General features: G+C 40.0%; 1 protein-coding gene and 1 long non-coding RNA gene across 7 annotated transcripts; one reads left to right on the top strand and one right to left on the bottom strand.

The window, feature by feature from the left end:
• Positions 1-30,848: 30,848 nt before the first annotated feature.
• Positions 30,849-118,058, bottom strand: CDC42SE2 (CDC42 small effector 2). 4 transcript variants are annotated; one of them, XM_030005633.2, is made up of 7 exons: positions 117,465-117,757; positions 116,468-116,525; positions 100,965-101,037; positions 64,379-64,696; positions 38,218-38,319; positions 33,673-33,790; positions 30,849-33,231 (listed from the first exon to the last, which is right to left on the bottom strand). In XM_030005633.2, exons 4-6 carry the CDS (start codon positions 64,430-64,432, stop codon positions 33,692-33,694), a joined length of 255 nt encoding a protein of 84 aa, XP_029861493.1. In that variant the 5' UTR covers positions 64,433-64,696; positions 100,965-101,037; positions 116,468-116,525; positions 117,465-117,757; the 3' UTR covers positions 30,849-33,231; positions 33,673-33,691. The 4 variants fall into 4 exon arrangements, with proteins under 4 accessions (XP_029861493.1, XP_029861494.1, XP_029861497.1 ...); XM_030005634.2 differs by lacking the exons at positions 100,965-101,037; positions 117,465-117,757; XM_030005637.2 differs by lacking the exons at positions 100,965-101,037; positions 116,468-116,525; positions 117,465-117,757 and adding an exon at positions 66,339-66,363.
• A 355-nt stretch (positions 118,059-118,413) lies between these two features.
• Positions 118,414-123,914, top strand: LOC115337378. 3 transcript variants are annotated; one of them, XR_005931519.1, is made up of 4 exons: positions 118,414-119,800; positions 120,084-120,344; positions 121,216-121,339; positions 121,543-122,309. It is a non-coding gene; the product is annotated as an uncharacterized LOC115337378 (long non-coding RNA). The 3 variants fall into 3 exon arrangements; XR_005931518.1 differs by lacking the exons at positions 118,414-119,800; positions 121,216-121,339; positions 121,543-122,309 and adding exons at positions 122,442-122,680; positions 122,807-122,992; positions 123,723-123,914 and having other exon boundaries at positions 119,810-120,344; XR_005931520.1 differs by lacking the exon at positions 121,216-121,339.
• The last annotated feature ends 20,265 nt before the right edge of the window (positions 123,915-144,179 follow it).

Here is a 144,179-nt window from a genome sequence, read left to right as displayed (position 1 = left end):
GTATCCTGCCTGGAGTGGTATGAAGAATACAACTGACTTGAAAATATTCCTGAAAAATTTGGTTTAAATTTGAGACCGCTTGCTAGAAAAGACCATACCACCCAAGAAAATAGACTTCCAGCATATACAAATAAATTTTCTTACGGTTCATCCACTCCTATTTAAGTGAAGCATATGTTAATTTAACTCAAGCAAATGTACACATCCTCAATTAGTCTGCTCAAACATCAGCTGCAGCTATAGCATGGCTAAACCTCCTAGTCAAGTATCTTTGACATCTCTCCTCTGTTCTAGAGTAGGGTGTTAGTCCAACTTGTGAATTGGTAAGGGTACCGATGACTGAATGGAATTTAATTTTAAAATAGGTGTTGGATATTTTTGAACACCAAAAAACATTGCAAAATATCTGAACAGTGCTGGAGTTGCATTCCTAACCCAAAGGGACCCAAGGTTACCTTCTTCGTAACTGCTTCTGAAACACAAAGGGCTGATTAATTTAACTATTTCTGGGGGGTGAGGGGAAGGTAAAGGAGGAGAAAAAACATGTAGCTTTCAGTTTCCTCGTAAGGAAAAATCTCAGGTGTGCTTTCCTTGTCTTGTTGATTTGGTCTCGAGACCAATATATCTCTGCTTACTTTGGCTCTGCATTGTGTTACACAGTAAGCTATGGACTGTGCTAAATGAATTCTATCATAAAGGAAAGTAAACACTTGTCATTAAAAAAGCAAAGCAGTTTTTTAACATACACTTGCCTTTTCAGAAGATTCTCAAGTCTTAAATTGCAGTTATTTAGAAATATGTTATCGTCTGACATGACTGGAAATAAGTTGGAAAGCCAATTCTAGAGGTAGGTTTTGTCTCAGTCCTTAGCTAAGCAATAAAAAAGCCAAGTGTACTACATGGTAGTTATTTCAAGAAATTAATTTCTGGAACAAGAAGCGTAAGACTAATAACTTGAACCACCTGAGAAGCGTAAGAAGCTTTGAGAGATTAGCTGCCTGGAGTGTTTTGTGGCTCCTTTTGGACAAATGAGCTTTTACTAGAAAGTTAACTTCTACTCTTACTGACTGCAATAGATGTGTATTTTACTTGGACCTTGCTCTGCATTACCGATACTTGTCTTTGAAGCCCAGAAGGCAGGAGAAGGGTTAGTTAAGGTGTTTCTGCTCCTTTTCCTCATACAGAAGTTATTGATCCAAGTCTCTATTTTTTTTTGTGTGTGAGACATATGGTTAAATTTGTTTTCAAGTCTTTCCCATCCTAAATGGTCATACCAGCTTTCTTTTCCCAGGTGCATCTTACCCTGTAGTAACATGCAGCATCCTCAGTTTTCCAGTAGTTGACTGTTCTTTTTGTATTTGCTCATCCGCAATGAGTTTTACCACCAATTACTATTATCTGTTGCTGCCTGAATTAGTGCTGTGTGGTATGCTGCTGCTTCTATGCCTTTGTTACTTCCTAATGGAAGTGCTGTAAAAGTCACCAGCAGTTGGAGTGAAGCAGTAACAATAGACTGCCAGGATGTAAACTGGCAGGTGACTCTACATACGGAAAGCAACTCCAGAATAAGTAATGGGCATAAAGTTCCTATCTGAAGGCGTTTGTTTGTTTGCAATTTTTTTTCCTAACTTCTATCCTGAATAGTTAATGTTGGAGCAAATACATTTGTTTTATCAAGATCATTCACTGTTTATGGTTACATTTTCTCCGGTCTGTTGTCTTTCAACAGAGCCTTGTCTTTTCTGTCTAATCTCCAGCAACAGAGGTCCTGAATGAGGCAGAATTGAGTACAAACAGCACAATGAGGCTGTGATGTTTCTTAAAGATTTGACTAACCCATTATGGCACCTGAAGAGACATAGTTGTCTCTTAGATTCAGATAAGTCACCTAGCCAGATATCCCATGAGAGAGTTAACTTCTTTCCCAGTAGGTTGCCTGTGTTAAACTTTGCATATGGATAGTAGTAGTCAATTGACTACATCACTTGCACAGCCATTTCTATTTATATCCAGATTTCTGAAACCATTTAACAACTACGTATCAAATGCACTTGAATTTAAATTTTTCATGTTTAGGAATATGAATGTGCATAAACATGACTTATGTTGTTCATTGCCTTTAGAAAAAGTGGCAGTTGTTAGCCAAATGGAAAAGTCAACTAGTCAAACTTTTAGAGGTAGCTCTATTATACTAAAATGCCAGCCTATAACTAACTTTAAAAAAAATTTTTTTCTATATAGGAGGTACTTTCTCCAGCCACATGGTTTGTGTTAGGTTAGGGAGTTCACCCTGGCTGCCAAGTTTAATAAGAGTCAGTGTAATATTTTTTTAACCAATGGAGTTGAAAACCCCATAATGTCAGTTGGAAAGCCTTCTTGGAAAAAAGCCTTACTTGCCATGGTGTTTAGATAAGCATGAGGGAGCTCAAAAGCAGCAGTATCCATGAATTTATATCTATCTGAGTTGTAAAGTGGGTTGGTTGGTTTTTTTTTTTTTTTTCAAATTACTGCTGGAAACGCCTAAACTTTAAAAGCTTCAGCTGGCTCAGATTTTGAGCCTCAGCCAATTGTACTTTTTAAGTCTTGGTTTATTACTAGTGAACTTTCATTGCAGCTGGTAGTTGGCTGTTTACCAGTGGGCTCAGTAATGAAGTTGTCTTGCATTTCCCCACAGAGCTCAGACTTTTCTCATCTGAGTCTTTTTTAAGCTCTGCATGGGGAAACTCCATCACTCTGTCATTGATAATGTCCAGCATTTGAATTTTTCAACACAAATCTGTAGTAGTTTCAATATAGCTTACTTTCTAAAGAAAAAAAGTAGAAAGAAACTTCTTTACATTACTTAATAGAACTTTTTAAATTCAAAGGTTATTTTAACACTGAAATGCACCTCTCTAGTATCCTGTTCAATTCATTCTGCTTGAGAAATTCAACATTTACACAGAAAAACATTCTTTTCTAGATTATTTTTGTTAGGTAAACTACTATTATTAGAATATTAGTAATGCATTTAGCTCCATCATAATTTGGAAAATATGAGAAAATTAGTACAAATCTGCCTTGAATTCCGCCCCCACCTCCCATTTTGTGGTATCTTGTAATTTCAAAAAAAAAGTCTCAATTTTAGTGCTCAATTACTGGCCTTATGCCTGCTCGTTCTTACAAATTGAAGACTTGAGCATCTATACTTAACTGTATTTTAGAAACCAAAGAACTGGCACAGTTTTGGTAGCTTGGTTTGGTTAGAAAGCTAGAGTGCGGCCAATTTAAAATTAATCTGATTTTTCATCCTTAGATGAGGCTAAACACTTCTCCAAATGGAAAGCAAAGCTTCCTTTCCACTGTCTGAGGAGAGAATAGGGTGGGACTACTGCTTGTCTCACAAATTTAAAAAATCTAGCTTTAGAAGGTCTAAACCCACACCATGTAGTGTTACTCTAAATCAAGAGATCTGCCCAAAACGGTAAAATGGGATTGTTACTAAGTGTCATTCTAAACTGGGATTCTAATACATAAATCCTAGTCTATAGCATTCCTTCATTTATAATGTCTTCAGCTTTGCCTTTTCTATATTGGTTTCATTAAAAGTACTTTGAAATAGTTTCAGAAGGATAAATACTACACAGAAAACCACTTTTTAAAAAATAATATCAAAAAGTATAGAATGACATTAGTTTGCCAGATTGCTTGGTTTGGTATTTTTTTCAGAAACCTGTATATTTCCAATTGTACATACAACTTATCAATTTATATGCTGCTTTCATTATTGTTTATTACTACTACTACTACTACTCCTCCTACTACTGCTGCTGCTGCTACTACTACTGGATTAAATCTAAAAAAATATGTATAACATCTGGGGGAGACAAAAGTCGAAGTTGTAGCTACCCTCATGGAGATAAGCTTGACCTGAGATATTTTTGTTTGGAGGAAACTACTCTTTTTCCATATGTCTGAAAAGATTTGGTATGTTAGTTCAAGCCCATGTATTTTTAGGAATGGAAACAGTGTTTTAAGTAAGTGCACTAAAATGTGTCCTTCTTTCTGAATAAGAGTAACTAAAGAAAATCCAAGCCATTTATCTTCCCACCTAGTTGTACCTGAAGAGAATTCTGAGTGTGATCTTGTCTTGGAAGCGTATCTGGAGGAGGCCCGAGAGGAAAAGGAACGGTACTGCGGGCTGTCTGTAGATATCGATAGTGAGATGTCTCCCGGTAGCTTTGCCCTTAAATGCAAACACAATGCTGGAATCCTTGTGGAAGCAAAACCAGACGAGTAATCACTCTAACGCTTTTCTTACACTCCTGCCAGCTCTGTAACATTCAATTCAGTATTTCTTGTGCCAGCCAGAACTCCTCTTCCTCTCTGCTCTGGGGGGAGCAGAGAGGAGCCCCCCTCCCCACCATGGGCTTTACAGCATGCCCAGGATGCTTTGGACTCAAAGTGCTTTGTCGGGGGCTGTGCCTGCCTAAGTAAATAAAAAAGGGAGGCAGGGGGAGGAATGCCCTTCAGGTATTCACTTTTTGTTACCAGCTGAGGTATGGATTGATCTTAGCTCAGCTGCGTAGCAGCATAGTAAGGAGAGGTGGTCTGTAAGGAAAGATGATGCCTTACTGTTTATACTTTATTTTAATGACAGTTAAGGGGTTGTGAACTTTTTGCGGATATAGATTCTGGAGCTTTGTAGAGCAAAATTCTAGCTCCCTATGAAAGAGATGCTTGGTAGGTAGTATTACTTTGGGGATGGTAGGCATTGTTACTTTAGGGCTAAGTGCCACGTATTGCTTAATAGTTGTGGAATTGTATTACAATTCATCTAATGTGACTGTAGACTTACTGAGGAAAGAAAGGCAGGTAGTGTCTATCTGTTTCTTCCATGACAGTGGGTACTCTCTACATCCCTATAAATGGTTTATTTGAGTGTCATAGGTGCAACATTGTTCACTGCTCTTCAGTTAACTAGTAAGTCATGTTGTTTCTCATCCCTGGATGGATAAAACCCTTACAGCAAGACTATTTAATAGCATGAAATTCATATTATAAAATTATATTATTTGAAATTTTTTCCCAAATTTTGTGCTCTAAACTTGATGATTTGTAGCTTCAGCATCACCCAGCAATGCAGAAAAAGTGAATGTGGCTGAGACAAAACTTAATTAAGCATCTCAGATATGCTCAGGTTTATTCTGCTTTATAGATCCACACGTAGAAAGAATGATTTTCTCCTTTCCAAACGGCAGAGTGCTTTCTAGAACATGAGGCAACAATAAAACAATGTCTTATTCAGTAGCTTTAAATAGGAGTCCAATTGGGACCTGGTTTTCTGATGTGTATGAGAGCAGACACTGGGATGCCAGCACAAACCACACTCTTATAGATTGCCACACTTCACCCTAACTGCTAGTGGTGTACCACAGCATTCCTGGGCTGGCAGCAGGTCTGTGGATTACAGTCTGCTAGTGGAAACTTTCTGGGACCTAATTGTTCTATATCAAACATCTTAAAAATGACAGAATGTAGACTTTCAGGGTATATACAGGGCAGAAAAAAAATCTATCTGAAGTTTTATGCATGGTGTCAATTAAAAGCTTAATTAAATGCTAATGTTAGTTTATGTTAGTACATGTTAATGTTAGTTAAATGTTGCTACAGAAAATCCAACCAAAGACATGTGAATGTTCTTCAGCCTTTAACTGTAGAATGAGAACAAATAATCTCTGAGTACATGACATAGGATTTGGTGATGCATTCAATTCTCTGCTTTCCTTAGTCAGTTCCTTTAACAGTAAGATTACCACGCTAGCTCTTTCCACGCTGCTATTGAGCATACTGTGATTTTTGACAATGGACTGTAAAATCCACCTGTGAGAGCCATACAAGTAAATATATCTGTAAATATTTAGCAATAATATTTCAATTTAAAGAGCAGCCGTAGATAGGATGACCAGGTTATACCCAGAGCAAACTACATACTGCCAGTTCAGAGGATTTCGTGGGTGTGTCTGGCTCCTTTATCAGAAACTGTTATGAACTGAGCTTAGGTGGGTAGGTGTTGACGTTGGGTATCGCCCTGTAGCCAATGTGAATTGAATAGGTTGAGCAAACTCAGTTCTCCTGAACAAGATGTCTGAGCTGTAAAATGCACAATCAGGTGGCTTTACATCCCAAATGATCTGAGCAGAATGATGAAAGATTGAACAAGCCATGAAAGTTAATGTAACCTCAACACTAGGAATAAATTTGCTTTTGACCAGCTCTGGTGGGTCGACCTTGGCTGGCCACCAGGTGCCCACCAAGCTGCTCTATCACTCCCCCTCCTTGGCAGGGCGGGGAGGGGGGAGAAAATGAGATGAAAAAACCTTGTGGGTCAAGATAAAGGCAGTTTAATAAAGGAAAAGCAAAGGCTGCATGTGGAAGGAAAGGAAAACAAAGTATTTATTCTCTACTTCCCATCAGCAGGTGATGCCCAGTGAAGTAGGGCCTCAGAATGCATAGCGGTTGCTCCAGAAGACAAATGCCTTAATAACAAATGCCCCTCCCCTGCCTTTCTCTTAGCTTTTATTGCTAAGCAGACATCATATGGTGTGGAATATCCCTTTGGTCACTTTGTATCAGCTGTCCTGGTTACGTCCCCTCCCAAGCTCTTGCGCACCCTCAGCGTACTGGCCTTTGGAGGCCAGGTTGCAGGGGTGGGGGCTTGGAGGACAGCCTTGATGCTATACCAGCACTGCAGCCAAAACACTGGTGTGCTATCAACACCTTTGTAGCTACAAATACAAAGCACAGCACTATCAGGGCTGCTATGGGGAAAGTTAACTGCATCCCCACCAGCTGTGCATGAAACAGTAGTAAGTCAGTGGTGGGAATTTTGTTTGAACTAGTTTTGTTTTAGTTTTCACCCACCTAGTTTTGTGAAGATGAATTCTCCTGGGCAGTTGAGACAAATTAGATTCCTAGACAATCCAAAAATTAATCTAAGCGTATAAAATTCATACACCTTTAAAGGAGGGTTAGGGAAGTGGTATGGGAGCTAATGGAATGTATTACCTCAAAATACTGTTTTCTGCATGCATTACTTGGAGTACTATAGCTCTGCAACAGGCTGTAGTATAGGGAAGAATGAGTAGATCCATATCCTGGAGTCGAACATACCACACTGTAACTGAGTGACCCCTGTTACTTGTCTGAGAATAACTGCAAGAGCATATGAAAATTATAGTGGTAAGTAACTAAAGAAATGTTATGTAATGTGATGATATCTGAACCAAATTGGCATATAGTTGTACAAATATAATACTGTCCATATGCATGAATACTGAAATAATCTCCAAGCAGTGCAAAAGCAGTCTGCATTCAACTGAGCAGGACCACAGTGTGCACTGGGATCTAGAGCTGTAGAGGAACCTTCCAGCTGGTGAGAGTGCAGGGTCAAGCCAAAAATGCTGACCTCTGAAATAAAAGTAATGTTAGTCATCTGCATGCTTTTCTAGAGAAAATGCAAGAGTAGGGCAAAAAAAGATATCGGAAAGAGACTGCAAAGTAAGGGGAAGCAAAATACTATCTAACATGAAAAACATATGTAGACCACCTAATTTAATATTTAATATAGCAGCTTCCCATCCTGTGTCCAGAGCATAGCTATTTTGGTCTCTCATGGAGGCACAAAGGGTTTTTACAGTTTTTCTCACTGGGAGCTGTTGAACTGGCCTTAATAAACTCTGTTAGCTACTCCTTCCCCCACATAGTGTTATATCCTCTAACATGTGACCCTCTACGATCATGATGAGCCTAGAAAGTTTGAAAAACTCACTGGACTGAATTCACTAACTACCCTGTTCTCCAAAAGAGCAAGCAAATGCGTATTGCAAGGATGAACACTATGCTTTTTTACCCTACTCTCTTTAGCTCTAGTGAGCAGAACAGGACCTAGCCTGTTAATTTTTTTTTTCAGATCAGTCCGTCTTTTGATGTGTAATGTTACCTTCTTGTACCAGTAGTGAATTGCTTTTACAGGAGTGAAAACCACATCTGCTGATGCCAGTTCTGCTGGCGTGAATGTGAATGAATAAGGGGCCTTCAGAACAAGCGCTTACCCATGGGAAATCAGGAAACAGGGAAGACTGGATGCTGTAGTCATGACAGCAAGGGTTTGGTGTTGTGCTGGGCAGCAGCTAATGCTACACCTGTATGAAAACATAAAGCTAAAATTCCCAAAGAGATAGCAGACCTGAGATTTATCTCTCGGCACCTCCTCTGCTATGTCTGCTCTCAAGCCCTAAACAGCCAGGTACACCCTGGAAGACTAAAGGGACTGACGCCATCTAAGCTGTTATTAGAGACAAGACTGTAATAACCGATCAGTCTGATTATTTGCAGTTCTCTGCACATGCATAAGGAATGTTGTACTGTCTTCCTACATTTATAAACTTAAAAACTATCACAAACAAGTTGCAGTGGCTTATTTCTGGTAAGCAATGTTGCCATTATCCCAGCAGAGGGAAATCTGGAGACATTGTCAAAGCAGATTTAGTTTTACAGCCATAAAACCAGCTTGTTGTCATAAATATACTGGAATTAGTTAGTGAAGGCCTTTCTTTTTAATTATATGACTGCAGACAATGATTAACTGATATTATTGCTTAGTATGCATTAGGACATGTTTCTTTTTAAGCTGTGCTCCCAAGAATAAGATCTGGGGCATTAAATACATTGGTGGTGTCTCTTGTTTTTCTCTAAAAATTAAGTTAGTTTTTTAAAGTTATTTAAACTTTGAAGTTCTAGATAGAAGCAAGATACATTATTTGGGACTTTTTTCTTCTTCTTTAGATATTTTATGTGTGCCAAAAGTAGTTAACAGACCTTCACATAAAACCAAAGAAGGTATGGTTTAATATATTAAAAGCATCAGGCTTTACTGAAAGGGATACATGCTACTAATGAAAACTCTTCTGGTGCTTAACAGAAAGTTTTGTCCTTTACGGTAACAAGTGGAACAGTGCCAGGCAATGACGATAGCATAGACATAGCTATACTGACAAAACTATACATGGTAATGGTAATGTAAAAGCTTTTTTATTTTTTCATTGCTCATCTCCTGCAGAAACAAGAGAGACCAGTGTAATGGTATCTCCATAAGGGGATTCTGCTGACCTACCTATAGTGGCCAGTGACAGGAACTTCAAATGCCTGAGCAATGTATAAGTGACATAAGTCTGTAATGTAAAACTAATCATGTGGAAACCAGAGATTCCTGATTAGTCATGAGATTGAGGAAGAATAATTAGGTTAGTAGTAGTAGTAGTAGTAGTAGTAGTAGTAGTAGTAGTAGTAGTAGTAGCAGTAGTAGTATAGGAACTGGAACAGAAATCACCACTACTGAGTGGCTTAAGATTAATTTGGTCTTACGTTCTAAAGGGATGGAAAAGTCTGGTAAAAGCTACCCAGTACCAAGCCAGAATTGTTCTAAACTGATAGGAAGTAAAACATTTGCAGAAGCAACCAACCACAGACTCCTACCCAATTTACTGAGCAAGTCTCCTTGGCTTTCTGCACAAGCCTTTGCCACAGAATTGTACTCCAGAATTTGAAATTTCATTTTAATACTGCTACTTCTGAAGACGAAAAATAAATATGTGAGAAATTGAACCAGATGCATGCTGCTACTTAAAGCCCAAGAGCGCTGACTCACCATCACAAGGAACTTAAGCTCCAGTGGTTGATTTCTCTTCCTCCTTCCAGCCTTCACCAGAGGCTATTGTCCCCGGCACTGCAGCAGCAGCCAACAAGAACGTGTATCTGCTCTTTACACTCTTCAGTTCATAATATAAGCTGAGGTCATCAGCAATTTATACATGTCAGGCTGTAAGCAATGGTAGGACTAAAGAATGTGCCATCCTCGCTATAGAAGCTGTGGGTCCTTGGATATCTGACCCCAGAGCAAAGCTGCTGCTTTTTATTTGCTTATTTAATAGTTATTTTCAACCTTAGTCAGTTCCTTGGTTTGGCTAACTTGTGGCTTAGGAAGCAGTCACACAAACTTCACAGCCACCAAAACTGTGGGGGAGAACGTGGCAGGGGGAAGAGGCCAGAGGACAGGGAGGTAGGAACTGCTTGCATCGGTTTTGCCAGGAAATGTCTGTATTGCCATAGCCAGCAGCAGGGCAGGGGACAGTGTTGATTGTGGGGGACAAGAGCTGCTTCTGTGACTGCAGATGAGCCTACTGCAAGTATAGTTAAATGATGTCTGTCTAGTCAGTGTGTGAATTTCATCATTTGCCTCAAGGCTGAACTAACTCAGCAATCCGTAGCAATTTGTGTCTCTAGTCAGCTGTTCTACAGAATACCCTGTTAATCTTCCTAGCCCCGTTCACAAGTGCCTTCTTAGGTATTAAACAGCTTCCATTTATATTGAACTCAGAAGCCGGGTAGTTTTGAGCATCTTCTTTAGTATTTCTATGTTAAAGTCCCCATCATCAGTACATAAATCTGCACTGAGCTAAAAATATAAATGCAAAAAGACCACTGAAACAAACTGCATCATTGTATGCTTCATTTTAAAAAATAAGCAACTCCATTTTTAAAAGTGTTTGAATTTCTGTCCTGTAATGCTGGGGTGACTTTTAATCTTCTTAAGCAATTTGACTTTACTCCTGAGACCTTGTGCCCTAGTTAATACAGCAAAACTTTGTTACGGAGTCCTCTGCTAACCCAGATTCCTGTAACGGGTGTATGTGGGAAGTTTGCCTGTCATGTAAATGCTAAGGTGCTCTTACACAGAGATGCCCTTTTCTTGGAGCCTGTTATCTGGCCCCCATAGCAGTGCATACTACATTGTGCTTATATATAATCGAGGATAAGCACAAACAACTCCTGGCTTTGTATATATGTCAAGTAGATGTATGGCCCTTTTTAATTGCTGCTCCACATTGTATAGGTGATGAAGATGCCAAGTTCTATGCAACTACTCATGAGAAATGTCCTGTTTCTGCATCACCTGGATCTAACTATTAAATTATCCAAAAATGGGCTACAGGTGAATCAGGGGACAAGGAGCATTTTACACCTGCCGAGAAGACAATTGCCAGGCTAAGCCAGTGTAGTGTCAATTCCTTTTGTTGGTGTCTGAATCTTTTGGGTGGAATAGTGCTTACTTCACATTTGTTGGCAGGAAACATAAATTTAAAAAAAGCTATCTTACTGTGTGGCAGTACCACAAAAATTATCCAGAATGTGCACTTTAAGATACAGAAGCTAGATAACAAGCCTTCCTAACTGACAGTGCTGCCCAGAGCTTTTATTTATCTGTACAAGGAATGAGTGTAGTGTTAGCACCAACACTTATATGTGGTTCCACAGGATAACTCTTTGCTGTCCTGGACAAAGCCTTTATCTGATCAGCACTTCAATCCTATCTGCAAGTGCTAGGTCAGCAGATTAATTGGAAATTTGTGACTGGTTTGATGATCCAGGAAAACCAGTGTGATGTCTCACAGGTTTGTAAGACAGAAGTATGTTGAGGTCAGTAAGTTAAAGGGCTCAGAGAAGCCCCTCCAAATTTTTTCAATTCCTGTGTCAGCAGAGCGCTGTTACTATTTAGTGTTTTGAGATTTACTGCCAGCAGGAAACTTCTAAAGCAAAGGCCCCAGGGGCTTGTGATTGTATAATTCTAAACAGCATAACAATACTTTTTGTAGCTTTTATCACTCTCTGCCTGGAGCCAGCAAACTGCAGTTCTGGGAGGTTTGCTTCCTCCGAATGATTTAGGACAGGGCTTTTGAGTTACAGAGATGCTCAGAAGACATGAAGAGAGTGATGTATATCAAGAGAGAACCAAAAGGAAAGAGGTTTGCTTGGGCAGACATCTCATTCTGTTGCTTTCCTCCCGCTACTGCTACTGCTACCCCATGCAAACCAACAGGTTCCTTCTGCACAGTGATTTGCTGTTCCTGTAGCTGTCCCAGCACGTAATTCATTGTTTCTGGAACATCTTCTCCAGCTGTTCCTTGGCAACAACGTTCCTCTGGTGCTGCTGGTGGTTCAATCTGTAGTGGAATGCTTGAAAAGTGTATGCTCTTGGAAAGGTGTATGTAATGATGGTCCAGGCAGTCCCTCAGCGGTAGCTTTAGGCAAAAAAAGGACAGTGTGTGACTAATACCAAGTCCACATTTTGTGCTCTTGCTATACCACAGAACACATTAATGCTTCCAAATTTTTGTCTCTCTTGTATTACAGAAAAATATTTTAATTGCTTTTACAGCTTCTGGGTTGTTCTTTTTCAAAACTTTAAAATATACTTTAAGCCTTTTTCTTTAAATTTATCTTCCTCATTCTGTATAGGTTATTAACTTTGTCTTTAACACCATGAGGCAGATACCATAAATTGTTTGGGGACTAAACACATTCATGTTGAGATGAACAGTTCTCTTCCTTGCTACCAGGCTTCCTGCCTCATGCTAGGCCAAATTGTTTAATCAAGAAGTGCAAAGAAGGAAAAAACTCCTGTGGTGCATGCAAAGACAAACTGATGCTTTAAGTCAGATGCTTTTTAAATCTACATTTACACTTGCTTTAAAGCCTTACCCAATTTTCTGTCTCTAGCACTTCTGTGTTTCAGAGCAGTAACCACATGGGAAAATGTTTCTGGTGCATGTTCCATGCTATGACATACCTTATTTTTCAATAACTGAACATGGAAGATGTAATTCTTGCTACCTGCTGAGGTTGCTCTGTAGTTTTCAGCTGTTTTGGAGTAAACCTGTTTCCCATCCCCTCCTTAATGTTCCATTAAATCATCAGTTTCTGCTAATTCTTAGATGTTGTGTCACATTTGGTTAGCAAAAGGGGAAACAGATGTAAGTTGAATGAGATTTTCTCTGATAAGCTCTGTGTACATCAAAAAAAAAGGATCTGCTGCCTTCACTGTCAGAAACCCCTGTTCAGCGCTACTCAAAAAATTTACTGTTAGAAATCATCTCTTAGTTCTTGGAAGACAGGATATACTGGGTGACAAGAGTGAATTGCTGTTGGGGTAAAACATATTTAATATCCCTATTTTTAACTTTCATGCTGAAAATAAATGCTCAATTTTTAACAGTGCTGCTGGGAATTCAAAAGACATTTTTGGGGGAAAACGTCACTGTTTCTTTGCCTGTTGTGCATGACTTTTTAACCCAGAATGTTGATATCTTCGTCCATCAAGATAAATAACTCCATTGGAGTTCTCTGCTTCGGTTCTCTGACCCATATCCTTTTTATTATTCTGTTGCCACATAGGAACCAGACATCCAGACAGCTGATTCCTCAGGAATTCTGTCTTCACCAAATGCCACAGAGTCATTTTTTTGCCAATAACACAGCAAATCTAGTAACTTAATGTATCTTAAGACTTACAGCAGCTTTCCTGATGTTGGTAAAATACAGATTTTTCAATAGTTTCTGAATTATAGCTAATAAAATTAGAAAAAGAGGGTGGTTTTTTAAGCTATTTTTTTCTCTTTAATCTTAGAGATTTGAAAAAAAACTGGCATATTGAATATGCAACACTTTGTGACTGACTTAATACAATGTTTTGAAATAAACTGTGATGGCCCTCATGACCTCTTCTCCACTGCTAGTTGCTAAAAATTTCCCTGACAAATTTGATATGTGTACATTTCTGCGTGCATTTGTGTATGGTCAGGCATATATTTGAATGTATGGAGAAGCTTGTATTTCAGCAACCTACTCCATGTACTTTCATCAAGCATTTTTTACATGCATGGAAACTATCTCTTTGCATACATGGGAGTAATTAAATCTATTGTTTGCAGTAGCATTGTTTTGCTGACTGAGAGGTTCAGCATTAGACAGGCTTGCTCCAGCCAGTGACAAACTTGCCAGTCAACAGAATAGCTGACTTGAGGTGCGAAATAAATGAAACCTGTATTAAGTGAATGGTTTTCTGCCTTTCTGTACAAATTCTCCATTATTTGAGTAAAAACTACATATGACTATTTGTTGAGCTTACAATCTTCAGCTGTAAGACTTGACTCATGAAATGCCACAGTTACCCTCATCTAGTCTTCTTATAGCAGAAACTCCTTACTGGTACCATTTCTGCATGGATGGCCCTGTCTGAGCTAGGCAAAAATCACTTCGTCTTTTAGCAAAGGGGTATTGGAAGGACAGAATTGCTTTTGGTGCCTCTGACCAAGAGGAAGGTGATGCACTGGAACTCTTAATGTAGTAAGGGGACAGGGAAGAGGAATATAAAGTAGATTTGGTTTGTTTGCTATGAAGATAACCTAACACCATTGTGTAGCAAAGTAAGGAAAGAAAACATAAGGAAATTCTGTGTGGAATGAATGCACAAAGCATCTTTTGTACTCCAAGTCTACCAGATAGGAGCAGATGATACACTTCTGAAGAAGGAATGTTATTTTAATATGAGAAAGCACCTTGGAATGGAGATTCTCTCATCTAATTCCCACTGTTTCAGTAGCTTTCTTCTAAGAAATGTTTTTTCATTGGAAAAGTTCCCCAAGAGCTATTTCTAGGAGGAATGACAGAGAAACCATTGTGGTTTTCCTTTAAACTAGCTTTTTAATTACATCAGATGCCATCTACAATATACTAAGTCCTCTGGCTTGTATTTATTTCATTACTGTGAGTTGGTTTATAGAAAAAAAAGAACTAGATTAATGCCAGTTTAAAGCTTGGACTAGCACACCTCTCACCTAGCAAAAAAACTATGGTGATGTATAACTTATCTACCCAGCAGTTCTTGTTCAGTGTGGGTGTCAGTTATATTCTGTGACAGAATAGAAAGGGAGGGTAAAGCCTATAAATGTGATATGTTTTAAGGACTGATGAAAGGAAATTACAAACTACTTCTGGAGAAGTATTTCTCAGTTTGGCCTGTTGCCTCCTTCACAGGAGATTCTGCCACAACCTGAAGGCACTCAAGTTTTGACGGGGAAAAAAAAGGGTGTGTGTGTGTATTTTTGGTCTGACATCTGAAGGTAGTATTTTATCTGTTGCTTTGTTGGTTCAGGTTTCCCTGGAGAGCTTACAGTGACTACTCTGACTATGCAGAGCCTATTGGCTGGATGGGGTCCTCAGTCTCAGCTGGGGCCTCTAAGCATAATTGTAATACAAAAAATAGTCCAGGGTGCTACGTGAATGAAACTGTACATCTCCTAAAGCCCTTGTTCTCCCTTGAGAGTAATTTTAAAGTATATTAATTATTTAACAAGCATGACATTGCAGATGTAGTCTGAAGATTGCTGGTAATACATTTCTCTGTCCCATGCATCACCTGTCCTTGAGGGAATGCATACACTTTGCATGCTTGTAAGTCAGGATTGTAGCCTACTCTTCTGGCAGTGTTTGAAAGTTTAGTTGGCTTGAGCAGTTAAAGAAGATTTATACGTGAGCAGAGACTTCAGAAGTGTACCTACCCAATTCTTAGCTTGTGACACTAAGCTCTTGTGTTTTGGGTTTGCTTTTAAATGGAAAGGAAGAGTGGAAAAACACAGAAAAGGTTAGAATGACCTGACCTGTCTTGGAGTTGTGCTCAGCTGGCCAGATACAACCTCTGTTCCTATCTCAGTCTTTGCCCTTCTCTTCTTCCTCCACAGTCGCCAAAACTGTCAACAAGAAAGAGCCTCCAAGTTTCACTTCAAAATAGCTGTCCCTTCTCAATCTGCTCTCATTTTAGAGCCAACATTATAGTGTTCATGCTTGCATGTGAGAGTGATTTTCTTAATTCAGCAAGACTATGATAAGCTTTATAGATATTTGTTAGCACAGGTATTGAAAGTGTAAGTAAAAAAGAACAACAAACAAGGAAAGGAAAACCAAACCAAAACTACACTTCTCTCATTCTCATGAGGCATGTATTTTTCTGACCCTCTGGCTCCTCTTTTGACACTATTAAAGACTTTCTGTCAGCACATTCTTGCCACTCTGTCCAAAAACATCACAAAAGGTGTGCAGCACTTTCAGAAGCGACTGTAATTAGGATCCACCAGTGTATGGTAGCACTGGCAGCTAACCACTTCAGAGTGTATGTGGATCACACGCATCTGTTTGTTTCTTACTGCACTTACAGCTGTGAGTCATGGAAAAGAAATGAATGGGTTCTCCAGCACATTGTCCAAAAATGCAGCAACTGTAATTGTTTGTTATTGTAGTAATTGGTAATAACTGTTTGCTTGCATGTGCATATTGTATACAGGCAGATTCATTTTAGTCTGATACAGTGGGTGACTACCTCATGAAAGACAGAAAGCCCAAATAGAGGAATACCAAATACAGGCATGTGGTACCTGAAGTGTCTCATCAGCTCCTGGCCGATGAGTATACTTTTCCGATGAGTATACTTTTCACCAAACTGCTTAATCCTGACTTATATTGGCAAAACTATTTGTATATGAACAGTTCATCCATAGCTGAACTACAGAAAAGGAATTTGAGAATCCTGACTATCTCTGATGGCAAGAGGAACAAAGAAATGTTAGAATATTGCCCTTGATTATTACCTTTTGCCTGAGCCCACATATACATGTTTGTATTGTGAACATTGGAAGTTTTCAGTGTTAGTAGCTGCAGGCTGCGTTCAGTCCCTATTTTCTCTTAGCTGTCATCAGGCTCCATACAACAACCCTCAACCTCACAGCTGAGTTCATGGCTGTCCTGTGAGCTGGCTGCATTATGCCTCATTTATTTTTTCTTATGAGATATTGCTGCTAGAGTGCTCTTTCCTCATCCCTAGTAAAACGCTTACCTAAAGAATCAAAGCCACAAAAGAAAATAAAGGAAAAGAATTGACTGTATACTTAACAGTTTGTTTTGCAACAGGAACATTCCCATCACTACTGCCTGCAGAATAGGTCTGCAGTGTTTGAGGAAAACAGCGTATTCTGCACAAATGGTTGAAGTTCAAGCGCAAAAGTAGTATCTACAATGCTGTTGTCTTGTCAGTCTCTGTGTTCTGTCATGGACTTCAGAGCTCTTAATACTAAAACTTCATCTTCCTCGCATCTGTCCTCAAGTGTCTAACCAATTCTCAAGCACTGAAGAAAAATTCATAGAGTTTGTATGGGTGATCAAGGCACCCATAAATTTCCACCCCTGATATGCACCATTTCCTAAGACTCCCAGCCTGAAGAAGCTCCCCTACAGCAGATGGGACCCAAGAGAAGCTTACCCAAATGAGGTAATGAGCTATGGAAATAACTGATCATCAGAGGTCAGAACATATTTCATCAGAGATCAAAGTGTACTAGTAGCTAAAATATTTCTCTTCCATACCTCTGCAGAGCAGCTTTTGCCAAGTACTTCATTGCTATCATGAAAAATGTGAATTATAAGAACAAGAGTCATGGGACATCTCTTCTAGAGAATCTAATTATCGAACCCTAGAGGATGTAGTTGCTGGTAGCTATGGTGTGAATCTGTGTACATAGGAGTAATCACACTTATGGGACAGCTTACCAGTAATTGTAGTTCCAGATGTGTTGTCCATATGCTCATTCATTATTCCTCCCCCTCCCCCCACCTTTTTTTTTGGCTGTGTCAAAGGTTGAGAAAATAGAGTATGTGCTTTGCACTACCCTTTTGTGGTCATGCATAGAGGAACAGGAAAGAGGAACACACACCACAGGGTGCTGCAACAACACAAGGCTAAAATAGTGCCAAAGAGAGTGAAAGGAAAATCATCATGAGCAGCACATGAAGAAAAATAAAGTAAGGGGACTACCAGAACAGGGAAGCAAGGCATAAAAAGGGTAAGGCAGCAGCAGTAACAGCCTAGCAGAGCTTTGGCCACAGGGTTGGACATGGGGGCAGCAGCCTCACACAGGGACTTGAAGGGGAAGGAGGGGGGACTGGGAGAGAGGCTCCTTCTGATGCCGCTGACCCAAGCTCAGAGCTGCCATTCAGACTTCAGCAGAGCTTCAAAAATGCTCCTGTTCTGATACCTTCATTCAGTCACGTTTTGTGCAATGCAGCTTGAGAGGAAGATTGGACTGGTTTTACCAGTGTAGGAGGAGTGTGGGAGCCAGTAGCACTTTGAGGGACAAACCAACTGCTGCACAGATACGTTGAAGTTTGCCTTGCTACAGACTGGCAGAAGAAAACAAGTTTTATAGGTAGATTAAATACATGTGTGACATTTTTCATGCCCTATTTCTGCTGTGTACATTGCTTTGCTTCTTATTTTACAGTGTGCTATCTTTATTTTCTCTTTACTGCAGGGAGCAGAGGCCTCATCTGTGTGATAAATGTGCCTGGCACCTTCTGATGGTCTAAGGTGTGCAGATACGTGTTTAACACAGGAGTGGAAAATCAGGTCATGCATAGATTGATGGAGAAATTGCACCCAGCAGTGGCACTGCCACCATTTTCAGAGTGCAGAAAATGGCGAAGGCAACAGAGCTGCAGGAAGCACAGGGCAGCTATTCCCTTTGTAACTGACCAGAGTATCCTAAATGTAAATGACTTCATCAAGAATTGCAACAGTGTTTGCCCTGTAAATTGAGCAGGAAGCTTTCACATCTGCTCTCAAAATAATTGATGTGTCCACAGAGCTGGTTTCTCATCCTAGGTGACAAATTGAAGAAGCATGCCCGTGAGCTTTGCTGTTGTACAAAGTGTACATTGCCAGGGCTGTGGGGTGGGGAAGTTTCTTTTCCTAGTGTTGGTAGGGAACTATTACATGTGATGCTAGAAACCAGCTTGTCCTTGTGGAGGAGCACTGCAAGGCAAAGCAAGTGCAGGGGCCCAGAATGGGAGAGGTTTGTTCGCTCTGCCATCTCCAAGTGGAGAGGGACTGGAGCCTTCCCAAGGGAAATGGCAGCATTGGAGCAGTGTGAGGCCTTGGGGCTATTGTTGTGATATTCTTCTCACAGTGCCCACTCCTCAAGCTTTGGGCTGCTCATTCTGTTCTGGTACTGTCCCCTCTACACTGCTATATCAGCTTTTGGGACAAGAAAGTTGGAGAATGCTGTGAGAACAAAGCACTGCAGGAAGACCTGAGCTAAGTTTGGAAGCTAGTCATGGTGACTACTTAATAACATCTCCTGTAATCTCTCTCACAAGCAGCTTAGAGCCAACACACATTTTGGAAACCAATACCAGGCTGGAGCATGACCTGAGAACCAGGCATGCTTATGCATGTATTGTTTTGTCCTGTGTACACTCTTCTTGAATAGCATATTTGAAACCCAGTATATTTCCTGTCTAGTTCAAAAGTGCCTTTTCTTTCACCTGGCCGGAATGAAGGTGGTTGCATACAATGGCTCTTTGAATTTATTTATAGGGAAGGAACAGAGATGGAAGGTATCCAAAACCAACAATGGTTTTCAACAATGCTTGCCAGGTCAGCTGCTTGCCAGGTCTAAGAGGTGGCAAGAGAAGGAGATCCAGAGTTTAGCCAGACTTGTTGATGAAAGAGGATAGCATCATAGTCTGAGTTATGCATTTTCTTCTCCCTCCCCCATATCTTTGTGCTAACTAGTGCTTACTGCTGAGGGCCAAACGCAGCAGAAAACATGTAGCTTTTTTCTTGGTTATGTATTTGTTATAACTTGTTACTGTCTTGTTCTGGGGGAGGCACAGTCTCTAGTTGCTTCTTTGGTTTGGTCTTCAGAGATCTGGGACAGTCTTAAGGGACACACAGAAGAGTTTTTGTGTTTCTGAGGTGGTAATTAACTTAAGGCAGTAAAATGCTTCTTCTCAGTGTGTCTGTTAGGAAATGGGTAGGCCATGGGCTGTGGCTGGAGCTGGTGCTAAAATGCCCAGGAGCAAGGCTCACAGCTAGAAGTGAGGAGACACAGTGCAAACAGGAGGTGGGGTTGCCAGCAGAAAACCATGGGGACCACCAGCTTCAGCTGAAGCAAAAGAGTACAGCAGACAGTAATATGGCACATGTGGCACTGTGTCAAACAGCAACTCTGTTTTAACCTATAGAGGAGACGTTGTTTTCGGCTGCCTTTTTTGCCTCTCCTGTGAGCTGAGGGCTCCAAGAGCATCATCACAGAGCTAGTCATAGCAGGTTGCTAAAACTGGTGCTGAAAGGCACAACCCAGAGGAAGAAGGGCTCACAGTGCAGTTGGGAGCACAAGGGGAATCCCGGGTTCACTCAGCTCAACCAAGCCAACTGTTTAAGTTGATTTGTAGCAGAGAGAAGTTTAACAAGTGTTTGGGATCTAGTGCATAAGCAATGTTACGCTGGGTTTTTTCTTCACATACATAATTTTTCAGGACTTTAGACCTTTTAAAGACTGACAGCCAAATGTTCAGTGAGAAATGGGGTTGCCTTAAGTTTGACATATGAGATAACCCTCACCGAAGCTGCATAGTGTTCTGCAATAGCCAGAAAGCGAAGTCAAGAGGGGAAAAAAGCAGAGTTCTATTATTTTTGCCTAGATTCACATGTTTCTAGTTTTCTCTTACTTGGAACAATAAACCTATGCACTGTGTCAGTGTGCTTCTCACTAGTTCGTGTCACCTTCACCCAGAGACACACGTAGAGGACCAAGAGCAGCAGCAGAGACTTATATGGCGACTCACACCACCACTCACAGTATGCCGGGAGAGCTCCAAACCCTTGTATACTGCTTTGCTAGGTGAAGTCACCACTATACTGCCAGAGGGAGGTCATCTGTTAGCCAGTATGAATGGGGGTAGCAGACATCTTACAGCACCTGCTCTGTGCAGTGTCTTGAAGAAAATAAGGCTTAGCACTCCCCAGTCCACCATGTGCGAAAGAGGATATGTCTGCCCACTGCATTTTTCAAAAAAGCTCTCAGGCATAAGGGAGAGATTAATACCAGGAATTTATTGGGTTTACGTGGAAAGGTTTCGATAGTGGGGGACTGCCGGGGTCTCTTCTGTGAGAAGGTGCCAGAAGCTGCTCCCATGTCAGACAGAGCCAGCTCCAGCTGGCTCTGAAACAGACCTGCCGCTGGCCAAAGCTGAGCCCATCAGCAACAGTGGTAGAGCCTCTGGGATAACATATTTAAGAAAGGTGCAACAGCAGCTGGGAAAGAGAAGTGAGAATATGTGAAACAACCCTGCAGACACCAAGGTCAGTGAAGAAGGGAGACGAGGTGCTCCAGGCATCAGAGCAGACATTCCCCTGCAGCCCATGGGGAAGACCATGGTAAGGCAGGCTGTCCCCCTGCAGCCCATGCAGGTCCATGGGGGAGCAGATATCCACCTGCAGCCTGCGGAGGACCCCACGCCAGAGCAGGTGGATGTGCCCTGAAGGAGGCTGTGGCCCCGTGGACAGCCCATGCTGGAGCAGGTCTCCTGGCAGGACTTGTGACCCCATGGGTGACCCACACCGGGGCAGTCTTTTCCTGAAGGACTGCACCATGTGGAAAGGACCCACACTGGAGCACTTCGTGGAGGACTGCAGCCTGTGGGAGGGACCCATGTTGAAGAAGTTCATGGAGGACTGTCTCCTATGGGTGGGACCCCATGCTGGAGCAGGGGAAGAGAGCGAGGAGGAAGGAGCAGCAGAGACAACGTGTGATGAACTGACTGCAACCCCCATTCCCTATCCCCCTGTGCCACTTGGGCGGAGGAGATAGAGAAATTAGGAGTGAAGCTGAGCCTGGGAAGAATGGGGTGGGGGGGAGGTGTTTTTACATTTGTTCTTATTTCTCGTTATCCTACTCTGTTTAATTGGCAGTAAATTAAATTAATTTCTGCAAGTCAAGTCTGTTTTGCCCATGACTAATTGCTGAGTGACCTCCCTGTCCTTATTTCAACCTATGAACTTTTCATAGTATTTTCTCCCTCTGTCTTGTTGGAAGTGATAGGGCAGCTTGGTGGGCACCTGGCAGCGAGCCAAGGTTAACCCACCATAACTGGCAAACTGACACAAGGGTTAAGTGCAGTGGGAATGGAGCAGGACTAGAAAGCTGGTTTTCAGCATAATGCATCCTTAGAGTACATGGCAAGATGAGAGGCAAGTTGTTCAGGAAATCTGAGTTGCACAAAGGCTCCTGCAATGGACTAAATCTCAGTTCATCAGCAGGCATCATTGTGTCATTCAACTTAGTCACTTCTGCACCAAAACCCAGTCCTTTGCCCCTTCTGAAGGAGGCTGCTGCAGAGTTCAAAGCCAGTTATCAGTTTTCCATGATGTACAACAAGCTCACATCACTTAGCCTACCATCTGCCTTGAGTCAACTGGCAGCTGAGGCTTTGCACGCTGCCATGTTTTATCAGCCCAGAAGGACTAGGTGTCTGCCCTCGAAGTGTTCCTTCTTTCAGGAACCAGCTGTGGGCCCACTCCAAAGACTTTACCCATTTTCCTCTATCTAGGCAGGTTTACCTGACCAAAGAAAGCTAGTGGATCCTGGAAGTGCAGAAGCTGCTGAATTTTCCCTTTCTCACTCCCAAGAACTGCTGCCAAAGCCTGCTTGTATTTGTGGGCTTTTATACTGAGCCCTGTGCTCAGCCTTGGAGCAGCTGGGCAGCCATACTGTGGGTCTGGCTCTTAAGAGAACCACTGATGCTGCAGCACACACCTTTTTATGCACTTTCACCTCCAGGCAGGCTGGGATTTTTCTGTTGCTTCCCATAACACATGAATGCAAACAACAAACCCACTTACTGATTAAATGAACCACAAACAAGCAAAATCAATATTCACTTTGTATTTAATCACAGGAGCCAAATGGCAAGACCTGAAGCATTTAGCTCTAATGAGGACATGGTGCTATGTTCACAATAGCATTCCTCCATTAATCACCCTGACTGTAAGGAAAATAGATGGTATGGTTTTGACACCTCTATTCTCACAGTTAAGGGCTCGAGATGGTATTACATCAGCGTGACAATGTTGTGTCATTGGGGCTGACTAAGCAGTTGTAAACAACCTGTCTGACGATCACATGCAGGCACACTCACAGATGAAGAGATATTTGTTGAAACCATGCAAGGTTGTACAGTCAGAGAACTCTGCCTCTTGCAAAAGAGCTGGTATACCAGATCAGTGTGTGTGAGCAAAATGCCAGATGAGCAGTCTTGTGGACAGAGCACCCAGTTACCGCAGGCATGAATGCAAGAGCTCCCCTTCTGCTCTCCTCCCCACTTTCCTTGGAGGTGTTGCTTATAGTGACCAGAGGAAAAAGAACTATACCATCTGTCTGTGCAAGTTCCTTAGTCTTTCCTTTTGTAGTTTGGTGTTTCTGCCATCACGCCAAGATGTTGGTAACAGGACTGTCTGCAGCAGCTTGGCAGAGGACAGATCTTGTTCCTATGTCCCATCAAATGAACACTGGTGATAGAAGTGACTAAAAGCTGTATCTGAAGCTGTACTAGAAGTGAAAGGTTTTCTCTCTGTTCACCCAGGTGACCCTAAGTGCTCTTACTGACATAAATTAGCAAAGTAAAATTAAGTTGCAGTGACCTCTGATAGGACAAGTTGTCCTATCCTGGCTTACTTCCTGCAGTCCTTGTTCAAGTAAGTTTTTTCATTAAAACAAATGAGGCTTCTTGACAAGAGTGCTTTGACCCTTTTTACTTTTCTCAGAAGATCTATTTTTTCTTACTTTGTGGTAATTGCTTGAAGCATTAGAGAACTCTCTTGTTACCCAGCTGTTTCTGAAGCAGTCTTATCTTTCTGGGTACAGAACACAGGCAAGGGACAGGGCAATTAGTTTATGAAAAAAGTTATTAACTGATTTATATAACTGTTAATAAAAAATAAATTAGTTTTTCTTTTTCAAAGTGTCTATTATGCCCTGTGTGCTTGTGCACCTCACTAAAAAGTTCTGAAGTGACCTTTCAATAAGTATTACTGACTGAAGTGAGGATGAGGCCTGGGGTGCAAGTTACTTGATGTAATGTTACAAAAGAAATGTGGCACTGCTGTTATCCTTTAGAGGATGTTAGCTCCCGACCAAATATCAAAACACTGCTAATGCTACTTCAAGAGCATTCTAGGAGATGTTTTGGAGCAATTTTCCTATATTTGTTATTTCAAGCCTCACTTAAACTCGTTAGCTCCTGCTGCATATTCCTGATAATCTATGTAAATGAGGTTATAATGCCATTTGTAGTGGGAGGATTAAGACTGACCTCAGGTAGGAAACAAGCAACATCAGTAGCACATAAAGTCTCAAGAAATAGTTCTCAGAAGCCCAAAACCTTGAGTAGTACATAGTGAAGGAATAAAAATGCAGATGATGTGGTGTACTAGAAGTTTGGGCAAAAGGTTGTGCAGAGGAAAAAGCAAGGCAATGAAATCCTGAACCATGCAAATGTATTCTTAGTTTTGAAAAAAACCTTTAAACTCTTTGCAGTCCTCTGATTCTGGATCCTCTTGGCCTGATTAAAAAAGGCCATTCTCATTTGCAGGTTCATTTATGGTCAGAGGACTGGAGTGTAAGGTTCTCAATTGGGAAATAGTCCAGTGTGATGTCAAACTGGCTTTACCTTGGGACAATGAGCTATCTAAAGCAATTGCCCATCCAGGGAGATGAGTGCCCACTTTCCAATTATCCAAATATTTATTGCAACTTCTTAAACATCTTGTAATATGAACATCAAGATCACTAGTATTGGGGGAGTGGGGGGGGGCAGTTTATGGGCCCTTTGGCATGGTTTGTTGGACAAGACTGTGGAAACTTCTTACTTATAGAGAAGCTTAAATTTAGAAGGCATGTCAGTCTCATGGAGGATTTTTCTTCATGGGTGTGGATAGACTTCCCACTGAGGAAAGCTATCCAAATGAGCAGCTGCACATATTTGATCACAGTTTTCCAAGCAGTGACAGCACTGATTATTGTATTGATAATAACCAGCTCCAGTCACCCTGCCATTAGCTGACTGGGTTGGTTGGCATAACCCTGCTAAATGGGGGCAGGGAGGAGGAGGGCTTGACTTTTCTTTGTGCAGAGTTAGCTATGTGCCCTCACTTAGAAAATCTGATTTGAGAAGGGTTTTTTCAACTCTGTACAACACTGTGTGAATTTGCACTTAGGAAGGTAGCAGTGCTGCCCAGGAATGTGATGCAAATGACTCCTTTAGTTTCGGGTGAGGCCAGGTCTATCTCAGCTGCCCCTGGAGCGGGGCAGCTGCTGCAGTTGCATGTGTTTGAGCGAGTCTCGCTGTGGCAGACCCTGCTGGCCCGCACAGCTGAGCTGGGGGCACTGTGCTTGCAGCAGGCTTTACCTGCCGGTGCCTGCAACACCTGCAAGCACTGACAAAAATAGTTGCAAGTCCCCTCGCGCCAAATGGCTTTGGCACTTTGGGACAAAATGTCTGTCCTATCAGCGCTGCGCTGGCCTCCACATTGCTGCCAGATGAGTGCCTGAAGTGCTGCTGTGCGGGAGGCAGGTGGATGTCTCGCACAGCGGCTAAGTGCCTCGTGCCCCAGAAACTGAGAGGCACTCAGAGAAGAAATCATTATGTCTCATTATAGCATGTACTTTGGGGACAGTATGGGCCACTGCATCTGTGGAGGTCAGAACAGTTAAATTTTGCTCTGGGTTTGGTGTACAAGTGTGTTTTTTAAGAGGCTGAAAATCCTATTTTAGATTGTTTTACTAAGCAGTCATCTTGATGTAACTTTGCAGTTCTAGGATTTACAAAGTTGTTGCATTAGCCACAGTATTTCCTTCTGCCATATATTGCCAGTGCTCTGGCTATGATTCAGAGAATCAGTGAGGAAGCTCTTAACCAGAGTATGGCATGGTAATTTAATTCCCATCCAAGGACTGGGCTCGGTGCATTTTGGCAGTCTCTGAGGAAAACAGCATCTGTGCAATTGCGGATAGATGTAAACAGATAGAAGTGGGTGGTTCTAGTCAATAAAAAGAAATATTGGGACTTGGACCTGTAGCAACAATATAATCCTGATGTTGTCGAGCTCCAGCAAATGGGTTTGGAAACAGGCTTCTGAATGTTTTTTTAAGAGATATGGGGCTGCATAGGCATCCATTGTACCATTGTATGTATGTTCACATTAAGAAAAATAGTCTTCATTTTATACAGACTTTGAAAATAAAAAGAGTCTCATTTACCAGCTCTGTTCACCATGCAACACTGTTCCCCTGGGCTGCTCCTACCCCGCCTGTTATGATGGGTCCTGCTTATGCCAGCTGGAAGCCAAATGTTGTCTGCAACTTACAGAAAGAGTAATTGGCTTGGAACCTACTACCTAAAACAGTGAAAAATGAACAAGCCTTGCTGCACTGGGCTCTGGTTTTGTGGCTGTCGCCAATAGCTCTTTCTTGAAAAGAGCACCATGCGGAATTGGCCTGGGTACAGTGCTTGGACACCTATCAAAGTTTACCCTCCTCCCCCACTCCTTTCTTTTCACTCACCCACTGCTAATATCTGCCCACCCCACAGTCCTCCATCCTTCCAAACCCAGAGTGTTGCTTGCTGAAATGTGATTGTTGATTCCATGTTACCACCTTCTGAAATGTTTTTCTCCTTTATGCACATCAATCGAAATACTGCACAATGCCCTCATATCCATGCATTATCTCTGCTGCTTAATGCATACACCATATACAAAATGATTGTTACTGCTCCAATAGGTGAAATTGTGACAAGTGGAAAAAGCTGTGGAGTGCCAAAATGTACATTAGCATTAACCACCTGGAAAGTGTACTCTTCTCCAAGGATTATGATTCTTTGCATGTTTTATTGCTACTGTAAAGATTTTATTGCTGCTTTTCTAAGGAAAACTGTTTCAGAATAGCTGTTTCCCTGGTGTTGCCACATTTCATGAAATCTGAGGACTTCAAAATCAGTTCCAAGTAATACTCATCTTCCTCCTAGAGGTGATGTTGTAAGAACTGGCCTTGCATAACAGCCTACCTCACACATTTGGTGAGGGATCATGGTGAGTGACAGCAGGTGGAAAAGATAAACCCCAGTTCCTGTGTGGTGCACGAGGGCTCCTCACATCATTGCTGTATCAACAGCAGTCATTTATCTGAGCTTCCCACCAGGAATGCACAAATGCAAAATACGTTTACGTCACCTGGCAGATTATTTCAACTAAATTATAACCTACAAAGGCTGATGTAATGGTCAGAGATCAAAAAAAGACCAAAAACAAAAACCCCAAAACAAAAGCCAACAGCCCCTTTGTGGTGCTGAAGGCATAACATGGGCAAAACAAAGCACATTCCTGGGAAACAACTGCCCATGACTCTGACATGCAGAGCACTGGTAGACCAGCACTCCCTGAATGCTGACATCAATATATGAAGCTTTCTTACTGCTTAGCATTTTGAAGAAAAATTACATGTATCAATAGTGGGGAGCTCACTCTTTCATGCTGAAACCTCCTACCCTCAAAGTCACTGTTGAACTGATAAAGCTTATCATGACCCTTGCATATATGAACACCTTTTTGAACTGTTGGAAAATCAGAGTAAGCTAATTTCAGTGTCATCTACCAGATCTCCAGCCCTGCTCTGTGTGTGTGATTGCATATCAGGAGAGTCTTCTACTACAAGCCAAGTCCAAAAGTGAAGCATCCACTTCACTTGACAGAACTGATAAACCAAACATAACACTCTACTTTTATTTTCTGGTAATAGGCTCTGTTACTATCTTGTGTCTAAAAACAGATCATCAAATTTTTGGAGAAAAAAAGATGTATCTGGCTGTAGACAATCCCTGCCATGAAAAGCTCCCACAAATGCTTAAATAGCTATGTTATAACAAATGAATATGCCTTTTGCATGACAGCTCAGTCATTCATAAATGTAGTTATACCATTCTGCATCATATTTAAGTAAGCAAGCTTGGTATTCAGCACATTGTTGCCAACTCCACCAACACTCTGTGTTTTCTAGGCTTAATAGGAAACCTGCTTGAATTCTGAACTCATCATTTCTATTACCTTGTGTGAAGGCAGAAAGTCACATCTTGTGTAGGGATGATAGATGGAGTTAGCACTGATGGCAGAAATGAATCATATTGCCTGAGGTTAGCTGACTCTTGGTGATGATGTAGTTGACCATTTGGTAATGTGTTCAACATGCTCTGTGCCCCCAAACCAAATAGAATAACCTGGGCAAAGCTGGTGAGCCCAATACATGGAAATAGATCTCCCAAAAAGCAGAAGTAGCTTTGCAGTAGACAGATTCACAGTGCCAGCTGCGGCTAATCTTTGTCACTAGGCTGAATGTTCTGCGTTTTTTGTTGGTTTTGGGTTTTTGTTTGTTTGTTTGTTTGTTGTTGGTGGGGTTTTTTTGGGTTTTTTTTGTAATTCAGAAAGCTTGATGCTTTTCCACAGCCAGGTTAAGCTATCAATGTTCCTCACCACAGATTATTTCTGATCCCATGCCACTCATTCCTATGCTTACTCTAGATAAGCACTAAAAAACTGATTCAGGTTAAAACTAACCTATTTGGCCAAAACCCCAACTTTTGCTATAGGTCAGTACCCAATACAGTCAGCTGAGCAGCCAAATCAGTGTCAGTGCTAGCACGGACTGTGAGAGTAAGCAGACAGGACCAGTCTCAATCAGTTTTACTAGTATGCCTTTGAAGTACTTCTACTAATCGTTGGCAGAGCCAGCACTTCATTTTCAATAAGCTTTAATGTCACAGTCACTGTATATGGATCTACAGTCAGGACTACATCATTATTATTCAGGATGTGAAATACAGTTAAGTATTTGTCAATTTATTTATTGAGTAGTGCACATTTTAAAATAATTTATAGCTGATTTAATAATGTTAAGTGATGAGGTGCACATGTATGAGCACTCTGCTTTATGCCATGAATACAGTCACAGTAAATGGGTTTTCTTATTCTGAAATACTGAAGAGCACATGCAATTCTTCTCCATTACATAAAGTTTTAAAATATGCTCACCAAAATACTGTTTTGATATCGGCCAACATTGCATAAGGTAGGACATCTATCAAGAGTGAGAAGGATGTTTTACTGTGTTTTGTCTGGTCATGTTTTGTTGATTTTCAAGGAATCTAGCCAGAGCTATATATTCACAGTGATGATTCAAGAAAAATGGCTTGCACTTAGAGAGCATTATTTGTTCAAGTTCACAATAACTTCCAGTTATGCTGGCCTATTGCGTCTATGCACAGAGATTGCTCCTAATCACCTAACAGCAAACATTGAAAGAACCATCTAAAATTTACCTATTACTACTTCGATATTTTTGCCAGCAAGAAAAGGTTAAATTTTCATTATGTCTCATTCTGGGGAATCTTGCTCACTGCTTGGCAATTCCCTCACTTAGTACCTCTTAGCTTCCCAGTGGCACATTGCATGTGCCATCAGTTTAGGCAGGTGAACTTCTTCAGAAATAAGGTAGTGCTGTGCTGATTATCATTTTTACATCTTACGCATAGTAGAATAGTTGTATAGGGAAGTAGCAGCCTTTGGCTGCAACCAGCATGTTTTTATAGACTTAATACAAAAGAAGCCTCTGACTCTCATCCCAAATACTGAGCCTATAACATCTTTTACTCTGGAAATGTTTGGTGCTCATGGAACTCCATTATACCACTGTATCTGCAATTGAGTACAGCTTTCATCATTCTATCATGTTAACAACTGGTTTTAGGGACTAAGAAAATGTTAAAGAGTAAATAGTGCATAATACAATAATAATATACATAATTGTGCATAGTCTTCTTTGATTAGCTGTGATCATAGAAAAAGGGATCTGGAATAAGAAGTGGGAATTTTACTGTTGAAATTGAAATAAATGCAATGTTCCCAAACTGCAAAATCCATGGTCACAATCAGTGTGAAATCTTCACCAAAAGCTTGTGATCTGTGGGAATGTGTACTACCTAGGCCTCTTTCGTTAAACTGTTTTCACAAATATAAAAACCTAATAAACTTTCTTTGGTAAATGCTATACTGCTTCCTACTAGTTTCAGAAGGGGACATAGTACTTTTTTATTTTTTTAAGGCATATAAAGAGAGAAAGTACATTCAATTAATGAAATCTTTTGAGTGACATCCATAGAGATCTTCATAGAAGATGGGGATCACTAAATACAATAAAGTGCTGAAGATCTATAGAATCCTTACGAAGCTCAGAAATCACTTTCCATTCTCTAGGAAGGGGCCCTAATCACATGCATACACACAGAATAGGAATAGCTTTAAAACTTAGACTTTGAAAATCAATATTGTATTTAATGGACTCTTCCCCCCACTCAAAAAAAAGAAAAAAGCACAAGGAATACTGAAGTCAGAATATCTGTGTCATGAAACATGTATTGTACTTTGTAAGAATGTGTCATTATGTAGACAGGGTAAGATTTCCTAACAACTTTATTTTCTAGACCTGGGGGGTGGGGTTTTTTTGGTGTATCAAATCACGTCAGAGTACAGTGCTACTTGGGACCAAGACTATGTTCAGTGACTTGGTTGCTAATGCAGCACCTTCTCACTTAAAGATTAAAAAAGGCACAAAAGGAATGAATTGACTCATACAACTGCTTTGGGCAGCTAAGCAGACTAAAGATTAAGTGTAAACAGGCTGGCTCCTTCTTTAAGAGGTCACAATTCTTTATTTTTATAGATGGTAATATTAAAACATCTGGTCTTCAAAACACACCTTTGTAGACAATACGAAGCTCCTATAACTTCAACAATTAAAGAAAAGAACCCTCTAGTTGATTAGTAACTCATGACTTTATCTTGATCTTTCTTTCCCTTTAGAACTATGTCTTTTCCTCAACTGGCAATTTCAAGAGCTTGCCATGAACTAAAGAATTCATTATCAGTCTTGAAAACAATTTACCATGAAGTTTAAAGTAGTAAATTAGTGCTTAAGGAATTAACTTTGGGAATGTCAAATATAAAAATTGAGCCAAATACAGAGTAGACAATATCGTGCCTTGCAGGTATATTTAATGCAGTTGTGCATATTAGGATGATTAGTTGTACAATTAAGTCTTCTACTGATCACCACAGTAATCTGCATCGCAATCAAGAAAGTTACACACATACCAGTTGCAGTCAAAAGGAAAGAAATCCTGTATATAAAGGTTTCCAATGTATTTTTTAAGGAACCTTCCCTTGAAGATCCTTGCAGAAGCCCATGGTATACACACTAAATCAATGCAACAAAACTTCCAATAAAATTGTGGTTTAATCCACTTGGCAACAAAAGGGTCAAGTGGCATGAAAAAAGCTCAAGTCTGCAAATTAGTTATTGACACTAATAGGTTACTCTTCAGAGAATTTTCACCACAAATTTGTCTGTAGGCTGCAAGTGTTTTTCTAATGCAAACATAACTTATGAAAAAGAAAAAGGGTAGGCCACCAACTGAAAGAAAACATTTATTGAATCAAAGTCAATACTTTCCTTTTAATATCTACAAGCCAACACTGAACTGACTTTATTCAAGAATGAACACAATGTACAAAAAAAGTATGTCTGTTATAAAAATATGTCAATTTTTTTTTTCCTGGCTATTGAGCTGAAAACATTTTGACAAGTGCAAGATAGTGGCTTAAATTTGCTTACCAAACCTATTACCAATGACAAAGTTCAAATACTTTTGTAATCATAGTATATTTAAGACTCATTGATAAAGTGGCATTAGAATTGTTGACACCTAAAAAAAAAATACCACTGCACTGCCATGTGTTTATGCACCCAGACAATTGAATATCTTGATCTTCTGTCGTCACCAATCAGTACCTTTATCAGTGAAGACTATCCAACCTAACTCGAACTATTCAACCAGCTAATTGACACCTACCACTGGAATACAACTTAGGGAAGGCAAACTACGTCGATGGCCCTGTATTTTGTGTGTTGTTTGCGAACTGAGAGAGAAGAGTAGGTAGGTTCATACATGATTAAATCAACCTGACAGCTACTGCAATGTGAAATCAGGGAAAGGATGGAAAAAGAATAAGGAATCATTTATGACAGCAATCTATATTTACGAACATGTGTGTTTACGTATAAAAATGGATCTGACTAGGCTCAGTTATGCCTTGTTTGCTTGGATGGTTTTTTTTCCCCACATAAAAATTTAACTCAACCAGGACTAAAATCATTGACTTCTCTCAAACCACCACTAAAGAGGAAAAAAAAGGACCATTTACAGAGATAATCTGAAAACAGTGCAATATTAAAATACAATTTCACAACATGTGAAAGAAACATGCTTTGGAACCTGAGCAAAAGGCATTTTACTGACTTAGTAAAAAGTCACCCTGTGTGTTGTTTTCATTGGCATCTGTTCTGCCAGATTATGTTGCTCGTAGCAACTTCCATGGCCCCTAAATATTTAGTACACAGAAACTGCCAACTACTTAGAGAGGTCTACTAAACTTTTCAGCTAATATTGCAGGCAGTCTGACATGCCGCTACTGGAAGTGACCATACAGCCTAAAATTAAGAAACACTGTAGAAAGAAAAAGAAGCAGCCAAACATGATGCTTTTCTTCTTTAAATAGATTAAAGCGCTTCCACAACACTTAGATACGGTACTACACTGGTTTACAGTCTCAAGGTCAGCTCTTTCAAAATAAATATACTGAACATTTACAACAAATGCCTCATGAATGCAAGCTCTCTCTTTATTATCTCAAGACCAGTTGGATAAAAACTAAAATAAAGGCATAACTCTGAAGCAGCTAAGTTACAAGTCCTTTTTCAGAAACAGGCATGACTTGGTGCCACAGCAAAATTTTTCACCAGTCTGCAGTAAGCAATTTTTTTTTTTTACTCCTAGCACCAAGCGGGCCACCATATGAAGCAACCTCACAATGCATGCGGTCATCTACTCTGCTGATTTTGTATGAAATAATAATCTGTGCTTGCAGGTCCCAGACCTTTCAAAAATGGGTATGAACAATAGATGATTGAAGACATTAATGGAAACTTATTTCTAAGTTACTTGAGTGGAGAAAAGATTTAAAGACTAAAAAGCAACAGAACGTTGCACATTAGTATTTCTGAAGGATGAGGGAAGCTAAGGTTGGTGCTTTGATTTACCTTCAAACAAACAAAAAGCTAAAAACAATCCTAAACAGCTCTATGTCTGTGATACTGGTAGAGGCCAATGTGTGCATGCCACTGAAAGGCACAGTCGGACCAATCTGATAAATGGCATCATCAGAGCAGAACAGCAATGTTTCACTGGAGCAATCACAAAGGGTGAACAATGAGCCATCACTTCTCTTGTCATGAGCACAGAAAGCAGTCACCAAGGCAAAAGAGGGGACACAGGAAAGAAGATACAGGAACTCACATAAACCTGGAAGACAGAAAACACATTAAACTGAATTTTGAACATTCTGAATAACCATTTTCCTACTGTAACTTTGCTATTCATTGATTTAACACCATACATATTATCATTAAATGGATGGAACTGTTGCAAAAATCGTACCCTAATCATACCACAAAATTCTTTTGAAATTTGTTATACAACTAACTTCACTTGCAAAGATTTGCCTACAATATCATCTTAGGTATAAAACAGGCTTATGGACAGACTGATGCAGTCAGGACAATCTCTTGTTCATTGTGTAAAAAAATTAACATGCTTACATTGTACTGAATTTTTTACTCAGAAGTGCATTTTAAAATTGGGCATCGTAAAAACACAGCAATTTATAGGGAGCTAATTATGAAGCAGTATGATTGTTCTTCCTACAGCTCTAAAGGTGCCTAAAAAGCAGAGTGCAATACTTACTGGAAAGGTTTCCCCAAGGTTATCCTGCTTTTGTATCTACAAGCTGCATCTGAACATTTGCAGACATGCCACCTCCATAGCCTCCCTTAGACTGCATTTGGTTCTGAATTGAGCTGACCTGGAGACAGAAGGGAAAGGGCAGCAGAGAAAAAAAAGAAAGGCAGTTAGTGAGCTATGGCGTCTTCTTGCTTCCAATTTTATTTCTTGTTTAGGTTTGGTTTTCAAGTGCTACTTTACCATTAAAGCTACATTACTTTTGCATGAGGACATGTGCAGCGTAGGCTTCCTGGAATTTTCACTTCTGCAGGCAGCTCAGCAGGAGAGGCGGAAGAACTGATGCTGAGGCAGAAGTTTTTCCTCTCTCCCAAAGAAAACTGATTTAGGCTTTCACTGACCCACTTGATTACTCAAAAAAAATTAATCAAATCTCTTACTGGTATCCAACTCTACTCCATCTGACAAGCTATAATTTGTTATATGGAAAATGTTCTTTTCCAAGTATGATAAACCAGAGAAGTTGACGCCATTACAGTAAAAATATAATAGACAACTTATAAAATATCTGGATAGTATCTGCACTGTGTGGCTAACTTCAGATAATGAAAAAAGGACTTTCTAAACCAAAAAGGAGCTTTTGGTTTGTGGAAGGTTTTTTATTTATCTAGTTACGTAACAGCATACACTGCTTTCCTTAATTGCTACTAGTCCTTTAAATGGCAGGGCTTTTACTGTTTAAATCATACTCAATCTATCAACTTCCCTGAAAACAGCTTATTTGAAGATATTTTTAGCCTGATGCAAATAAATACATAAAGACCCCCCCCCCACCCACAAAGACATGCACATCCCTCTACGGCTTTCCTTGCCTTTATCAACAAAAAGGAAGGGAAACCATAGTTCTTTCCTACTTGTGTAGCATGAGTCAAAATAATCATCTCCAAGTGCCTGCAGGAAGCCAACTCCAACCTTAAAGGTTTGGCCTTTTTCTCTCTGCACCCCAGAGTGTACATAACAAGTACACAACGAGCACAAAATAACATATTCCTTCAAGGCTACAGCTTCTGAAATTGAACTTGCAGAAAGTCTATGCCTGCAGGGCACCACTTGCAATTATGACATGTATGCTCCTTCATAGAGACCTCAAAACATCACTAGAAAGCTGTATTGAAACAGCACTGGAGAAATACTTCCAAGTAGCATGCATGACTTTTTCCCTGTCTACAAAGACGAAACAAGTATATTCTTTTCCACAGCAAAGCAAAACACATGCACACACACAAAATGAATAAGCACAATTCTTTTTACATACTGTTTCTCAAACCAATGTCAAAAAAGGAGCCTGTTTTGGGATCTTCGTCTTCAACAGTATTGCATATTGCAGTGCTATGCAAAAGATCTGATTTTTACGTATTCAAGCAGCGCAATGTAAAACCATTTTCTACCTTGGTGCATTGCTCAAACAAGTGATACAGCTGCAGAAAAGCAGTTATATTCACATTTTTCTTCAGAGCCAATACTCTAGTGGGTCTGACATCAGCGACTACAAACTCAGTAAGAAAGTGTGGAGAAGTGCAAACCACATTCATGGGGTGATGTTTAAGAACTTTCCCATTTCACCAAGCTGGTTGTCATCTTCATCAAGCATCTTCTGTTGCTCATTGGAACAAAAGGAGTTTGAATTTAATCTTTTTTTTCCGCAGAAAATTAATTAATATACAAGTAAATGTATTCACAAGAATGACTTGAGGATGGTATTAATTTAATCTGAATGAACCCTGTCTCTAGTGAAAAAGAGCTAGAAAACCATCTCCAGGCCATATCACCTTCCAGCCTGACAACTTGCTTATATGATTTTAAAATTTTGGAGAACAGCAAATCAACACAAATTGCAAGGCTAAAGTGTAAATTTTTATGATTACTTTTTCTAAAGGTTAGAATAATTTCTTTGGTACTTCAGTCACGTGTATAGACGTTTGTGTTAGTGGGTAAGGAAGTATATCAGTCTAAAATGCAGAGCCTGTTACACCTAAAGCAAATAGAATGCAGCAAATTAAACTTGACTACATTAACAGTTCAGTGGCTATTTTGTATATGAAAACTTATACAGGAGACATACAACGTTAAAAACACTGAGAAAAAAGCAGGTCTAACTATTGTAGGCTTATAAGTTGGTATTCTTTCTGAAGCATCCTCCTTTTGAGGCAGTCTGAGCTACAAGAACAAGCACCATGAAATGCAATTATTTTTTCTTTCTCAAATATGCTATTGCCTTCCTTTGATGATATATAACAGCAAGGGTCTTCCCTCTTATGTGTAATTTAGGTAGGATAGGGATTTAAAGATTTTGGAAGTGGAAGAGGTTTGCACCAATTAAAGATCACACAATCTGTTGTGCTGCTTATCTATCTCATTAATTTCCTTCTTTCCTTTTCTTTCCCTCCCTTTTAGAATTAGGAAATAGCACAGATGGTCCTCAACAAAGAAAACAAGGGAAAACTAAGAAAAGGATGGAATACATGAAATCAAAGACTAAACTGAGGAATATGAAGCAGAAGAAGAAAGTGAGAGATTTCACCATGGAATATGAAGGTAAAATAAGAAAGCAATGGGAATGAGAAAGAAACAGTGCACAGGGGACTCCTACTGTTTAAGCGTACCTTTGACAAAGGAGCAAGGCACCCTACAGAGAAGGCAAAAAAAAAAAGCAAAGTATTTCAGTAGTCAGAAAACTACTGTACTCAGAATCATAAGGACATGTAATAAAGAACAATGCTGATGAAAAAAGGCACAGAGCAGATAGTGGGCGAAGAACCAAATTTATATGGGAAAAGCTAATGAAATTGCAGGAGGTCCTCCTAAGGTATTCAGACAAGAGAAGGCACAAGGAGGTTCATGAAGGAGTATAATGTCCATACTTTAAAAGAAATTAATCAGCAGAAAAACATGTGGAGGTTAACACCATAATCTTGGAATTTACACTGCTAAGAATGGACAAAGAGACTGGATGCAATATTAGCACAGTAAGTTACCACAGAAGAGGCAGGAAAATAAGCAGTGTGAAAAAGTAGAGATTTGTGCTTCTGAAGAGAGAGAAGGACAAAAAGGATTACTTTTTGCATACCGATCGTTTCTATCTGGGATCAGAAAAATCACTCTGGCCACTGATGCAGCACGTTACCCACACGAAAAAAGTGAGGGAAAGAGATAGCCAGTTATGAGCATTCAAAATTAAAAAGTCTATGTAGAGAGACAATAATGATTGCCTACTGTCTGCAGGTGAATTGGATATTATGCAAGGCAAAGGTGAGGGGGGAAGTCTGAGGTGAAAGAGCAAAGCTTCAACCAGTCACCACAAACCTCACACGAGGCAGCTCAGCTGTGAGAAAGAGGAAGGTTCTCACAAGAGGGACAACAAACATTTAAAAACCAAAAAGCCATGCTTTAAAAAAAAAAGAAAACTGCTCACTTTATTACTTCATTTTATAAAGGCTTTGAATATTAATGTAATACACTGCATTAAGTAAGTAATTAGTTTTAACTGAATTTTATCAAGTTGAAGCTGTGTTTGTCCATTTAACTTGCTTACAGATGTTTTAGTACAAATCAATTCCAATCCATTATGTTGTTTCTGGGAAAATGTAGTATACTGTTTGTCACATCTGATTTTCTAGCTTTGCTGTTCCCCAATACATATGGAGTTACAAAAGTTTTTGTCTGATCTCAATAAGCTGTAAACTAGTTGAAACTACAGATGACCTCACTTGCCTACATTAAAACCATCTCTTTCCTTTACAGCTCTGCTCTCTATTCAGATACCTCTGACAGAACTCTTTCTTCTCCTTTGTCAAGAAGTATTTTTCATCATCACCTACATACAATCCTTTTCTAGATTGCATATTACTAACCTTAAAAAGAGATTGACATTTCACATAAATACAAAGCTGTGCAAAAGAAATAATAAGCTGATTTTCAGTATCCATCTTAGTCTCTGTTTTTCACTTTCAGAGAGATAAAAATCTTTATTGCTCCTATCACCTACAGGAAGCTACGAAACCTTGTGACATCGTTACTTGCTCTGGAAATAATTCACAGTGCAAATAGGGCTACAGAGTATAGAAAAACATCAACAAGGACACCAAAAATATTTGTGTGCACTATAAACCAAGTTAAGTTAGAGTTTTACATGAACTATATTTAAAATTGCTTAAAACACTTTTTAAAGCTTTCTCTAAAATACTCTAGTAATATACCTCTATTTTAGTTCATACATGCCATCAGTATGATTTTTTAAAAAGTATTCTAGACATAGCCTGTACAATATATACAGCATCTACTATGAATTGTCAATAAATACAGGAATCTTAAAAATGGTATTCCATAACCTTGAATGCAAGTGTTTAGGACTTGGAATTAAGACGCTAGCAGGTTGTTCTTCAGTTTTATAGAGATTCTTTCTTATAGTTGAAAGCCTCATTGCTTCAGCCACCATATACATATACAGTGTTCCTGTATTCTAAGATGAAACATTCATCTGCTTATGCTTACCGAATTCATTCCACTGAATAGGTCTCCTGATCCTACATGAGCTGTGTGAACAAAGTTTGTTGGCTCCCCAATCATGCTTCGGTCAATTCGCCGTCGTCTTTTCTGAAAGGAAGGTAAAGAAACCATCTGAGAGTCATTCAAAAGGCAAAAACAACGTGTGTCATAAATGTCAAATTTAACTGTCCATAGAGTATTTCATACACTGTAAGATATTTTCATAGAGTCAAAAAGCAGAGTCCAAATTCCCAGGTTAACCAAGACATCGGTAATACTGTCATTTGTTTTTACTTGGAGGATCTATAGCAGATCATTAGACCAGCACTGATACCCCTCCTAGCATTTACGCCAACAAAACTCTTGTAAATAACCTTACTATGTTCCATGGTTTATTTAGCAATACTTGGAACGTTTCATACAGTAACTTCTGCCTATATTTATATTTAAATTTAATATGTGGCAGATAAAATTTTAGATTTAGTCACTCAAACCAAGAATTAATGATCAAAGATCTTTAGTATAGTGTATGAAACCACTAACTTACAGGATTTCTGATTTACATGCTGTGGGAACTTATGTCACTATTTGTAATATACTTCATGGTGATGTTCAGAACAATGCCTTGAGTTTGATCAGGGTTAGTCGCAGACATATCTTTACTGAACCCTGTATACTCAGATAACTTCCAGTCTGTGTGTTTGTAGCAAGGCAAGGTGCCAGATTAGGGACTCTATTCCTGTGCCATGAGACAGAAGACAAGAATTGCTTAACCTCTGCCTCCCCTTTTTCAGAGTCACAGCTTCATATTTTATTAATGTAATAACACGCAAATGAAAAATTGGAGGCAGTAAGGACTTCATCTAATTAAAGCTGCTTTGGTTGCCTGCCTCCAGCTAAGCATTGCATCTAAAGGAATAAAACAAGAAAATCCTATCCTCATTTCTTAGGCCAGAGCCAAGGAGCTTACACAGAGCAAATCATGCAGTGTGCAGTCACCATATGCCAGTATCCTGTATTTGAAAAAACCCAATAGCCATGAAGCACAGTATGAATATCTCAATTTAAGGTGTGTCATAAAAAATACAGTGTAATAGCTAAAAAACTACTTAAGCTCAGTTAAAAGCTTCACATCATCTTAAAGTCCACTCAGTCTCATTTTTAAAGGGATCTCCATTTCTAATCTGGAACGAGATCGTAAGACCACCCAGACTCAAGACACGAAGGTACATGCCTCACAAGTGAACTAGCTGCTATTGAAACGCAGCTACAGATTAAATCTTTATGAATCAGAACCCACAACTATGAGAATATATCGCGGGGTTTGGCCAGGAAGTGCAAAACACATTTAATCCTTTCATGTACCTTTTCCCTATTACTAAACTCAGATTTCAGTAGGTTTCAGTACCTTACTGCATCATATTAATAGCTAGGATAAGGAGAAACACATAAAACACTCCCATAGAAAGAGCAAAACAAAATGACCCAATCTATGCCAAAACTATTAGTAAATTCTCTACTCCCAACAAATTTGACAAGATCAACCAAATAAAATAATCATAGCTATAAAAACATCTTCATGTTGTTTGAGGGCTTTCACAGAGAAAACGTTTATGGAAATTAACTGAGATATCTCAATTACAGGAAACAGGAAATTAGTAGAGTTCACAGGACCATAAATAGCCACAACAGAATCTATTACCATGTCCCACCAATGCATTAATATTTAAATTTGGAAGTCAAGCTCACTTATATATACAGAAAATGATTTCTTAAGTTATATATGCTATCAGCTAGTAAAGCATACGTGACTAACTTGGGGGGAGAGACCCCACACCAGGTTTATGCTTCCAGTGGATGAGAACTGCTCATCTGACATGTTCAGGCTGAGGAGCATCTCCACCCGGCATAATGATTATTTTAAATGCATGTTGCTGTATTTACATAATATAGTATTGTAATATGCTGTGACTGACACAGAAAGAAGCTCTAGAGAACTGTATGAAACACACTGCTCCAATTAAAACACTTAAAATTGTTTCAGTTCTACAGTCATTGCCTCTCTCCCCCTTTTAAAAAGTAACAGCCAGAATCAGAGTAATTTATGTGTCAAAACAATACATCCATGATTTCTTAGTTTTAGTACAGTTTTGAAATGCAGGGTTTTGATGCAGAGAAAATTTAGACAATCTCAAAGCTTTCAGAATTTTTTGTTTCTTTATTCTGCAAATAACCAAACTCTTTCTTTGGGCAATTTGGGCAACTCAACTTATTCTCCTCCTTTTCTTGTTGCTAAGATCACTGGCATGCCAGTAACAGAATTGAGTGCTCGTGGGTAATTCTCTGCTAATCGTCAGCTAGTCAACCGGTAACCACTAGTTGAAGTGAATTGCCTTCAAACCCTGTTTATCTTAAGAGAGTTTCTTATCAGAGGTCATCAGCCAGTTACACCCTGGCATATGCCCACTGACATGATCTCCCTGAAGCAGTGGAAGAGTACTTAAATGCTCTGCTATATTAAGACCACAAAGTAGTTCACTCTGAAAGCAAATAAAACTTTTTTTTTGTTTTTTTTTGCTGCAGGAGAACTCAGTTTGCATTTATATTGGTGTTTTAGCTTAGATCATGAGCATGCTTTTGAAGCAACATTGCCAATCCCCATTTACCATGCTTCAGTTTTAATTTCAGAGTAATCTTGGAGTGTACAAATTAGACTTCTTTTGGGTGAAGCTGAACTGGAAGACTAGCTGATACACTCCCATTGCTAATAAACATTTGAGGCCAATGGACCAGGTGAGCCAGTCTGAAGCAGACCACAAAAGAGACATCTAATGCACATCATGGTTCCCCAACACCAACTGTTCTGCTGTACTGCATAGCTGCTCTTACTAGGATGTGCCATTTCCACAGACACAGCCTCAGACAGAACCAAAATGACGAATTAGCATGGATGAAGGCACATGGGGAGCGCTGTAAAAAAGTCACCTCTTTTTGAGGAATGTAACACAGGATACAGGAGTAGGGGAGTATGCCTGGAAAGGTTATAATAAAGCTTTTACAGAGGACACCATAAACATTAGCTTGGCCAGGACTTTATTGTGAAGTGGTATTTTCTGAGGCCCTGTGCCTGTAAGAATACATGCAATACCATTGTTCTATAAACAATAAGAATTAACACACAGATTGATTCTTCAGTAAATTTAGTATATTTAATTTGAAAGAAGCTGAGAAGCAGCACATTCATCTCTTACTTAAGGAGAAATGAATTGTATAGTTATGCTTATTTCCTCTGTGTATCACTTGCACTAGGAACAAGTATGGAAAGGCACAAGTCATATGCCTGAGCTGACAGAGCCCAGAGAAAATTAATTTCCGCTAGCCTTCACCCATGCCCCAAACTCCACTTGATAACATATCATAAATAATTAGCCTTAGAATATATATACACCACTAACCATTGTAGTAATGAGATCTGACTATAGAGATGATCTGTAATACAACTGCATGTTCATGATGCTAGTGCAAAGGACTTCAACATACACGCACCTGAATATTTGTTATCTTCTAAAGGTTTGTTTGAAACATGTTTCTGACGGAACACATATATTTCCCAACATCGGCAGCCTAACTCAATGAGACCCTATGTCCTGTATCTGTGTTTCTTGTGGATGTTTTCTTAGCAGGTGGGAAGTAGAAGAAAGCTCACATGATTAGCTAACTTGTCTGTTATCTTTCTTGTTAGTTTGGGTCAAGTTCCTGAAACATTTGGTATCAATGGGCAAAAAAAGGTCTCAAATCTGAGTTGTAGTATTTTACTTTTTTTCCCTCCCTTGCCTTGTCCCAAGGCACTTCCCCCTTTACTAAGGGGGGAAGGGGTGGCAAGGAGCACAATGGAAGTGAGATGAGAGGAGAAGACCCGTAAAGGGATCCTGGAAGTGGAATATGACATGTCATCATTTAATGACTTTACTCAGTTTGTTCCCTTGACAAAAGTCTGTAGAATTTCAATTGCAAAGTACTTACCAGGTAATCTTTACACCACAAAAAGAATAAATAGTCTCTAAGCAGAAGAGATGCGGGTTTGTGTGTTAAATGTTTGAGAGGAATGGAAGCAGTCTGAGGACCCATCTCAGAAGCTTTGCTTTGAACATATACTAGATGCAATGAAACTGGATCACATTTCAGTTACCATAGTAATGAAGTAAGGAATTGATGTCTCTTCTATTCTTAATCTGCGAGTGATGCTTTGCACCCACACAGGGAGCATCTCTTTCGAAGTACAAGATTAGAATTCAGAAAGCCACCAACAGTTGCATCACACAGAAGTTATTTCAACCCTGCAAGTTTCTTGAAACTTTTGACAAATAGTTTTAGACTTCTGTTTAAAAAAAAATTAAACTAATTATACCATGTATTCAACCTGCCCTTCAGCAAAGCCACAAGCATTTTACTGAAACACCATTTTCATAGTTCAATAAACTACTTATTGCAAGAAATTCAGAACTGTAATTTGTTTCTTTAAACAAATAATTGCCACAGATGGCTCCAGAGACATGTAAAATTTCCTTTATATTCCCCTCTATTTTTGGCTTGCAGGGAAGAAGTGATCACCTTTGACTATTTCCAAAATTTGTCCAGAGGCTGGGCTGTGCTTCTCTAGTTCAAGCTACTTCATAGTACTTCATAGCTACTTCATGGCAACAGTTCTAAATTAGACAAGTTCTCTGCCTGTATATATACATATAAAAAAGAAAAGTTTTGGAAATTTTTCTCCTTTGCATGGTTATGCATCCCTCTCTGCCCTTCATGAAATGACCTCTCAAAAAAAAAAAAAAAAAAAAAAAAAAAAAAAAAAAAAAAAGAACATGCAGAGTAACATCAAGGTCTCAAATAGATCAGAAAATATTTGAGTCATGTCATTTAGATCCTAGTAGACTGATAATTATTTTTCTGGAAGCTGCTAGAAGTTGCAAGTGAAGTCAAACAGAATATCATATAAAGGTACCCCAAAGTCAAGTACCAACCTACAAACACTGGCAATCAAAAGCAAAGCAATCTCGTCTGTTTAGCTGGCAGAAAAGCATGCTCTGCTAAATCTACACCAGATTTTTTGAGATAGCTGCTAGATACATATCCCAAATCCAAGTCTGAGTGAAATGTTGGTGACACACAGCACTTCAGAGGACCCTGCGACACAAAAGCCTGTGTGGATTTGACCTGCAGAAGGCTCCATCTCAGCCCCGGTCAGCCCTCAAATGGAAGTGGTATTACAGGTCCAGATGAGGAACATGCTCTCTAAGCATAAAGTGATACATGGTGGAAACTGAAGAAATTCAGAGGGGAGGTAAGTTATTGCCACATTGTGAACACGTAGTTTCTAAAAACAATACTTCTTTATTAAAATTCCTGTATATGGCACTTCTCTCCTACCACCTACCATTTAATTTATCTCCACTTTACACACAAGAAAAACTGCCAACCCTTTTTCCCACACAGCAATGCTCTTTACCCAGCTGTATGTTGTCCTGGCTTTCTAGATCTTAGCATCTCCGTCAAGTAAACTGTAAGAAACCAGGCAACAGAATACCTGCTGCCCTCAGTGCAAGCCTACTATAGGGAACAGAGCACATCTACACTAGCAACAAATTAGTGGCAGGGGCAGATTGGAACTTTGCACCTCACATTAAGAATAACAAATTTTGGTATTTAAATCACAAGTATTAAATCTTTGTTTTGATCGTTCTTCTCTAAAACTAACACAGACACAGTTGCTTTTCTATTGAGGAGTACATTTTATTATTATTTATTAATATCATCAAGCTACCACAAGGCAAGGATAACACTTTCCTACTGCTAACTTTGTAACATTTACCAAAACATTACAAGTGTCATTTTTCATGACTATGCTTCCATACGTATATACGGTTTTGTCTTATTTTATATGCAGTAAAAATATATTGCACATAATACATTTATGTATTACATAACAATATCTTAATATATCATATATTGCATTTCAAGGCATTTTTCTGTCACTTCATGTTTAACTGTGTTCCAAAAGACGTAGGGCACAGTAAATTAAATTAGAAAGGAAATACCATGCTGATCTATCTAGCCTAATCTTGTGCAACATGTTTCCAAGCAGATCCAAATCAATATGAAGTGATCCATATATAAAATGGCAAGTGATGCACCTTCCTTTTTTGACACAGTTCTTGTTGTCTTTCCTTCTAACTATCTGTAGAAGAGGAACTTTGGTTCAAATTTGTCATCATCTCTCCTTATTCCACAAGACATCCTGAGAAAAATAGACATCATGTTATTTTGGCTTCTCTGTTATTTCATTACAAAATTTGTAAGCTTGCCACAAAGACTCACATGCACAAAAATCTAAGAAATTACATTTATTGAGGCATAATTCTTGTGCTTTATAGTCTCCCTTTCTGGATAAAATGATGAGAAACATCTTTTGTATTTTAACTTCTAAACAGCCTTGATACCTAATCAGAGAAAAGCAAAACAAAACACCATGCTTTGGCACCTCATTTGATGCAGAGTAAAAGCATCAGTTTCCCGAAATTAATTTTCCAGTCTTGTATCAGACTCTTCTCTAATTTCAGACTATTTAAAAAAAAAAAAAAAATTCCTTAACAGGAGTGCAGATTGTGTAAATCAAGTTATTCATAATATTCCACATCACAGCAGGCTATCACAGCAGCATTTAAGGCTTCAGTGGGCCCCATTCACCTGCCGGGATTGCCTTCAATGAGTCAGCAATGCTTACTGCTGGCTTGCAGGCTCAGTAACCTAACTAAGATAGAAAATAATTTTCCCCTTTTCTTGAGTGATTACTGTCATAAAAAAGGCTTATCTCTCTTGGCAAGAAGATAACTAAAGAACACTTAGTTCCTCACTGAAGCCTGGTTCAAGACTTAATAAATTTACCTGCAAACTCCCTACTGAGAAACTCTCCCTGGTGAATAGAGAAGTGAACGATCCATCTAGACACTATAAAGATCTGCTTTGCAGAATGAGTTTTCTGTGGTCAAAGAATGACCACTTACATTTATTACCTCCAAAAATTTTGCTCTTTTCAAAGTAGAAAGATGTCCGTGAATTCATAAACACTAGAAAGTAACACAGCTTTTGAACTTGTCTCCACAACATGAAGGTCAGTTTTTCAGACTGTTCGGTCACTACTATCTCAGTCATTAAAATGGCATCAAATACAGTAAGAAGCAATTCACTCTCTACAATAGCTCTTTGCAAGCTTGACTTTTAAATAACAGCAGGGTAATTTGAACATAATGAAGTATAATAATTTTTAACCACATCATCTAATTCTTTGCCACACTAAGAGATCTAGAGTTAAAACATCTTTCCTTAGTAAAACAATCCAAATCCCAAACTCTCCTAAAATAAAATAAATCCCAGTAGAGCCACCACAACTGCTGTTCCTGCGGTCGATGGGACAAATGCAAACAAGGAATACGCTCCTGGTTCTCCTCTGCACCTGCCTAGTGCATTTGTTTTCATGATTAGGAGCTAGTCTGCTCATACATCCAACATTGCATGGGTGCACTATCAAGACAGTGCTAGGTAAGTATGTGATTTGCTAATTATTTTTTTTCCTTTTAAATAGGAGCTATCAGATTTATATGGAGGCTTACAGCTATTGTGTTTGACCTTTCACAAATAACCCCCAAACAGCAACCCTTTTTCGGAGAACTTCTGTTACCATTCATTCTAGTGTTAATTTCAGGCTAACCCAATGCAAAAAGCAAGCTCTTTTAACCTGCTAATTTACTCTCTGGGATCCTCGCCACCAATCAAGATAGGCGTTTCATAACTTCTCCCTTAGGACAAAGTGATCTATTAAACTTTTCAACAATATGACTCCCTGTTGAAATAGAGCTGTTTGCTAGCTTTGTATTCAAGAAGTCAGCTGAAACTTCAAAAGCAAGTGCAGGCCAAAGATAAAACTAGGATAGAAATCTACAGAAAGGATTTAATCAAAGACAAGATAGTCAACCATTTCAAAATGGGGGATTTGGATGGTTACAGGAGAAACTGAAAGAGAGAAAACACCCTTCATTTTATTTGCCTTCTTTGATCCTCCTACTTTTTTTATCTGCTCTGAAAAGAGCGCCAGCCGCAAGGGAGTCCCTATGCTGTGCCACCCAGCTGATCCTCCACATGCTAGCACACGGGAAGAGCTGGGTATCTGCTCAGAATAGGAACTAACAGATCACCCTGTAGAGATGGCTTTCTGTCCTCCCACATACATGCTGTTCTCCTCCCTAAATATTCTGATGTGCACAGGATGGCTGTCTGTCTCTCAAGACAAGCTGTGGTCTGAGTGACATGTCTAGGTTCCCAGTATTGACCTATCAAAATTACCTAAAAAGGTCTTAAAGAGTGTCTTTCATCAAACCCTACATAAAGGGCCTGCAGGGGCAAGGGTGTCCCTTGTATTTGTTTTTGTGCATTGTGTGTTTAAGATGCATTTCTCCACACTTTCCTCCCTAATTAGGAACCTAGAGATTCTTGTTAAAAACAACAAAAAGAATGTACATGTATAAAGCTGGAATGCTAATACACTCCCCTCTCTAGCAACTGGATCATTATGTAGCAAACTAGTACTGTGAAAACAATGGCTGGATGTATAGTATCATCATATAGCCAGTATGATATTTTTGAAGAAGAAAAAGCTGCAGGAGAAAAAAATGCTTTTGCTTTTAGCAAATTTGGCACCTTCTTGAATCTTTTGAAGTGTACGCTTTTTGATCTGTTTACACAATATTCCATTATATTATGATGGTGTTAGTCATCACATGACAAAACTGGCAATTGTAGCCTATGTTTTCTAAATAAACAGGAAAATTTGCCAGATGAGGTCAAATGACTGAAAGACAATAGGTCTTTTAAGAAATGTGTTTAGCTCACACATTAAAGGGAAGTTGTTCCATTCCAGACACTTAAACCAACTTTAAGGCACATAGTAAACTAGAATCCATTCCTTGGTATAGCTATTAAGCACTGTCCTTTTCAAAATACACATTAGCACAATTTTAAGATGACACTTACAACTTGTGACTTGGCTGTCACATTATACCACAAACTAACTTCTCTTTCGAATAAGTTTATTCTCATTATTTTTAGCGATTAATGCCTCTTTAACATAACTTAAAAACCAAAACAGTCATCTCAGATAACAATACTGGTTTTCTACTATAGCAACCATACTTATTTAATGTCTTTAGACAGACTGATCTTTAGACAGACAGATGCCGTCTGATTGTAGAGTAACAGGTAATTCATCAGTGATAAGGACAGCAGGGCATGATGAAAGAAACAAGTCTGTGATAGTGGCTTGCAGTATCTCAGCAAAAATCAGAACTTAGCATTTAACATATACTCTTTTCTTACAGTTGCCAAGCTGCTTAACTTCCAACACGTTAGTTGTTGCTTGGATCAAGTACTTATTACCAGCCCACACAGCTGGAAACAAAGTTTATCACTGCACCTTCTGGAGTGAATCTAAAGCTGTGACACAGGTAAGGGTCAAAACCTCTGCTGCACATGGTATAGAAGGAGACTGAAAGAGTGGGCTTGTTCACCCTTAAGAAAAGAAGAATCATTTGCTTGTGGTCTTAATGGTCTTCCACTGCCTAACAGGAGGGTACAGAAGACAGACAGACTTGGAGGTGCACAGTGATAGTATGAGAAGCCACAACCTGAAGTTGCAACATAGAAAATACTGATTAAAAACAAACAAACAAAAATTTGTTATGTATGTAGTCAAACACTGGACCAAGAACCCAATGAATATGAATGTCCATCCTTGGAGATCCCCAGAACACAACTGGACATGGACTTGCGAAAGCCAGTCTAGTTGGTTCTGCTTTGAGTAGATGCATTGCACTAGATAGCATCCAGAAGTCTCTTGTCACCTAGATTACTTTCCAAGTCTCTAACTTCAGCTGGTGACGAAGAGCAAGAATGTAGAGCAGGCTGGAATTGACTCTGCTGTAACACAGATGCAGTATATTCTCCCCAGTGATCAGAATCATAATGTTAAAAGATACAGGTTAAACAAATGATGTAAAGATACACCACAGTACAAACTTTCTGGAAATTTCTAATAGCTTCTTAAAAAAAGCAAATCCCAAAGTTCTGATATCAACACACTGCGAACTGCATCGTGTTGAGCTCTCTTTCCTTTCACTCGCTGACCTTTTCCAACAAGAACACAGGAAATACTTGAAAGGTCATCTGGCATGGTGAGCGCTGTAGTTCTCTAGAGGACTTGTGTCAGGATTACAACATGTAGCCCCTCCTGCTCAGCCAAATGAACGTCACCACCACCACCCCCCAGCTACAACACAAACAAAAGCTTCAGGTGTCCTTAAGTACATTGCATATTGACATTCTTTTGTTAAGAAATTGTATTTCATGCTCGCAAATCTTGTAGTAAGACTTCCTAGAACTACCTGGCTAATACAAACACGTTTGTTATGTCCTGCATAAGCAGGTGTCTGCACACATTTGCATCTATATGGAAGCATAAATGTTGCATAAGATACATTATACAGAAGCCTTCTGTACTCCTATGTACACTCTGTATAATCTTCTAAATGAGAATGATATGCACATACCAAACTCCATTACAGAAAAGCACAAGAACAAAATATAAACTGAAATATTACCTCCAAACAGGTAATAGCTACTGCCAGATACAGGATCCTCAGTCACACTCACCATACAAAACCAATCACTTAGTAAGTGTAATACTTTCTCTGGACCACCTAGTTAAAACATCTACTGCTCTGAAGACAATAGCTCTAAACACATTGTCATCTGCTCACAAGCAGAAGTTTGGTACTGCACATTGTGATTCACCTTCAACTATGACAACAAATCAGGGCACACATTTTCAGAAAACCTCCACACGCAACTCTCAGTAATTCCCTTACTGGGAGAAGATGGATCTTCAGGAGCTAGGGCACTGATATTTTTTAGCAGTAGGATTCATAGCAGTAGAGGTGAAAGCTCTAGTACTTGTGCCACAAGCAAAACCAAAGCCACAATATTTAATAATAATATCATGAAGAGTCAACAAACACAGACACAGTGAATTAATCAGCTTGTAAATACCTCTGTCAATGTCATCTTAGAAGCTAGACATTAGCTTGCCCAGTAGCAGCAGCTTCTTGTTTCTTTATATACATACGCAATGAAATATTTAAGTACTATTCACCTGGTTTTCTAGTGGTGGACTGTACTACTTCTCAGTGAAGTCTTATTAAAATGAACTTGCTCTGAATGAAGATACTTCCTTTTTTTTGTACAAATCCTGTTTTAAGGGAAGTAATCCCACTAGTTTTGTGTGTGTCAGGTCCACGAGACACACTCCTGACTGCTGACCTTTCTGGCAGTCTTCCCACTGGCATTTCCTTGCTAAGTTACTTGTCATCTGTGTGAACTCATCATTACCTCTGGGTACTCTTGGTGCTCCAAAGGCATCCTGACCAGTTACCTCATCAGCACATGAGCACTGTCACACAGCCTCAGGTAGCCCATTTTGCACTGGGGAGAAGCATTCATAAACATGGAATCATGAGTTTGCTTCAGTGGCCATCCCACTTCTTGCTCCTGTGAGGAATTCTGCAAAGCTCCCAAATTTGACTGTCAGTGTCGGAAATCTGTTAATCCAGTTCATTTTAGGTAAGTCACTGGAACCAGTGCATCCCAAAGTATGTTATGATGTAGTCTGTCTTTGCTAACTCTTGAAACATCAAAGCAAAAAGGCATTACAACTTACATAAGTGAAGCAGGAACAGCCTCCCATATTCTTCCCATACTATGAAAAATAGTCATGCATTCGAAAGGTGATCCCACTAGCAGACGTGGAAATGATGGCTTTACACACAAAATAAAAAAAAAGACAACACAACAAGCTTCCAAGACAATTTAGCTATGGATGGCCCACTAGATATTTCAGGGATCCTTAGATGCCAAGCCCACATGGAGCATGGCTTGAAGCATCTCTGGAAGAGTAGTCTAACAGCAACTCTTAAATTCTGAAATCAACAGCTGCACTCAGACTTAAAATAGCTTTCTGCTCAGCTTTTGACATATTCAGAATAGTATCTGACACAGAGCAGCAACACAAAAGCCTGTGCCCAAAGTGTGACAAATACCCCCAAAAGATGACAGGGAAGTTGTTCAGGAGCTAATTAACAAGTCCCAACAGAAGCATGGGGGCAAAGGAAGATCAACATGGTGTGCCATTGCAAATCTGTAGGCTCAAAAGACAGACAATGAAGAAAAAAGGCCATTGTGAGCTTCCTAGTCAAGCACTGTATTCCTACCTAATTCAGTTTGACAAGGAACATAAGAAGGAAGTCCTTTCAAGGAGTGTTCTGCTTTCCCTGGCAAAACAAAGGAATCTTTGCTGCCTTGTCCAACCTCCTATCAAAAGGAAAACACCAGTTCCAAGCATGTACAGGCACTTTTGCCTAGTCTAGCTGAGGCATGCCACCATTCCACAGGTCTTGAGTGTAAACAATCATGAATTATTTAAATTTCATCAAGTCAGAAATAGTCCCATATTCCTAATTTATTTGTCAAATTCTGCTGTTCTAAATACCACCTCGCTGAAAAGCAGTATTCAGGAGCAGTAGCAATAGCTCCTTACCCTTCCATTAACTGCACAAAGACGACATATAAATTTTGTTGAGGACAAAGTCTCAGGTACATTCATTATTCAGAATTTACTGCCAGACTCATGAGTAGGATCAACAACACATCACACCATCATTTTTAGAGGCAGTGTGGGCTGCTCATAATATTCAGAAAAATCTTTTTTCTTACTAATCCATTTCTGTGGCAAGCCTAACCCTCCTTGTCTTGCAGGTCTTCTGCACTAAGTTATCTATGATAAATTTATTACTGTGAGAACAGAATTTTTATTACCGTATTATTGTGGCTCCTGCTTGCATACTTTTTTACACCATTCCTTCAGTCTAGTACTGGCAATTTTGAAGTTGGATCCACTGTAGAAATCCAGGAAATACAGTGGCTTTCTTAGTGTGTCACATCTACTGGTCTTGCCAGAATAAGCCTATAATTAGGAGCTTCTTAAGATAGGAAGAATAGGAAAGCATGGTTATTTAACAGTCAGCAAAACAGGGGAAGCTCTGGCATTGCAACACTGAGCACCATGGAGATCTCTCAGACTCCTCTAGGTTCTTGCATTATTGGCAACTTCAGGGCAACTGCTTCCCAGTTCCACAAGTCTAGTCAGCTTCTATCAAAAACAAGATACAGCCAACATCGGCTGTTGGCTACAGATTTATAGGCACTGGCAGTTAAAAAAAAGACAAAGTCAGAATGAAGAGGAGAAAAAGCAATAAACATACTGAACGCAACCAGCTTTTCTAAGGAGCTGCAGGCTGGGAATTTCTAAACTGGGTGCATAAGTGTAGATTATTTATAGTAAATATTTTTCCTTTTGCTCTTCAGCAAATAGACCCGTATGATAGCTAAAAAGACAGGTACACAACTCGCATCTTCCCAACAACTAGAGCTATGAACACAGAATTGAATAGTTATTGTTGGTAGGAAGATATCTATTGTTCCTAAATTAAACAAAAACCCATCAACTAAGCTACAACACTTACACCACCACCACCACTCTGTTTCGTAGCCTGAGTGTCAGGTACCCTTTACCAATACACAGGTCGCCAGTGGACACTGGCAGCTATACCAATAAAACAAGTTATTTTTGCACAGCTGGCTCATCAGCATGACAACTACCAAATCTTGATCATACCAGATTATTTTAGAGTTTCCTATGCCACGGTGTCATCAGGCTACACCACCCAGAAACATGCTTCCATGATCAAGGCACAGAATTTGCAAGAAGTTAATTTTCTTGCCAGAATTCCTGCATGGTTTCTATGCCTCAACCTCACTTTGCCATTTCACTGAGTTTCCCTGAAGTGCTGTGAAGATCCATGGACACAGGCATTAGAGTAGCCGCCTACAACTGCTGTCCTGATCAGACATTGCCACTTACGTGCTTCTCAATAGCTTCAAAGTTTTACACTATGGAGAGCTGCATACTACCTCAAAATAATTTAGGACAAGAAGAGATGCGTCAACATGAAAGGTCTCACTTTTAATAGGCAAAATCTGAATTGTTTACTGTGGAATTGGTAAAACACCAGTTGTCACTTTATAGCTACCCTACAGAGAGCTTCTCAGAGCCTCTTTAACCTTTCACTTCAGATGTCTGGAAATAGCGCATTAGAAATATTTTTGAAAATCAGAAGGCTGTGGTGGTCCTGCTGTCCCTCTGGTGTTTGCTCCACATCCCTTTCTTCACTGCCTGCTGGAACAAACACATGCACAGGCACGGACAGCCAGCCAAATTTCATCCTTTCACCTTACTGGCATTTACAGCCCACTGCATACTACTCACTTCTCAGGAGCCCTCCCTGCCTCTGCTCCTTGCTCTTCTCTATACAGTAACTTCAACCTCTGTCCCGGTCCCCTAAAGGTATTGGTCAGCTTTGTCATTTAACAAAGGCCAGGCAGGAATTCTACCCAAACACTGTGGGTTCTTCTTACTGGAAAGAAAAACTGATTTACAAGTTACCTTGATAAAGGAACCCAAAAGCTTGCATAGCTAGAAGACAATAGAGTAGTATTATGAAATCCTGCCACTTTAAACTTCTGGCTATTCCCTTACCTTTCTTTGTCCTAAATCATCTGAAGCAGTTATGTTAATAAGTCCCTCCTGGAAAAAAAGGAATTGCTATAGCTCTTCAGAAGCTTAAAAAGCTTGTGTTCATAAAAACAATGTCTACTTCATTTATGCTCCAGCTGCTTCTATGCAGAGCCAAACATTACAACTTCAGAAGTGACCCTAGTTCTCTCTATAACATCATTCTAGACAATTTTAAACATAATCTCTTAAGCTTTAAAGTGTTAATTATAACATACTATACTGAAAATGCAAATATATTTTAAGTACACTTTATGAATCTAATATTCTTTAAAACTCAAGGGCAAACATAAATTTCTCCATTAACAACAGCACAAAGGGGTTTTGTGTTCCAGCTGCAAAGCTAAAAAAATAGTCAGAAAGCGGAAAGATGCATGCATTATCAAGACACTCAACATTCCCTCTTTGGGATCACTAAGGAAAAAAATTGAGAACCCCAAACCTTTCTGCCCTTCCCAGTTGTTTCCCTGCAGGCTTCATTTTCAGATTACTCTTCTGTGTTCTGAGATTGTATAGTTACAGTTCCTTTTTGTTTAAGAAACTAAAACATGTAAACTTGGATAAAACAGTCTAAAACTTAGGTGTAGCTGTTTATCTGGGGAACAGTAACAGCATGAACCATACCACAGTTAGTGCATCCTGTACCTTTTCTTGTCTTATGCATTGCAAACATAAGTGTCTGCTATGTTTGGTCATAAAAAATAAATCATCAGTGATATCCCTGCAATGCCTGCAGAGCCAACATTGCTAAGAGCCTAAGCTGAATTTTATTCCTTCTTGGGCACGACCAAATTATTTACTAAATTCCAGTGAGCTGAAGCAAAGGAATTACTTGCAGAAAATTTAGTGTACCAGTGTGGGAAAAAGATTCAGCCTGACTCTCTGAACCCACAGTGCGTTTGCAGACCTGGTAACTGGAAGTTTTACTTATTTTCAAAAGTGGTTCCTTGTAAGAGTTGATCACTTAATGTATGTTTTATTGACCAACAAACAACTATAAGGTAAAACAAGTTTTCAAGTTGTATTTTAGAGCATGCTTCAAAGGGAAAGTTTTGTCTGCCTTTTTAGATATAAAATACAAGGACATCAAAACCAAATAAAATCCTCTCATTCCCTTTATAATTTTTCTTTCCTTTTCACTGGGTAATAATGTGAGCTGACTAATTCTGGAACACTAAATTACACAAGTGATTATGTAATGTAAGGTACTGTACAGTACCTGATCACTTTTCCTGTTATATAAAGTAGATATAGATCACACTGATGTAAGCTCTTCTGTTTACTCTGACTAAACAGAAATTAGTATTTACACTGGTATCAAGTTCAGAGACAGTGAGCAAGAGACAAAGATATTGCAGAATGTCATTTTGGTGACATGAAGCATGCTACCAGCAGCATACAAGGAGACTAATTTTACAGTCTTCAAAGGATGATCAAGATGCCCTCACATTTGTAAAATATTGTGGCAGATGTTCCAAAGTAGTTATTTCACAGAAGTCTTGCGCACTTCAGAAACTTCTCTTGTATTATAATCTCTTTAGATATAGAAAAGCTGTTTACAATGAACACCAAGTAAGTAGTTAAGTCTGAAAAAATAATATATATGTAATCTATAATTAACCTCGTTTGTTTTAAAATCTAGCTAGAATATATTTTTGCCTTAACATTTAAAGTTGTGCTGCCTTCAAAAAAAATCATGATGCTCCTACACATGCCCCATAAAAACATACTACTAAACATCCAAGAGTTTTGTATTTTTTTATTATTTGGTAGTGCCTTTTCTCAGAGGATCTCAGCACAGTTAGCAGGATCCCAGGCAAGCGCTCAGAAAAATGCTCTGGCGGTTGGTTTTAGCTGTAATTCAGCAGATTATTCCCTATACACACAACCCCCCCCCCCCCCACCTCCCCCACCACCCAAACACCAAAATCCAAACCACCATCCAAAACATACTTCACAAATCAGAGAAACCAGGAACTACAGTTTGTATGCCTTTGCTATGTAGGAAAACACAAAGTGTTGCAGCCTGCAGAAAACCCCATAATCTTCAGTTCTTTAACCACTAAATCAGCTAACGCACATCTATCTTCACACACATCTATCAGTCAGTTTCTTGCCAGATTTTAATCTAGGTGTGTATGTATTAAAATGTGTACGTATTAAAATGTGTACATTTCCTCTTGATTATCTTCTCTGTGTAGAAACATTACTCTCCTTTTATAACAGAAATGTTGGCATTTTATTCCTGAATTAAAAAGAGCAGCTAAATCTCAGTGACCTGAGATATGTGCATGTATTTTATTGCTTTAGGGGTAGGGCCATACAATCCTTGATTACATCCTTTCTAGTCTTCCAGCAGTCAGATAATCTATACTGCTTTCACCATGACCACTTTAATCACCTTTTCTCCCTCATACTACTGGTAGCAGCCTAGCATTGGTTGCACAGTGTTTTACAGATTTGCACTGTCTTCATGGTTAGCTTACAGAAAAGGTAATATCCACATAGCATATTGGGCTTAGAAATCTTTGTCAGGTTTTAAAATAGTTTTTAATTATTGCTTTTAAGTAGCCCCAGTTCTTCTCTCTCACATACCAGTCCTGTTTCTTTTTTCTCTCTGAAGTATACACATTGCAGTTATTTTCCTTCCTCCCCCAAATTTTCCTTTCTGTGCATTACAATTTGAAGAGACATTTCATTTTCAATGCTTAATTCTGATGTTAATACAAGAAAATATGCATTTGATATTTTTCCATGGTGAATAAAAGGCCCTGTAGGCTCTTTTGCCTGCTATTCTGTAGATCAGCACACCTATTCTTGCATTGGCATTTCTTTTTTCTCTTTACAAGTTCAGCAACGCCAAGCCACTACCAGAAACACAAGCAATCCAATATGTTACATACATGCACACACTTGTGTATGTGTGTGCATTCGCATATCCTAGCAGATTTGTTTGGAATATGTGCCTAGCAGGATTTATTGATCCCTTTTTAACAGTAACCTACTATTTAACCATCATCCTAGAGCCTAGGAACTAAATGTTTTTTAAGTAACTTGAGTAGGGCAAGCTGTATTTGAAGTAACATTTGTTCCAAACGGAGTTAAGTAACATGTTGTCCTGTATTAATTTTACTCAAGCGTTTCAAGAAAACTACCTGAAGTGGACTTGGCTTGGAAGCCCCCTAGGTTTAAAGGAACTTGATGAGTCATAAGAGTAATTTCATTTCATAAATAATACACTCCCTTGACAAACAACTTTAGTTCCCAGTTGAACATAGCCAAGCGTGCTTTCTTTAGATAATTTAACTCCTGATAGCATCAGCTTTTCAGTTCACAAAACTGATAAAGCACTCCAAAAGGCAAATTTTATGCAAATATATATAATGAGCTAAGGATTAATAACTACAGTTTATGCAACTGTCTTTTTGAAAACACTGATGTGACATCACCTCTAAAATTCTATCATTCTGGCGTAATCCCCAATAACATCTATTCATCAATCCTGTTCAAGTCTCTTCCTCCATTTTATTTGAATCCTATTCATTTTTCTCTACTGACCACATCATCCTGTATGTCCCAAACAATTTTTCTGTTCTTTCCTCATTTAAGGTCGGAGGCTCTGAAGCCACCAATGGACTACCATACAGTGCCCCAAGTTACCTGGCTGGCATCTTCCAGCTGTAAAACAAGGAGAGCAATGCTGACCTCTCAAATGAATCAGGCCTGAGCTGCAAGAAAACTGAACTCAAAATCAGTGGCATAACTTGGGGATTTCAGTGGAGGCAAGACTTTAACCTGTGCTTAAAGCAGTCTGATGCCAGAATAAGAGACTGCCACAAATTTCCATAGTGTTCACCTGCACTCAGCTGTCATCACAGTCCCTGCCCATCAGAAGTGTTCTTGGTTTTTAAATAAGAATTTAAAAGGTCACAACTTCTTTTAACAAAGTGAGACTACAAAGCTCTGTGCTGTCCCCCAGAGAGATGGACATAAACCAGAGGAAGGCAGCCTGCAGTAAGCAAGAGTATTTCCCGCTGTGAGTGGTGATGTGAGGAGCTCTGCACCTCTGCTCCAGATCTGGAGAGCCCCAGCTGGCCAACACTACCATGCTAGAGCAGTAGAGCATGAAGTGCCATGCTGTGCCAGCAAATAAGTGCTGGTCTGGGCAAACTTAGAAGAAAAATCACAACTTGGTCCCAATTTATTTCTCAATCTCTGGAGATAAGGCAGCCACATACCAACTTGAAACCATCTTGTGCAGGTTAGAAACACCTAAACCATAATGCAGGCCTACCAAATATAAGGCAAAATTAAAATACTCTGGTTAGAGAGCATGCCAGTACCAAAACATACAAACTATGAGCTAGGTAGTCCTTTAGGATAAACCATCAAGCAGAACACAAAAGGTAGTTACATTCACACTGAAAAATGTCATACCACAAGCAAGACAAACAAACAATTATGAAAGACCTTATGCCTGCTGAAGACAGCATATTATAAACTCACGCTATTTTCTGGCACTCAATGAGCTGAATTTATAGTTGCAAGAAGAGAGATAATGTAGGTTAAAACTATTAAAAAAAATTCCATGTGAGCGTCTCCCTTTTGATGTCAGGTCACTCCCTGAGCATGACATGTCAACAGATTGCTCAGTGTCACACATTTATTTGAGGGAGAAAACACAAAGAGAGATGTCTTTTCTCAGCTACAGCCCTTCTGAGGGTACACCCAAGTAACTAAAAAACTCTCTAAAATTATTTGAAAAACAAAAAAACCCCCAATAGGTTCAGAAAAGCATTACTTCCCTGAATCTGCATCAGAGTGCGGTTCACAGCTTCAGTTTTTGTGCCCAACCACAACTCCTCTATTCTCCTCACTCCATGGCAGGATATTAAACCAGAGTTATAGAAGTCAGCATTTTAGAGTGATCAGCTAAGCCACTCTGAAGAAGAAAGTGAGAAAATCATTGCAAGTGATAACTTATTAAAGTCTATGGCTTAATGGGTACCTCATAACTTCAGGATCTCTGAGAATACATGAAGAATAGCTATAATTCAACAGGAACTTTGATATCATGCATGTTTCATACATAAGAGTCATAACAGGAACTTGAAAAGCAAAAGGTTTGAGGAACAGTCTGATAAAGGAAAACTTCCATCATTGTGAAAAGTCATCATTGGGAAGTAAAAATGTAAGTGCAGGCAGAGATCATTAAAATAGCCATTTAAAAATGGGTATTTTGTGAGTTGCATATTGGTCTTCAGAATTATTTCCAACAGAGTATCTCAGATCCATTACAGAAAAGTTACAATAAAAATACAGCAAGATAGCAGCAGAGGAAGCTTGTACTCTCAATACACCCTTTCATATCAAAACCAGTTAAAGGTAAAAGGCTGAACGCTTAGCTTCAGGGCAACTGAATTCTCTATTCACTAACACAAAGCATACTTCCATACAGAGTCAGCAAAAGTGCACATCTCTCATACTATGTCCAAGTTACCTCTGCCTCTAGCTGTTGGCAAGTAGAAATGCCCCTAAACCTACATGGTTGCCCATCTCCCCTGCTCTGACATGAAAAGCAGAACAGGGGAAAAAATAGCTGAACTGCCAAGCATTAAAATTAAGGCACACCAAAAATATCAGGGCTTTGCAGCTTCAACTGCCATTAAAAAAACATGACAAAAATTACATTGGATTTGTTAATTTCAGAAATGCTTCAGCACAGTCTCCACGAGTGGCTGCAAAACTATCAACTTTTGCTAAGCAGTATCAACCATTTCTTGTGGTAGCTCCTTTTGTCAGTGACTCATACTGGGTTTTGCTCTTGAAGCTGTCTTCTCACTGTAAAATTTGGAGATTTAAAAGAAACAAGCAATTCAAGGGCTCTAACACTGGTCTCCAGATCAACAAAGAGTACAATCTGCTTCCTCCCCATGTTTAAGCAGAAAGCCTGACCTCTGTAGAGCCTGTAGATGTTACAAGCATACGATGTCCTTCTTCAAATATGTTGATAATGGCAAGACATTCTCATCAACAGAAAGATGGCATTATTCTTGTTTCCACCTCCTCAAAGAGCCATTTTCCATCCCATCAACTAGTGTTATATTAAATACATAGCACCAATAGAGCTAACTAAGAGCTCCTAAAAATTTCACAGCCATAATAAAGGATCACAAAATATTCAGTTGATTTTCATTCAGGTATTTATACATAAACACAAAATACTTCCTTTTTTGTTTTCTTTGTAAATGCTTTAATACTTGAACATCAGAACAGATATTTTAAGATGTGTGGAAGCTAATTTAAAGATAAAAGAAAAATCTAAAGCAGCTTTATTAGGCTGAAAGCAGCACAAACAGATCAGGTTTGAGAAATAAAAGCCAAGCATTTTGCTGCTTATTTAACTCTGCCCCCTTTGATAAGGTGTTCCCTCAGGCTACTTCCACAACAGCACTGAATAGGAAAAAGAAGGAATTTGAAACATCTGAACAGGCAGCTCAATATGTAACTCAGTATGACACCTCTGAAATCTCAGGGCTCTCTAGAGTTGTCACCTTTTACACTTGAGTCTTTCATAGGCTTACTGAATGTGGTAGGCTGATCAAATTTAATGAATAAGAGAGTCTGAGTTTTAGTCATTTCGAGCCAGAACCTGCGCTTGCACGGCACTGCTGTACTGAACGCGGAGCCTGGCCCAGTACTTTTTCAGTAGCAAACACCTGATTTACTGTGCGTGCCTACTGAGGGTGATTTATTCTGTGTTTGTTATGCATACTGAATGCTTCATTATCATTACTGTGTTCCAGTTTTTAAGAGCTGCAGTGGTAGATGTATCCTTGCCAGAAAAAAAGCTAGAGCTGACAATATCCACCAGTGGTTAATTTCCTTAAGTAACCAGAGTCAAGATCATTTATGCCTTCTGTAGCAGTCAGCATTCAGTTCAGTTGATAAATACAGCAATATGCGCAGGGTTTTTTCTGCCTGTATTTTAAGATGGGGCTCCCCACTATAAATACAGATCTGTCAGTCCTCTTTCATACATGAAAAAAGACATGAAGGAAACTTCACTTTCTAAACCACTTCAAACATTTATGGCATAGCATGCAGCAAAACCGTAATAGCCCTTTGACAAAATATGAAATGGAAATAATCTAAACAAGAGACAAGCAACAAAACAGAAACTAATTAACTAGAGAAGGAAGCTTGGTGCAAGAAGGAGGAGAGCACTTTTATTCTTTTATAGCAGAGCAATAATTTTACTGCAAGGTCACGGGAAACTGAAGGGCTCAGCTGTACTGGGCAGTGGCCAAAACCAGGTAGGAGTGCACCAGATCACGACCAAAGGCTTCTCAGACCAAAAATTAACTTTGCAAGTTAAAAATGGACAGAACATGAAAAAAAAAGGTGGAGGAAAAGAACAGATTCCTGGTGTAGGCGGAGAGCTGAGCCTAAGAAAGAAACCACGGACATGTTCTCTGAAAACCTGCAAGATAAAAGGCTCTCTAAACTTCTGTTACCAAGCAATGCATCTGGTAGTGGGGATTTGGCAGAGTTTACTGAAACGTAGCAGTGGATGGGATGATAGCACACAGGAAACACGGGAAGAAAGAGTCCTCTTGTCACTGGGAAGTGCAAGATCAGCTTAAAGAACCTATAAAGGCTATCAGTGGGAGGTGTAAGAAACCTGGTGCAGTCACAGAAAGTGCTACTCTTGTCAAAACAAAAAAAGGTTTGGGTCAGATCATAAGAGATTGAATTCAGGCTATTTAAACAACCAAGAAAACCTGAACATAGTTATTAAGAGATTACTACCACCTCCTTGGTATCATGAAAACAGATATGAAAGCAACTAGTTGTCTGAAGACTTCATTGTGGTAAAATATACTATCAATCCAAATCTGACAAGAGAAAACTAGAAGCTGATATGAGAACACCTTCCCTTGGCTTTTGTTTGCATTCTACTGTGGTAAAGACCCCAGGCTATTAAGAAGTAAGACCTAAGCCACCATCAGAAACATGCTCCCTTCAACTGTATCACTATTTAGTTTTGTTTCTTTGCATATTCAATTTCTTCATTTATCATCTTATTTCAGAAAAGCATAGAGACCCATGTTCAAATATGCCCCTTCCATGATCTTATTGTGAGTACTGCAGTCTTGGGAACACCAAGTGAAATAGTTAGCAACCAAAGTAGCATTAGGAGAGAGAGTAGAACACTGCTTTCCAAGAAGCCTATGTTTTATTTTGCAGCAACACAGTGCATCCATTTAGCACTGACAAAAGACAAAAAGCTGTGCCGTGATACATTTCAATAAAAGATGATGGTAAAACTTGAATATTGTCTTTTAATTAAGGAACCTTTTAAAGTCTACTAACATATAACGGCAACATTGTTACTGTTCTGCTCTGGGGTATGCTATCAGTGAAGCAATGGCAGTGAAATTAGCTAAGTACTGTGTTCTTATTGCCATAAGGTTTAGCAAATCTTATCTAAAAAGACATGGTTCAAAACCATGAAAATACACTGGAAAGCATCAGTATGCAAGTCTGGAAGGCATACAGAGTATTGGCAATAACCTAGAAAATGCCTTTGTGTACAGTCTGAATAATAGTCTTCTATAAAATTGACTGAAAGGACTCAGTCAGTGCATTTGTCATTTTAAGTGCACTATAGCTGTAAAGAATAGAGATGCTGTACTGAAGATTCCTATTATAATATGCTAGAATTTTGCCTGAAGAAAGCTACAGAGACAGTTCCTGCATCCTGGATTTCAAGAGAGGAGGAGAACTCCTTAGCTCAAAGGAAGCTATAAATATCACAGAAACATGCAATTACTAAAAGTTCCAGGATTTTCTTCTCTAGTGAAGAGGCTTAAAATTTATGTCACTACCCATGACATTAAAGATGTCCCAGATATCAGCACCTGACAAAGATAATGAGGAAAAAATCATGTTTCAGAGAATGTAAGTTTAAAAAGAAAAGGAACATTTTAAGCATTGATCAGAACAAGTAGCAAATTAAGTAACTTCCTGCTTTCAAGGTCTTTATTCCAAGAGGCTGGTGGTTGTTATTGTTGCTACAAGACCACATTTGTCCTTCCACAGAAGGAGCACACTGAATATGTAATGGCTGAACATGATAGTCATGGCTAGGACACTGTTAGTCAGGCCATGAAGAAGTTGAGATGCAGGAGGTAATATGAAAGAAGGCACATGAAAGAGATGAAACTTGGCAGATGAGGCATTTTTCCTGAGAAAGTGGACTAAAGTGACATATCGAATGCAAGGTAGGGGACAGCCAAGTAGCTTTTACGCAAGTTTGCATGTTTCACCTATTTTTTGATACAACAGGGCAATAAGTACCAGTATTTGGGAGCTAAAAACTAGCATGTTTTTCAGCATGTAAGTCTCCCAAACATGCAATCACACAACACCTGCAGAGACAGGGCAAAACTGCTTCCTTACCACTTGTCTGGTTTATCAGTTTGCTCACGCTGACAGTACATGCTTTGCTACCTGTCAGAGGAAAAACATTCTTGTACTTACTCAGATGTACATTTACCTGATTAAATACTCCACTTACTGCAACAGTGCATGGCAGAACAACAGCTGTACAACACAACACAGCAAAATGAGCAGAGTAACTGCAGGGAAAGAGCAACTAAGCGCCTATCGTCAAACATGCCAAGGAGGGCCCACAACTCTTTTTTCTGAGATGCATGCTGAAGAATTTTGGCACTTCATAATAAGCAAGGCTCCTACAATATTTGAAAGGCATATTTCAGGAATTAGGTCAATGCTTAGCAACATGCTACTTGTATCTTAAATGTAAGGATGGTTTTAATTTTCTAAGCAAATGCACACCACCAGATCAGCAGAAACATACAAAAATGGGTTGTTTCCCTTATCTACACTTTTGAAGTACGTTTTCTACCCTTTCCATGAGTTATGACCCACAGATCACTACATGCTGTATTAACATACCATGTATTTCTTGGCAATAACTTAACTGTATCATAAAGCTTGAGTCAAGATTTTATAAGGACTGAGCCTCAGGATTCTTGTAAACAAACAGAATATGCCATTTTCTGTCTCTAAGTTTTTTAACAGTCATATCTTATTTTTAATTGCAATACATGTTCTAGAAACTAGGCACATAACTTTGGCTATATATGGACACAGCTAGCATTTTAAAGGACTGCATGGTATTCAAGCAACAGGAGAGGACTGCAGCTTCTCATGATGGTATCTCAGAGTTCATCTCCCACAAATCTACTTAACTAAGAGTGAGATAAAAGTTGCATTCATTTGTTAGCAATATTAATGGTCACGCTTTTAATATTTGCGTTGTTACCCAAGAATCAGTCTAGCATTCAGGCTTTGTGCAATGGCAATGCCTAACATTAGATTTATTGTTTTTTTAATCCTTTGGCTTCCTTAAAGCCAAATATTATCAAGTGAGCTCTAGTCACTCTGGGATTCTCTCAGTCACTGTAATTCCAGCATATGCTTTAGTAGTAACTGGGCTTTTTTCCACATATTTGCAAGATGACCGTTCATTCTATACATTCATTTAGCTTGATCTGGATGCCATACCACACAAAGATTTTTCTCACAGTGCTAACCATATTCCTGGTTAAGTCCACCTTTCTCCCAACTGCACTGGACTCCAGAACACACTCTAAAGGTACTTAGAGTATATGAAACGAAGAATATTTCTGTACTTTCTGTCTTCCTTACGTATGCTTTGAAATGTTCTTTTACCCAGCTGTTTGCTACGTACTTTTTCACACAATAGCCATTCCAAATTCTATTTAAAAAGAAAAAAAAAAAGTATTTACGGTATGAGTGCATCCCTTCACTCTCCTAAAGGTTTAATCTAAAATTTAAAAAAACAATTAAGGCTGAAATCCTTAATTACATTAAGGTGGAGGAGGACTGGATTTCACTCTGGACTTTTTAACAGAATAATTTCCTTCCTTCATCACTGTCCAGTCATATCTGAAGGCAGGCCTACACCATACAGAAGTCAGGACATTTAAAGATCTCTACTTAAAAATTACTTATTTTAGAATGATAGTTTAGGTCCTCCTCACCCTTCCCTTCCTTTCACCTCTTCTGCAATTCAAACAAATAAAGGCTCTTTCGAAAGACTTTGGATAGATTTGATCTTAAGGACCGGAAAATATCTGTGTGACAACAGCCTAGAACAGACATTTTTTTGTCCCCACAAAGGCAGGATGTTAATTAATTCCTTAGTTCTCACTGAGCTTGGCCAAACAGCACTAGTTTAAAAAGCCCTAAGAAAACCTGAGAATGTGAATGATGTAGTTAATTATACAAAAACAAAGCAGTGCCAATATTCATACTTACAGGCTGAGGCTGTTCTGCAATACAGCAGTTGAAACACAACCAAAACTCACTCATTGTTTACAGTCTGAAGTGGGAACACAGATGAAAAGCAGGACTCAACCTCTGTAAATCTGTCTCCAGGTAGCCAGTTCTTTAAATAGGTTTATAATGGTTCCAAGTTAAAATCTTTTCTCTGTTGAGCTCTTCTCCAAAGACAAGTCAGTCCCAGGACAAACAACTTGAAGGCAAAAAGTTATTTTAGAGTCTTCTTTCAGAAGGTTGGTCCCAGCACCACAGAAATGTTATGTATGCTTCTTTGGTCCCTAGCGCTGCGTGAACCTGAAAACAAAAGTACATTACATCAAAAAGAAAGAATATACAGAATCTCATGCTCCCAAACAACCACCCACACCAGTGATTTCTTGGTAACATCTTGAACCACAGACTGAAGAGACACTAGGAAATAAGTCATGCTTATTTCTAAAGTGACTACCAAAAATGGCATATACCAAAAATCCACGAGGCTTACATTCCAGCTTTGGTTAGATAAAGTGATATCAAGAACTGGTGTCCAATCTTTTAGCAGCCATCTCCGTTTGATCTGTTTTGAACTTTCAAATGTCATTTTACAAAGTGACAATTGCACACACACCCCTTTAAACTTCCTAGAAAATTGTGCCTATTGACACTTCATATTTCTCAATGGAAAAGTTACACAAGTCCATTCACAGCGCGAGGTTTAAATAATATTTAACCCCAACTCTGTTGCATAGCTGTCAAGCAAAGGCATGCTTTTGAGGAAACAAATCGGTAAATTTCTGTATATGGAAAATTTGCAAAATGGCTGGACTTGTTCAGCTCAAGGTATTTTTCTCCCACTTTCTCTACCCTCCTGCTTCATGTACAGTTGGCTTCAAAATAGGAGATTATTTGTAGAGTTTGAAACTGTTTCCTTAAACCTCTAGAATTCCTCATGTGGAACAACTGAGGCTCCAGATTCCAACCATTCCTTTGCTAAAATAACGTTTATTGGTTAATCTCCAACTCAGTTTCTTTCAATAAGAGTGCAATAAAAATTCCCGTGAGTTTTCACTCTGGCCATTTATCTTGCTATCTATCACACACTCTGCTTGCAGAGAAAGCGAGATAATGAGTATTCAGAAGTTTTTACATGCATACTCCTCAATAATTCTATACACGACTGCATCTTCATTCATAGAAATGTGTGCATAACTATGTGTGCAAATGTGTGCATCATGCTATGCAATTCCTCACAGTATGAAGTGGTTTGGAGACTCCGTGGGATACATAAGCTACATATATATATGCCCATACACACAGATTCTGTGGCAGAGCAGTCCCACTTAGTTGCTGCCTTCATCAGTTCTCTACATGCTAAGCACATAAACAGAGAGGTCCCTCATTTACTATACACATGCCAAGTTACTGTACCGTGCAGCCACTACTAGCCAGGTACTTTCCAGCACTGTTACAGGCTACAACACACAACATAAAGAAATACAGTAGCACCTTTCCCATACTAAGTCCAAACCCTCTGGGAAGCTGTCCCACTTCTTACCTTTTAAGGGACTAACAGAGGCTCTTCAAGAAATAAATGCATGCTGCAGTAACACCATCTAAACAGCAAAACCCCAGTAAAAGTACTTGTCTCTCCCAGCTTTGAAAAAGCTACTAGTAGTGTTTAAATCAAGTTTATATGCCATTTTGTGGCATTTCTTGCCTAAAGATCAGAGTAGGAAGGGGGGGAAAAATGCTTTGCTATCTTTTCCTATCACTAACACCATATAGAGCAAAGCAATTTCATTAAACAGAACACCTTGAGGGTAAGAAAAAAAAATGAAACAAAACTCCAAAAATTCTCCTACACAAGCTTTCTTTCGTCAGACACTTCAGAAAAAGGGTCTTAGTACAGTGCTAATATGACATATTTTAACTACTTAAAAGAAGATTTTTCTTGTACCTCAAAGATGATCATCCAAATCCCATGTATGTGTCAATAAGCTGCAATAAAACATGGGTATTATCAACAACCAGTCTGAAATTCAAGAATTAAAATAACTTTAAAAGTCTCTAAGGAAGTTCTCACTTCATAATTGGGTAGCTTCACATCATTTTCTTAATTCTTCTGGCTACTGAAAGTTTGATGAACTTCAGATCACAAGAGCTGGACTAATGTAGAAAAGCTTGGTAAGAAAATACTGTTCTCTACAGTCTCGGAATTTGCATGCTACACAATTCTTTTCTAAGTCTGATTCAATATGTAACAAAAATAGAAATAAAACATGGTTAACTCCTGTTAAGCCTGTAACAATTGACAATTTTAGTCCAGTAACTGCACAGCTTATCTCTCTGTAAAACTTGGTGGTTTTACTTCTGAGAAGATAGGCTCCAAGTTGTTCTGAAATGCAGCAACAGTCCCCCGATGCTAGCTGCTCAGATTATGAGAAATTGAGAAAGCAAGTACTCAAAGTTAGAGCATTTTGAAGTCTAATATATTGTAACCTTCCAGAGCTATAAATGGATACATTGCAGTGGGCTTCTCTTGCTGCGCAAGTATCCCAATATTCTGATTTGCAGCTCCTGAAATTCTGACACTCGCATTATTGCTCCCTCACAATCTCTGTTTGATAAAGTCCAGATTTAACATATTAAATTCTTGTTCTCACAGAGGGTTAACTTCCATCCTGCTGTTACACCCGTGTACAGAAGACAGACGCACATGGAAAGGGCAGGGAAATTCCTCTGTCAATCCGTCTCCTCGTTTGCTGATAGCTGGCGGACTCCTCCAGCTCACTGCAGCATTAAGTGCCGTGTTGAGCTGAAGCCTCGGGAACAAACCCGAAGGGCTCGAGCATACGCCTGTGAGCCTAGAAGGCTCTTCCTGGTTACAAAATACTCAAGGATGTAGAAGATTTTCTCCACCCAGCCTCTCAACACGCAGGACTCGTGCCCTCCAGGACAGAGTTCTCTTTGACACTGACTTCCCCCCCTTAAATCAAAAGCTGCTGAACAACAAAGCCAAGCTAGAGATCGTGAATAATAGTCTCTGATGACATGTTCATTCTTAAAAATTTATTTTATCTTCTGTAGCCTGTACAGTGCCACATTTGCCTTTCATTTCATGGTTCTGCAAGCAGTATCAAGCAGGTTTTCAATCTGTTGTCTTTTAATTAAAAAAAAAAAGGTGGTGGGAGGACACAATTGTACGCCTGGAGAGAACTGACAGTAACTGCACCTCTTAAAAGGCAAACAAAAGCTTAGCAGTATTTGTTAGAGCACTGGAATTTTACACCCCCACTCCGCTAAACAAGTGATTTTTACAGTGGCCAAGTTAACATAAAAGATCAGGTATAAATCTGCCGCACCAAAACAGAAAGAAAAAAAGCAATTAAACCAAAGGCAAAAAGGCATATCAGCACTGCGATGTCAACAGCAACACACTAGGACTTCGCTTACACTACTAGTTGCTTGTTTAAAGAACAAGTTGAAACAGGAAAATTCTGCTGTTCTTTTCCAAATTATCGGCTATAAAGAAAGAAAGAAAAAAGCACCACACTGACCTACAGCTACCAGTCAGGTAATTATGTAGTACCAGCCCACTAGCAATCTGGTGAGAAAGCATTCCTGCAAAGCCTGGACTGCACCCCAAACCTAGCTGCAATTAATGAGGTCCCAAAACATGTGCAATACTTTACAGCTAGTTGTCTGCTTTGTCTTTGGTTCAAGCTTTTAATATGGCACTGTTTGTAAGTGTTGCTGCATTTGCCAGATGAAGAGGACAGAGGCTGAAGAACATAGTTCAAGACAACAGCTCTGTCACTCCTTGTTTTTACTCTTTACACAGTTTATGATGCTCAGAGTGGCAGAACACCATATAGCTCATGCCAAAAAGACAAGGCGCTTATTCTGCCTGAACCGGAAAGTTAATCAGTGATGAATGGTGAAACACCTATTTGTTTTTTCCCATTTAAACCTTCTGAATGCAACTTATTTTAGAGTGTGTGATTCACATTGCAAGAACACACCAGACCATCATGCTGAACAACTTTGTGACATTTTAAGGATTTTATACCTTATGTATGACTTCAATTTCATCCCATTTATAGAAAATTTAAGTAGCATGAAGAAATGAAGATATTAAAAAGGATACATTGTTTAAAATTTAAAGTGAAAACCAGTAAGGTAATTTTCATTACTCTGAAGTTTATTCCACAGTATCTGATCTAATGCAAAAACCAAAACTGCTACTTACCATTAAATACCAGTCATAAAGGCAGTAACTGCAAACACTGCATTAATGGATAGTGGGGGTGGAGCACATTCTCTTACACTATCAGCAATTTTTCTTATTAAAGCAGTATTAGCTTTTCTGTAGGAAATAAACAGAGCAGGAAAGCAGGAAGGGTAAAAAAAAGAAACCAATCTCCCCTCCAAGCTCTTCACGTTTACTGGCAAAAAGCAGGTTAGAGAGCATTTACCTTAGCTGATCCAAACAGGAATATGCTGCATGCTGTGGAGGGTCAATTACAATAAAGCTACTTATTAATTATACAGCTTAAGAACAGCCTGGTGTTCTTAAAAAACATCTATAAAAAGTTCGTTTTAAGGGTGAACCCTTTATATCCTTTGACTGCATACTGTTCACTATGGCTTCAAACAGGAAGTGTGGTAACAACACTCTTTGACAATTACTTGAAGCAAATAAAACCGCAGGAAGAGAAAAGAAAATGACTGCAGGTGTTAACATCTGAATTTAACTAGATTTGCTCTAAAGCTCAGACTACTATTTAAGGAGAAAGGGGGGGGGTGGGGAAGGGAAAAAAAGTGAAGCACGCACAAAGTCATGACTAAGTATGTCATGTCATGGTATGTCATGACATGACATGATGTACTATGACATGCACATGTATGCAGTCACAAACAGGACTACTATTAGTTTTTTAGTCTCAAGTACTTTATAAGAAAGAAGTTTACAATCAATCTTGATACAGAAGTATCATTCCATAAAAGACACTTTTCTTGGTTTTTTTTGCCTTAAAGGCTCTGAACAGCTATCGTGTTTCAATACTGCAAGCTCTAAGTAGAAAATAATCATTTCAGGGTGTACTTTTAAGACTTCTTTCATATTTTTTACTATAAATCTCTATTGTAGCTGTACTATTTCCTCTTGCTGCTTCACAGATACAGTCACGTGGCAGCAAGAAATGAGGCGGGGAGGGGATTAAGGTGTGTCCAAACCAGCAGAGAGGTTGCACTGGTGCACGCTTCCATACACTTGCAGCTGTAGCAACTGGAAAATGCTCTCCAGCTCTCAAAGGAAGCCAGAAGTGTTTACTCACTTGCCAGCCTCATTTTTTGAAATAAAATAATCTGTACAAGAAGCAATAGAGGTTCTAAACAAACCTGATCTATAGGGAAAGTTGCCTTCATGCATTAATTTTGTATCACAACCTTTATCTCACCAGGGCAGTGCACTTCAGAAGCACTTCCTCCCTTCCCCCCTCCAGAGCAGAGACTTCTGGGGACTTTGGCACTGCTTTTAATGCACCAATTATCTTTTGCACTTTCAGATCCTGAGAAACCTGAGCTGCAAGTAACTCTTGCCAGACAAAGGACAACATTCACCATCAACACAAGCTGAGTAAGGCTGAAATCCCTTTTTCACTTCCTCATAACTTTCCCATATCTATTCTGCCCACCCCTGCCCTGCAAGTGCTTTTAGGTTTAGTTTCAAGACATTTAGAAAGCTTCTTCAAAGTTCGAGTTAGACTTTCTTGTGCACTTTCAAACCCTGAACGCATAGGTCCTGACTTTGTAAAAAGGTATTTTATTTATGTCTTTATGATACAGTTTTGAGCATTATTACTAAAGCTTTTTATAAGATTTTATTACAGGGTTTTATTTTGGTATTATTGGTCATTTGGGAGTCAGGGGTTTTTTTTGCCCCTATTTATACTGAAGGGGTTTTCATTGGTGTATTTACTTAAGCAACTTAAGAATAGGTTGTACTTCAAATCAAGCTCAACACAAATTAATAGCCATGAACTACTACGTATTATGCAAGTACTTCTGAATTAAAAGTTTCAGAGAATAGTGAAAAAGGTGGAATAGGATGAAGGTAGTCTTACGGCTACTTAAAGAAGGAAGATGGATTGCTTTTAATTCTTGTTGTTGTTGTTAATAGAATGGAGTCTGGCTTTAGAAACAATCTCATCTTTCACTGGAACCAAAACACCTCCAGTTTTTGTTTATGTTTTCAGTTTGTAGGAAGCCACCACAAGTTTCCCCACAACAAATGTACCCATCTGAGATAATACATGGGAAGGCAGCAAAAGATACAGGAAGGGAACCACAGCAAGTCTGTAACGAGAAATACTAGGCTTTTCATTAGGTCACTGATGGCATAAGAGGGAGCTGTAAAGCAGGTGAAGGCAGGAAAGCAGGCCATTTACTCAAGGAAAGAACAGCTCACAAGTGTGACAGTAATCACGTTGTTTGCAAGTGCCAACTAGGCACTTAAAGCAGAGCACCTTTAAACATCTTTAAAACATCATGATAGTGTGAAGCTCAAACATTTGTTTTATCATTGACAAGTGTCCTGCCTTTTTTTTTTTACCCCCACCTGCAATTGCCTGAGTTTTACTCTCTAGTCATTCTGTTAAATTTAATTATTTCAGCTAAGTGGCCCAGCCCTTGAAAGGTCCTTATTACTTTGTGCACAAAACCAACAAATTAAAGAGACAGTATTACACTGGTCCGATTAAAATTCCCTGTGTCCAGTTTGGAACACAAAAGCATAGTTTTTCAGGACCAAACCAAGTTTAACAGGCAATACTGTGTCAGTGACTGAGCAGTGCAGGTAAACTTTTCTCCAGCACTGACATTTCAAAGCTTCCTATGTCTTCAACAAATAATTGCTTTCAATATACATGGGTTCAACGCAGCTTTCTGAAACAGCTCATACATAGCTCATCGTATTTCCCACACATATATGCAGACAGGAGCCTACTTCTCTGAAAACCACAGCATAGAATATCCAATAGTTCTGCACTATGAAAATATAGACAAACAGAAAACTAATGGTCCAAATTTATTTACTAAATAACAGGAAGACAAACCAAAGACAAAATAAGTATGTTTTGTCCTACTGAAGACATAGTCTAGGCATAATACAGTTTGCCCTACCTACAAAAATAGTCAGTTAAGAACAAGTGAGAAGCCTTTGAGATGCCACTCCTAGGTTTAGGAAATCTGATTTCATATTCTGCCCATTCACATTTAAAAAAAAAATCCTGTTAGTCAAATTTCTAATTGGGCAATAACATTACCTTCTTAACTGTCAAGGCCTATTAAAGGTAACACAAAAGAACACTTTTCTCAGCTGACCTCCTTGTTAATTCTAATAGGTAATACCAGTCAGAGAGAAAAAATAAACAAAGCAAACTATTGGTCTAAGGCAGGCTCTGAACAGGGTACCATTTCCATAAGGAATGGAAAGAAAAAAAAAACAAAACAAAAAAACAAAACGTCCCTGAAGAGCCCCCTCTTATGACGTCTAAAGTAATGACGGGAAATGCTCCACATCGGCATCCAGAGTCCATCATTTTAACAAGTGTAGCATTAAAAGGAATGGAATAGTCTATGGGGAAAAAAATACCCATGACAAACTATGTGACAGACCATACAAGATATTCAAGGGACCGCTACCTGTTTTTTAGTATGACAATAGGTAAAAGCATTATTCACAGCATTTATAATATTCCTTTTTCCACAGAAAACTAATACACCAAAGCAATTTCCAAGGAAGGTTTCAGATAGAGGAAAGGAATAAGTGGGAACAAGGGGAGAAAAGACCATTAACACTGTCAGGAGTTTGCAGAGGCAAACTCTCACCATTCCAGTAATGTTTCACGTCAAAAAAATCAACATGGCACACCGCTATTGCAGATTTTAACTTACTATTGTAAGATAGACAGCCTTGCAACAGAAGTCTGCCATTGTATCTAAAGACATTTTAATGTACTTCAATAGATCACTGCTATCACTTCCTCACCTCCCACTCAAGTACGAAACAATTATGAAACCAATTACAGTAAGCAAAGCAGCATCACATTTTGTGGGACTGGATAAGTTTAATCAGTCACCCAGTAACACTAGCTAGGGTGCACATTTGCCTGTTTGAAAAGCCAGATGAATCACCCCTGTTGAAGCCTTCCTTGGCACACAGCGATGAGATGTTTCAAACAGGAAGAGTGCAGCTTGAGCTGATGCTTCTGCTTTGGCTTTCAGTTCCATAGCTTGCAAGCAACAAAACAGCAATAGTTTTGTATTCAAAGTGTGACAGAACAGCATATTTTTCATCTGCTAGCATTTAAGGCCCTACCATTTCTTTATATTTATTCTCTAGCCCTTTTATAATTTCTCTATTATTAGCTGCTTTAGATAACTTGAACTCTGTGTGTGTACCTGCATGTATGCACATGGGAGACAGAAAAGTTTCTAAGTTTCTTTAAGCAAAGACAAATCACATTTTCAAAGATACGTGGATCACTCTAGAATAGAGATAGTATTTAGGACGTTTGGAGTATGTACTTACAGAAGTTATAGGCAGAGACCTATTAGTTCATGCAGTCCATCTTCTCAGGTGCACCAGTTCCTAGGTAGCAGTACAGTCTACTGTACTGTGCAGTCTATTGTACTTCCAGTGCTCCCATTAATTCTCCTGAATGACCAGTATGCAGCTTAATACAGATCACATCTGCTGGCTTCAACTTCTACCACATTTAGTGGTTGCTCAGTTAAACAACACTCACACAACTACCACACATAGTGCAAGTCTAAATTAGGCTACGACTAGTCTGGAGTGGTGTAAGTTTTTCCTGACGAGACACTTCAAAGCAAGATATTAAAATATTTGGTTTATTTCATGGGAAGTCCATCTTCAGACACAAAATGCTGCAGAAACACAAGCAATACGACCCAAGTTAGGCCAGAAAAGCAGGATTTTACTGGCGCATATGACAGAGTCAGAAGCACAGAAGTTTTAGAACCAGTGAGAGGTGGCAAGTGCTAACTGGGCCTGTTGAGATTTCACTCTAAAGGTAAGCTTGGGGAGCTGCACCAGTATGCTGACAAAGCAAGTCTCAAAAAGAATGCTCTAGTCAGAAATATGCATACATGTAAAAACGCTTACCATAGCTACATGTGTTTTCAGACCGGAGCACAAGGAGGGGGGTGGATCTGATAAATTGCCTGGCATTTTCCTCTTCTCCCATCAAAAGCCAGAGACCTGCTAGCACAGTACTGTGTAAGATGCAGCACGAAGTGACACCTGGACAGGAGAGTCAGGTTTCTTCTTTATCTAGCAGCATACAGCAAGAGACAGTTCCCTCCCTCTGCCTCCAGACATTTCTTAAGTCACTTAAAGGAAAGGAAAATCTGAACATAACCGTAGCAACAAAGAAGTTGGGTTCATGTATCATAATTTAAATATGCCATAATGCAGAAGAGTGTCCTAATTCTATAATCCTTAAACAATTGCAAAGAAAGCAATGAATTGAAATACAACTACTAAGAAAGAAGCATGCACAGAGATTCTAGACTTCCACAGCACAGATAACCCCTCTTATCCACTTCCACACACAAGAAGCCTACCAAATACCATGACTGCATGTGCATGCACACGTCCGTATGAAGCCACACACACAACCTATAATTCAGTAACTGCAGCAATCACAAAGTATTTCATTCCTATGACTAAGGTTACCATGCTATATACAGAAAGTACGAAAATAACTAGAAGCTAACAAGCTTTAACCTCTATGAACCTCAGACAGCTAGCCTGTATTAAGGAGAACAACTATGAACCGAAAAAAGTTTCTAGGGTCAGCTGGTAAAGAAAAATTTCATGTATTAGCATTGCAGTCAGTATGAAATGACATTTTTCAGGTCAACAGCACTTTTTTTCTCCTGAAAGGAACACTCTTTTTTCAAAACAGAATGAAATTTAGGGAGGGGAGAAAAATGGAGAAAAACTCTTCAGGAGATTTTTTTCTCTTTACAATTGTTCACACTAAGCCATTGCACATGCACATATAGACACAGTTCATTAATAGCCATAACACCAGTACCTATACAGCGTTGTTTCATACAGGAAATCCTATAATTCAGTATCCTATTTTGGGACCACCTTCAGACTGCAGCTTGATTCACATACTGCACATTAATTAAGAGGAATTATTGCTCTTTCCTTCACCCTCCCCCAAGATGAGAATCACTGCAAATGATCCTTAATATTCTGTAGAATTTGACTATTTACTCTTTGGAAGAAACACTTGACCACAGAGAGCTCTTATATGTCTTTTGCAAAGCAATGATAAAATGTTTATCTCCACAAAGGCAAGAGTATGAAATCTAACTGCAAACAAAATCTTGAAAATCCTCACTGATTTTCATTTCATGATAGATATTTGCTTATTAATTTTTTGGTTGGAAGTACAGATCAAGTTTGTTGTTAGGCAACACTGCTTGTCGTTCTGGCATCACTGACAAGGAGGTCTGACTGAAGTCAGCCCCACTGTGCAAACTGTGAGAACTGTGCTAGGCCATATCTTTACAGGGACTAAGGAATCTAGGCGATGTCTTATCAGGAGCTAACAGTACCAGTCTGAGCTGGGACTAGACAAACCTAAAACTGTTACAGCTGCACACCTGCACATACACCAAAGCAGGGTTTGACTACAAGTCAATCAGTTTCTGCTATAAATATCTGTAGCCCACTCCCAAGCCCATTGAACTCCCATGTACAGCAGCAGGCTGCACAGCAGTCATCTCCCCCTTGAGCAGGGACACCTCTCAAGGTTACTTCTCAAAGCTGAGAGACCCCTTACCCAGCATCTGATACCTGTAATGAGGTAAACAACATTTTACATTAGGTGTAAAAGTATCATAGAATCATACAGTATCTTGAGTTGGAAGAGACCCATAAGGATCATCGAGTCCAACTTCCTGCTCCTCACAGAACTACCTAAAACTAAACCATATGACTAAAAGCATCGTCCAGATGGTCCTTGAACTCTGACAGGCTTGGTGCTGTGACCACTTCCCTGGGGAGCCTGTTCCAGTGACCGACCACCCTCTCAGTGAAGAACCTTTTCCTCATGTCCAGTCTGAACTTCCCCTGACACAGCTTCATTCCATCTCCTTGTGTCCTACTGCTGGTCACCAGAGAGAGGAGATCAGCGCCTCCTCCTCCACTGCTCCCCTTGAGGAAGCTGCAGACTGCCATGAGGTCACCCCTCAGCCTTCTCTTCTCCAAGCTGAACAAACCCAGTGACCTCAGCTGCTCCTTGTAAGTCTTGCCCTCGAGACCTGTCACCATCTCGGTCACCCTCCTCTGGTCACACTCTAATAGTCTGATGTCCTTCTTATACTGAGGTGCCCACAACTGCACACAGGACTCAAGGTGGGACCGCACCAGCGCAGTGTGGAGTGGGGCAACCTCCTCCCTCGACCGGCTAGCTGTGCTGTGCTTGATGCACCCCAGGACACGGCTGGCCCTTTTGGCTGCCAGGACACACTGTTGACTCATATTCAACTTGCCAAACCCCCAGATCTCTTTCTGCAGGGCTGCTCTCAAGCCTCTTGCCCCCCAGTTTGTATGTATAGGCAGGATTACCTCGTCCCAGGTGCAGAATCCAGCAGTTGCTCGTGTTAAATTTCATACAGTTGGTGATTGCCCAGTTCTCTAGTCTATCCAGGTCTCTGTAAGGCCTCTCTACTCTCGAGGGAGTCCACAGCTCCTCCTTATTTAGTATCATTGGCAACCTTACTTAATGTACATTCGACTCCTGCGTCCAGGTCATTTATAAAAACATTAAAGAGCACTAGCCCTAAAATTGAGCCCTGGGGAACCCCACTAGTGACTGACTGCCAGCCTGATGTAACCCCATTTACTATAACCCTTTGAGCCCGACCCGTCAGCCAGTTGCTCACCCAATGTATTATGGACTTGTCTCGCTGTATGCTGGACATTTTGTCCGGAAGGATACTGTGAGAGACTGTATCAAAAGCTTTCCTAAAATCCAAAAACCCATGTGCTGGCTTCCCTTGGTCAACTAGATGAGTGACCTTGTCATAGAAGCAAATTAAGTTCATTAAGCAGGACTTTCCCCTCGTTAACCCATGCTGACTATGACCAATGACTGCAACATCTCTGAAACGTTTTTCAGTAACTCCCAGAATAACCTCCATAATTTTACCAGGCACTGAAGTGAGACTGACAGGCCTCTAATTACCATGGTCTTCCTTCTTACCCTTCTTGAAAATTGGGTTAAATCACTGCTTAATTACCATTCAACTATTGCTTAATTGATTACCATTTAATTTTCATTCAATCATTTATTAATTATCATTTGATCATTGTTTAATCATTAATAAACCCTTTTAGTTAACCACATAACAATGTCTCTTAATTCACCTGCAACATGTCTTTTTATACACTAGACAACATGAACAACTGTACCAAATAAAGTTTAATTATAAGTTAATAAAGTTTAAGAAATCAGGTAAAGACATGTGCAATTTTAAAACCAAAAGACACTACGCTGTAACAGATGTAGAAAAATAGCCAAGCACACATATACAGCCTAACAGAAAAATACATGGTGCACAAATCTCCAACACTGAAATGCAATTTCAATGGAGATACCAGAATTATTGACCTAGTTAAGAAACAAAGTGCTGTACAAAAAAGGGAGTTTAAAAATGTTCCAGAAATATTTTAACAAAGTACATATTCTCAGCAGAACAGTTACTGCTGTTCTGAAATCTGAACACACAGGAAGCTAAATTGCCTCCTCAGAAATGACCGGCCTACCTTGCCAAGAAACACTGAATTGTGTTCCCTGTGTACCCACAAAAAGTTCAAGTACATTACTGCTAAAAATGCCCATTTGGAAAATGCCCTGCGGGTCATATCTCAGTGGTGGTTAAGCCACCTGGAGTTTTATTGCCAATGTAAAACCACTGTAAATCTCAAATGGTTTGGCTTTCCTATGGAACACCCATGTATACGGGAGCATTTGGCTTACCTACATTGATAGGTATCCAGTGAACAGAAAAACCTAGAATAAAGGTGTGTCAAGGCTAAGAGTTATTTTTCCAATGAGTTTTAAAATAAGTTGTTCATACCTGTAAATGTTAAGCCGGTTCATTTCAGCTCCCCAAACTGAAAGCTGATGACAAAACCATAAACAACTAGCAATGCTTGTCTACTAAATATGAAAGAAACTTTATGTATGTTGATTCTTAGTCAGTGGCTCGCTATCAGGAAGTAAACAGGCAATGTGAGAAGTATACTCTGACACCAAATAACCACAGGATGACACTATTTGAACTCCATAATGAACTTCTGGTTATATTAACTACAGCTATTCAAAACTGTATTCTCATACAATAGCCAGAAAATACCCGTATAGCATGTAGTTAAAAATTTGACTTCCATACATTCTCTTAAAAACCAGACATATCACAGATAGGATATGATTTTCTGGATGCAAATTCAGTCTGCCAACAATTTAAAGAACTTTCATTGATAAACTGCAGAGATTATCCTATGTCATAAACTATCCAATCCTATCCAACAGCCTACTAACAGAATGTGTTTAAAAAAGTTTCACAACATAAACAACTGCTCTTGTAAATTCTGAGTTTGGGTTTTTTTTTAAAGAAAAAAAACCTCTCAATTTCTAAAAACAATCAAAAATACCACTCCTTTTGAAATGAATTGCAATAAAAACAAACATTTCTCAAACTGAAGACCTTTCTGTTCTTTGTGATGCAAAGCAAGTATTTTCTACGTGTTACACTAATACGCAAGAGATGACTGAGACAGTATACCTGGCCAGACACTTCTCATTTGTTCCTCAAGGACACAGCCAGACAAACTTGTCAGGATACATCTGGATTCAGAGCGTGGTCTCCTGTCCACCCTCAAGATATCCACCTTGTCAGCTGTGTTTATTTCACCATTAGTTTTAAAGTTTTCTGTGAAATAGAAGTGTTTGGTTTGTTTAAGACTTAGGGGTATGTGACAGCAGGGGATGACAGACAGATGAGCAGGTAAGTTGGCAAGATAAGGAGCAGCTTCTTGGCTGAGGGTGCACGACAGCAGGTGGGAGCAGCCACCAGGCATCCAGCTTGCTGCAGGCAGACCAACCTTCCCCAGGGGGCAAGGTCAGGGACCCTCACTCAGCTTCCCAGCCCCCAGGTATGGCCTCACTAAAGTTACACACATCTGCAAGTACCCACCAGTGCAGATAGCTGAGAGCTTTTTAAAAAGCCGAAGGAGGTAACGGATGGATACTTAGATTACTAAGGTTTTCTTTTCCTCCCTAGTAAAAAAACCTGATTCACCTGCAACACATTTACTCAGTTATTCTGACTGCAAAAGTGCTTCAGCCACTGGCTTTGACAAACTCATGCATCTGATGTTGATTGTCTTCCTTAAAAACACTGCTTTTTATTTATTTTCTCTTAAGCATGTTTTGCACTACAAACACCGTTCCTATTCTTTCCCCAATATATTCTAGACTAAGCTCAAGTCACACAATAAAAATTACATTCACTAGAGGCAGAACTACTACATGACATTTGCAAAGCAGAGTCATGCCAGCTATTCAATGTGAATGACTTAATTGAAAATTAATCAGAACAGTATTTTCTCCTCCTAGAAGCACAAGCTTAGGGGAAAAAAAAAAAAAGTACACCAAAAGACATTAAGAATCATATGAAAGGAGGCTAGCTTTTAGGCTCCAATCTCTATCCAACCAGTGGATAGGAAAGAGAAGGTACACGCTGCCACTGACATTTCCTCCCAGAAATCTCAGTGCTGCAGCTTTCAATGCTACCTCCGCTACACTGCAAATGGTTTTGCTTTACATGCGAGAACACTGCAGCATGAAAAATAAGTCATTCTAAAGCAAAGAGCACACACAGTTGTAAATCTGCTCTGTGTTTGTATCCAGGGCAATAAAGAAGATTTAAATAGAATGACATTTTTTGCTCAATTTATCTTCACAGTCACTGGTTTAATTGTTAACCTTCTTGTGGGGAGAAAATGGGTTTTGTACGCTAAAACTCAACTCGCGGCAAAGCTATCTGCTTCTCAATTTAATGCAGTTTTTGAAAAACAGTACTTTCTATCACACTACCAGGTGTTCAGAAACAGATGTGAATGCACAGCCAACCACAGTGCTTATGTTATCTGGAGTCTTAACTAGGCTCTGCTTTCATCAAACAAAAATTAACAAGCTGTCCAGCTCTGCTTACCAGGCTTGGTTCCCATGACCGACTGGAGAACCCTCTACTCTGGGTTAGCAAGTAGCTACCACAACAGCACAAGACCTTCCCCAAAAGTCCTAACCCCTCAAAAAAAATCCCCCAAACAACCACACCACAATCCTCCCCACCCTCAAATGAAGGTATTTCATTCTTTAGCTGAAAGCCAGACAGCATTTGCTGCTTACTTCCTATTAGCTTTCAGTTACAGTTATGTTCCTACACTATGAATTCTGCCCTTGAAAGTCTCTTATCTGTGGATTATATTAAAAACAAACTACCTTATTAACAAAGAAATCAGAAAACCTGTGCTGGAAAGAAAAAAAAAAACCAACCAAGAACATGCTGGATATGAAACTAGATTTGCCATTTGTCACATACACTATGTCTACAGAAGGAAGAGGTTGGTGCTCAGTTGTCAAAGATGTGATTTCATGCATAATCATTGTGCTGCACTTAATCCACTTCCCATGTGGGCAGCTCAGGAGGTGGCTGTAGGTGAGGGAGCTGACTTTCACAAGCAGAGTAGTGGTAGCCACACCAGACAGGATTCTTGAGCAGGCAACGGAAAGCAAGTCTGGACTAGCTACCGCAACTTCCACATATAGACATGACCCAGACTCACTTAACCTCAGAGCATGGCCCCTTGCCAAATGTCTCCCCCCCACCCCTCACATGCTCTGTACCTCACCCCCTTCATGGGCATCTCTGTGGAAAAGGGGATTGATCTGTGCACAGTTGATAGTTGGGCATCAAGAGCTAGCTCTAGCTTTGTTTTTAAGATACAGACTACAATGCAGCGTATTGCTATCTTGCATGAAGGAATTGAAGGTGCATCATGTTGAAAGTAAAATAATTATTTCCAGCTTATTGTAACAACAACAACAAATATCTGGACTTAAAGGATCTGGTTTTTCACCTTCTTATTCTAGGAAGTTCATGCATAAAATGCATTTATGGGTACAGTGCTATTATAAAACATTTACTTATTTGTCAATAACTAGTACATATTACCTCAAGAGGAGCTCAGAGCACACAGCCAACTCAGACACTTTTGTATGACACTTTTCTTTCACTTTCACAGAAGGATTCTGTTGCCCTGAGGGGAAGAAGAGGTGCCTATGCTGAACATAGACATGAATTTCTTGTTTAGTTGATGCCCGCTAGAAAGCCCCCTACCGTTTAAGTCAGTATTTTTAATCACCGAAAGCCATTAAGACCAGTGCAGTGGTTTCACCAATGAATGAAAAATCAAAGTTAAGTTACAAAGAATAAACATGAGATCAACTAATCTATCTTATTTATCAAACATGGTGGTTTTTTATTTGCATGGTCACACTTTCAGATGATAGATGGAAGCATAAAACACAACTTTAATTAGAAAAAATGTTATTATGCCCAAAAGCACAAATGACATTGTTGATATAACTGGGTACTTTTGAAGATAGGTTTTCAAATCTGCACTTCTGTACTCTGACACCCAGCCTCCAGGAGCCCTTAACGGTAAAAGCTATAGCGGAAAAAAAGGAAGGCAATTATCAGAAAAACGCTTCCTGTTTTTTTTTTCTAAATTGTAGAACACTCTCAGTAGGCAAGTGGTGGAAGTTCAAGCACACGACTCATGTAGTACTAAACTGTACAGAGCATTAGTTAAAAAACCAAAAGAAAACTCCACACATGAACAGCCACATCTTGGCAAAGAAATTAACAGATGAATGAGCAGATCTTTTCCATTCCATTTTTCTAAAATGTTCTGTGGGAAAGAAATCAAAAGGTCTTTAATGTATGTTAAAAAATTGCATTGCCAAAAAAATAAAATTGATTCAGTAACCATTTAAAGACTTGGCAAAAACTTTCAGAACTGCTATCAAGCAGGTAAAAGAACTACAAATTTTTTTTCCTGAACTTAATATACTCCCAGCATTCCAACACAGGCATAACTCTTCATCTTGTGCCATGGTGACTTCATTGAAATTACTGTAAAAAGATATCATGCATACGTATAAATATCTTTGAGTATAACCCATTATCATGAATCATATTGCTAACTATTTAACAGGAATTAGTTTAACTGTCACAAAAAAAAAAAAAGACGACACAATTAGGAGGCTCATAGCAGGCATAGGCTTTGCCATGAGCAGTCTGACTTTCAGGAAGTCTTCTGACCTCTTCCTCTTTACATGTGTGGGAAACTGAGTGATAATGATAGTATTATTTTATAACTCAAGATAGCCAAGGATATTCTTATTCATCTTAGTTCTAAGCACATGCACTTCCACCATTTATGGATTTCAATGTATATTTTCTTGCAGAGCTAGGACATTCAAACTGCTCCGTGATGCCAAAGAGAGAGGGCAACCCTTTGCCCTGCAAAACTGGCCAACAAATGTTTATTAGTTTTTAGAATTCTGTATGTTAACCTTTTACATTTTTATGAGCAGGCATTGCAAAGAACAAGAAATACATAAAAATATGGTATCTTTTAATATAAAGCAACAGGTATGTTTCTCAGCAGAACTTCTTCTGAACTCTGCTCACAGAACTCTGAAGTTGACATGAATGATCTGCCTTAAAAAAAAAAATAAAAAATCACTGAATATACACTGCTGATAACTTTTAATCTGTGATGAATTTTAAAAAAACCTCTGCACATCTGTCTTGATATCTGCTTTCATTGCATTCTAGCAATGTAACTATAAAGTCATGTATTCAGACCATATCATGATGAAATCACAACATTCTTTTTAAAGGGAATCTTTTCAGTTATTCAATTTTGCTGCTCAGAATAAATATAACAAGTGGTTTTTTGCAGGTCTGGCAGTAATATAACATGTTGGTTCTCACCTAGCATTATCACTTTAAGGAAAGACTAGTTTTAATCCTTCTTTAGGTGGGAAAGACTGATTGTTGTAAGCTACACTATGAATATATTGTAGTGGCTGCAGTATCCACAGATACTACTTCTCTACTAGACATGTGAAATTATAGTATCCACAAGGGGAGTTAAGAGTATGATACTGTCGTGGTTTAACCCCAGCTAGCAACAAAGCACCACGCAGCCGCTCACTCACTTCTCCCCCCACCCAGTGGGATGGCGGAGAGAATTGGTAAGAAAAGTAAAACTCATGGGTTGAGATAAGAACAGTTTAAAAGGACAAAAAAGGAAGAAAATAATAATGATAATAATAGTAATAATAACATAACAATAATAATAAAACACTACTAATAAAAGAATTAGAATATACAAAACAAGGGATGCACAATGCAATTGCTCACCACCCGCCAACTGATGCTCAGTTAGTTCCGAAGCAGATCCCCCCCCCCCCCCCCAGGCCAACTCCCCCCAGTTTATATACTGGGCATGATGACACATGGTATGGAACATCCCTTCAGCCAGTTTGGGTCAGCTGTCCTGGCTGCATCCCCTTCCAACCACTTGCGCCCCTCCAGCCTTCTTTCTGAGAAGGCTGAAAAATACTTGACTTAGTATAAACATTACTTAGCAACAACTGACAACATCAGTGTGTTATCAACATTATTCTCATACTGAATCCAAGACATAACACTATACCAGCTACTAGAAAGAAAATTAACTCTATCCCAGCCAAAACCCAGACAGATACCTATCAAGTATGTACTTTCAGTACTTTCTTTTCTCCTATGTCAACCTCATCTTCTGTATTTATAAAAGCTCTGCAATATACTCAGCAGCTCTTTGACAAAACATTATTATACAACACTCTTAAAAATCCCTAATGGGTACAGCAAGTCTTTTCTTTAGGTAACATTAATATATCACATATGCAGTTGTTATACTTATCCATGTTTACTTGCCAGACACGTGCCAAGCAAAGATAATCCCAAAAATATGAGAGAGAAGATTTGCCTTCTTTGCTATAATTAGGCAACACAGGACTATAGCTGTGCCAGATCACACTGTACTTCTTAATGTTTATTAATACACAGATCTGCATAAATCACTAGAATTTTATATTTTATTTTGAATGGATTTTTGTATGACATAACAGGATTTTAAAATACCTTATCTTTTTCTCAAGATACAGACTTTAAAATTAAGGCTTGAGACTACAAGTAAGAGGCAAAAAAGCCTTGCAGATGAGAAAAGTTATACAAGAAAAATAAGCTAAAGAAACAAAATATAGCTTGGAAAGAAAGGTGACTTACTAATGCTGACCTACAGAAGTTACCTGGAGAAACAACATCCCATTTACTGATGCATGTGTTTTCTTGTACATCACCATGTCAAAAAACTGCATTTCTCTGCATAATTGTTCTCTGCGCGGTTGTTCTTTGTCAAGCACTATTAAGCTGAAAGTAGATTCTTATTTTTAACCAGTCAAAACAAGAAGTAAATATATAGTTATGTCATTAGTCGATTTGTGGCCACTAATATGCTTCTACTGCTTTGTATTTAGCCAAATTTTCAGTCGTCTTTTGGGTTTTTTGTAAACCAAGGGGGGAAAAAAACCCTGAAGTTTGAAAGTTTGTTGTATAGACAAATGCCAGCTAAACCAAAGATGGCCTGCTTTAGAATTTTTAGATACAAACAGAAATGGTGATAAATGGACTGATGGTTATTCCAGTCTGAAGAGGCCTCTACAATGTCATTATCCAATTTTCTACACAGAGACATTAATGTCAGAATTGAAAGAAAACTAAGATCTTCAACCTTTTGTCTGTTCTGTGATCTTTTCTTAAAATAGGCACTGAAATGTCACTTGAAGAAAACAAATTATGGGGAATCCATTAGTACCCTTAGAAAGTTATTCTGATGATTAAGCAAGCTACGTCTTAAATGTATGCCCCTTTGTTTCCGTATGATTCAGAGTTATACAAACACTTTACCATCCCTCTCCCTCCCCCTTAATTTCCTTCTCCCTTTGTCAAACATTTTCTCAACCTCCTCACTTTGCAAAAGGCAAGACACAGGAAGCAGTAAAAGTAAGCATCTGGAAGGTGTGCGTGTCTGGGGAGATTACACATCACTTGCATTTTAGTATTATTTTCATTATGTATGACATTCCAAGTAAAGACATACAATGTATTGGTTTCTTTTTAAATAAATTCATCAAGGCTTTGTAGAAGTTTTTCCTACTTCACAATCTACCTTGACATTTTTGCTATGCATGTATTTTATTTGTTTTTTAAAAAAATAAAAAACCTATTCTGTCCATCTTGTCTATGTATCTAGCTTCTGTAGGATTATCTACCTGGTACAGCTCAAATCTTAAAGGAATAAAGATACCGGAGTGATGGAGGAATCAGGAATTTAGGAAAAGCGAACCCCAAACTAGTAAACATCTTCCTCCTTAACCCTTCCCTCAAGATACTTGCACTATTATGCTGCTGTTAGCGCTGAAACCGGTGTTAGCTAAAGTTTTGTGCACCTTTCATCTTTCTGCCAGTGTTTCAAACAAAGAAAGCAAATCACCCTCAAGGTGCGTCAAGCTGCCAGATACTCAGCCTCTAGTGTTTTTCCACTTTGTCCTGCTTCTGTTCTCCCTGCAGTACTGCACTGCGAAGCAAGCCTGTCGAATCCTGGGGCAATGGGGATAAGAGCCAAAAGTTAGAAAAAAAAATAGAAAGAACAAGCCAAGTGACCCTTTTGTGGTGAGTCTACCTCCTCCATATAGTGAAGGTGAAGAGCAGCCATTCAAAGTGATTTGATCTAGGTGCTTCTTGCTACCGAGTTCTTTTACACTTAGATTCCACGAAGTTTTGTTGAAAGAGGAGGCCGTGCTTCCTGCTCCTGCCCTGTGTTCTCCAGGTCTCCACACTAGCCTGGCATGGCCTTCAGACATTGCCCCCACCTACTTCTTGCTTTCTCATCCCTTCCTCAAGTATATCTATACTTCTCTCATCCATGCACACATATGGTTAGGAAAAAAGATTCATTAAATGTTGCATTTTGTAACCGCCAACATAGTATCTACTCATTGGGGGCACTTCAATTCCCCTGTCACATTACATGACAGTATTTTCTTATCCACACTGAATGAAGACTTTCAGTACAAAGTTATAGCTCTGGAGAACTTATATGAGAGGCAGGAAAGGGAAAGGGAAGAAATGAGATTATTTACAAGAAAACACATTTGAAAACAGTATCAGCAATTGTAGTATGGATCAGAGGCATACTGTCTCCAAGCAATCTCTCTTGCATTATTTTAGTTAGTTACCTGCTTGCAAACAGGTAAGGAAGGGAAACAAAAACACACACACAAAATACTGCCCTCTTCTTTCCAACCTGCTGACATAAACAAAAACCCTAATGGAAGCCTGAAAAATAAAGAGTCTTTTGACCATGGTATTTCTCATGCCAAAACAATCACTAGACATACAATACTTCTGCTGATAAACTTGAAAGGTCCCGAAAAACAAATACGAAGTACCATACTTGTGCTTCCTCGCTATGAAGAGAATGCTGCTGCCACAGAGTAAGAACCTCTATAAGCGTGAAGACCCAACGGTTTCTCACATAAATCAAAACCATTTGCCCACTTGAAACAGGGAAATATAAGTTCCTTTACTCAAGATCAACTACAGAAGTTTTCCAGACAGCTAACGCAACAGGCAATCTTTTTGTAACACATATGACAAAGCTGTAAGGAAAATGGCAGCAGCAACCGTTGCAGCTCTTCATATCAGGAAGGACTGTCAGGCTTCTCCAAGACCTCTTTTCTAAACTATGCTGATGAAGACTGCAGAACAAGCCACAGACAGTGAAGTGAATTACAAGGCTTAGCTCATGATAGATTTAACATCACATGCTTCCAAGCTTAAGCTTGAAAAAAAATGCTTTGCCAACACCACCTACTCTGTTCTCCACCATCTGTTGTCTTATTCTACTCTTGACAGGTAAACTGAGTTAATCAATCAGAGTTATTTCTCTTGGTGAATACTTAGTTCCCTAGACCACAAAGTAAATATATATTAGCTATTCAGAAGGATCATCCTGGCTCCAAGTGTTGTTACGGAGAAACATGACAGACCATTAAAATTTCCTAACATACAAATCCACTACCTTTTCTGGTACTGCCAGGGTCAGGAAAGCCTATGGACACTGGTACATGCTTCCCTTTAAATGAGACTATGCTTGTCACAGCAATTTGGAGATACAAACCACTAAAGAGCACAACAGCTTCATTTTCTCTCAAGGACTGCTGTGGCAAATGACCAAGAAACACGAATTAGACAAGTTTTGGAAAGATAAAAATAACCCAAACTAGCACACTGCCCTTTACAAAAGAGGTAAAATGGCAGATTTTTTTATTTTGAGAGAAGATACACTATTTTCTTTAGTCCTATGGAGACTTCTGCCCCTTTCCCCAGTTACCCTGAACTCCTAAGAAGTTTTGCAGCCACTTTTGAAGAAAAGATTGTAATAGCTTTGAAGTATATAGAATTGGTAAATATCTTCATAATGACCTTTACAAACTTTGTGGTGAGCATTCTTTCTGAACAGTACAGAACTGCTGGCAAACTCCATTATCACTGAAAATTTAAGCAGTAAAATTCAGTGGAATCCTCTCTGTTCAAGGGAAAAAAGAGATAGGTCTCTTCTGCCTTCACATTTCTCTTAGTTCTGTTTGGGTTTGTTTGTTTGGTAGTTTTTTTGGTTTGTGGTTTTTGTTTTTTGGTTTTTTTTTTTTTTTTAAATTATTTAATAACATCATAGTATTTCATTTGTGTAATCCTTTCCAGTGAAAGGTCTGGAGATGAGTGACTAGGGTTTTGCTAGAGGATACAATCAAGTCTGCGTGTAGAACTGACTTAAGTAAATCAACTCAAATAAAAAGCAAGCAGCAACTACTTTGCCCAAACTGTCAAACAGTTGTAAGGTGACAATTGAGTTTACCATACAAAGTTGCCTTATTTTGAATGAGATCATATCTCCTCCAATGCCACACAACTGTTCATTTTTTCTTTTCTGTGTGTAGGTGCAGTGAGGGGCATTTTCTTTGAATCTGCTGACAAAGATATCATGTGTATATTTGGAAACAAAATAACCAAAACCACACACCAATTCCTTTGCCTGGGATAACAATTTTTATCTGAAAATTAAGATTAAGATGTAAGAAGTATGCATTTAGATAAAAGTTACAGTTGCTCTTTAACATATTTTTCCATTATGGTTGCTCTTTCTCAAATAAAGGAAAGGGTTGTTAAAGGGGCTGTCAAAGCTCTTTAAATCTGTAACTTTGCTTTCACTACCAACTTCTGCAAAGAACCCAAGATACAGCCTCAGATCCTATCCCAGCCCAAAACATTTCGTTCATTCTTCCTACACCTCACAAAAATACAGAGAATTCTGTAATTTGAGGCTCAAGGTGTCTCCAAATATTTTATAGGTGCCAGACCTTTCCCTTTGCACTTTACAGCAAGTCAACAAATACACCTAGGAAGGGAACATGGTCTTGCTAGCTTTCACCTTCAGTCCTCTTTCATTGCTCAGGCTGAATACAGAACAAGTGAGAGAAGAGGCAAAAGAAAAAACGGAAAGCCAAGAAATTAGTAACTCATCCCATCTACTATCACGCTCCAGTAAATCTTGCTTGAACAGTTTAAGATCACGTTGTTCTAGCTTTCCACCCTGCTCCTCTGCAGGACATCATTGCCTGTGTAGCAGAGTCAGTGGAAGAGAACATGCTCCCGACTTGCAGTTGCCCCAGGTCAGTACATTGGCCTGATCAGAGAACATCCAGGAATCCTCACATCTGCTGCTCCGTTTGCTCTGGGCTCTGACTTACTATTAGCTTGTAGCACAGATGTTAGAGACTGTGTATAGGAGGTAAGAAAGTGGAAGAGAAAACAAACAAACAAAAAAAGATCTCTACCTATCTTGCCAAAAAATGGCTGCTGCATTTGTCAAAATACTGGAAAACAGAACTAAAATAACCAAACTTTCCACATCACCATTCTTCGTTAGAGTAACTAAATGAGCATGATGCAGTAACAGCGCCTGCACTGGCAAGGTGCGCTTGCTTCCTAAGTGGAATTGACTTCCCCCTTTTCTCCCCAAATGAAGGGGCAATGGCTCACATGCAAGGTTCAGCATGAAGGCCAGCCAAGACGGCTGCAATCCTTTCACGCAGGATAATCAGTCACTTCTCCAAAGCCCTCTTTGTCTGCCACTCAGCCACAGATCATTTGGTTTAAGGTATTCATTATTCAGTCTCTCCCTCAAACAAACGCCTCTCTCCCAGACGTGCAGCCAGAACTGTGGCTGGTGAATCACTATCCATAGCTGGGTAATTAATGAAGCCTATTGTATTCACATCAGTAGTGTTACCCCAATTCATTCACAGGACTTCCCATGCAAATAGATCGAATTGTCGCATCTTACAAATGAAATATTTAACATTAATTTCTCTTGAAAACATCTGTCACAATAAACATAGCCACTTAAGAAGCACCAATGCAAATCTTGCAAATAGTCCTGTGAATATATATACTCATATATATACATTTTTTACAATAAATTAGTTTCTCAGACCACTGCTTCTTTAAGTATTTTGTGCATCTATACTACAAAAATCAGCTCGAACCAAATTCCTTCATGCTCTTTAACTAGTGACAATGAATTGTGTGCTGTATCAAACAGCACTGTGAATTCTCCAGGAAATACCCTATCAAGTTAAGACTCTAAAAATCACCAAAAAACCCCCAAACCCGCAAATTTTTACTACTTGTTACGAGAACAAACTTACAGTGTTATGTTCAATACAAGAAATTCCTAAAGCCCAAACCAAGGCAGAGTTAAAAGTAACAAACAACGACACTGGCAAGTCTTAAGTCATTCAGTTATCTACGTATTAAAAAAACCCACATAGACAGATTCCAGTCTAAGGATTAAAATCAAAACCAGAAAAAAAAAAAAAAAACCCTACGAAGAATAACAGGCACACAGGTTCTTCTAAATACTATGCTACCAGTATAATTTGCTCATCTCCAAATGCGCCCATCCTCCTTTGGGAAGCTGCCCTCATTCTTTTCTCCAGGCCCTTGTTGCTAGGGTTGCAGCTGCACGGCCCGTTCCTGTTGAAGCGCAAGTCTTTGGAGGGGGGCACAAAGGGTTTCATTATCTGCTCCTCCGAGCTGGCACAGCACCGCCAGAACAGAGCATTCCCCGTTCTCCCCCCACGAGAAAGCAGGCAGGCAACCCGCCCCCCCCCCTCCCCCCCCCCCCCCCCCCCCCCCCCCCCCCCCCCGCCGTCGTGACCATTTACATATGAAGAGCTGCAGAAGGCACGGGTGCCCTGGCTAAGCCGCCTGCCACCCCCCCAGGTGCTCCCCTCCAGGGAAGGGTCTATCAGAAGCTGCTCATTTATGACCCAGTCATCTTTACTCGCGACTTGATGGACGTTTACGCTGCAGTTCGACTTAAGAACTAGTGAGATGGGGTTTGGTTTTGGGGTTTCTTTTTTGTTGTGGGGTTTTTTGGTTTTTTGGGTTTTTTTTGGTTTTTTTTTTTTTTTAAAAAAAAAAAACAGTAAGAACAGTCTCCTAATATTTCTAATCTTCCAGAAGGAGTTGTGTTTAAAAGTCCTGGCCTCTTCTGGGACATACAGATTGAAGGCACAAACCAGAAAAGGACACAACGACCAAATCGGCACAGCGCGCTGCGGTCTGAAGCGCTGTTCATTCACGCTGAACTACCTTCCCAGGGCTTAATTTAAGTCTTCATTGGCATTAACAGCTGGATTCATTCTATGAACACATTTACACAGTTGTGCCACTTGTGAAGGGGAGAGGAACACGGGCAGTGGTTCCACTCAGAAAATTTAGCTAAATAAATAAATTTAAAAAACAAATTCAAAATAATTAAAAACTAATTGTTTCTTGGACTAGTTTTGGTACCATCTCACTTGTAAATGCCAGTATATTGTCAACAATTTCCTATAAAGAAGTTGCTTAGCATTTCTAGTGTCAGAGGCAAGAAAACAGGCAAAAATAATTGGTTTTCACTTTGGACTCCTCTTCCTCAGGGCAAAAAATTCATTGCTGAACAGCAGAATTCAGAATTCTCAGAAAATCGATACAGAAGAGAAAGTAACTCTCCATGAGAACCCTGAGTATCAATACGTAACAACTCATAAAACATGTTTTTTGAGGCTATGTGCAAATAAATAGTTTACAACAGAAACCGAGAAGATTTCACAGAAAGCAACCTGAAGTGATCATTAGTTTTACATTAATAAGCATATGCACAGTGTACATAGGGTGCAAAAGCATTCTCACACAGGGTGTCAGACTATTACACAGCAAGAGGTGGAAAGGAAATCACGGTTTTTCTAGGCCTTAACTTCAGTTCTGGCTAGTTTTTTCACTTAACATTACCAGATCAGCAGTCCTGTACCTGAAGGTCTATCTCTTTAGCAACAGTGGAGGAAACATCTGGGATTTGTGCTAGCTCTGAGGAGCCCGAGTCTCCACAGAACGCAACAGAGAATTGCAGCATTTGCTGCCCATAAGACTACCAGAGTGTCCTGGCAAGGTTATGCACTTACTGCACTCCTGGAGTCAGCAGATGACGACTTCCAGATGCAGTCTGAAACTAAAAGGCTGCTACCTGCCCCATGAGCTGATACCTGTGATCTAACACTGGAAGGACCATAGACAGAAGTATGATATTTTAGCGCTGTGTTGACACAGGACATACGCAGACAGTCTAGTCTATTTTGTGGTAACCTTTTGAGAAACAGGTTCGACCTACCCTGGCACGTTTCCTCTTGGTACTTCTGCTGAGGTCTCTGCGTCCCATGTGATTATTTCTGAATGGGCACAAAGGAAGGCAGAGATGAACAAGCCTAATTTCTGCAAGGGAATTTCTTTAAAAGTCCACATTTTGAAAAAAACAGCACACTTACAGTTAACTGTCTCAGTTCTGTGTAAAGCATTTAATAACCTGGGGGAGGGCGTGGAGGAGGAACAGATGGTCAGGAGTTTAAATAAAGAGATCCTGAAGAATACAACTGGTATTATTAGAGAACCAAGATTCAAATACTTTTAGTGCAACAGAAAGTTAGTTGTAGTTCTAACCCAGAATTTGTGATGCCTTAACCTACAATTGTGGGCTTTCTTCCTTGTGAATATCCCATAAATATTTAAAGTAGGAATACAATAAGATCAAAAATAGGTACATGTACCATGCTTACTTGTAATACTATGTATTTTAATACTTGATTCCACCTGCTCTTTTACCTAGCCTCATCTCATACCTCTTTCTCCGTCTCCTGTTGTATAGCTCTATAATTGGGATGGTAGAACAATTGGTAGGAAGAACTTCAATTTTGTGTTAAAGATATAAATTTGCTAGAGCCCAAGAACAAAATAAAATAAAACAACACATGTATTTCACATTAAGCAGCTCACAAGCCAGAAGTAACTCGAAGAATAACAAGGGGTAAGAGTCAGAGGAGTGGTAGGGTAACACACGGTGGTGCTGAAATAACTACAGTTCTTGAACATGCAATGTAGTGAATAATGCTGATATTTGTCAAAAGACAGTGAATCTGCTTTTTATGTCACTAGTACATCCATTTTTTAACATTTGAAATTAACTAGTATGTGTGTGTATTATATTTTTATATAGATATCTACCTCAAGCATTCCAATTGCTTCAATGAGATGTGCACAAAGGTATCACCCTCACCCTCAACTTGAGACTAACACAGTTGCAAATTTAGACAGCACTGGTAACATCAGTAATAATAGTCCGTGCATACTGGTCATCAGCTTTCATTCATTAATTCTGTACTGGTACTTTGATGGGGAAAGAGACAAAGTGTTTGGGATTTTTGCAGAAGTTCTAAAAAAAATAGTCTAAAATACTTTCTTCCACTTCTTGATGAATAACCTATTTTACTGTAGAACTGAAACCACAATATCTCAAAAATGAGCTTTCTAAAATGTACAAATAGTAATAGGAGGACAATGAAATAGTGAAAAGCCTTCCAGAAGATTTTCTGAGAAGTTACTGCTCTTAATTTGTGAAGTGATGGATGTTTCTTCTTTTCATAAGTGCTTGTTATTAATAACGGTGTTACTGAACATGTCCTCAGAACATAATCTGTTTCTGCAAAACAAGCTATTATTTCTGGATATATGCGAATGTATCTTCCTTCTAGAGGATTCTCAGCTATCTGCAAAAAAGCAGTGAAACAAACAAAAAACCACTTCCACGCTTGAGTTCAGCTTGAAATACCAAATTAGTAATAGCTGCAGTGCTTCTCTACTGTAGAGGCTTCCGGTAAGTAAATGCTACGTGACTTTGTTAAACTTATATGGAAATGAAAGTATATCAGTCTCTAGAGACTGGAACAAGCACATACTTTTGTTACAGTTTCTTTTGGGACATATAACAAAGTCAGACTTTTCTGCAACAAAGCTTTACATTTGGGAATTTGATGCCTATTACTATTTGATGCTGTTACTAGCCACAGCAATGCAATATGTTAACAAAGAGCATCCAAGAGCCTCCACTACTACCTTAGAAACACATACCAAACCGCCTGTCCTTAAATGGCACTACAGTCAGTTTTTGCAGAGCTAGCAACTTTTTCCAAGGCTTTTAAAACAGAAGTAGTTACAGTTTTCTCCCATGCCACCCCACAAAGGACTACATAATGTAACATTATCCAGCAGCCTTCAAATTCTGGGTCAATCTAACAGCATCACCACAATGGTAATGACCACTACAGCTATTTTGAGATAGAAGCAGCTGAAAGGAAGAGACAAAAAGGTAACAGGAAAGGTTATAGTGTTATATATATATATTGGTGGAAGGAGAGAGGGAGAGAAGCAAGGCAGAGCAGAGCAAAAGCACCTACACTCATGAAACAGCCCTGAAGCTTACATACAATATAAAAGAATGGGGTAGGAGATTTGTTTTTAAACAAATAAAAAAATTGAAAAAAGGGGAAGCAAAAGCACTTGTAATGATACCACAACAGATAACCCACTACATTAAGAAGCTTTGCTGAAATATACCTAAATATCCAGAGGCAAAGATAGTGCAGGAGATATTGAAGAGGTAGATGGAGAGCAGAAGAAAGAGGGTACAGAAACAAAGGAACCAGTGTATTTATGGGAGAGCACTTGTTGACAAAATAATTTTCTAGAGTGGCTTATCTGAAGGTAAATAATGAAATTTTGACAGTAAATCATATTTTTCTTTTATGGCAACTCTGCTAACAATGAGTAATTTCAGCAATCGTCCATAAGTTTGTTTTCCCTACAACAGATAAATCGAGTGATAACACCTGTGTACAAACTAGTCTGGGGGACTGCACTTTAAAATCAGCTGGGACTACAAGGATTGATGTCACAGTGTGGCTTCACATTTACTTGTTAAGTCACAGTCCATTAAAAGGCAGAAAATATTCAATACAGCAGCACCCCAGTCTCTTGTGGCATCTCAAGTTAGGAGCCTTATGTTAGAAGCATCTCAAAACACACATGGAAAGTTAGGTAGCTAGATTTTCTGAAGTGCCAAGTACCCAGCAGTTTCCACTCAAAGCCTGCCAGATTTTTGAGAAGCAGGTTCTATTCAACTAGATTTGGCTTGCTGTTTTACAAATCAAACAATTCCTCTGGCACCCCTGCCCCCCAGTAATTAATTACAATGCTTCTCCATGCCTCCACTCTCTCTTCTGCATAAGGAAATTAACATCTTTTCATATACATGTATAGCAAGTAACTATCACCCATGCATTCCTCTTTAAGAGAGGGTATTTCACATTTCCACATCACCACAGTAAAAGCATCTTCCCCAACAATACTGGCACTAACTTGAAAAGACTGCTCTTAGAAAGGGGGCTAGGCTGTCATTACCATCCTCATTTTTTAGTTCACTCACATTAATTAAAAAGCAAGCAAAAACCCCAATGAAGCCACTGCAACTCCCCCACCACTATTTTTGAGTCAATTCAAAAGCAGCTTTCCTCTTTTGCCGGTCAATGAGATTTAAGGAAGTTACTGCTTGAGGCCAGTCTTCCAGTTCTTCAAACTCCTACACTAACGAGTCAATGTGCTCAGGATGTGCAAATGCAGTTCAGCCTCTGAAATTGATTCATACTTCAAGCTGGTTGACCCAACATGACTGACAGAATAACTGTTGACAAATACTTGGAATGAAGTCTAACAAACCAGCCTCAAAAGAATGGTCGGTCATGCATAATCCAGCCAGAGAGAGGCATGGATCTATTATGCGACAGGAACAATGGAAATATTGGCCTGCTTACCCTTCCTCCCCAATTTACTCAGTAACAGATAACATTCCTGGCAGGATTAATAATTGGGAGTGAAGAAAGATTAGAAGGATTGAAGACTGATATACATTTCAATACAGAGAAAGACAGCAAGACAAGATGTGCTTCTTCTGAATTGCCTCAGTCAAAAGAAGAAATCAGATTCTTGAAAAATGCTGCAGCTATTAGCTCATGCCTAAGGAGGCAGGAACAGCAAGAAATTACTTTGCTCATTATATTTGAAAAAGAAAATGACATCACAGAATGGTGTCTTGTGAGAAGTCCAATATGATTTGAATGAAGCATATTTCAAGAAACTAGATCGGTCTTTCCTGGACACAGGGTAGCATCCAAATGGCTCAATGGAACTGCAACAATTCTGGACATGAGTAAACATGCAGACTAGGTGTCTGTGAAACTACAGAAAGGAAGCAAGATGTCTGTGAAATCTGCGTTTCCAAAGCTGAATGTTAGTAAGATTTAAGACAGTATTTTGAATCTATGTGCCAAAGTCCTGAATAAGTGCATACTGGAACACATCCCTCCTTCAAGGGACATAGCTTAAAGTGCTTCTCCTATTAGGACAGTACCCAGTAAGCTGTAAATAAAGTTAAAAAACAAAGCTAGAAAATAATCCATCCTGTGGCCTTCAGTGTGCTGTAGCAACTGTTGGTCCAAAAGAAGACATCAGAGCGGAAGAGTATTTTCTGTGGCAAAGATGAACCTGAAAGTTAAATTGGGCCATTAGCAAAAGTCTGTTCATTACTTCTTCTTTCCTTCTTCATACTAGATCATTAATATAGGAAAGAATATTATCCTTTTCCTTCTTTTGAAGAAAATGGACAGTTGCCATGGTTAGAAGTTCTACCTGGAATGCAAGAACAAGATTTAGATATAGTAAAGGAAACAGATCTCCTCCACTTGTGTTCACTTTCAGGTATCCAGTCTGCTGTAAATGTCAGATTCTTAGACTTCATATGAGCTCTTCTCTGCCTCTGAGCTACCTAGCTTACTAGATTTTAAGTATCTCAAGTAATTTCATGCTGTAGAATAGGGTTCCTTAATTATTTGATACCTATAGCGATCTAATTTGACTATGTCACACATGCACATTGTCTGGTAGCTTTTCTGAATGGATAGGCATTGCACATAGGCGGGTAACTACGGATCTAATGTACAGAAGACAGACAGTAAGCACTAAACAATTTGTGACAAGGACTCTTAACACTCAGCCTGGGCTATCCCAGGAAATAGGATGTCAGCATTCAAGTTGTTCCAGGACATTTGTCCTTGGCATTCTCACTGCAGATAGCACTCTTTTCTGAGCGTTACGCACCATGCGGGCTTAGGGCATTTTCTGTGGAGATGTGATTATTCATGGTGGTAAAAGCCAGAATTACACTCTTAGGCTTCTTAGTCTTTGTGCTTTAGTTACAAAATGGCAAATTCTTTTCCTGCATAAAATTACAAATAAAAACAAAAATATGATTGCAAAGTACAGAGTGTGTTTAAGAGGGCAGGAAGCATGTACAGGTTTTTCAGGATGCCATACTTCACACTGTACAAAAGCTTAGCCAATTTGAGGAAAAGATGACAGCATATGACTCTACTTCCAGAAAGAAAAAGCCCCCAAACTTAAAGAACAGAACCTCCAAAGCTGTTAGAGATACTTTAAATATCATTATAAAGTACATTCTATAGCTAGTTAGAAGTTTAAATATAAAACCTCAAAAATGAAAGATCTCTCAGGGTATATATTCAATATTTCAAACTACAGTAACTAAACATCATGCCGGTGTAATTCCTAGCATTTCTTTGCAGGCCTCATGCTTTACTTCCCCATTATGCTGCAGGATGGCTTATCCACAAAGGAGGGCAAACAAGTTCAAGTGTCCAATTTAGACACCAACCAATATTCCTGACACACCTTCCTATCCTATGTTTTGCTTACTATTCTCTTCATACAGACAGGTGTAATGAAAGTTGACTTCCATGACAGCAATATTCTTATTGACAGGCTTTGATTCCTAGCTTTCCTCTGGTTTATGGTTTCCATTGGCACAAAGCCTCAGCGACTTTGCTCCTCATGTTCCACTTTACTGTGAAAAGTGACAGCTAAAGTTATGCTGTGGACTTCTGCATTGATATCGTTCAATTGGATCAGCTGTGTTCTACTTCAAAATGCAAACAAAATGTTTCAGGAAAAACACAAAACTGCTTTTGAAGACCTATGTAAGAAGCTGAATCAGTCACACAATCCTGCTGCACCCCAGTGATTTGACCCAAGTTTAACGATGAAGGAAGTGGAGGACAACCAGATACAAACACAGAGGGTGCAACAGACAGCAGTAATGAAATGTAAGTATTTGTATAAATGGGCATCTCAAGTGGAGTAACTGAGGAGCGCAGTTTTGCACCTGTATTACTTCAGAGTTATTCTACAGGATTAATGCAATGATCAGAACTCGGGAGTTGCAGGTAGAGGTTAAGCTAAACTGAAAAACAAAAGTCCTTCACTAAACAAAATGTTAAAATCCAACATCTTATGTGAATTTTTTTCCTTTGCCCTAATGTGAACAGGGCATTTAAATTTCAATTAAACAAGTGAACTAAAACTTCTCTTTTTGCTATTACTCCAACTTCATGAATCAATTATTAAATTGAAAATTAGAGTCATACAGAATTGATTAAAGTGTGGTGGATGAAGTCTAAACACTTCCTTACACAGGAAACTAAAATCCATTAAAATCTTACTCAGAAAAGACAGCCCATGAACCAAATTTTAAAACCATATACTACAAAAGCAAGGTAACAAAAAAAAGACATATTTCATATTTTGAAGCTATGCAGGCTTTTCTGAGTAGTCTGCTAATATTTTAGGCTAAGACTTCTGGCTGCAAGAGTGTACTGCAGAAGTGTTGCAGAAGCTTTTAGTGCTAGATGTGAATGGAGGAAGCGTTTCCTTGACAAACTCAAGTCGTTTACTGGTGTAAACGCATTCATCTAAAATTCCCTACCATTTTGACACTACCTCCAGAAGGAAGATTTTTTTTCCCCCCTTCTCCCCCACCCCAGTATTCTAGACCTTTAGTGAATTAAGTGATAAGTAGCAATACTAGAATAGAAAAGTTAAGGAAACCACACTTATGTCTTTTTTTCAGATTGTTCTGGGTTTGCTCTAAGCAGTTGGAAAGTGTATGTTTCAGAGTACCATGAGACCAGATGAGGAATGTACTATGATGAAGAGCCACAAGCCTTAATGCCTTCTCCTTCACATGACTGGAAGTACATCCACCCACCATGTGGTCAAAGTCATGTGACAAGAAACACTGGCTATGTGAATGAAGATGCAGGTCCAGCCACACAATTGTAGGCGGACAGGGGAGGGAAAAGTTGCAGGGTTCTAGGTAAAGAGGTGGCAGGGAACGGCCCTGGTGCACTGTCCTGCATCACTGTCTTATAAACTGCCAGTTTGAACCTCAAAACACTGAAGAAAGATATTAAGACTTCAAGCATGGGTTTTTTTCAGGCTGGAATAGGACACACTGTAAGATGTTTATGGAGATTTTACACTCACCAATTTCATAGCTGCCAGCGAGGCAAGTCAGGAAGGCTGCACTTCCTGACCTGTGCTGTGATTGAAGCTTCCTGCCGACACTCCTGGAGCATGTACAGAAAGGGCAGCCAACAGGTTGGGAACACCCATTGCACTTCAATTGTTTCTGGCACATGAATGAAATGCACATATTTTTGCACTGTGGAGTTCTCATTGCTCCCTGTGTCCCCCTGCTCCAGGGGGCATCACCACTGACAGACACCAGTGCTCCAGGAGAAGTCCTGTCTCCTCCCCACTTGGTCTTCCTGCATCAGCTCTCATCCATGCCCATGCCCTCCTCCTGCTGCTTGCAGTACAGCCCTTATTCTCCTCCAGTTGCAAATATTCCTCCTGTTTTCCTCTAAGTCATCTCCTTCAGACAGGCATCACCATCTTTTACCTGCCCTTATCACCCCTACATCTGCTACCTAACTGCCTGCCGCCTTTTCCTTCTCTTCCATCCACCTCCACAGTATGGGTTTTTTTGGTTGTGGGGTTTTATCGGGTTGGTAGGTTTTTTATTTATTTTAAAATTACCTGATTGGATACCATTTCCTTCTTCTCTCCCCACTCCTGACAGAGTCTCAAGGACAGAGATTCCCCATGCCCAGACCCCATTCTCATTCTGCAATGAAATATTTTTTTTACAGTGTGGATATATAAATATCTGGGGATACTCCTGAGGCATAGCAGCAAGAAGCAGGCCAGAGGAGGAACCGCAGGGCCAGCAGAGGAGGCTGCAGCTCCTCATCCCACTTTGGGATGCCACTTACACTTCCAGTTTCACATGCTACTAATAAAACCACCTCCTTGTCACATACTTCTCCAGGGTAAATTCATGTGCAGACTCTTCCTTCCCCAGGCTCTCTGGCAGAAAGATTTTACAAGTAATAGTGAAATCAGAGCTGAAAAAACCAGGTGTGTTCATAGAAAGTAAGTGCACAGCATGAAGGATAAGCCCAAACATGTCCAGTATCGTCAGTCATACTGACAACACTTCAGAGTTGTCAAAAGAACATGGGGGAAGGGAGAGAGAAAGAAGGAAACAGAAAATGTAATGTTAGCCATTTACCAGTATTTAAACGAAATGCAGCATACTTGGAGTATTTTTAGGGTAAAGCATCAACTCTGCTACTTGAATTACGTACCTCATGAATGGTGCTCAGAAGCACAAAGAATAAGGTTAAATAGAAATATCTTTATTACGTAGTACCTGAGAAATGAAATAGTGTTTTTCAGGCTTTGCTCTCAATGTGGAGAATCATGCAATGTGTTCCACAAGTTACACCTCTTTCTGAGGAAGCAGCACGTGTAAGAGATTTTTATGCACATTTCCTAAAGTACTGTAACGGAATCCTTCTCCACAGCTCATTTGGATTTTCAGACAGTAAAATACGGAACAGTAAAGGAGAATATTAAAGTAGAATTTACAAGCTTCTAAAATTAAAGTTGCTGTACAGAACTGAGCTCATAAGAAACCAGCAGCAGTTTCAGGATTTAACTGTTCAGTCAGTACTCCATGTAACTCACAGATATTAACCCTACATAAATGAGCTGCGATCATATTACTTACTAAAGTCAAATAGGATTAGATCTATCCAAGAATTTTGCTGGAGGCAAATTCAGCTGATTAAAAACACTGGCCATTCATCTACATTATTTAACACCACACCAAAGCAGGTGTACTTGATGGGATTAGAAAGTAGTAAAGTCAAGCTGGATGGGTCCTTCAAAGCTGAGCAAATCAGGATAAGCAGTAGCATTTGATACTAAATTGCAAGTAAAATTATTAAACCCATAAAAGAACACCAAAGGAGTTTTGTCATCTTACTGAAAAATTAGGTATTGGAGATCTATTTAGAAGCCTTACTTTGAACAAAGGAATAGGAATGTGAAATTGACAAAGTAATTAGCAATTCCATCAAGAATATACTTTGGTAAGAAAATTAGGGAAGAAAATCTAGATAAAGTATGTGCGGTAGCACATACCATGAATACCATAGTCTGTTGGGGCAACAAGACAATTTAATGCTGTCAAAAATAATTCGTTAAATTAATTGAGGGTCACAAAGTACCTGGACCTCCTGTCAAAGTTAGTCTGAACTAGATATGGATATTAATCAATCTGGTTTTATTATGAGCTCAAAGGACATTTGCATCTCATAATTCTGCTGGACTTCTTATCAGGGGCTCATCGCTAGGGAGGCACTTGAAATGCTGCTTAGAATTCATAACAAGAGCCACGAACCCAGATCCAATCTCCTTAAGGTTAAAATCCCTACCATGCTTTGATGGTTTTGGTGCCACAATGAATATTCATAGATCTGTCATCTATGTTTAGCTCAACATTTAAAGTGAAAAGTAAACAGACAGTATTGCCTACCTGAATTTCACACCTTCAGTTACTCTAGTCGTTTCTTTAAGCAGCAAGTTATTCACTGAAGAGATCCCCAATTCTAGAGACCAAGGAAGGAGGGAAAAATGGTGTTAAGTAACTATCTATTACAGCTCCTAATGCAAATTATTTATAACGAAGAGCAATGTAACTTCATGTTAGCAGGAAGAAAAGAAAACAGCTACCAAGAGGGAGAGTCTGGCGTTTCTCCAACTCTTCTTTGCAGAGCACCACAGATGTCAGAACAACTGAGCTACTGCAGTTTGTGAATGAATTCAAGGATTAGAGGCTGCCTTGTTCACTGCAGTGTTGGAAGAAACCTTCACTGACTTGTGCACTCCCAGGTGCTCTTTATTCTTACCCTAATATGTCTACACACTGTTTAAAATATATATGTATATATACACATAAATTATATACACGTATGACAGTTAAAGGAAGTAGATAAGGAGCATGGGTTCAAAAGCAGTAACTACTTAGTTTGGGCTGCTCCCTTTGCTAGGGTCAAACCTTAATATTCACAGGGTCTGGTGGAAAGGCGCTGAACCAGATGTATATTCCAACACTTCTGTGTGCAAGATTAGTTAGATAATCCTTCTTACTGATCAGCCTTCAGATCACTGGCAACAGCAGGTAGTTCAGGAAATAACTGTTTTGTACTAAGTGCCCAATAAAAATGTGTAACTAAGCAGTTAAGTCTCATGACATCTGTGAGGTTTAGCAAACAAGTTTGTTACTGAATTATTGTCCATGACATTTGCTAACAAGTTCAGCAGTTCTCAGTAAAAGGAAGGATGGATTACAAGTACTGCAGGCAATAACAGAAAGGAAACACATTCATAAGAGCTGGCTCTGAGCGACAAGAAGAATCACTGCTCTAGAATCTGCTGTTGAAGTAGCAGCAGATTATTTACCGGTATTAAACCTGTACTCAAAAAAACCCACCACCCAAACCCAACAAACCAGAACACCCCTGTATTCAGAGAGCATCCACCTGTAATGGCAAACTGTCAAGACAGCATTCATATTATCAGAAACGGGCTTCAAACCAGACAGAAGATGTAAGGAAAGCTGATAACTTCAAACAAACAGTTCACTCTTCAAATGTTCATGTAAAATAAGGTAAAAGGAGTACTAAATTAAATTTTATGCATCTCCTATGTAAGGTAGGGCAATGTTTTGTAGATTTTATTTTAAAAAACCAAAAAACTCTCTTTACACTTGAGCTCCCTGGTGTTTTATCTTTCACACTACATGGCAAGACACTTGCTTGCCAACTTTCTGTGGGGACTTGTTTGTCATTTCAGCCCCTCCTTGCTCACATACTACGGAACCGAGTCTTCTGGTTTTTTTTCTCAGACTGACATAAGCCAGATTTAAAAAGTAAAATTAAGGGTTTTTTTATCTTTACCCCTGTAGTTTGCAGAAAAGACTGTCAGAAAATTTATGGACTAGAAACAAAGAGCTGAGGCAGATGGGAACAGGTAAAATAAGACTATAAATGAAGAAAAATGGTAAATCAAGATAAGAATGCTGGGGCGGAAAAGAGGGAAGGAGGAAACTTCTCTGGACAGCATTACATGTCAAGAGACAGAAAACTTTGATCACTTCTTTTGTTAGGATAGAAATCTGGGTGGTCAAAACTGAAAAAATTCACAACAGTGGATTACTAAGAGGAACAGTATTAGTAATTGGCTATAACTGCCTTTGTGAAAATAACATTTGATGATTACATAGCCCTGACAGTGACACAAGGAGAGTCTGTGGAAAGAATGAGATTTGAGTCTCCTTCCCTTGGCTAAGGAGTAAGACAACAGATTTTTAGTCTTTGTTTATCTTTAGTTACCCCAGAATAATGAAGAGGACACAAAAGTAAACTTTAATTGATGGAACAATAAGCTTGACAGACTATATAAGAGATGTACAGTTACTGGGTGAAGGGCTAGAGAACTACAGGACCCAAAGATGGGAGGGACATCTAGCTGGAGCAAAGGAGGAGGCTATCAACACAGCAGCAGAGGTACAGAGGGAAAACACTTCAATATCATAATGCTTGAGCTCCACATAAACTATACTCAGAATACCTGTAAGCAGAGTTCTGATGATTTTTCTTTCCCCTGGTAAAATAATCATATCATAGCAAGCTGTTCCTCAGGCAAAACAGCTGAACAACCAGTTTATAACACATGACACTGCACTGGTTGCCTAACAAGTTCAGTAACAAAGCAAATAAAATCCGTAAAGCCAGCAAGGAAAACATGCATTTTTAGAGTAGGTGTCAATTTTGTAACTGAATTGTCACTGAAAGTTGGCTACCTTCTAGTTAAAGACTCTGTGGACAACATCTGATATATAGACAGGAGAAGCAACTAATTTAACTGCAGTTAAACATGGACCTCTTCACTCAAATGCAATGCAACTGAAATCAAAGTGAAGAAAGATTGTATTAGTAAATTTCACTGAGAGGAAACTGAGATAATTCTGCATGACGAGATGTTAGCACAGAGTACACATTAATAGCACACATAACATCCTAAAAACATGTAGAGACTGCAATTCTGCATAAGCCATTTCAATATGTAACAATATTTATAAAAATGAGGTAACAGTAGCTATAAGAATAAGTATATTTACAACTTCTAAGCCAAATGTCTTCCTCTATCCCTCTCCTTAAAGGAAAACAGACTAAGTAGAAAATAAATGAATTGCACTTTCCTAAACTGTAGCATTAGAAATCTAGGGCCATGCTGTTAAAAGCATCAGGACAGAACAATGAAAGCCATCCTTGTACAATAACGTTTTAAGAAGTCAGTCACAAATGAGATCTGGTGAGTAGTTGTAAGTCATCGTGTCTCAGCTATTTAGAGTCCCAGATGAATGAAGCCTGTAGACTAAACCCACACACTAATGGACAATTTAATTCACAAAACCACTTCTATAAATGGTAGACTTCTAGCTCGAAAGGCTATTAAATGAACTGGCATAGAGTACCAGCCAGCAGAGTGGAAAGAACGGTTGTTTGCAGGTACTGCCAAGGCATACTGCTAATCAAGCTGTAACCCCTTTCTATGAAGTTTGGACAGCTTATTGCACACTTGCCCACATCACTCATTCATTAAGAATGCTAGTTATAAATAGCAATTGTCTAAGTGTTAGCATTTGCATGAGAATTTGAAGCTTTACACTTGTCTGAAGCCTTGTTTTCAGAGCTAACAATTCAGTATACTTTCTGTATTTCTAAATAATAATTAAATTACTGATTTAACCAGTTAGAAGAAATTGCTAATGTTGCAACATTAGCAGGCAATTTCATCATTATCGTGACATCATCTGCTTAGATGATTTCTTATTTTACTTGGTCCATCACAGCTTCAAAAGTCATATTAGCCTTTGAGAAGTTCGGTATAAAACTTATGTATGAAAACAAAGATAAAGTACAAATCAATATGATAAATGACATACAGATTACCTTAGAAAGGTGAAACATATCTATTAGTACAGTGCTTCTACTGAAGAGATACACATTCTTTTAGAGAACCTAAATGCCAAAGAAGTCTATTTTGATGGGGCAGGTAGAAAAGTGTCATAAGCATTAACAGACTTGAGAAAATTAATGCTATTATTACTAAGCGTGTGAAATTCAGAGAGAAAATCATTAGTGCAGCCCCATAACATTTTCTAAGTTGTTTTCTAATTACACAGAACAGGTTGAAATTTGATAAAGAAATTGAAGATGCTATACATGTAAAGTGTAAGCTTTAAAAATGCATTTGTGTCTTAGGGAAAAGTATTTTCTAAGCTAAAGAGGCCATGAGTTGACAATAGATGAAGAGTTAAATAGCCTGCAAACAGCCAGTCCTTTTCATTACAAAAAAAAATTCAGACATTGAACTTCAGCAGTTTCATCAGTTTATCCATAAGAAAATTATAATCTAAACTTTATATTGGGTTTCATTATCTTCATTAGAACATCTGACTTACCCTTTTGCAAGCCATTAAAAAAAGAAATGGAAAAAATACCAAGGATTAGTTTTGCACCTGCTAAGTAATTTTCATCTCTCTATAGACATATATAGTGTATACACCCAGATTTACAATCATCCCTCCATTCCAGTCGATGGCAAAGTCATATACATACTGAAAATTACAGATAGCCTGTAGAGCATACTTTAGCATTTCATTTAGTAGAACCATAATTAATGTGAATGGAGTTAATAAATCTCAATGAGTTCAGAGCTGTGCATATTTGGAAGCAAAAGAGCCATAAGGTATGTAACATTAAATGTAAGTTGAGGCACAAAGAATCATGAAAGCTCATTTTAGTTTCTCCCATTCCCACCAGAGTGATGTAACTCTCAAAATTAGAGTCCTTTAGAGGACAACGTAGAGATGGAGTTTACACTTAGATACATCTGAAGGAGGAAGGTATCTCCATTCACCAACTTAGCCTAGAAAAGGACTAGTGACCGTAGCCTACTTGAACTTCTCTCTGAATACCTTCTCCCCACGACTAACATTGTTTGAGAGATCATTAGAAGACAGCAAGATTAAGACATTTCAATTTTATAATGTTAACATTTACCTCCGTTGGCCTCCAGAAATCTCACCAAGAAAAAAAGCAAATAATCCTCTTGAAACTACTAGGAGTCAGACACATAGAAGGCTGACCTCCAGGTCATGTATAACTGTGCTGGCATCAAGCTTTCCTATTTCTTCTCTGTTCTAATGAAATTCTTTGGCTCATCGGTGACACAGGTGTGTCTAACTGGATGATGAATGGACAACACTGTATGAGCACACTAAGGAGAAGACTGAAAGATACCTGGGTCAGAGGCTGGGAGTGCAGAAATTCAGCTATGTAAGGTGTGAAATCTTATATTTCATTCCAATTAGACACATAGGATTTTTTGTATGGAGAAACTCTGTATGTATTACAATGTTTGAGAGGCTAAGCCTTTCATAAAGGGAAGGAAGAATTATCTGTGCGCTAATACTTCTTTCTCAGATTATTTTACTGCCATACAACCTAAATCTAACTGTGATCTCTTTTGCTGTATATAAAGGCTTTCCTTATTCCTAAGGAAATGGCTGAAAGAGGCTAATACCATCAGGAGTTTTGGTGGGAGGAAGGTGCATTTAACAGTATGCGTTTCAGAAGCAGGTACTGTGTTTTCATACGTGCCAACATAGACTTTGAGAACCTGACATGAATAACTTAACTGATTTATCAGATAAAGGAAGTCATTTACTTAAATTTTTGCTTCAAAGTCTAGTATGAATAATTCCTTAGCTGCCTGCTTTAAATCGCACAGGTGACAATCAACCTGTGTGCTACTATGAATCCTGTAGGATTAGACAGGTTAGACTTCTACTCCTGTAGGAGTAGACAGGCTGAGGTAATCAACAGCACAAAAAAACCCACCCAAACTACAATAGATCATTGCCTGAAGTCCTATCGACCCTGAAGTTTTGTCTTTTAAAGAGCTAGAAAGAGAGGTATCCTGTTGGTGGACATTAAACAGCTCCTTCAACAAGCCCAGTAAGGACCTAGCAAGTCACTAGCTATACAAACAGCTCCACTGCCTACATAGTGGAGTTCAGCCTTTGCAAAAACAGCCTTGAAAAACTCTAACTTGTTTTCCTGAGGCAAAGACTTTCAAAGTCATCACTTCCCACACTTAGCCTCTCAAAAGGAGGCCTGGGATTTTGAAGAAAAAATACCGTAGTAATAAGCATTATTACTATGACAGACTTTATCTAACAAGTGAATAGCGTTGTAAAAACAAAATACACCAAGTGATGTGAATGCATACACAGGTGTCTCAGACCTACAGCTGACTGTGTAAGTTCTGGACAGCCTGACTGAGTGCTCGTGTTCACGCCAGGCTGATTACTCCACTCTGCCGGTGGCACAGGCAGCTCTCATGAGCCTCCCCTGACACATCTGAACTCTGATGCAGTGAGAGCATTTCAACTCCACATCCCTCTTCATGGTTTTGCTATACCGTTTATCTATGCAATGAGATAGTGAAGAACCCCATTCTCTCAGGCCGTCTAACACAGAAGTCATTATAACTTGGTCTGCATTTTGAACCAGTGTCAATGCCTCTGTAATTCTCAATAGCAGTGGGCCAGTATTTTTAAACTAGTAAGTTACTGCAGTTCATTAAAATTTAAGACTATCAATATAGTAATGGGGAAAATAAATCATCCTTCATCCAAGTCTCCCATTTTTTTCACTTTATTTAGACTACAGCAGTAAAGAGCCAAGAAACGTCTTTTACTTCTCCTGTCCCCCACACAAAGCAATAGCCAGTCTCCCTATAAATTCATAGAAATTGATAAGTTTATCTGTCTTCAGCACTGACTAAATAAGGGTAATTATTAGGAATCAGTTTTAGCACTCCAGAACAGAACACAGTTCCTTTTAAAAATCTTTTTTTTTTTTAATAATTGTTTTTATTTAAACCAGCATTGACTACACTTCAGAACTAATTCTGTGTCTAAGGCAACAACTGCATGCACCAAAGCATCCAGACAGGCTTACCGAAAACCAAGAACCTTAAACATTCACAATGACTTGGCAGAAATCACCAGGACATCAGCTATCAGTAGTAACTGTCCTTGGTATGTAGCTCTAGTTGTAAAACACTGACTTTTAAGCCTACCTGTAAGTTCTTAGAGAGGCAACAAAGAAGTTTTGAAGTTTCTTTGCTGGATTACAAGATTCTTATATGCCATTTTCTGAACAGAAAGAAGACTCAATGATTACCCACATATCTGATTATTTTAGTGGATTAATTTCAGAATCACAAAAAAAAATCTGATTAAAAATCAGACTGTAAGCAGTATTAGCTGCATCATATTACTTTGGTTTTAATTAAGCAAAGAACATATCTGCATCAAAGAACAAGCAGTGCTAGTGGCACTGAGCATACGCTGTATTAACAGATTCTGTTAATGCAGATTCCAACTTTAGCCTTCCTCCCACACACACACACATTACCATGGTGATTTGCAAAATTGGCTGCCTGAGATTTTGGAACAGTACAGCATTTGAAATGCCCTCAGCATCTTTGAATAGATGCAAACACAAATTAAGTTACATTTAAAGCGACAGGAAGCCACAAATAGTTTCATAAAGCTGTCTTTACAAAAGAACACTGACAAAAATATCTTAATATGACCTCAACCAGTAGAAACAAAGCAACAAAGCTTTTACATGAATGCTTTCTGTCCCTGAAAGAAAGGGAACCAAGTCTAAGGATTCTAGAAAAGAAATCACATACATTCAGTATAAAAAGCATAATCTAGAATCGCCCGTTATCTCTGTCGACATTTCAGTAGCTATCTCTGGAAGTGGCATTTTCAGAACAACATATTTTCTTTAAAGGAATTCTTAATTTATATACTATTTCACTAAAATGCACACTTGTTCGGATATAACAGGTCTATGCTTGTTGTGAGTTTCCCACAAGTAGGATCACTCTTGATGCAGTTTCCTTTTATTAATTATAATTTTCAACAGAAATTTGAAAAAAAAAAAACATCTTAAGAAATGAGGATCATCTTACTGTGAACACATAGATATCCTGACAACAGAGGGCACAGGACTGGGAGCCACCATGACAATTCTTGGTTCTTTGTGCTCCAACCAAACAATAGGTTAAACAAACAAATCCACCACAAACTCTGGTATCTATATTGTCCTGTATTTAGTGATAATGTCTCATACTTTAATTTGTAAGCACCTTGGGATACAACTAAACACAATTATGATTCTAATGAAGAAATACAAGGGGCAAGACTTCACCATAAATGCTGCCTGCAGGTAATGACCAATATTACCCTTGCAAATGCATTCTTGCAGAGATGCAGTTGACTTTCTTCACAGACACAACTGTAATAAATTTAGGATCTCAATGAAAGGTTCACCACTAACTTCATCGTAGCCAAGGTTTGACTTGACACACTTAAAACTGAAAGGCATCCCTTACCACTCCTACTGACTTCCCAGGAAAGGCCTGTGGTAAGTGGTAGCACCACTTAACAATCACACGTGGGTGAAGAAGAAGCACCAGCGCAGGGATTTACAGACTCTTCTTTAGAGCCCTCACAGGAAGCTTGGCAATGGTGGGCCCTGGAAGGTGGTCCATGTGGAAAAACTGGATTAGAGTCAATCACATGTTTCACAACAGAGTGGCTGCACTGACACACTGCCCCTTCGAATCCACCTCAGTACAGTCTTAAATCCAACTAACATTTTTCAAGAGCATCACAAGGCTTTACCCATTACCAGACAGCTTAGCAGAAAACAAGTTACAATTGTGTCAAGTAAGAGCTGGACACACCTAGATTTATCTTTCACTGTTAATTAAGTCGCTATTTCAACAATGAAATAAAAAGACTTGATTACACAGCAAACCCTGGCTGTACCAGTGACATGATCAGTGACATGCTCCCACTGTGAGCAGATCACCTATGTAAGATGAATTTTTTGATAGGACAAAAAAAAAAAAGAAAAAGAAAAGAAAACAAAGTAATGCACCATAGCTACTGACTTAAGTCTTCCATTAGCTCCACAAATTATTCTCCCCATATGCTTGAGAACAATAAAAAAAAATTTAAAATCTGATGAGCATGGAGTGCATGAAATACTGAAACTAAAGCAATTATTTGAAGAGTACTCCCTGCTCCCTCCTCCCTCCCCTTAAAAATTAGAGGTTACTTAAAACAGGTATTTCTAAACCTTTCTTTCAGTCCACCATAGATTGACTTCTTGGGTATGTCACCACAAATAAAAAACAGGTGAACTCCTGCTTCTGCAATACTTACACATACTTTTGGCCAGAAAAAAAGTTTCTATTGTATCTCAAAGTCTGTTTATACAGTTCAGGTGAACAGGACTACTCTTAACTTCAAACTACTTTCTTACATCAACTTTAATCTATTTTTATTATCTGAAGGCAGAACAAGCCTTATAAAACTCAACTTATTAGAAAAGGATTTCAGTACAGAAAATCAGGGCAAGATACCATTCACTTGAAGTGTTAAGAGGGGAAATAGGTAGTTGAGCTCAAATGAAAAATTGTTCACAGGAAGCTCTAAAGGAGTAAGTGGAATTCCTTTAGCAAATAGTGTTTGATGAGAATAGCTGCATCACATCGGGCCAATTAAAAGAGATGTTATCAGTCAGCACAAGAGTTATTGAACATAAGCCATAAGATAAAAGCAACCAATAAATGTAATAAAGAACTTTCTGCATGTAAAATTTCAATAGTTACTAGTATGACTGTTTTGACGAGGAAGCCAACTGCAATTTACGAAAGTCCTATTTTTGCACAAGATTTAAACAGCCTCCAAATTCAGTGGGTCAGTGCAAGAAAGATGACAGAAGATCCCCTTCCAAAAAGAAAGTGAGGGAGAAGTATACCAAGCCCCCCCAAAGATAAGCCTGTACTTTATGACAGAAAAGGCACCAACTTTAAAACAGAAATCACCAACTTCATTCAAAAGACAGACACACTGTGGTGGGTTGACCCTGGCTGGACACCAGGTGCCCACCAAAGCTGTTCCATCACTCCTCCCTCCTCAGCTGGACAGGGGAGAGAAAATATAACAAAGGGCTCACGGGTCGAAATAAGGACAGAAGAGATCACTCACCAATTACCGTCATGGGCAAAACAGACTCAACTTGGAGAAAATTAACTCAATTTATTAACAATCAACCAGAGTAGGGTAATGAGAAATAAAACCAAAGCTCAAAACACCCCTCCCTTCTTCACCAGGCACAACTTCACTCCTGGATTCTGTACCTACCCCACCAGCAGTGCAGGGGGACGGGGAATGGGGGTTACAGTCAGTTCATCACACGTTGTCTTTGCTGCTCCTTCCTCCTCAGGGGCAGGACTAATCACGTTCTTCCCCTGCTCCAGCATGGGTCCCTCCCACAGGTTGCAGTCCTTCAGGAGCACACTGCTCCAGCGTGGGTCCCCCACGGGGTCACAAGTCCTGCCAGAAAACATGCTCCACCGTGGGCTCCTCTCTCTCCACAGGTCCTGCCAGAAGCCTGCTCCGGCACGGGCTTCCCACGGGGTCACAGCCTCCTTTGGGCACCCACCTGCTCCGGCGTGGGGTCCTCCATGGGCTGCAGGTGGGCATCTGCTCCACTGTGGACCTCCATGGGCTGCAGGGGGACAGCCTGCCTCACCATGGTCTTCCCCACGGGCTGCAGGGGAATCTCTGCTCCGGCACCTGGAGCACCTCCTCCCCCTCCTTCTTCACTGACTTGGGGGTCTGCAGGGCTGCTTCTCTCACATGTTCTCACTCCTCTCTCTGGCTGCCATTTTCCATCCCAGCAACTTTTTTCCTTCTTAAAAATGTTATCACAGAGGCGTTACCACTATCACTGATGGGCTCGGCCTTGGCCAGCGGCGGGTCCGTCTTAGAGCTGGCTGGTATTGGCTCTGTTGGGCATAGGGGAAGCTTCTAGCAGCTTCTCACAGAAGCCACCCCTGTAACCATCCCCCTGCCGCACTACCAAAACATTGCCACACAAACCCAATACATGCATGTATTTTTTCTATGCGGACAATTGGGATTTTGACTGGGAAGGCTTTGGTGACAACACTTTCTATTCTGTTGAAAGAAAGTTTTCCTAAGAAAACATTTCTGAACTCTGTGCAGTAACTGACAAAGTTCAAGACATGTACAGTCAGAAAAAACCATGTGGAGTTGTACAGTAATTTGTAAAAAAAGCACAAGAGCCCAAAATACCCAGCAAACAATAACGCAGTCTGTAATCCGTTATTTGGTTCATGCATTATTTTGCCCTTGCACTGTGATTTATATACTGATAAAACAAATAGCTCTCTGTTTTAGCCTAAATGGTTAGAGATACTTACAATATTTTATCCTTGCTTGCCTGAAGTCCAACTGTAAGTACTGTAACAGTTTTGCTGTGAAAAATTATTGGAGTGGTCATCACTGTGTGTAATCTCCCAGTGTTAGGAGCCCCTTATTGTTTAGATGAAAGTTTCTCCTTTACTATGCTAAAGATGAATTGCAATTTCTCCTCCAGCACCTCTACCCCAATGTAGAGGCAATGGTTTATACAGTGCAAACAAACCTCATCATGACACTTCTGCTACAATTTATGGTGCGGAGAGGATTCAAACTCTGTCCAGTGAAGGACTGAGCTGACAGTTTTCTAATAAACACAGTATCAGACCAAGTGCTCAGGTAACTGCAATCCGATAGACCTTTGACATTACTAGATGTTGGCCTATACCGTGATCCATACTTTCAACATCAGCCAAATAAGCAAGCCATCCATTGAACACAACGCACAGAGATCCATTTCAGTTGTTTGTTGAATATGCCTTAACCATAACTTTGAAGGAAGCTGAACAGTTCCTAGCTCTTCAGGCAATGCAACTGTCAGCAGCTTGCTTTCTCCCGTGTACCACTCCAACGCACTACTGCACATGCAGAGAGAAGGTATCAGTTCTCCCTCTGACATCTCATGACAAATATTACCAAACTGATTGGACAGAAAGCTAACTAAATCAGAGGAGGAAGTTAATATAGTATAGTCATGTTTCCAGGAAGAAGCCTGCAAAACCTGCTGATGATCACATTGACACCTTATGTCTTCCTCTCTATACCTCCCTCCTAAACCCTTCTGTTAATGTGACACTGACAAAGAAGATGGAAGAGTGCTCTGAATTAGGTCTCTGCTAATTAAGTGTGCCTTCATTACAGGCAAGAGAGCTCCTCTTCCTCTTGGAGTTGAGGAGAAGCAATCAAGAGAAATCTTCTGTTGTTCTTGGGACAGTAATTACCCTTGGACTAGTAGTTTCATCTCACACATCCACTTATAACCACACACAAAAAAATTGAACTAGAAAGAGACCAAAGGGGTCCTCAGACAGAGTTACCCAGCTATGTAACAGGCACTGAGAACAGACCTTCTCAATAGGACACACACCAGCCTAGCTTTCCTACAGTCTCTGTTAGTAACAGCCAGCTTTCCCACTGCTAAACCTCCTCTTCAATCTGCTCTTTACGTGAAGCCCCTGCTTCAACACGTTCAGTGCAGCTGTTTGATTGCTCTCTTACCCACCTTCATTTGTTTCAGGTTGCTTGTTCCTTGCATTTGTCATTATTTCTTGACATCATCACTGATCATGCAATAAAACAAGAGACACTAATCATGCAAGACAGACTTGCTTCATCAAAATATCCTGAAACTTTTAAGTGACTGTGAATACTCAAAAACCTTCAGATTTACTTACATTTTTTAAACAAAAAGGAATCCAACCCACCCATCTCAGGATCAGCATCCTTCAGGGAAGCATTCCTCCTCCCCCTCACCCCTTTATTTTCCTCCCAGGCTTGGCTACAGGAAGGAACACCATGTCCCTGCTTTTCTAATACATCTCCATTTAGTCTATTAAAAAATTTGTCCTGGAAAAAAAAAATAATCATTTAGTTGTGCAATCATCATCATGTACGCTTAGCTTCAGTACTTTTAATGCAACAGTATTACAGCAAGACAGCTATGATATTAAAAAAACTCCCTCATGTTAACCCTGCTAAGTATACTATAAGAACTGATAAAATTGCATTAGAAAACAGGCATATATGTACCAGCTACATTTGTGGAGTAAACAGCAGCCAATTCCCTACAATCCTTCAGCATATATAAGAAAGCATTTCTCTGATTTTTAAGGTATCAAAACAGTGACTAACACTTTCACAACATCGCCAGTTCTTTTAAAACTCAGTCACTTGCTTTACAGGCCAATATTAAGATTAGGATGCAAAAGAAGACTAATATTAAACAGATACGGTAGTTACTAGCAAACACATTTTAATGAGTACGACACAGTAAGGTACAACAAGGCTCTATGAAGGGCCACACAAGTCTTCACCCTTTTTCTCTATCTGAGCGCACAGAGGTATACAGCGAGAAACAGATACCCAGAGGTAAGGTGGCGACCAAAGATAACTGTGTCATTCAGATGCATGTTTATGTAAGGCGACAATCTTTGATATTAGCTAGAACCATATCTAGTAAAAACATGCGTTGCAGTAATGAATTTGATGATAAATTGCTGTTCCGTTCCTGGACTCAGGTTGTCAAGTGTAATCAAGAGTTGCAAGTAAGTTGCTGAAAGCTAGTTGAATAGTCAATGTATTACTTCAAAGTAAGTGAAAGTTAGTCATATTTTAATTCTATACAAGTACTTAGTGACACTGACCAGAACCCAGTGGGTTTCTGCACAAAGAGCTAACACAAATCATGACAGAGTTTGCAAAACAGACTGGCAAGAGACCTTCTTTAGCACTATGGTATGCTAAGCTGACATGTAATTTGCCACTCCACAACAAGCTAAGTTCACCAAAAATGAGACAAACAAAAAAAAAAACCACCTGCAAGAGAGGTACGTCCAGGAAGTCCTGTAACTTTTTTTTTTTTCTTACAGTATTGAGTAATTTAATTCCACATTATGCTTCATGCCTGAAGGCTGGTCTATAAATCACATTAAGCAAAGCAAATGTCTCAACACTATTCTTAATAGCTGGAAAAAACTTCTTGAACTCCAAGTAACTGCCACCTCAGTCATATACCACAGAATGAAATATGTTTTCCTTGTAATTCATATGTCAATAGCGTAAAGAAAAAGTGTTTTTCTTATAGTGTATTGTAATCCTAGCAAGAAATCCTAACTGAAGAGAAACCCCTTCACACCCCACCTTTGAGGGTCAAAAGGTCTGGCACAAATATCTAAAGGGTTTGTGCAAGTTTGCTCCAAAAGGCTGTCTCAAATTACCAGGTGTTACACAGAGTCCTCCCCAGTGGACAATGAATTATAGCAGCAACTGCTGATTAACATCATTTCACCACCACAAACCATTACCCCTTCCAGAAAGGTAAGAGAGTGTCAATTGCACTTCTTGTTAGGGAAAAATATGAAATGAGATGTTTAACACTTCTTGATGACTGTAATGCCTCTAGGGGACATGACCTGATTTCTCGACACTGCTTTAGGGTTAATGTTTTATCACTGCAATGAAAGCTGTGATATCTAGGTTAAAAAAAGTCACAGTAAAATATTTAGAAAGCCATTTGGAATGCACACTCAACTTCTCTTCTCCCCTTCCTGTTTCTAAATGAATTCAACTTATTTTTTGGACGGCAGAAACTATGATGGGATGTTCAAAACATTTCTAACTGTCTTTTCCCTATCGTGACAAGCCACCATGTCCACAAGGCTTCCCACAGACCACCACACTGCAAGTCACCACAGAACTTCTGACACCCTCATAAGGTCAGAACTACTAGCAAGCTTCAAATCAATTTATTTTGTCTGGTTATATGACAGTGTAAGTAAATTGTCAATTACTTTTCAGCAAAACAGCCCTTAAATGGAAGATAACATACGACACAGCTGTAACACTTCTGGACAACAGTTTCAGACAACAGTTTCAGAGTTCTTCATTTGTCTGGTGTACAAATGCATTATAATGTTTTATAGACAGTACACTGTAATTTCCTATCTATACAACTTTGGTCTAGATATACAGAAAATTCACTAGGAAGCTTTGTGAACATAGAATAACTGATTCTCTGCTGTGGAAAGGATACCAGCCTTTACTCAAAGGAGAAAGCACGTAGAAAGTATTACCCTTTAGCAAAATCATTTAGGTATCTGGACAGCTATATCCAGATTCTAGTTCCTCACTCATGCTAATGGGAGAAATTAAATTTAAGAGAGCAGATGCAACTACTGACACACAATTAAATTTATGTACATACTAAAAATTATACAGTGAATTATCTCATTGCTTACTTGAGCTGCTACTTAGTTCATCAGTGGTTACAATCATTTGCCTGATCACTTTCTACGATTACATCTACAATAGTCCCTTTCACCCTTCAAAAAAATAATTACTATACAAAATTAGTATTTTACTACACCTTTCAAAATTGCATCTATATTTCAACAACATAAAAAACAACTTTGAGAAACATATCTGTACCTTCACTGAGCTATTATTAATCAGATTACCTAAGGAAATTGACTAAACAATCCTTACGAGCAAGAAAAAAGCACCACTGAACCTCAGTTACTTCAGTTAAATATAAGGAAACATACTAGTATTACACTTACAGGTGTTCCCTATACATTGATTTAAGCTTAAAAGGTGACTGTCAGCCCTTGAGAATTAAGTAAGAACCAGCAACAAAAAAAAACCCTAAAAAAAGAGCTTGAGGCAACCCCTCCCCCCAGGCTTTACAGATTTTCTTTACTTTTCTATTTTTTAACCAATTATCGCAGTCCAGGAGGCATATACGTGCAACGGGCATGGGAAAAGTCTGTTCAGGGTTTCATTTAAACTACTTCTGAAGTTTTTGTCACACAAACCTGAAATAAATACTCCATTCATCCACCCAACTTCAAAAACAAAATCAGAAGACTTACAGTTTAATGCATATCCAACATCAGAGTCACAAGTCGCAGGACCTTATGCTCCCCTGCCCTATGAAAGTAAGATTTATAGTTTTGGTAAGAGCACAAGGTTACACACATTGAATAACTGCCTGAAAACCAAACGCTCAACCCACAGGACAAGCGCCACATTTCAAACCACCGTGTTATGTACGACTCTCCCTCTCTGGATGCACCACAAAGTCATCGCTGTTATACCCCATCGCCCACCACCCCCCCCCCCCGGTCGGCCTTCCGCCCCTCACGCCGCTGCCCGGGGCTCCCCACGGCGGTCAGGGACACGGGTGGCGGCGGCCCGGGGGGGGGCAGGGCGGCTCCGCGGCATCCCCGGCACGCCACCACGCCCTGTGCCCGGCACAGGCCGAGCCCAGGCCCCCCTGGCCGGCCGCTCCCGCCGCTCACCCACCTGCTCACGGCAGCACCTGCCCCCCCGCTTGGCCAAGGGGGGGGGGGGGGGGAGAGACCTAACAATAAAAAAAAAAAAACCCAAACCCTGTTCACCTTTTCTTATAGCCCACCAAAAAAAAAAAAAAAAAAAAAAAAATCTGTTGCTTGCTCCTTTCTGTCCGAGTGTCAGGCGGGATTACCGCTGAGCATCACTGCCGCGCCCGCAGCACTGGCCAGCCCCGCTGCCCGCTCCCTGCTGCCCGCTCCCGCGACGGCGGGGCCGGAGGCTCCCCCCCACAACGCCCCGCCCGGCCCAGCCCCGGCCCCCGGGCTCCTCGCTCGCCACTGCCCGGCCGCGGGGTCGGCGGTGCGGGAAACACCGGCGGTCTCAGGCGGCGGCGGCCGATGGGCAGCCCCCACCCCGCCGGCAGCGGCAGCAGCCCGAGCCTCGGCGCACCCGCCCCCGCCCCGGGGAAGGGAGCGGCCGCGGCGGAGCCCGGCCCGCCGGCAGGTACCTGCCCCGCGGGCGCGCCGGGGAAGAGGGGCGGCGATAGGCGGGGGCCCCCGCACCCCCGCCACTCACCGCTGCCCACGGCGGCGCCCGCTCCTTTGTCTGCACGCCGCGCCCCGGCACCTCCGTGCCCCGCTGCCGGGCGCCCCGCGCCCCCTCCCCGCCGCGCTGGGGGCGGAGGAGGACGCAGACGAGATCCGCGGAGGAGGCCGCTACCGCCCGGCGGTCACATGCAGCGGGCGGGCGGGCGGGCGCGGCGCGGCCCCCCCGCCCCCCGCCCCGCGCTCCCGGGAGCCCGGCCGGCAGGGTCCGAGGCGAGGTAGGGGGTGAAGATGGCGACCGCGGCGGCGCGGGGAGGGAATCCCCAGGCCGGCCCGCTCCGCGCTGCCGGCTGGGCTGGGCGCGCCGGGGAGGGGAGGGACAAAGGAGGCCGGGCGGCGGCGAGGACGGCTGCCGCTGCCCGTCAGCCCTATCGATGTACCGCCCGCGCCGCCGCCGCCGCGCTTTCAAACCGCCGTCAGGGCCGGCGCCGCAGCGCCCCCTGCCCGCCCCGCTCCGGCCGCCCGGGCGCGGCGGCTCCCTGAGGAGAGCCGCCGCGCCCGGGCGGTCGGAGCGGAGCGACCCTGGAGCCGCAACGGGCCTTATTGCGCAACCCCAGTGGGACATGGGGGCCGGGCTGGCGCCGCTGTGGTCCCCGGGATGGGCTCTCCCTGTCCGGAGGCGGGCGAAGCCAGCGCCTCCAGGGTCCTCCGAAGCCGGCGGGGTCGTCTCACCCCTCCTCAGATGCGTTTTCTGCCTTCCCTCCGTGAGGAGATGGCACGCCCCGGGGCAGGTAGCGCAAATGGCTGACCGTTCGGTAGCCGGCTGCCCAAAATTCGGTGCTGTCGTTGCAGAGGCCTTGAAGAGGTGTGGGAAGCGGGTCACGAAAGCTGGTGCGGTTGGGGTCGGACCTCCAGGAAAAGAGACGGGGCTCTGGCTTCAGATCCCTGGCTGTCAACGGCAGCAAGCCCCTCTGCGCGTCGGTAAACTTCCCCATCCTACATCCCCGCCCCGGCAGTCACTTCAGTCCGTGACAGCAACCTGAACCTGACCTTGCAGAGAGGTGATGGCTCATCACTCCCATAAGTGATTTACTGATTCAAAATAGCTGTGGCACCACTGCCGCTCTTGAAGGGAGCTCTTTCCATTCCACTGGGCGTATATTGTCTTTTAAAAAGAAAAAAGGGGGGAAAAAAGCTAAGGGTGGCAAGTACGACTCAAATATGAAACAAGACGAACGTGCAAGTTCAGGCGTTCCTGGCTGGGTGGCAAAGTACAGCCGGCAGCTCTACCCAGTGACACGGTGGTGCTGTCAAGCTGCAGTTCTCCACGTAGGGAGAGGCTGCCGTCCTCCGCCATCTCACCTGTGCGCTGCTTGTCCTGGTTTCGCACATCACCCGTGGTTCAGCAGCGTGGGTTAAAATGGAAAATGTGGCAGTGCTAACGAGTTGCCAGTAAGCTGAATTTGGATGGTATCACAGGGAAGGAGACTGGAGGCACCAATTGTAGAGTGGAAAATTTCCTGGTCTATCCCTAAATCCGCAAACGGTTATAAAACAGTCTGAAAAGGGTATCAAGCATGTAAAAAAAAAAAATTCAAAACCTTTTGATCTCTTAGTCTGTATGAATCCCTGACCTTTACACTTATTAACAATATAGATTTCTTGTCATTAGTAAGACAATGTGGTTGATTTTTGTTATTTTTCCAGACTCTTGTTTTTACGATTTTGGACATTTTTCTAGAAGGTCTTTATTTGTGCCCACTGAGGTACCAGATGTGGTTATGTCTAATTTGCCTTCAGAAGGACACCGTGTGAAGCATGCCCAGCCACTGATCTCCCCTTGCACGGACAGAGACACTGGAAACCAGTCCCAGCCCAGCACCCTGCCCGTGGTGTTTCAGCTGCATGTGCTTAGATGATGAACACCCTTATCTGATGACTGCAAAGAACAGCTGCGATGGTTGCTTCCATTCTGCTTAAGCTTCTCATTGCTGTTAAGGGACTTTACTTCACAAGAACCCTGTGATGTAGAGAAAGTATTATTCTCCCCACTTTCCAGATGAGAAATTGCAGCATAAAGAGGCAGTATTGTTTGCCTCAGGTCATACATGTAGTGTGTGGTAAAACCAGAAATTTAATCCAAAGTTTGGGTAGAGATCTAACCACAAGTTCCTTTTCTTTCTCAAGCTCTATGTCTCAGGACTCCTCTCCTGAAAAATTCTTGGGTGAAGGAGCAAAGCAATATTGAAGAAGACACACTAACAGAAATTCTGTTGAGCTTGTGCAAAAAAAAGTGTTGTTAAATGCAAATGTTGCAAGTAGGCATATTTACACAGAGAACTTCTGCAGAAACATTATCCTGATTTGGTAAATGTACAAACCAAGAAGGGGAACACCATGCAACATGTTGCTTCAGTGTTGTGCATTTAAGACCTGTGATGTAAGTAAGAACTTCCAGCTTTTATTGGCCAAATTTCATGCAGGAGCAGGTGAATCACAGGAGCATCACAAGAATCTTAGGCCAAAGCTGCTAACACATTAACAATTCCCATGAAGGACTGTCCACATTAGGAGTACCACTGTATTCTAAAGAGTTGTGGCATTTTCATCAGACCCTGTGCTAACTCATGGTTTGAACTGTTCCACACAGAAATTCCTCTCAAGGAACAACGATGTGTCAAGTGCATGCATCCACAATCATCTGTGTTAGATGGTTCTGGTACATCTTCAGAGTTTCGGGCATCTCCCCTGCCACGTGTCTTAACGGACACTAGAGTGCCCACAGGCACGTTGCGTAGCCCAGTAGCATGAACCTGTAAGAAGCCAAGCCCTCCAGGTCCAGCATTACGAAAGCACATGCCAAATACATGTCAGAAGACAGTCATGTGCCAGGCTGCTTCTGGCAGCAATGGTATGTATTCAGCTACCATAGTTACTAACAAAGTACTAATCGCGTTGTGTGTGAGAACAAACTGTGTACAGAGCCAGCCATGCTTGCAAATAAACTCAACTAAGCCTTCAATAGTTTGAACTGAGTTGGACAAAGGTGCTCTGACCAACAGATTGTATTAGTTCCTCAAAAGCACAGTCACGCTGTCTTTACTTCTTTCCAAGTATCTCTCTTGTGTCCTTCTGACTAAATACTGACCATTTTCCTGATTTGTTTCCCCAGTGACAGCCTTGCCCATATTACTGACTACTTTTACTAATTACTTCTTCCATATCCAAAGTTGGGCAAGAACGTTATCTTTCAAAAACTTTTTCCTCTCCCACTGTCCTCAGGGCCTCATGCCGAAGCATGAAAAAATGGTCAGGCAGAAATAACTCAATATTTATATGAACCTTTGGTGATAAATGGTATTCTTCCCACCCTGTGGGCCAGGGTGCTTGCTAGTTGGCATATCAAACACAACAAATAGAAATCCATCATTGCTGCCTTTGATGGTGTCTGTGAAAAAAAGAGATTGCTTTTTAAAAGGGAAAAATTACTTTATAATTCTAAATATAACAATGTGTTGTTCTCCTTTTTTAAATGAACAATAAAATGAACATGTTAGCTGTGATTAAATAGCAGTGTGTGGGTATAACACTCATAAACACCATGGAATTCCTCTATTTCTAGTGTAGCCATATACAAGTCAGTGAAGGTGTGGACCAGCAATTACAAGCGGTTAAGGTAGCTATTCACTGAGCTGTGTTAGCTGACCATAACTGCATTCCTTAGCTGTGGCAACTGTGTGCCTTCATCCCGGCAGCCTAGACAAATGTGGTTTGTTTTGCAGTTGCCACAGGCAAGGAACCAGGTGTATGGTCTGTTAATGTGGCTCAGCTAACAGGAGGCAACGTGTTACACTTTGCTCAGTCGATTGCAAGGAAGGAAGGGTCTGTTCATGGCCAAGGCTGAAGGTGAGTCCAGTCATAACCACCAGCTTTAAAAGGAGGTCAGCCCAGTGAGTGGGGGTGGTGGAGGTGGAGAAGAAAGGCTAGCTTCTTTCTTGTCTTCTCTGCTAAAAGGGGAAGCTACTGGGGATATTCACTTTCCAGTGTTTTCTCTAAATGGTTCTTCTCTGTGAATGAGTCTGGGTAAGGGAAAAACTTGCTTTTTCCAGAACAGGCAGAAGTTTCACCTGGAAGTCCCAGCAAACTCTCTGAATCTGCATGTGTTTTGGATACAAGCCCCTCTACATGGCCTGGTAACTGTCCATGTGGAAGCTGATGCACCATACCCCCTCCCTTATGGCTTTATAGGTAGCATATGTCTTTTTCTGAATTAGATCCAGAGACCTGAAACACAAGCTGAGGTGCTCTTTCACCAAGTAGCGTGAGGCAGATTTACCACTCACCGAGAAAGTGTGGGGAGAATGGAAAAGAATGTGTGTCCTCTTGACTCAGTCACTTCTCACTCAACATGTAAAGACCTGAACTTGGCAAACTAGCTCAGAGTTTTTCTGCATAATAAAAAGAAGATCCTTGAACAGAAGAAGCTCACCAAAAGAAAATCCAGAGGGATTTTCTCAGATAATAGTACTAATAATAGTCAGAAATAATAATTTTCTGACAGAAATGCAACCCCACAAACAATGGCGGTTTTTTACACTTGCAAGAACCAGGGCTGGTAGTTAGGTTTCTAATATATTTTCTGTAACTTCCCTTAATTTTGATTCTGTGCATGTACATGGCTTTGGAAAGTCGTAATTATTTAACATGCATCTCTGTTTCCTCTCTCACCCTCTGGCTGTCTGGTCTGTTTAGGTTGCATATTTCTGTTATGTTTGTGCTCTGTTTGCACATTGCCCGGTATTAAGCAACTCCCAATTTGTTTGGCTTCTCTACTTGCTATTGTGATACAAATAATAAATAATTCTACACTTTTAAACTTCATTATTATTTCAGAAGCTCTAGGGATTAACTTCATTTTCCTGTTTATGAAAATATAGTTGTATTGGTTTTACCAAAGATCAGGGGCATTTCATTAGGAACTGTAAAAAGCAGGCTTTGTGTTTTACAGGCTTTGCAATATGCTACTATGAAACTGGGTAGAATGGTCTGGGAATGGGAGGAAAGCCCCTGGAATTCTCTGTGACATCAGATTTTTCTCATCATTGCTGTTAATAGTCCTAGGTGCCTTGCTCATGGCACAGAGAGTTTTACAGACGTATCTTCGTACTGCTGGCTAGGTTTAAGTATTTTCCTAGGAAGCTTTTATTCATCTGGGAAAAAGTCCTCTGAAGTCAACAGGAGCTGTGTGTAAGTGACTTCTTAGGTCTCTGAACCATTTACGATCATCCTTCCTAGCATCCAGCCAGCACTTTGAAGGCTGACATTGCTCCCTTGTTTTTGTTCTGTAAGTTAATTGTCTTCTTTTTCTTTCAGATTTTTTAATTGCCACTTCCATTAAAGATTTATACTCGCTGTTTTTTGAATGCAACCATATCAGCCCTGTTCTGAACTGCAAACTAGGTGGACTCACATTCTCACTCCTATAAACCTGTCTGTCCCTGCAGCAGAACCATGTCAATTTAACCAAGGAACAGTGACAAGATGGCAACTCTTCATCTGGTAACAATATAAATCCCCATTGCTTTTTCTTACTTTAAGCTGTTCAAACCCATTTGCCTCATGCCCCGCCCCCTACCCCGCCAAAAAAGGACAATAAACAGGAAACCACCATTCCTAATACTTTCAGAATAATTCTATTTCTGACTTTAAAAAAATACAACAGGATGCTGTATCCAGTATCAGGAGTATTTTATGGTTCTAAGGTGAATTCTGTCCTCTTCATGAAACATTTTCTTGGTTCCTAAACACAGGGAAGTACCCCAATCTGCTGACCTTAGAACTTGAATGACTTAGTGGAAGATGCGCCACTGTCTTCAGTGAGACCAGTTTTTTACCTTGTGTGCTCAGCTTCCTAACACAGTGCTTTGTGTGCCTAGGTCTTTTTTCTTTATACCAGGAGCTTTCATATTCAGTTCCACCTTATAAATTTCAGTGTATCTTTTCCACCGTTTTGGTTTTGGGTTTTTTTTCCCTACACTGTACAGTGTTTATTGTAGCTAGTTTAATTTCATTATTTACTTTTAAGCAGTGAACAGAATCTTACTCAGCTGATGGATAGGTAGTACTAAAAGCTTGCTCGCAGCAGTATTTGGCTGTGCCATCAGCCACTCCATTAAGATGCCTTCCTTGTTTATGTAACTGGCAGTAAATTGCATCAACTCATATATTGTTGGTATTTTTGATCTCTTGCCAACCTGCTAGATTAATTTCGAATTGCTTTTAGTCCTAGGCCACCAAAGATTGACGACGTGTTTTGAACAGGACATTCGTATTCATGAAAAAAAACCAACCACCCTCAGCATCTGAACAGTGACTGTATGCCCTGAAGCGTATGCTTTTTGAACTTGCAACTGGGATTTCAGACAGTATTATCATTAAGTACTGGTATTTATTTCGTGTCCATAGTACTGGTCAAAAGAGGTGGGGCTCACAACAGAACTAGATGATGTGCTGGGGAAAACGTGCTGAGATGTTTCCTAGAACAGGAATCCCACTAACTGCTAGCAGAGTTGGGAGAATTTCAGAAAACTCTCAGGTCAAGCCAAAAGCAGGATATATGTAAGTTGCCTTAAAAATTAAACTCAAATGCTATCCATGCCACAGAAAATGTGTGTGTGAGGTTACACAGGGTTTTTTTATCACTACGCCATCAGCCTCACTGATTCATTCTTGGGGAAGGTGCAGTTTTGCATGTCCAGCTGTACTGCCAGACAGAGTTTGCCACAACAAGGCACGGGTGTCTGCACATGGCTGGGCCTAAGCACCTGCCTTTTTATTCCTGAATTGAACAAGCCCATTGATGTAGCAAATAACATTGATAATGGGGTACAAGTCACATGAATGTTGCCCACAGTATTAGGTAGGAGAATGTTTTCCTGAAGTGTGAATGGATGATAACATCCATTCGGCATGCTAGTCTCAGATTTGCAAAGGGAGGTGAAATCTCGATCTGTGCCAAAACTGCAAAAGAAGAGGACAAAAGTATGCATCTAGTTTGAAATATGACTAAGATGCACCAACAGTAAGAGAATAGTATGAAGTTCCATGAATGCTGGAACCCATAAATTCTAGTTTCTTAGGGTTTCTATCCTGTGATTGATTCCCTGGTGTCTCGTAAAAAGTCAAATGACTGAATTTTTTCTTGCAGTGGAGACATTCACAAAGTCTCTACTGTGTGATATCTCCACAGTCTAATGAAGGGAAATAACATTCTGTAGTTTCCCATCTCCTGGGCAGGGTTTCTCTTCTCTCTTGGACTACCTCTTTTAATGAAACTTGTAGGGACTTACAAAGCTGGGACTTTACCTTTTATGACAAACACACAGACACAGACAGCATGCACAACTTGAACTAAGGTGAAAAAACCCTTTACTTATGCAGAAAAAAGAAGAGAAACTCTAGCACAGAACTGAAAAAATCAGCAAATAGAATAACAGGAAAATAGCTTTAGAGAAATCTCAGATTTTCACATTTATGTATTTGGGAGAATTGGTCTTGAAAATGGGACTATCCAATTACCCAATTGACATGATGAAAATCATAGCTGCCATAGGCAGCCAGAATACATTTTTTCCAGCTTTATGTCTTTAGCAATATATGGTGGCAGTAAGTTCTGCCAGCTAATCACACTGTAAATCCAAATATTCTCTGAAACTCTATTTCCTCTCTATCTTGAGTGACTGCCTTTTCTCCCCTGTGGCACAAAATTGAGAAAACAGCATTTAATCAACCATTTTCTTTCCCTTTACTAGTCTTTATTTAATCTTAATTCACTTCCTTTCCTCACGAAACCATCCGAAACGTGAGAAGCTTTCCTCAGAGGTGACTGTTGAGCTCTCTGTAGCAGCATTGCTATAAAACATATCAGAGCATCGGGATATCTAACCTGAATTAACTACAATCCTGCTGTATCCAAAGACAAAAAGAAATAGACATATGTTTCTACAATAAGGGGATTTAATGCCTTGGAAGTCATTCTGCAAAAAAATAAATAGTTCACCTGTGTGAATTAATTTGTAAGTTGCAAACTAAAAGATTATCAAGTATGGTTTTCTGAGAAGTGTCAAAAGAAGTGGATTCCAGAGGTATGAGCCCTCAGTGGAAGTAGCATGCTGCCATGCCTTCAGGGTTTTACCTGGCAGCCAGCAGCAGGAGCAGTGCAGTAGGTTGGTACTGGTGTAACGAGGGTGAGATGGCCAAAGCTTCCTTCCCACTTCAGTGGCATTTGTATCAGGCCTCCATCCAGTGAGACAAGACCTTAGATGGTCTTTATTATGATAACCAACACTTCGAATGGCACTGAAAGTAGTTTTAACTAAGGCTTATACGTTGTATCTCACGTATTCCTGGAACCTCCTTTTTTGTGGGACAGCCACAGTAGCACAGCAGGAAGTGATTGCAGTGCAGAGAAACATCTTCCCTTGCAATCATTCAGAGAAATCTTGGGCCATTCAGAATTCTCCACTGGTACCCAAGTCTTACCTCCATCATGTTATGGAACAGTTTAAAGAAAATATTTGAGGTGAAAGTAATAAAACGACCATGCTAATTCATACAAGTAAGTTTCTGTGAAAAATTGCAGGAATGCACACCTGATTTTCCCCTGTAAATAGAGGCATTCAGCTGCTGCTAATTAGCATACCCATATCCTGCAATTTTAGTAGATTTTGGTGGATTCTGAGTAATTGCAAAGAAAAAGCAGGCACTGCATGATAAAACTGGGTTGACAAACTTAAAAACAATCTAGGCTTTAAATGGTTATTAAGTGTAATTCAAGTTCCAAATTAGGAGCCAGATCTTGGAGGCACTCCAGATGTTGAACTCCCATTGAAATTTACAGCAACTTCAGCAACATCTCTTATTAAAAAGCAATAGGACTTTATTGTACCTAAGTAGATTTCAGCTGTTCATTTCAGAACAGTTCATTCTGTAAACAAAGCACACTGGTGTAGATACGATGCATAAGCAAAACAAGTATGCTACCAGACCAGGTTCAGGAATTTGATAGGTTACCCCTTGCTAAATAATATAACTGTTACTTTTCTAACATCCCCAAAATAGTCCAAGCAAAATGTTGATGAATTGTTTTTCCACTTTGAAAATCCCTGACAAAGAGACTGATCACAGTGTGCATAAATTAAGAAGGAAAAAAAGTTATAGTGAAAATGTGGCGGATAGGGAACAACTATATAAAATGTCCCACCCACTTATATATTTAGGAAAACATTCCAAGGATTTATATGCTGAATACCTCACTGAAACTGTAAAGGGTCTTTTCCTCAAACAACCCACAGCTGAGCTGTGCATGGCAATGATACATAAATAGGACTGTGCCCTGGAGGATATAAGGATGTATAATTTTGAAAAGGCAGTATGTACTTTGGTGCTTTGTGTCCACCACGTGGTTGCTTCCCTTTTGGTTTCTGTATTTTTAGCCCTGTTGGTCCAAATACACATTTGGAAGCAGGTTAACCACCTCTTGTTTCACTGAGACCTTACGTAGCCTACCTGCGTGACAAAACCAGAACCAGCTGAGACGTCCTGGTTAACACACTGCATTGCCCTATCCAGGGAGTGAGGAATTCAAAACAGGGAGTAACACCAGTGTATCACACAGGCCGTTGTTACAGGCTTCATTTCCGTAGCTTTGTTGGGTAGAAGAGGGTCTGTAGGACACCAAAAGCAAGTGACTTGCTTCAGTGTATGGAGGACTGGGAACAACATTCTGCTTCACAACTCCCCCCACATGTTTAGTTTTGTCACCATCTAGTTATATGTAGCGGTTCTATTTTGAGGCCCAGTCCCTAAGGCACTTCAAGCGCTGATAGCCAAATCTGGGCTTAAACCAAAATCTTGCTGGGAAATAGCACAATTTACCCATGCAATGTGGGATCACATTTAAAAACCATTTAAATCCACTCAAGCACTAAGCTTTTGTTTAAAGGTATTTTTTAACCTACACGTTGCCAGTGCTAGGGCAACTTCAGTAATGTTAAGAACAAGTGGGAACAACAGGAAAGACATGCTGCTGGCAACCAGTGCTGCTCAAACCTGTTCCACATAGCTGTCAGAGCTTTCCCTGTAATGCTGCACCGGCAGATTCCCACCACTCAGGAATGGTTGGAAATTTTTGACAAAACTTTTGGTAGCCTCTAGCAAACGTTTACAGATTGGTATTGTAAGATACTTTACCTGTAAGATACTTGTAGTGGCAAACTGGGTTTAATGTGTAGGCATACGTCAACTGGGGTTTAAATTAAAAAAATGTACTAACTCATTTGGGTCATAAGACAGATTTGGAGTGGTCTTCCAGGTTTTTTCGCCAACCCATTCTAGATTTGGAAAAAAAATGAGAGATATCCTGGGAAGTGAAACTCTCTACCTATCTCCCACGCCACTTCCTCAAGAATGCAGAGGTACTTATGATCACATAATCTGAGAAAAAAAGAAAAAAATAATAATGCAAGGATGTATCCTAGAGGACTATTTTTGTTCTCAGTGAAATCAATTTATAAATTCCCACTGACTTCAATGGAAGCTGGATTAAGTTTAGTTAGTTTTAGAGGAACTTTAGTAGGAGAATAGATGTCTGCCTTGGGCAAAAAGAGAATGAGGGACTTTCAAAGTATCAAATTAGAGACACGGGGCTCATGTTCCATTTATTATGCCCAGACAATCTAGTGTGGGAACAGAAGGCCTTCCTTTACAGATTTTCTCCTACTGCTTCTCTCAAATTATACTTAAAAAGAACACACATGCACACACACCCCCCAACCCTCCTCTTAAAGCTATAAAATTCCCCCCGTCCCTACCCCAAACTCCCTCTGTATCAAACAGTTCTTTCACACATGCAAATTTATAACCCAGGAACAGGCCAGATTCTGTTTCAGAAAGTGCCTCAGCTTTGCTGAGAATTTCGTGTTTACCTGCCATCATCAATTACATGCATTTCACCATATATTATTAATTGGGTCGTGATTATCTTTCCAGTGTTTCAGTCTAGGAATGTACGCTTATGCCAGGATAGAGTTGGGATACACCCAGTGATATGGGAACACACTGTACCTGCCTCTTTTTCCTGCTTGTACCTTGCTTGTTATACAAAGCTAACTAGGATTAGCAGCCCGTAGGTGCTGTGCTTCTGCAGGTCCTATGTTCAGCACATTGGTGGACCAGAACATGGGACATGCCACAAAGCACGCTTACCCCACAGTGAAGACACAGCCTATTTGTTCTATACTAATTTTAGAAAATCTCACAGCTGTCAAATTTCAGTTCAAATTTTATAACTACTGATATGTATGTTCCTGAATAAGATACCAGTTTCTCTGGCTTTTCTGTCCATTTGGAGTTCACGCGTATATGACTGCTGCATATGCAATTTTTACAAGCACAACAAACGGAATCTACAGAAGCAGGAAATGGCTATGTATTCATTCATTTCCCAAGGTGGTCAACTGCTTTGAAAACAGGGAGGAGGAGCAGGCTGAAAATTTAATGGAAGCTCAGGATATTAAATATAATTACTGTTAGTTTTGTTGTTGTTTACTGTTTTCCTTGGGCAGGCATCCAAAAGCCCCACAATGTCATATTTAAAACCAAAACAAGAAAGTTCTCACATATGTAGAAATACATCCTGCCTTGAGGATCATGAAGGAGGAGGTGAGGATTGTTAAAAGACCAGCTGGGTGGCCTTGGTACCACTTTGACAGTTCCAGGCTACCCACTGAAAGACAAATCTTTCTCCCCAGGTTTTTATCAAAAAAGGTCTGTTTCAACCCAATTTGACACTGAAAAAAATGCCTTTGCTGGTGCTTACTTCATGCAGAACTATAATCCAGGGGGGGAAAAAAATAAATTGGCCACAGGCATATTTTCTAGCAGTTTCTTTTTTCCAATTGTCTCTTTTGCTTATAATAATTTTTCCTTTAAAGTACTGAGGATTCATGAATTTCCAGTTAGTTCACACCTATGTTTGTCTTCCAAAATCTCCAAAATATGTGTAGTGTAGACATTGGGTCTTCTGCACTGAGTGCTTTGCTCTACTGCGCTGCTGCTGCTGCACTGTGCTAATTGCTCATGTAGAAACTGAACAATTTCAGATTTAGAGTCTGAACTATTTCAGATTTAGAGTAAGCACATCACACAGCAGACTGTAGCAACCCACGGACAAAACTTGGCTAGAGTGCGTTAGGCTTTCTGTCTCTTCTAAGCGGCCCTGACATACTGTGTACCCTGTTATACTGCCTAAGTATGGATTTACATACATAACTGTCATCAGCCTTTGAAAGTGACTTCTAATCTGGCTCAGAACTCAGGACCTCTGGCTTCCCAACTTACTATACTCAGGACACCTTACAATCCTACCTGCACATAGAATGTTTATTTATTTTCTATTTTACTCGTTTGAAAAAGATAACCACTGGATCCTCATTTGGCAATACAGAAAAGGAAACTGCATTTATATATTTGTTTATTATATACATTAAGGTTCAGATAAACCTATAGTGACACAGAGACCTCAAAATGTAGAAGTGCCCTAAAAATTAGACCCTCTGAATTCACTGATGTACAACAAAAGATGTAAACTGAACAGCTGGGGATAGAACGTTTCACTTCCGTGTTGTTAAAAAACTAGACTGTTGGACCCTGGCCATTCAAGGACTATTTGATTGCTGTACTTGTATTCTCTACAGAGAATTAATAAATAATGACATCAAATACACGTGCATGCATGCATGGTTGACAGAGAGGGAGAGCCAGTTCCATGAGGCTCCAACAACTGTAAACTCCTGTGAGGGCATAAAAAATTGAGAAGTGCCTTACAAACTGAGTCAGTGGTGCATACTAGCAAGAGCAGATTTGCAAATAATAGTGTATAAATATAAACTAATCATAAAAATAACTTCTGAAAACTGCCTATAACAGAGCAAGTGGTTCATTAAAAACATTCCCATTGTTTTTCTTTATTCCTTTTTGCATCAGTGGTTCTGCTGTAATTCTTTTTGTATTCTTGCGTCGTTGCCAGTCGTGCTATCTGGAGAGAAACAACTGAAGCAACTTTAGAGGCTGCTGTCTTTATATGGCCACAAGATGCTAGGCCTAGCAGCTGCAAGGCTGCTAATTCTGCAAGCTGACTTTCTCTCATTTCATGCTTCTATTACCCCAGATAAAATAACTGCTGCAGAAAATGTTGTGCATAGCTCTATAATTTCTCCTCAGGCTGGCAGCAAGGGGCTGCAGAAAGCTGTGTTCTTAGCTGCTGCTTCTCGTACACATCTTTCCCAATTGTCTCTTTGCTCTGCTGTCAACAGTGAAGTGGGTTTGCAATCACAAACAGTGATAGACCTCCTGCAGTAATGCAGAAGTGAAAGGAAGAGAGCTACTGACAGGGATGAGGTACCCATGGAAGAAGGGGACTGACCCTTCTTCAGTGTCCTCTTCCAGCAAGGAAATAATATCCTTGGCTTGTGCTTTTGACTGGGCTAGACTGAATGGACATCTGTTCTTTGACGATGCAAAGGGTCCCTTTTTCAACCACAAAAAGGGAATAAAAACCACATTCCCCAACTTGCTGAAACACATGTTGTGGTGGACAGAGAAAATGCACTCCAAGCATTCCCCTGTGATTCCGGCCTGCAAATAAACTCAGGAAGATGGTATAGCACGTTGCTTATGTTTGGATCTCAGGAGACTTCTGTAGGATTTAGCTTGCCTTTTTAATTTTTCCCTGAAAATATCATTGCAATGACTCTGATACATTATTAAGGCCTTAGCCCTTCACACACCCATGTCAAACTTCACACAGACAAGTTGTCTCATTAATTTAGCATGTTTGAAAATGCAAAGCTACTCATATCTGACACTGTCTGTCACAGTGCTCTACCTTGTGCTGCTTGCCCTCACTGAGCGCCTGTTCTGAAGGGAGTGCAGGTAGCCCAGCAGTTAAACCCTGCCTACACAACACAGCAGTCAGCCTCCAGAGCGGCAGTTTCACCAAACACGACCTGTGGGTATCTCTAGAATGGCAATCTGGCTCGCAAGTAAAAAAAAGACAGATTCTTATTCTTTATCCCCTTGTATGGGAACAGTTCAATTGCCTTCATGAGACTGTTCACCACGTTGCATGTAGATTGAAGTCCTACTGTGCATGGAGCAGAAAATATGAAATGCTGATACTGCTGTAAGTTGTTTCACTTCTCTGTCTGATAGAGGAATTCAGATGTAGGGTTTAGGTTTTTATTGTTGTTAAAAGCTTCAGTGTGAGAAGAAAGTTAAGTGTGGAGAGAAGTAGCATTCATTCCATTCAGAGTTAAACTGGTGAACATGAGAGGAGGCTCAGGACGTTGCATATGTTTTAAGTCTTAAAATGTCCTGTTACTAGCCAGAAACTTTTATTATGCAAAGAAATACTTTTTCTGCCTCACGGAATCTGATGTAGTTTATTGAAAATCTAAGTTTAACAAAGCTATTTTTATTTTCAGGAAGTCATAGTTTATATCGTATAAAACATGAATGCATGGAAGACAGCCCTGGGGAAACTAAGCCCATATCTGGAAATGCAGCAGAGGATCCCTTGTGCCAATTGCCAGTTTAACAAAGTCTGTTTGCAGAAGTCAGAACTAAGAGTGTTCATGCTCCCAACATACTCAACATTGTACTCCTCTCAGCAGTAAACATCCTCCTCTATTTTATTAGTGATTTTAGCCTTATTCTCATAATTGACCATTTCTTAAAGTTCTCCTTTCCTGTAATTGGAATTAAGTATCTCTATTATACAAAAAACCAGATGTGAATAATGAGATGCCTTCCAAAGAAATTGTTACTTAGCTCAAGGTCACGAGACTTAGTCCTCTTGAACTACGCTCTCAGCTCTGCCACCTACTTCCTCTAAGACCTTTGATAAATCACTTAACCTCTCTGCATCCATTTCTCCACCTGTAAAATGAGAATGGCAATACTTTCCAAGCTCACTGATTAACATTTTACAAAATACCTTTGCCACTCATGTGGACAGAATGTCTCGCAAGAGCCAGGTGTTACTGCCCAGGCCTTGATGAACTCAGCACAGTACGAGGGATGGACACAGCCCGGGTCTGACCTGGGTGATTATGCAGCTGGCTGGCCATGACTGCTTTGTGTGTTGCTACTAGTGGAGGCCTACAGTCACTTTATTGCGGAACTTGCTTCATACGTTTGTAGATCTGGACATTATTTAAAAGATAATTTTGTTAGCAGATGTCCTATACTAACCTGGCAGAGAATACCTTAAAACCCCAAAGTAAAAATATAAGCGGTTTGTTGCTTTTTTTTTTTCCCAGGGATTTGATCTATTAAAATTGTCTTAGGCTCATTTTTTGGTGCATCTTGAAAATGAACATAATTTTTAGGATATATGCAGTTTGACTTTTGATCTGTAGATTTTCTGGAGTTGAGAAACATATGGAGGGTTTGGGCAAAGTTTAGGATTAAAAGTGGAGACTGATGCTGAGAAGAGCTACTTGTCACTCTGCCAATCTCCCCTGTTCCTCTGGCTTCCTTACTCACTCTTCTCTTTCCTTTCCTTTCCCTTTCCCTTTCCCTCCGCAGCCTCTTTCCTAAGAGCTATCTAACTGATATTTCAGTTCCCATGCTTCTGCTAAAGCAGACTGCCAGTCTTCCTGACACTAGCAGAGAATGGGTTTCAGTTGTTTATGTGCTGTACTATACCACTGTGCTGCAACACTAGGGGGTAACAGCTGGCTGAATAAAGGATACCATTAAATTTCACCAATTTTTTAAATAAAAAAACAATGTTGATTTACATCATGGCTGTTTTATGAAAAGGGGTCAGGAAAGGCAGAGAGTTCCTTAGAGGTCCAGTGAAAGACAGAAAGCCACCTACCTGAAAAGAGTCACCTTGGTACTTGTTTTTTGCTGTTTCTCACTTATGTAGTCCTGTGCTGAGAACTTAATGATGGCCTTTATGAGCCCCAGTCCTTAGCACATAGCTCATCTCAAGCGCTGAAGAGAAAGCTTAGAGTACAAACTCAATTCCACTACTAAATTAGACATCAAAAATATAGGGGATACAACATTCAGCAGTGCAATGGCTTTGTCCTTCTGTGGAGATGCTTCTAGTCTTTACTCAAGTGTCAACACCTGGAACATTTCCATCATACAATGTAGGTCTTATTTAGGTACCTGACGGTAGGGAAGGGACTTAAGTAAGGAAAAGAAAAAGAATCACGTATCAGTCACCAGAATCATATATTTCATTTTTATCATCTACTTAAATTTTATTTTATTGGTATTTATTACCACCAACTTCTATATATGGAGGCTGCTGTTAGTTCCTTTAATGGACTTACTTCACTCCTCTGCCCACATACTTCCTTTGCACCACAGTGCCTTCCTGGCAATATTGATTATGAATCAGTTTACTTCCGACAACTATTCTGAGTACAGCTTTTAGAAGGCCATGAAATCCCTTCTTTCTCAAGGTGCTTCAGGCACAAAGAAAAGCTATTAATATAAAACTTAATGTTTTCTACAAGCTCAGCTATAGTGAACAAAGAGAAACTGCTTCATACTGTAACCAAGGCAGACACAGAGTTATTTTTGTCCGATGGTGTTCACTTCACTACAGGGTAAGCAAAGAAATCTTTATGTGATAGATGTCCATAATAACTCTCAGGGACCAGGTAGGCAGAGGTCACAGAGCAAGACACCAGCCCCACAAAAATAGGTGCTAAGATAATTTTAAATGGAGGCGTAGACTGTGAGGGCTGCTGGGACGGAGGTAGATCTAATGTTTGTTTATTTTCCTTTATTTGTTTTCCCTCAATAATGAGGATTTAATTCTGGCTGCAGCTGTACCAGTTTAGCTAAAATTTCCATAAAGACTACTAGTACCTTTGGAGGACTTGAAGCCAGCTTGCAAATGTCCCCAGCTGTAGCTGAAAGAAAAAAAGAAGGATTCAACTAGTAAGAGTCACATCCAATTCACTTAGGAAACACAGAGGCATTAATTGTACCTGTGACTTCTTAAGACTTTTGCATCTCAAAGGAGAGATTCCTCTGAGAGAGGTCAGGACCTGCTTTTGCCAGGAGCTCTGTTATCCCCCCAAGAGAGAGGAGCAGCGCTGATCTGAACCAAGGGGGGGTCCTAAGTGAGGGTATGGTTTCAGCATCACCCTGAGCCGATCTTGGGCTGTGTTGCTGTTAAAAGAAGCAGTCCTGCTCCTCCCGTGACATCCAGCTGCTCAATCTTGCCATGCGTTTGCAGTGGTTGTGGTGATCCCCCAGCCATGAGACTTGTCAGCCCTCTGATCTTACCGATCAATATTTCTTTCTTGAAGGCATAGTTTTCAACTAGATCAACAAGCTGATCTCGCTTGCCAAACAATTCCTAGTTTCAGTAGGAAAGAGGTAGCAAGAATGTGTACCAGGGAGCAAGGCATAATCACGCTTTTCAGTGGCAACTCCATCTCAAAGCGGCTTAACCCAACAACAATATTATGCTGAAAAAGTGTCGAACACATGCTTTGCTCTGCCAGAGCCACCTGGTTTTGTCTTCAGTGTTCCCTTGTGTAACTTCCATTAGCATTATGTTTGTTGAAACATATTTTTGTCAAACACAGCCTGATAGTGTCAGCATCTCGTTAAGCCAACTTCGAACACAACCATTACACTTACATGAGAAACCTGCGTGTAGCGGCAGGAAGCCTTTGGGTCTGTCCTTACGTCCCAGCAAGAGCACTAGCCCTATACAACTGAGGTAAGGCGCTAGCTTGTGCTGTGGAGCAAGAAGCCCATGGAGACACAGTTCAGACCCTGAGTTGTGCTCCACACTCACAATTGCAGCTATGCAGCATCACAGCTTCATGGCTATTATTTTTTGATCAGCCCCTCTAAGTCTCAACTGGTGGCTCAAAACATTCAAGAATTACCTATATGTGAATATGCAAGCACACACTGAGCATGTACCAGCATTTTATTGACAATATAAACATAACTTTCAGAGCTTCTTCTAGGAAAAGCTAAACACAAACATGGTGTGTTTTTTCTGTATGTCTATGTTGTAGAAGTGTACAACATCAAACAGCACACTTGACAACTGTTAAAGTGATTTATAAACTTCCAGCATGAAATTTTTCATATAATCATTGCTATCCTCTTGTGGGCACCAGCAAATTCTCCCCAACTTTATTTTGGATAGTGCATATCTGCCAAATGGTTATTGCTCAGAAAGTATTTTCCATGTGAAATATTTATCTTGTAGCACAGTAAGGATGTATGTAATTTACCAGGGAATTGTAGTACTGCACAGTATCTCACTGAATCAACTTTAATGAGTGATTTCTAACACAAAATCCTGCTGTGAGAAGCAGAAAAATTAGAACAGTATTGGCTCCCCGCGGATGTATTCTTCAACTCCCTGGTTTGCTATTCCAGATATAAAGCCCTAAAAATACTACTGCTTCACTGTAAAAAAACCCTTGAAAGTAACCTTATCAAGCCTAATATATGACAAGATGACAATACAGCTGTTATCAAGACTTTTTAGGTATAAGATGTGTTTGTGAGTGCATATACACATATGCAGATCACATACATAGGTACCAGTCTCCTTATGTAAGGGAGAAGGGTATTAAAACTGGGGATTACAAGGTACAGTTCTTTGTACAAAAATGGACAAAACTAACAGGGGCATGACCTTAAGCACTGAAGCTTAATGAGAAGTATGAGCAGGACATTTCTCCCACAACAATATTGCTACATCCGTCTCAGATATACACTGTGAAGAAGGACTTGACTTCCACAACACTACCCCAAGTCCCAGACCTTTGCCTTCCCTCCAGACCTTCCACCCAGGTCTTAAATCTGCTGACATGTCAGGGGAAGGCCAGGTAAAGAGGCAAAGGCAGGCATTTTCTTCTCACCAAACTAGTGGAAAAAAACCATGTTATTTCATGCAGCCTCCTCTTTGTGGGCAAATTCATTTAAAGATGAGAACTGCCTCTGCTGAGACATCTCCACATGAGCTGTGCAGAGCAAGCCATCCAGGTGCACGAGCAGGTCCTGGAGTGTGTACTGAAAAACAGGGGTTTAAAACAGGTAGCCTTACCCCTGTCCCCCTGATGGCCAAGCGCTTGATTCCTCTAATAAGGAGGAGATACTTCCTCCTAAGGAAACTCTGTAATGCCACCATAACCATTTTCTTTCTCCTAGTCTGCTTTCACAGGTCTGCTTGTGACCAGCTGTAAGCAGGTGCTATTCTGCTTCTTTTGACTGCTCATGTTGCATATTCTGTTCCAGTTTAAGAAGTGTCCTCTTGTGTGTTGTGATTATGTGCATAGCTGCTGATCACTCATATTCACTTCTTCCACAGACCTACTCCCACCTCACCCCTTTGCCCTGACATGTGCAGGGTACTCTGGCGAATAACAGAGCAATCTCCTGTTACTCTGTACAGCCACTGTATTAAGTGCACACTCATCGCCCTGCTGCTTGTGCGCTGTAGATGCAAATGTACTCCTGTCACTGCTAAGTTTTATAGTGGTCCCATTCCTGCAGCTAAGTACAGAAGACAAAAGAAAGACGTAGTCACTCTGAAATGCACGCAGCTGTGGTCTCACCCAGACAGCACAACCTGACTGTGGCTCCCTGGCTAGCAATCCTGCTTCCTTTGCCTTTGGGAACTATAAGCTGCTCTAGCCCTTTCTGCTGATAGCGTCTATTTTTTACCCTCAGCTGCCATTAATGCATGGGCCATTAATGCACTGTGGATACACAGCCAACATTCATCCCCCCACTTAGCCAGACATCTGGCAGCTCAGTGGCACCTGCCCTCTCCTTCGTTCTGGACCAGGCAGGGTGGGCAGGTTTCATTACACTCCCCGGTGCCCCCATGGTGCCACACAGATGGACCCTTCTGACCCAGACGTGGATACCTTGCTCCTGCCATGGCTCCAGACGTTTTCTTCAGACAGTTTATGCAAAAGAATCAACAGCTAATTTCAAGAGGGGAGGAGGGAAGAGGAGTTATTACTATGAAAAGAATTTTGTGCTTGCAGGGAAAATACTTTGGATATAAGAACTTCAAAGTAGGACAAGAGTGATAAGAAACAGATCTCAATCAGAGATTAATTTCCTGTTTTCTATTCAAAACAGTCCTATGTCACAACCAGTGCAGTATTACTGCCCTAGCGTGGCCAGAGAGATTTTATCCTAAATGCTTACCCATTCCTATAAGCAGAGTATGGCAAAAGAACAACATACAAAATACTTTTTCTGTAAAAGATTTTAAGACCTGCTCTGTTTCTGCTGTCCTGGTAACCAAACTGCAAATATAGATTCCCACAATCTACTACCATGATTACTGAAACTTCTTTCCCTTTGGCTCCCTGCTGCCATTTAATCTATAAAGCAGATCTTAAAACTGTTCTCCTTGGCTATAAACCTGACCTTGTTGACCCTCTTCGATACATTTAGCTCAAGGCTGGTGTTCTGACCTCCCAGTCAAGTGCGAGCCAGCTCCCCTCCAGGAATTCAGCCTCTGCTGCATCCCACCTTCAATGCTGCTGGGCTGCTACTCTCACGTTGTGGTTTTCTTTTCGTGCAGCTGCCCTCGGTCTCTTTCTGACTGTCTCTGGGTTTTTTCTTAATGAAAATCTCTCCTTAGTTCCTGTTTCTATTTCATACCTCAATCTCAGTTTATGTGTCTCTGTTAACAAAATATACATATATGTCCTAAAATAAAACTTTCCAGTGTTAGTCTGAGAAGCTAGGTCAAGTTTTTGTTGTAGCCAGCTCCATTTTCCCCTTTGTTGCGTTATGTTTTAAACTAATTTATAATCTCTTTGCGTTTTAAGGCCTCCTCCCCCTGGCATTTGCTTTTACTACTGTTAAAAATGATAAATAATTATAATCATTATTAACTTATATAGCAGCTTTTGGCTTTGCAAAGTTTGGTCTGAACCACTGAAGTCATCTTTTTGGAGAATATGAAGAAGCAGTCAGATATCACTGAGTAATGAAATTCAATAGACCACCATTTTTGAGACCTTACATGCAGTTTGTTACTTTCTTTGTCCATTTAATAACTATAGCTCTACCCTTAACACCTGGCCTACCAAACTGAGACTAGGATAAAAATCCTCCTTTGAAGTACCCAATTTAACTAGTTTCGCAACCGTGACATGCATAAAGACTAATGGACACACAACTTTCTTTTGCTTGATTTATTGGTATTGACATTCAAAGTACAAAACAGTCAACCCCTTTGGCAGTTTGCCTCCAGCACAAAAATCCTGAAAATAATTAAAAAAAAGAGCCATGTCCCTCAAATAGTTTCTAGCCTGGAGTACTGCTCCTATCAGGAAGAAATATTCAGGGAAATGACAGCACTGTATGCTGGCTTCAGAATGGAAACATAATAATCTGCATAATTACACAGCATTTGTAACTTAAAAACAATACTTGCCAACACCTACTGCAATAGCAGGGACAAATCTGGGCTTCCTGAATTGCATGTAGCTTCCAAACAGTCCAGCTACCGGCAGTACCTGCTGCTGATAGATTGTGCAATGAGAAAGGGCTGCATGGGCCTGGAGGTTGTTGGATCATGCCAAGTTCCTTGGCTAAGGAAGAAAAGAAACAAGGAAGAGTTTCTGTGGTCAGTATCACCACGTCATCCTCTTTTCCTAACTGATCCTCAGGTTGCTGCGCTCACCTGGCTTAACTGAAAAGAAAATCCAAGCAGGAAGTTCTTACGCCCCTGAAGGGAATTACAAAACCACGGTGGATTTCCAGGGGTCTGAAGGGAGCCGTTGAGAAGCATTTTGATCTTTTCTGAAATCCTCTGCAATTTTGCCTTACCCAGCTCTTCGTCTTGGGGGATGTCTTGTCTCCCACAATCCCTCGTGGCATCTCCCATGCCTTCCCCAGAACCTCTCTTTCTCTGTTCATGCTCACACACCAAGAGCTGCCATGCAGAGGGCTGGTCACTGCTCACCACCCCTGTTTAACAGGGCTAGGGACCAGCCTGCAGCCCCCCTGCCCTAATGACCAAGGTGCTAGATGATGTTGGGAGGATCCCGTCCTGCCTGTTAGATTACGGGAGAGGCTACCAAGGCAGCAGTGATGTTTGGGATGTTGAAACTGTGACTAGTGTGGGGGCTGAGGATGACTGTGCAGGGAGGTTAGGACACTGAAAAGTGCAGCACTGCCAATTCCTGCACAACACACTCCTAAATGCCATTAATAGCAGCTGTGGGCTGAACGTGGGCACAGCTAGTCCTCCCTGCTGCCATGCCACACACTTCTCCAAGCAGTGCCCCAGGGACTGCACCGCTCGCAGGACCCATCCTCACCTGGTTTCATCCATGGGACAGGAGATCAGGCTCCTTAAGGTCTGCTGGAAATTGGCCAGAATACTGTCTGCCATTTGAAGCTCTGAGAAAGCAATTCTAAAATGTGGAATCAGGTTTTTAATTAGAATTCCAAGGATCAATTCTCCATTCGTATCTCTAGTTTTCCTGTCTTTCCTGCAAGGACACATTATTACATACAACAAATGAGCCTAGAGCACAGACGAAAGGCATAAAACACCTGTGTGTTGGTGTTTGTGTTTGATGTGTTTGTGTTCATTTAAGGTTATCTGAGGATGTTCAGGTACGCAGATGGACGGAAAATTAGAATACTTGATTATGTCAAATGTACTGTTCAAAAAATCAAACACATTGTTCGAATTACTCCTTAAGTCAGGTAATATCTCTTAAAGCATTAACGTACGATATGGAAAGGCAGAAAGAGGAACATTACAAACCAAGGAAGTTAAAACAGCATATAACTTGGCTTTTTGAAGCAGCATGTTCACAGCTGCACAGCTATGCAAGCATTCAGTAGTGTGATCCTTTGCTGAGATTCTTTGACAATTCTGTTGCTCCATACCAAAATGCCATGTGGAAGTGCAGTTAGAAGGTCTGAAGAAGGCTTTGCTGGTGCTCTCTGCAGCTGGTTCTCTGACCATATCTTTTTGGACTGTTACCATACTATATATATAGTTAACTGCACTAGATACACTTCTCAGGTAACAGCCCATTTTCAGTAGAGATAGAACATGCAAGATGTGAGCCACAAAGCTACTTTCTTTGAAATCAATCACCATGGTGAAGATCTATACAGATGTTCTCCAGGGTAAAAATTTAAAATGGCTTCAGAAATTAAATGAGTTGGTTACACATTCTTTCTATTGATTTCTGTATTGCTTTTAGGCTACTACTTACCCAAAGGCACCCAGTGCAAACAAGAGCTTGGCACACTTTGAAGATTATGCCACATCCAGCTTGCTTTACGCACAGAGGTGAATTCAATGAGATTGCTTCTGTGCACAAGGCAGGAAAGATTTACTCCCAAGTTCCTTATTTCCTTGGCAAACTGTCATTGTAAAATGTACTGCTGGTTCTGCAAGCATTTAAGCACTGCATTTAATTGGGCTGTTTATATAAGCAAGAACATGTATTTGCTCAAATGCTGACCAGATCAAATTCTATGCCATAGCTGGAATTTTCATATGAAGTCATGCTTTAAGGAGGTAAGACACCTCTTACTGAAAGTTGTCTTCCATTGCAGCAGCAGTAATGGTGTGGGTGAGGGCTACACACCCAGGGGTTTTAAACCTGTATTTCCGTACAGCGCCTTTCTGCTTCCTTGTTGTGAGATTGATGGTTAAAGATAATGCAACAAGAAGCGCTGGCCTTTCTGGTTTTAGTGGACTCAGGATATCCACAGTGATTTACATGTTGCATAGACAGCTATCTGGCACAGAACAGGCTGCTGTTAACTCTTCTCACAGTTCAGCAGGGACAGAAAAAAACCATCAACCTCTCAAAAAGAATCATCTGAGGTATTTGGCACATGGTTAGCATCAGTCACTGTATATTGACAAAAAAGGAACATTTTGGTTCTCAGACCGCAAGAGAATGACAAAAGTCTTGAGGGAAGAAGACCAAGACAGACAGTGGCCAACAGAAAGAAAAGATAGAGAAAAAAGACATTTTTCTGTACCTAGGCTAAGACTGCTCCGATTATTGTACCCAAGTCAGAGTTTGCCGTGGGTCAACCCTACATAGGTAAGCAGAACCAGAAATTCAGACTTAAAAGAAACCCTCTCACAACCCTGGAATAGCTGTTAAATGAACCCAAAACATGCAGAGTACTTCCACTGATTCAAGTGGGATTGTTTCCTCACATTTAATTTGGTGGAAATATCAGCAGAGTCCCTGTAAATGATTTCTACCTGATTTTTTTTAGGGATAAGACTATTCAGAATCCATCTGCTGGGTAATGATTAAATAACCCATGTTAATACAGTGTTAAAAGTTAGTACTTGATAACATCTGTGAAACTGGCTCTGCATAGAGTTCCTGAAGGGCATGGGTAGGAGAAGTCAAATGCGCAATGTTCATACATGAACTATTAAGGCAAAAAAAGAAAACTAGCAGCTCACACAAATTTCATCTTAAGTCACCTGCAGGCAGACTTCCTGCCTTAGAGACCATGAGCTACAGAGAGGTGTTACAGAGGGCTATACTCCCACTGAACCAAGTGCAGCACGTCTTTTTTTGTACTCTCTTTCTCTCTCCTTGTCTCCTAATTTTCTGGTAAGCAATGGCAGAGGTGTAAGAATCTCCTTCCCTTTAAGCTTCTGCTGCCTTCGGTGTGGTTGAGCACATTACTTCGAAATTACTTTAACAGACATATAATATAGCTGGTGCAACTCATCATTTTCCCAGCACCCAGCTGAGTCTTCATTCCTACTCATTCTAATGCATCTACTGCATATGGTTTAGTGTTGTGGGAGGTGAGACTTCAAACATCCTAACGAAAAAGGTGTCCACTTTCCCGGAGGCAATACTTCGCTATGAGAAAATACTGAGCAGAGTCTAATTGACATCAGTGAGAGCTGCACCTCATGCTTTTCTTGATATTCAGCCTATATTTTCCCCACTTCCTCCTAGCCCCAGTTATAGGCTGTCAAACTGTCCCAGCCTTACCTTATCTTCTGAGGGCATACATTTCCAGGGTACTGATACTGCGAGTACGCTATTTTACACCAGCCAGAACCAGCTATTTCTTCTTCATTTCCTTATGTATATGGATACTTCCTTGGAGATTATTGTTTAGCTAATCTTAGTTTATTCTTAACTTCACACTGGAACAGATATAAAACAGTCTTTCTTGGTCTGTTTTAATAAGTATTATGGTAGCTTTTTGCACCTCTGTTTAGTAACCCTTAGTGATTTCCAAATATGAAACAGTCTTCTAAATAATACATAAAACAACAAAATCAGTATTTCTTTTCTTCTTGCTAAAATTTATGGTCCCATTACTTCCACAGAGGTTGTTTTTCTAGGATTCAACAGGATTTTAGTTTCAAAACCATGCCAGATGTTACAGGCAGTTCAGTTCAGATGCTTTTGTGCTTTTTTGTTTCTCTACAATTTCAGCTTTCCTTATTAATTTTCTTTCTTTGACATGGAGGAGAGGAAATAGCACTTAGGAGAAATCCCTCAGAGATCACCTGACTTAACTTCTGTGGTTTGAGTTACTGTATACTTGAATAAATTACTTAGCTAACTACTTCATCTGCTGGAAAATTAAGATTTAAATAAACGGGACTGTACAAGAACAAGGTGATGAAATCTGCAGCAAGCTTTACCAGATGTCTTGATCACAGAAACAGTGTTGTGTGCTTTGTTCCCTGGTTTTGGGTTTTTTTTTTTGCACTCCTTTTCTCCTGAGTATTTGAGGTCTTCTGCCCTGAAATGATGATGGAATCCATGTGCCAGCATTTGCATACTTTTTCTCCGTTTCAAGTGTTTGTAGTTTCAAACATTCACTGAAATGTGGTTAAAAAAATAGTGAAAGAAATCCCAACATGCATCTTAAAGCAGAATTTCAAACTACAAATACGTTGTAGGGGAATGGGAAGTATGTCAAACAGCATGCTGTGAAGTGTGATTCATCATTTGATGTAACTGGTGCATCGTAACATACATTTCCCATCTGACAAAGGCAGGTAATGCAGCCTTTACAACTCTGTCCCAGGTCTTTTGTCCCTGGAGTCATAAATCCCCTAAACTTTGTCTTTCACACAGTAGCTAAAGCAAAGAAGTACTGAGGAGCATACCTGCCACAGTTCTGCCCAGCTGAGGACTTTCTCCAGGGCTTCTTCCCTAAACACGTTAGAGGCATTGCAAAATGAATTTCTAGAGTCTGTTTTTTCTTTTCTTTTTAAAAAAGTATTTGTATTGTTAGTCTCACATTAAGTTGCCACGTTTCATTTTCTCATACCTGATATGTTTATAAGCTATTTAACTGCATATATTGAGGAAATAGTGAGAAGCTCTGAGCTTACTACCTAACATGTTCATATCTACAATGTTACCAGAAAGTAGTATAGGTACCTTTGAAGTTCTTATGTGATCCTCCTCATCATACATTTAAGAGTTTTACAGTTCCCTTTTAGAGGAAGTTCTCTTCCTTCGTTCTCCATTCTCTTCCTTCGTTCTCCATAAGGAATAAAAATACAGACACAAGTCTCTGCAAGTCATTGCAGCTGAGTATTTATTTAAGTGCCCCTGAACAAAACTGAAATAAAACAAACACTTATGCAAAATTATACAGAAAAATGGCTGCA

Source organism: Aquila chrysaetos, chromosome Z, assembly GCF_900496995.4.
Source record: "Aquila chrysaetos chrysaetos chromosome Z, bAquChr1.4, whole genome shotgun sequence".
NCBI classification, from domain to species: Eukaryota; Metazoa; Chordata; class Aves; order Accipitriformes; family Accipitridae; genus Aquila; species Aquila chrysaetos.
This window is presented reverse-complemented; position numbering and strand designations above follow the sequence as displayed.

What these genes read in the sequence shown, in the direction of transcription:
- CDC42SE2 (XM_041120647.1), bottom strand. Translation starts at nt 118,058, where the DNA reads ATGTCCCACTGGGGTTGCGCAATAAGGCCCGTTGCGGCTCCAGGGTCG.